Source organism: Pipistrellus hanaki, assembly GCF_964339955.1.
Source record: "Pipistrellus hanaki genome assembly, chromosome: 4".
Classification (NCBI taxonomy): Eukaryota; Metazoa; Chordata; class Mammalia; order Chiroptera; family Vespertilionidae; genus Pipistrellus; species Pipistrellus hanaki.
This window is the reverse complement of record NC_140506.1, coordinates 84199565-84343743: the sequence shown is the minus strand read 5'-3', so window position 1 is coordinate 84343743 and position 144179 is coordinate 84199565. Positions and strand designations below refer to the sequence as shown.

General features: G+C 40.7%; 1 protein-coding gene across 3 annotated transcripts; it reads left to right on the top strand.

The window, feature by feature from the left end:
- Window positions 1-54590: 54590 nt before the first annotated feature.
- On the top strand, window positions 54591-125893 carry ATF7IP2 (activating transcription factor 7 interacting protein 2). 3 transcript variants are annotated; one of them, XM_084881127.1, is made up of 12 exons: window positions 54591-54618; window positions 81234-81755; window positions 86905-87743; window positions 88855-88979; window positions 93138-93272; window positions 97892-97990; window positions 104039-104193; window positions 119245-119315; window positions 120736-120794; window positions 121155-121224; window positions 122521-122603; window positions 124380-125893. In XM_084881127.1, the coding sequence occupies exons 3-12, from the start codon at window positions 86915-86917 to the stop codon at window positions 124791-124793; spliced, it is 2040 nt and encodes a 679-aa protein (XP_084737253.1). In that variant the 5' UTR covers window positions 54591-54618; window positions 81234-81755; window positions 86905-86914; the 3' UTR covers window positions 124794-125893. The 3 variants fall into 3 exon arrangements, with proteins under 3 accessions (XP_084737253.1, XP_084737254.1, XP_084737252.1); XM_084881128.1 differs by lacking the exons at window positions 54591-54618; window positions 81234-81755 and adding an exon at window positions 54667-54979; XM_084881126.1 differs by lacking the exons at window positions 54591-54618; window positions 81234-81755 and adding an exon at window positions 82996-83093.
- Window positions 125894-144179: the final 18286 nt, after the last annotated feature.

Here is a 144179-nt window from a genome sequence, read left to right as displayed (position 1 = left end):
CAGTCAAGAGGAGGTAACATTATACAAGGACAGGACTGTAAAGTCAGTTCCACAAGATCCAGAGGTTCTCATCAGCTCCAGGTACCACGACAAAATACCACAGACTGGGTGGCTTAAAAACAACATACTTCCTCACATTTCTGGAAGCTGGAAAGTCCAAGATCAAGGTGCCAGAGAGGTGAGTGTCATGCTGAGACCCCTTCTTTTGGTGTGTAGGAGGCCACCATCTCACTGTGTGCTCATATGACCTCTTCTGTATACATGTGTGTACCCTCAATTACTTTGCTACTCCAAATTCAGTCAAATTGACTTTAACATGTGACTCAGGACACATACATTCGATCCATAAAAAACTCTTACCCAAAAGTTGCCAGTGTAACTCCTCATGCTTTCCTTTGTACATGAGGACAAACACTGGCCCAGATGTCCATGCATGGCCTCTAAGGGATACAGGAAAGACTCCCTCAATGATATGGCTTTTCCATTACTTCAGTAATTACCCAGTGAAAGGTTTGGGAATGGGCCAGGTCACACAGAATCGACTCAAGGCTCAGAGATATTTATTCAAGGCACCTGGGTGCAGATGGACTTAGATCAAAAAAGAAATCAGTGTTGAATGGGGAGGGAAACAGGCTTTTTATGCGCCTAGGAAGAGCTTGCAGATGGCTTTAGGCTGACACACGAACCGGATACTATGCCTGTAGCCTTGCCCTTTGTCCTTCTGTTGGCGCCAGACATCCTTCTTCCTGGGGGCTGTGCAGGAGCTATGGTCTTCAGGGATTTCTGTAAAATAACCACTCAAAGGGAGCTTGTTTGTGCAAGGCTTAGGCTTGCAGAATGTGCTTTCTTTTGTCAGCCCCTGCTGAGTTAGAGCCCCGTTTCTTGATTAACCCTTTCACCCAGCAGGCATTGACACTTCCCATAATCTCATTAACTCCAAGATTATTTATCATCAGCAAATTCAAACATGCTAAAAGCATAAATGGTAAATTTTATGTTATGTATATTTTATATACATATAAAAGCATACCATGCCATGAATAAGGACCAGGGCCAGCTACGTAATGCCAGGTCCAGGGCAAAATGAAAATGAGGGACTCTGTTCAAAACTTATTAAGAATTTCAAGATGGTGACTGCAGAGCAGGAAACCAAGAACAGGGGGCCCTTTGAAGCACAGGACCCTGTGTGACTAATAAGGCCCCTCCCTTATCTTTCAGTGGTGAACACCATCCGGAGCACCAGTGAGCATGTTTTCTTTTGAGGTCTTCTCTTCTCTGGCTTCCCCAGGGTAAGGAGGGTAGAGACAGAAAAGCTATAATCATTCATTCCCAGAAGCCTTCTTGGATGAGGAGACATTGGACTGAGAAGGAAGAAGAAAGTGACAGAAAAGAGATCAGAGCTATGGCTGGGCAGATTCTCAGGGCCTGGCAGATCAGTGGACAGATTTGGTTCTATTTCCATTGTAACAAGACCTCACCAACAGGCTTTAACCAAGGAAGGCATAAAATATGACTTTACTTTTCTGAATGTCACTCCAGCTATTGTTGTGAATAAACAAACAAAAAAAAGACATCCCTTGTTACTCTGAAAGTAACATAATCATGAGAGAAATGACCAGAAATGCCATTCAGATCTAACACAGCAGGTGACAAAAATGTTCTATGTTAATGGTCTGACTTTTGCATTATACTTTTACTTCCATGATTATCTATTTAATGTCTATCTATCCTAGTAAATGGTTAGCTCTATGAAGAAGGGATTATCTTGCTGGTAACTGTCTCTCTAGTGCTTAGCACTGTGTCTGGTACATACTACCATTCAGTAAGTATTTGTTGAATGAATTTATTCATATATATATATATATATATATATATATATATATATATATATCTTTTTACTTATTTCATAGAGGAAGGGAAAGGGAGAGAGAGAGAAATGTCAATGATGACAGAGAATCATTGATCGGCTGCCTCCTGCCAACCCCCTACTGGGGATCGAGCCCAAAACCTGGGCATGTGCATTTGACCAGAATTGAACCTGGGACTCTTCAGTCCACATGTGGACGTTCTATCCACTGAGCCAAACAAACTAGGGCTAAATTTGTTCTTTTAAAGGCAAATGTTTTTGTTGTTCTTTTGTTAATTGTGATAAAATATACATAACATAAAATTTACCATTTTAACCACTTTTTAGTGTACAGTTCAGTGGCATTAAATACATTCACACTGTTGTGCAGTCATAACTACTATTCATCTCTAAAACTTTTCATCATCCTAACTTGAAACTCTGTATCCATTAAACAATAAATCCTTGTATCCCCTCCTTCCCAGCCCCTGGCAATTATTGTTCTATTCTCTGTCTTTATGAATTTGACTGTAAGTGGAGTCATACAGTGTTTGTCCTTTGGTTTATTCCACTCAGCATAATGTCTTCAGAGTTCATCCTTATTGTAGCATGTGTCAGAATTTCCTTTTAAGGCTGGATAATATTCTATTGTATGGATAGACCACCTTCTGTTTATCCATTCATCCATCAATGGACAGTTGGATTGTTCCCACCATTTGGTGAATGTGAATAATGCTATGGACATAGATGTAGAAATATCTGTTTGAGTCATTGCCTTTTATTCTTTTGTGTATTTTTTAAATTAACCTTTATATTTTAAAAAATTAAAAACCTTGAAAAAATTGCAAAATATAATAAACTCTCATACACCAAATGGTTGTACATGAAGACAAGGAAGAAGTTTATGTTCTTGTGCAATATTTAAATAAGAATGGTAGCCTAGCCAAAACCGGTTTGGCTCAGTGGTAGAGCATTGATCTGCTGACTGAAAGGTCCCAGATTTGATTCCTGTCAAGGGCATGTACATTGGTTGTGGGCACATCCCCGGTAGGGGATGTGCAAGAGGCAGCTGGTCGATGTTTCTCTCTCATCAACATTTCTAGCTCTCTATCTCTCTCCCTTCCTCCTCTTTTCTGAATGTTGCTCCAATAGCTGGAGCGACATTCAGAAAAGTCAAGTCATATTATGTGCCTTCCTTGGTTAAAGCCTGTTGGTGAGGTCTTGTTACAATGGAAATAGAACCAAATCCGTCCACTGATCTGTAAAATATCAATAAAATAAAATAAAATAAAATAAAATAAAATAAAATAAAATAAAATAAAATAAAATAAAATAAAATAAAATAAAAGATAGCCTAATGGGGGCAGCATGACTTTGGGGAATTATAATTTCTCTAAGCCTTACTTCTTTGGACTATCAAATGGAAATAACTGTAGGATCTAATTTATAAGATCATTGAGAGAACTGAAATGTGTAGGTGCTGTTCTTATCACAGTACTGAATACATGTTAGCTATTGTTATTACTAATAATAGTTAAAGAAATGTTTTGTCAAAGAAGTTCAAAAGAAGTCAGAAGGCTTTGGCTAGAGATAAATGACAAATATTTATTCAAGTATCTTAGGGTTTGCAAACCAGAAACACAATGAGGCAATAACCACAATGTTCCAAACAAGAAAGAAAACCTTGAGAGTTTTATAGTAAAATATACGTTTTTGAGAAGAATCAGTCCTGCATTTTTAGCTTCTGGATTGGTCCACGACGGCAATCTTCCAGGTGCCAAGTAGTCTGGATAATGGATTATTCTTTCCTGAGTGGTTCAGATGGTTATCTATGGAGTTCATGTGCATCCAGTCATTGAGGCACAACCGAAAAGTTCAAAAGTTAAAGTTCCCAGGCTGAAGCAAGAATGGGATCAGAAAAATGGTAACATTCCAAGGTCACAAGTGGCACTTTGGGATTAAAACACAGGTTTCAATGGTGGAAGGAGGGTATGAAGACCTGAATGATTTACTTTGGTTCTTCCAACATATGCTTGACATTTTACCAAGAAGGAGCTTTATTCTTTCATAAACTTTAGTATCTTTAAAATATATCTTGGTATGGTACTTGGATAGTCAAGTAGAACAAAAATAACACATTTATAGGACAGAGATGCTAAATATGGCATATATTCCCTTTAGAACATGAGAATAATCAAAATCAGCAAGCATCAATTCCCTCCTTCTTAAGAGCAAGCATCCAGGAATCCTGAGTTTGTTTTTACCTAATCAGCAACTTCCAGGCATTCAGAAAGTCATCCAAGGCCACCAACAGTGTAAAGCATCTCTTAAAATCCACATTAATTAATCAGATTCATCAACAGTGGTTGACCAAATTAAGTAGGACAGACAAATTGAGTTTTCAAACAAGTACAAGAACAATTTGCCAGTATCTTCACAGATAGAGGTCAACTGGATTAACCACCATTTATTTGAGTGCATTTGCCTTTGTTACATGCCTACCTATCAACCATTTGTGCCATAAATATTTATCGAATGCCCACTATGTGCCAAACCCTGGATGCCTTATGAATATCTCAGTAAATCTTCTTAACAGACCTACAACATCAATGTTATTATTACCACTAGTAGCCCTGAGTTAGGTTTTGTGTGTGCCAGTATCTCTCTATGTGCCAGTAGCTCTCTCTGGAGCCTGGCCACTCTGTGGCTGCTGCCCAGAGGCTCTCCACAGCCCAGAGGCCCATCAGCGGCTGGGCATGGAGCACTTGTCTTATTGCTTTGGCGACAAAGCAAGCATTCTGCCAGGCCATTCACACTGCCCAGTCTCAGCAGCTATCCCCCTAGGACTAGGGGACTCTGGTAAAACTGAGACGACTAGATGCAGCCATCTTGTGGCTATGGGCCCACCATCTTTGTGATGCAGTGATGGTTAATTTGTATATTACCCTTTTATTCGTGTAGGGAGCAGTTATATGGTTAAGCCTTGGACTGACTTGCTGGCAAAGTCGTAAACAAGTCCCAGCTTAGAGGGTACAGTCCTCTAAGCATAATTAAGCTTGATCTTGTGACTGCTCCCTATATCTTTCCTGGGTAGCTAATGGGCTGTGGGAGGGGCAGCAAGTGCTGCCAAAACAAGTGAAACTTACAAGAACATTATAAATTACCTTGTTTAACCCTGACTATAAATAAAGCATCAGCTTTGCGGTCTGGATCTGTTCTGTGGCCTCAGCAAGGCACAAAAGATCCACATAGACCCAGCTTATTCTCTTGTTGGTCTCATTTCTTCATCTTTCACTGGCCCTCCCTCAGGCGAGCCAAACCCTTGGCTATGCAGGCATGGCCCATATTAGGATTTTATAGATGAGCAATCTAAGGCTCAGATGAATAACCATATTTTTTGAACCAAAAATTTGTAGACATTATTGTACTTATAAGAACAATGATGCAGGCAGGACATTAGTTATCCAGATAATCTCAGAAAAATCTAGAATATGTAAAATTCATTAAAGTCAAAAGGAGGTCACTTTCAAAAGACAAGAGAGTTAACCCTTGAATGAGTCCTTCAAACACTGCAGGGAGGTGGTATTCTCCATCCCATGCAAAGGGAGCATTTGGGACAGAGAGGTCATTCATTCACTCATTCATTCATCCAACAAATACTGAGCATTCCCATTGAGTCAGGCTTTGTCCAGGGTCTTAGAGATATGATACAGTGGTGAATTTGGAAAATTAAGTTCCACTCCACAGCATCCCACTCCTAGCTGGCCCTGTATTGCAAAGGGTACATTTTGCTAAGGGTATGAATGGTCCTTCTCACCCTACCCATACCTCAAGTGACTTATGAGTAATATATGTACTACTTCCAAATATTTGACAGACTGTCACCTCTCCACCACCCTGGAGGAATTTCAATAACTTCTTCAAAACCTAACTCAGAGCCCCAGTGCCTGACTTTCCTGGTTTGAAGAGTCAAGGAGAATATTGGGGGGGGAACAAGCTTTCAAATTTAAAGCACATCTATAGTGGTCTCTCCCAAAACTTCAATGCATGGAGGAACAAAATAAAAAAGGAAAGGGGAAATATTTTATTTTCAATGATTCAAGAGGCATAACCAAATGCAAGGTATGAGTCTTGTTTAAATCCTGATTCAAAAACCTATTACAAAGAAAAGATAGTAGTAGAATATCGGCATATGCACAGAAGGATCACAAGTTCAATTTCGGGTCAAGGGAATGTACATTGGTTGTAGGTTTGATCCCTATCTCCGGAGTGTGGCTTCTTACTCTGTATAATTAGACTATTCATTCCTATTTGATGGGTTGGTGTAGAGATTCATAATAAAATGACTTATTATAATGACAATACTTTTTGTGTTAATAAATTATTTTGATATTGGGAATCCACATTTATCCCAAATCACACTCTTCCTGTTCCATCCCTCTCTATTTCCAGGCTCCTTTTTTAGGCACCCACTATTATCAGGAGGCTGGGTTATCTATCACTCACAGCTTTGAACCATGAGAATATACCAAGTATTTTAAATAAAGGAACAAAATTAAATAACTAAGGACCCACAGCCTGAATGTATTTTTATCACTAAGGTGGCTTACACTTTAAGAGGCACCTTGAAAGAAGGCAATGCATAACCCAATGGAATCTATATATAAAAGGATAATATGCAAAGTATCCCCCCTGGGAGTTTGAACTGGAAACCAGAAGTTTGATTGCTTGCTGTGATGTGTGCTGACCACCAGGGGTTGGCGCAGAGTGAAGGAAGGCCCCGGCTGGCAGCTGGAAGGTCCCAATCAGCCCTGATCACCATCCAGGCCTACGGACCCTACCTGTGCATGAAATTCATGCACCAGGCCTATAGTAAATTAATAATGTAGAATTTAGGGTATTCTTCTAAGTTGATGAACTGAATATTTAGGACCCCTCCCTCTAATTCATATGTTGATATCCTATGGTATTAGGAGGTGGACCTTTGGGGGTGATTAGGTCATGGGAAAGGTGCTCTCATAAATGGGATTAATGCGCTCATAAAAGAGACTCTGGAGAGCTCTTTTCTTTCCATGTGAGGACAGTGAGAAGACACCATCTTTCAAATAGAAAGAGGGTCCTCAGGAGATGCCAAATCTGCCAGCACCTTGATTTTGGACTTTCCATTCTCCAAAACTGTGCGAAAAAGAAGTCACCCAATCTACCTTACTTTTGTTTAGCAGGCCAAACAGACTAAGACAAATAGTGGGCAAACTCATTAGTCAACAGAGCCAAATATCAACAGTACAACGGATTGAAATTTCTTTTGAGAGCCAAATCTCAACATACCTTTCTTAATCCTCAACACTACATCTTCTTTCACTCAACAATGTTCCCTAAAATTAACTTAATAAACTTTACTTAAAGTTTTAAGTCTTAGTTAAACTATAGGTACATTGAATAAAACTTGATATCATACTTAATAATGATATTATATATTGATAAAATTAAATTTCTTACAATTTACCTTACAATATCCATAAAATTAAATCATGACAATGACTGCTGAAACCAGTTTGGCTCAGTGGTAGAGGTCGGTCTGCGGACTGAGGGGTCCCAGGTTCGATTCCGGTCAGGGGCGTGTGCATTGATTGCAGGCACATCCCCGGGGGGGGGGGGGGGGGGGTGCAAGAGGCAGCTGGTCGATGTTTCTCTCTCATCAACATTTCTGGCTCTATCTCTCTCCCTTCCTCTCTGTAATAAATCAATAAAATATATTTAAATCATGACAATGACTGACAAACACTAATGTGAATAATGACCTTGCATTTCCTTGGAAAGTTTGTTTAAGTCAGGTTCATATGTTATTATTTTTAATTTTAGGCACAATTCCAGGTTCTCATCAATAGGACGACTTCTCAATTTACTCTTGATAAGGTTAATGCTTGAAAATGGTTGTTCACATAAATATGTAGACCCCAATAAGGAAAGAACAGCCAATGCTAGTTTTTTCAGTTGGTTACATGAGGCAGGAATACTACTCCAGGTGTTAAAAATCAACATATCTTCCTTCTCCAGGTCTTTTAAAGAAGACCGCTGGTGCTGTGAACTAAGTTCACATTTGTTTTTCTCCAATATTTCTACATCAGTGCAAAGACGTTCAAATTTTGAGCTCGGCAATTCTTTGTTTTTTAAATCCAGCAATTGCATTTCAGAGTTGCCACTTTCAATATAAAAGGGAGAAAAATTTAATTCTGTTACAGTAGCATTAAGAGGTTTTTAAACAAAGGCTAACGTCACTTTGCTGTTTCTGAATTCCTGAAACCTGTTGAAAAAAGTGTTTTGAAATAGCAAATGCCAATATCAGAATTATTTTCTTGGCGATGTTTCAACAGGCTTGGAAAGTGAATAAAAGTTTCTCTTTCAAATTCTTGAGTAAAAAGAGATAATTTGTTTTCTAATGAAATAACTTCTTCTAACATCAAAAAAATTGTTACCTTTCCCCTGTAATTTACAATTAAGCTGATTTAGATGAGACGTAATGTCTACCATGAAATAAAATTTTTGAATCCACTGATCGTTTGTTAGTTCTGGATAGTGAACACCCTTCTCAAGGAGAAATGCTTTAATTTCTGTTAATAAGGAAGCAAAATGTTTCAAAACGTTTCCATTGATAACCAACGTACCTTGTTATGCAGCAGATTTGCGTACTCTCCATTTCAACTAAAAATTCTAAATTGGCGATGATTAAGAGCTTTAGCTATAATGGAGTTGATAATGTTAACCACCAACTTTGCAAATTTCTTCTGGAAATGTCTGCGCACAAAGCGCTTCTTGATGAGTGATGCAATGGTAAGTATCTTGTAATTAATTTTTTCTTTCAAAATAGCAATAAACCCATTTCTTATGCTGGCCATACTTTTCACCCTGTCTGTTGAAATTGAGAAATCAAGTGGAATATGATGTTTTTCAATGCACTCAATTACAGCATTTGCTATATCCTCTTTATGTGTTTGACCTTTGAGCGGCAATAATCCTAAAAGTTCTTCTTTAGGACCTGAAGATGAAATAAATCGGACAAAAAGTGAAACTTGCGATGGATTATTTATGTCGCAACACTCATCAACGACTATGATAAAGCTGAAGCCAATTTAAGATCTTTGATTTGCTGGTTGGTTATATTCGACTGTTCTATCTTTCACTGTTTTAGCAGACAATAGTAACTCTTTAAATTTTTTTTTTAGAATACCTGTTTTGTTCTTAAAATCCCGAAATAGTTCTTCGGATGCCTTTATAAAACAACTTTTTATGTATTCACCGCCTGTATATGGTTTTTCTCTCTTAGCAATCTCTTGACTAACCACGAAACTTGCAATATTAACATTGTTGGAAGATTGCATCCAGTAATTAGATACAGAACTTCATTTTTCTTGACTCTTCTGAAGTTCCTCAACTGCTTTCTTCCTTGCATCACCAACAGGATATTTAGTACTAAATGACACGTGTTTAATTGTAAAGTGTCTCTCCAAATTTGATTTCTTGTTATGCGCCAATTTTTCCTGACAAATAAGACAGGTCAGAAGGCCATTTAAGTTTTGAATAAATGCGAAAGTCTTGGCCCATTCAACTTTAAACTCATGGTTTTTGTCTTCTGATTTTCTTTGCTTCTACTTTGTAGCCATGTCAAACAGGGCACCTAAAAAATAGTTTTATTTTATAATAATAAAGCCACCAACACAAAATAATTACAATTCTTAAATTGATGACAAAAATACCTGTAGGATTTGCAGTTGGTTGGAAAAATACAGGTAACTTTATGCTTCGAGTAGGTACTTTTGTCACCCATGCAATTTGCAGATGGGACTAGCACAATGAGACTGCTGACTGACTGGCTCACTCAACTCATGCAAGAATCACACATGCCTCCCTCGTGCTGAGTATCCTGCAGCCTGCCTGCACCGAATCTCCCGTTGCCCCAACAACTGACCAGCACCCCCACTTCTTCTAACGCCACTTCTTCAAAATAGACTTGCCCAGGCCAAAAACTGACTTCTGCTCATGGGCCACGAAGTTTCAATCACACTGTACATGTGCGCCCACACGTGGTATTTTGTGGAAGAGCCACACTCAACGGGCCAAAGAGCCGCATGTGGCTCTCGAGCCGCAGTTTGCGAACCACTGGACTAAGACATCTAATTTAGACTTATTGAGCATCTACCATGTGCCAGAAAAAGATGCTATGATACAAGAGTATACAAGTGTTCTCTTCCCTCCAAGAATTTGCAGACAACTTCAGGGAACAGAGAAGTAAGCAGGCTGTTGCTTAGCAGAATGGTGTGAAGAGGATGCTGTGAAAACATTCCCCAGGGGGAGGGAGACAGCCACCAGGAGAGGCTTCCTCTAGACCCAGCACATTATTTCTAGCCTTAGCAGAGCATCTAGCACACTGTGACTGCTCTGTAAATATTTACTTTGCAATGGAACGAGCTGGTACAAACCTTGGGCTTTAGGGCTATGTGCCACTTTTGGTGCTGCCCTGACAGCTTTCCCCAAAGGGCAATCTGTCAGGCAGACAGTGAGGGCTCTCTCAACCTGAGAGAGGCCAATCTGCTAGCTTTGCTGTGGTCTCCCCTTTGGTCATTAACATCCTATTTTCAGATGATAGGCTTTGGCTCCCGGCAATTACTTGTAGAGTTTTGCACAAGAAAAACAAACAGGGGAATGCTTTAGGGCCGGACTCAGGTGCTGAATGTCAAAATGTATTAATTTGCCCGCTTGAAGAGTGAAGATTTCGTGAGTTGGGTTGTGCTCCAGCCTGGCTGTGGCTTTCCAGAACAATTCCAAAGGAAGCTGCTAATTGTGTTTATCAATGTTAGTGAATTATGGTAAAAGCCACTTCCATGGGCCAGGAGGACCCAGTGCCAATCCAACTGGCAGTACCCTTACATCCAAGAACAAATCCCACACATTAATAAGGGCATGCTTGAGTCAACCAAGCAGAGAAGGGAAGAAATGGAGTTGTAGGCAGAGAGGGAAAAGACTCAGAGAGGTGCAAAGCAGGAAACACTCATGTAACTGGACAGTAGTTCCACGTATTTAAATAGTGTGTGTGTGTGTGTGTGTGTGTGTGTGTTCACTCTTCATGTCCCAGTCAAGGCAGAATTCTCCATTATTCACAGTGGGCATAATACCTATGGCCCATAATACTTTAAGTATATTTTAACTTTATTTTTAAATCTGAAGAAGCAAATGAATATAATAATAATTATTCCAGCTTGGATTTTATTCAGCTTCATACTTTATACCAACATAGATGTAATTATGATTTCTATTTTTTTTTCTGGAGGAGCAGGGTCTATGATAGCAAATGTACCTATAGTCCATAAACTCATAACATAGCCATGGCCCCAGTATCTAAAGCAAGACACAAGTTGACACTCAATAAATTGCCAAATAAATGAATGAACTGTCAGTGGTACTGTTTGACCAGAATGCATGTCATGTGTTGGAAAGACATGAGTCCAGACTATGGATAATCTTGACTGCTGGTTAAAGAGCTTGGACATCATCTTGAAGGAAACAGGAAGTCATGAAATGTGAATGACATTCAAATTGGAACGCTTCTTCTGGCTGTTCTGGTAGAAGGTAGAGGCTGGAGGCAGGGCAATCACTAAAGTGAAAGCAAGGAAGGTTCAGTAGGAGCAGTAAGTCTTTCTGGTTAGATATCACTTGCAGCCAGTGCAGCATCTACAACTTTGGCAGCACTTGGACAATTTGGGGTAGCAAGTTCCTATGGAATCAGATAACTTAATTAAATCATATTATTAAAAAAAAGCCCTCCCTTGCCCAGCCAGCATGGCTCAGTAGTTGAGCATCAACCTATGAACCAGGAGATCATAGTTCAATTTGATTCCCCATCAGGGCAATCCCCAGTGTGGGGCATCCGGGAGGCAGCCAATCAATGACTACCTCTCATCATTGATATTTCTCTCTCTCTCCCTCTCCCTTCCTTTCTGAAATCAATTATATATATATATATATATATATATATATATATATATATATATATATATATATATAAAAATTGATTTTGGGGGGGGGGAAATATATGTATAAATATATTTTTCCCCCCCAAAAAAGGCCCTCCCTCTTCATTCATCTCCCAATGCTGCTCATTACATCAAGGAGAAAGTCCGGTCTTTAAACCTTTTCTAATCCTGGCTAATACCCCTTTGTAACAGTAAGAACAGGACTAAGGTCTTCAGGAGCAATTGTATCTGGTCATTATCTGATAACACCATTTTTGTTTTCATTGTATTTATTTGCAAAGTTATCTTCCAGTTACAGCAAACAATCCTAGATTTTTCCATTTATCACACAATGATATCAAGTTTCTTGCTAAAATAATTATCTAAGTAAGTAAATAAGAGGACAAGTAAATTAAAATTAACATTAGAAAAGCAATTATGGAGATTATAGACAGATTTAGCTAAAATAAAAAATCAAGGTGGTACTCAAATGGCTGGAATTTGGGGAACACTGTTTTGTTCTGTGCAAAAGGTAATATTGTCCTGCATTGTCTCTCATTTTCCACTTCACCAATTATTCCAGAAATGCTTTCTCTGCACCTAGAATTGCAAGCCTTGGAGCAGAAAACAGGCACTTCCAGGGAGGCACTGACTCAAGATTCTGGGAAGAAGATTTGCCCCCCAGCTTCCGCCTCTCCTCCTCTACAGTAAGACAGTGGGCATAACAAACCAGGACAATGTCAAAAGATTTTAGCTCTCTTGCATGCTAACAGTTAGCATACCACAGTTTTATGGATGTTATTAAAAGACATGAGACACCTGAGTCTGAACAAAAGGATGGTTTATTACTCATAGCGGTAGCCAGAGTCAGGATTTTTGGTGCCAGTTCCCTAACCCTAATTTCCTATAAGCAACAGGAAGAGGGGCAAGTATGTACACATACCACAGGTTTCAATATAAGAGAAGACTCCTAAACCTAGGGAACCTGAATCTTTTATAATGGGCCATAAGCAAACCAGCCCTTTGCTCCAGAGAAAGACATAACATTCATTATGTTGGACAGTAGGCATGCCCTCTGACCTGACACCATCTCTATCAGCTTTTCATTAAACAAACATCGTTGAAAAGTCCAGAATAAAAGATAGGTATTACCTTGCTTTATAAAGATATGAGCAAGAGACCCATGGAGAATTGTCCCCTAATAGCCAGCAGCTCATACTTCATGGTTCAAACTGCCCTCCAAGGGTGGTCCTGTTTAACATATTGTAGAGTTTGTAGCCAGATACACATAGTTAACAGGCCTTTCAGGTGTGTTATCCCATTGTATTGTGGGGTCAAACCCTGGGTTCAAAATAAGACCACCAGAGGCTGATAATTTATTTTTTAAAAAGCAAACAAGGATTTATTGAACTGGCTAGGGTAGCCGCAAGAGCACCGCATGCAGGTGGACTCCAAACGATTGCGAGGCTTTAGGGGCAGGTAGTTATTATATTTTAAAGGTTCTGAGAAGGAAAACCCCCATTCTACAACAAACTGTCGTTTGGAATTTTCTGCTGTTCTTCCTAGATAAAATGTTGCTTTCTAGTTTGCTTTAGCCCGTTTGAATAATGATGAAGACAAACCTAGTTATCTGACCTTGCAGGCCAGAGACCAGACATGCCCACAATCTCAATACCATGCCAGGTGCACTTTTCTTAATTGGACAGAACAGCATTGTTTTTGAGGCCAGCATCGAGATAACCACTAAGTGTACATAGGGCTGGCTCTTTAATGAAAAAGAAAGTTCTGCCTGTAACCTTGCCCAAAACTTGAACTCATCCTCCCTGAGCCCATTTCACAATGAACAAAGCAAGTAAGTGAAGGTCGAAGTCAGAATAGTAGTGTTAAAATTCAAACAGTAGTTTTTACCCAAGTATAATATGATTGCTACCATATTTCAATTGTATTAGCTCCTTCAGGTAAGTAATATTTCCATATTATAGATGAAGAAGCTAAAGCTCAAATACAGTGAATACATTGTCTAAGATCACTCAGTAAGAAGTAGGAATGCCAGGACTTACACCCTGGTTGGTCTGACTTCATATTACTGGTAGCCCTCTCTATGCAAACATTCATTACCCAATCCAAATTGGAATACCTGTACTTGCTTTTCATACTCTCTCCTGCACTGCCTTTGCAAAGGCAAGATTGGTCCAGAGAAAAGCTGTGCTTCCTGTATTCCAGCTGGAGTCTACATAATCTCTTGATGGATTCTGGCTCCTAAAAGGTCAAGGTTCTAGGAGAGCCACAGCCACTGGCTTTTCTTTGGCTCAGGAACAAGGTAAAGACTCCAGTGGGAGCTGGGTACTATGGTCAGTATAGGGGGCAGGCAGAAGAGCTGGGGTGCATGGTTGCTTAGCACCTGAGTGAATAAATGAAACTGACTCAATGTGTCACAAACAAAAATGCTTAAATATGGGGGAAAATAATAAGATTAATGATGATAAAATTTCACTCAATCACTAAATGCTATGATTGTTTGCTACCTAATATTAATTTTCTTTCCCAGAAATATCAGCTTCATTTCACAGATGAAGAAATTACTGACCTGAAATAGACAGAGCCTAAGATGATAGAACATCTCCTACTTCAAGCTCTTTCCAACATGCTTTGGTACATGTCAGAGAAAGCCCTGAACACAAAATGCTGATGGACGGATATAACTGCCCACCATAATTGCTTTTAGCTAAAGTTTAATTTCAGACTATCCTTTGTGGTTACTTTAGGTATCTGAGTCTGCAAGACTGCCACGCAGGTCTTCCCTGAGCTTGTCAGGTTAGCATGTAGCCCCTTTTGTTCACAGCTCCTTTTTTATGAATGAGGCAAGTGAGACTCAGAGTGGTTAAGTGACATGCTTCTGAAACAGAGTAAAATAAGTGTCAGATCCAGTTCTCCAAACCAGGTAGCCTGAAGCAAACTTTATACTCCATTAAAGCATAATTCTCAAAATTTTTTCTTTTTAAATCTCGTTCAATGAGGCTGAGGGGTGTTTCCCTAAGGGAGAGTCGAGCCTGGAGCCAAGAATGTTCTTGGCTTCTTGAAGAAAATATTTCAAGATGAAAATCAGACAAGAGGTTAAAGTAGAAGCAAGTTTATTGAGCAGAGAGAATAACCAAGAATAGCCACACTCCACAGATAGTGTAGCAGACTCTCCTCACAAGAGAAGGGAGACCCAACAACTAGAGGTTGAACTTGTATCTGTTTGTAGTTTCTGTCAATATAATAAACAAAATAAGCTTTTTTATGAGTTTATTTGAGCCAAACTGATGGCAATTACCAGAAGGCAAATATTTTGATAAAATGAGAAAATGCTCCAGAAAAATGGCAGTTTTACCACTTATTTTATTGTGGTAAAGGAGAAGATGGAAGGGAGTTACATGAAATTCAATGGTGGCAGATTAGGGAGGCAAGAGAAATCAAAGCAGGAGGGGGTAATCTCTGGAATTGGATAAAAGTAAAATGAATAAACTATATACGAATCTCGTTCACGACCCACGTGGAAAGAGTTCCAATTCAGGGTTCAGGTTCTGGAGAAGGGCCGCACATTAAAATGAAGAAACTTGAGACTTGAAGAAATTCAACTTGGCTATATGGGGGACCAGGCGGTAGTCCAACTCTAGTGAGAGAACTACCCCTGCTCTGGCCCCAACATCCCTTTGATTGAGGCTTAGGGGAAAACATCTTAGGCAACATAAACAGAAATTTACATGTAGCCCTTAGGCAGGAACTAACAGAAACTTACACGGGACAAACAAGTGGAGGCTGCTTCAGCTAACAATGTCTCAACTAAAGGGTGAGTGGTTAGAGCAATTAAGGTTGTTGACCAGCCTTCCTGGCTTCCCGTCAACATATCTCTTTTAGTGAAACTGATTTGTTTTCCAGCAATAGACACATACTTCTTTTACATAGGTGGGTAAAGGATAGTTTTAAGTTAACAATTAACAGTGAAACCAACATTTTTGAGGGTAAAAAAGACAGGTTTTTAGGAAATTTTAGAAATTAAGGGGACCATGGAGGAAGCACAGGGCTGCAGAGCAGCAGAAGGTATATTTCCATAGAAAAGGGGAGCTGAAAAGCTGCAACGGGTACATTTCCATAGAATGAGGGAGCTGGGAACAGCAAAGGTCTATGATAGATCCTCCCTTCCCCCAACTGATGGACAGAATCTGACGTAAACTGTACCTGCAGTCTGGACATTCCTGAGCATCTAACCAGGCACCTTATATGGATTGTATAATACATTGAACCACCAATCAGCACCTGCCAAATACTCTAAGCCCCTGATTCCTAAGTGCCTAATCATGTGCCTTATATAAAACCATAAATCAGCGTGTGCCGAGTACCCTAAACCCCATCCCTTCCTTTTCCTCCCCTCAAAAGGCGCCTTCACCCCTGCACATGTGCTCACTTTCTTCGCAAAGCAGCCCAGCAGGGGTCCTTCTCCTCTAATAAAGCCTGTAGTCCTGGTCTTCAGCCCTCTGTCTCATCTTTCAGTCTATATTTACAAAATAAAGAGAATGAAGCCCTTCATCCAGAAGGAGAAGAAAGCCTACAGGGAATAGGAAAACAGGAAGGAAGGGAGGGAGGAAAACTTCACATGTTCCATGTGAGGTTCAACCTTTGAGCCCAGGAGTTACTATATTAACCAGTCCAAGAGAATAGTGACCAATCAGAGGGGATATCAAGGCACCAGGATATACAGCCATTATAAGTCATAGGGAAAAAGAACTCAGTGGGACCCTTTCTCCCTCCCTATAGGAGAGTCTGTTCTGTGGGACTCTTTCCCTTTCCCCATGTGGGAGTCTGTACTTGTTCTTCAATAAAGCTCCACCTTTGCTATACTACTTTCTGTCCATGGATAAGCCTATATTTATTTCGGACTAGTCTGAGCTTGGTTCCACTTACACTGACAACTGCGTGGTGGGAGAGAGAAAGAATTTAACATATCAATGGGTTTTATAGGGGTGGTGATGTCACTACTTTGGCTGACCCTGATTGGTTGGGTTAAGGCTAGGGTCCAGTTACACAAAATGGAGTCAGGAGTTGCCTCACAGTACAAAATGGAGTCGGGAGCTGGCCCCACCCCACCTTCTCAAAAACATTGCTAATTATAATAGGATATTTTCATAATTTCCAAGCAGTCACAAATTTAGTTCATCCTTTTAGAGTAAACCTCAAAGGGTGATTTTGAGTTGCCTTATACTGTACTTTTCTTCAATAATTTCCTTACAATGAAATTATATTACCCTTAAAATAATGCTTTTTTTTTTGGGGGGGGGGGGAAGACTGGAAAAACACACAAAACCACCATAAATCTTATTTCTTCTGTTCTAATCATCCCTGAAGTCTGGAGGCATTTAGTGTCACTTATGGAGGCGGGGCTGGGGATTTCAGTCTGATGAAATATAAACAGGCCATTTGCCACGTCCCTTTGTCAAAACATTTCCATGAGAAACTTTGTGGTTGCAAATGATTCCTCTAATCTTTTGATGTATCTATAAATCTCTTAGAGATAAGAAAGCCTCTTGACAGTTTTACATCCCAGAAATGTTTTTCAAATGTCTGGGATTCATCCCTTTTGAAAAGTAAACTTCTGAGAATATTCTAATGAATCCTCCTCTCACTGTGAGCATCTTCCTCTGAGCTAGCAAGGGAGAGAAGAGAAGTCTTGCCATCACTTTTCAGGCCCCTCAGACGTGGAAACCAGTGTTTTCACCATCTATTGAATAAAAGAATTCTTCAGTTCCTCAATACACTGTTGAGAAGGAAACTGATCTTGCAAGGAGTGTCAGGCCATAAAAACTGTGAACAATGTGCAGCCCTGGGGTGGGGGAGGGTCGTTAACCCTGGCTCCCGGATAGATCATCAGATATGGCTTGGGGACCCCAATACCTGGGGGCCTTCCTGTAAGCCCATGAAAGGGGGCAGAACCATATCTGCAAGACAAAGACAGCAGAAGGCTATGAAAAGTGAAGTCCTCTGTGTGTTTCTTCACGCTGATTTGGAAATTATTCCCGGAGTCCACTAGTGTTAATAAACAGGGTCCCTTCCTTTCTCTAAGAAGCGTGCTTGGTATTTCTTTGGTCTTCTGTAACACTGTCACACTCCCATTTACTCAGTGCCATCTGTGTGGACAAAAAGGAACCACATAATAACCTGACTAACTCAGGAAAGGCCTACATGGTGGCCTTGCAAACTCAGAGACCTCAAGTAACCACAAAGGATGGTCTGAAATTAAAACATCTTTAATTCAAAAGCAGTTTATAGAGGGCAGTCATGTCCTGGGCCAGTATCTTCCCTGACAAAGATCAGTTTTGATCTTAACTGAGCCTATAGTCTTTTTGCATCTACGATAACATACCTTTGGAATGTCAGGGTAACTTGCAACTTTCCTTTTTCTGGACCCCCTCAAGGTACAACCAATGCACCAGGTTGAAACCACAAATTCCTTCATTGTGTTAACTGTTGACTATTAAGGATCCTGTACCCACTTATGTGACAGAAGCATGTGTCTATCATTTTACCTTTTATCCATCCCAGATAAAAGGTAAAATGATATTTCCTTGCTTTGCTTTCTCCCACCTCCCTAATCTATCACCAATGGATTTCATGTACACTGAAATATAGTGGCAATCATACTTTGGTAAAAACTGCTGTTTGGATTTTAACCCTTTTGTCTGGCTCCTGCACCTGATTAAACACAGGATATTTACCTTAGCTTTCAGGTGGAGATCTGGAGGCAAAGGCAATTTTCCCTTGCCTAGGACCAGGACCACAGGAGATTGATTCCCACTGACTCAGTAACCTTCAGAGATAGAAACTGTAGATAACCTCTGAGCTCTGCTTCTGTGTTATCGGCTATTGCAAGCTAGGGCCACATTCCAATGTCCAGCAGGATATGACTGGGAACGACCCTACGGGCTGACCCCAATCTTTAGAATGTAGTCTTTAGGATTTAGAATTTAGAACAAAGGAAAATTCCTGTGGTTTGAGCCTTTAAAAGGACTGGCTACAGCTGAAATGATGTGGTCGTGTGGAGTCCACCTGCATGTGGTACTCTTGTGGCCGTCCTGGCCAGTTATTTCAATAAATCCTTGCCTGCTTTTTAATCAATCATCAGCCTCCAATGGTCTTATTTTGAACCCAGGGTTCGATCCCACAACATAAACTACAATGTTTCCTCCTTTGATGGTAATTTATAAAACTAGGTGACAACCCACCATTCTCTGAAGGGTTATGTCAGTACATTAAGATTCTGCTTCTTGGCAATGGACCACAGTTTGGCTCGAATAAATTCACAAAAATTCATTACAGGTTTGAATGTTTCTTACATTAACATCTGGTATGGGATTCTCCACTTTGTATCTAAAGGTTGGATCCTTCAGGTAAAGCCAGATTGTTGTAGTAAAATATTGAAATGTTTTAAAAAGTTTAAAAAGGTCCTAAAATGTCTGAGTTAGCTTTCTTGGAACTTAATGTGTGATATTAGGGACACATTCCCACTGCCCTGAAGCATGTGTACCCCACAGATAAGGATTTGAACTTCAGTTTCTGACTCAGAGTGACTTGCTAAGATAACCATAAGTAACCATAAGGTTACTCTCCCTAGATAACCACACGTAGCCCCTCGCCCTGTTTGAGATTAACATGTGTGCATTAACGTCATTCATTGATAGCAACTTAAACTGCTGCGGATGTGAAACAGGCTTTAAAAATGGGTTCTGACCAGCCAACAGTGCTCGCCTGACAAGACCCCCACAAATGCACGTCCTTTTGTCAGTCTGGCAAGCGACGCCATGCTCCTCTCTCTGCCAAATAGAAGGACGCCTAGTATCTCCCAATGGAGACGCGACCAAGTTCTCAGGTGAGGAACACCCACCCCTTGCTTGCCGGACCAGACCAGCCCAGCTGCTGGACCCCAGAAGACAGCAGCACCAGGATCCCATCAAGCCTGTACCCACAGCATCAGGAACTTTTGTGAGCAATGAAGTGCTGTGTGGTTTGCAATTGCATATGTTTCATGTAGTGTAATTCCTCCAGCAGTTAATTGAATTATTTTGCATAAACTTAAAACTGAAATTAAAGTTTCTGGTCTTCTATGCCTGCCCTTGGTTCTATTCGCATAGAGCAGCCTCTTCACTAGCAACTATTTGAATGTCCCAACACCTGCACCATTAAAGTTTATCTTAAGGGACACCTAAGATAAACACTCTAGATCCTTTCCCGGGATCTACTTGGGACAAGGGGAAATCCTGCTTCTGAGATTTTATAACTCTAAATTGGGAACGGGAGTCCTAAATTGTAGTCTCAGCTCACCCCTGATGAGCAGTAGGGAAAGACACTCAGGGATTGCTCCTCAAAAGCCTTTAGTTTCATCTTTTATAAAGGAGAACTGGAGAATCCTTTCCATTTAAATTACCATGAGATTAGATAAGAATTAGTTGAGCAGTGTGTCTGATATCTTTTTCTCCCACTTCAAGGAGACAATGGGTCAGATCCTTGACCAACAGTAATAACCTACAAACCTCTGCCAAGAATATGATTAATGTCTGTCCCAAAGCGCCTCAGACAACCAGTGCAAAGAGTATGCCTTAGAGTGTTTAACAGCACTAATGAAATAGAAATTTTAGGGGAAAATAGGCAGGTTTAGGAAATTTTAGAAATTAAAGTGCTCCATGGAAAGCACACAGAGCTACAGAGCTGGGAGAGGTTACATTTCCATAACACAAGGGAGGCAGGCCCAGTTACATTTCCATAAGACAAGGGAAACTGGGAGAATTCACATTTCCATAAGATAAGGGAACTGGGAGTAGCCAAAAAGTCTATATTTACAAAATAAAGGAGGAAGAAAGCCCAGAGGGAATAAGAGGACAATGAAGAGGGCTACACATGTCTCATGTGATGTTTGACATGTGAGCTCTGGAGTTACTATTAGTAACCAATTCAAAAGGGAATATTGACCACTCAGAAGGGATATCAGGACTCGGGTCTTATAGCCTTTATAAACCTTGAAAACAGGAAGTAGGCAGGACTCTTTCCCCCTGCCCACATGGGAGTCTGCTGAGAGATTCTTTCCCCCTCCCCATTTGTGAGTCTGTATTTGTTCTTCAATAAATCTTCACCTTTGCTATACCATCTTCAGTCTATGGATTCATTCTTAGACTCTGAGGAGCCATCCTGCCCAGGGAAACACCCCATGTTCCAGTCCAAAAACCACATGTCACTAATAAATCCTTCTACTCTGAATAATACACTGGCAAATGAAATCTTTATGCCAAATAAGATGACAATTTTCCTTTCTTGTCCAAAACTCTAGACAATAATTATTTGTCAGGCAACTCAGAAAGAAAGAGTGAAGGGTGGTGCCTGCAAAGCCAACAGTTGATGATAAGTGAGCTGGTTAATGCTGTTATAAATATTTATCATGTTTCTGGAAAATTCAAGCTATTAGAAATATAAATACAAAAAAGCCACAGTTTCTTATCTCAGTTGAATGGTCTTTGTAAATAGAGTATAAGCTGGAAAGAGGAATAAATTCCAATAAAAAAGCGTGAGATAAGATGCTTCTTAAGATTGCTGGCTTCAATAGTCATGAGAGAACAGGGCAGGGCAAGGCTAACTCCTGACTAGAACCCTGCCTCCTTGTGGGGCAGGGCGAAGGAGCTATCCTCCATTTTGTGTAACTGGACCCTAGCCCTCACCCAATCAATCAGGGTCAGCCAAAGCAGTGACATCACCACCAGTGTAAAACCCCTGGACTTGTCGAAGTTTGCGCTCTCGTCCACCATGCTGTCAGCGTGAGTGGGACAGAGCCCATGTTAACATGGAAGAGGCTCTCTTGTTAATTACATCGGACTTGGCTCCCTGCTGGTCTTTGGGGATCACGGAATCTCGGTACAACAGTCACATTCTACTGTGTTCTCTGAGTCAGTTAGCAAAGTTGTCCTCAGTTCTCAACTTATCCTAGCTTCCACATTCTACATTCTTGTTATCTCTAAGTGAGGGCCTCCACCTAACTACCATCAGACTTAAAAGATGAACAGTCTGTGTCCATCAAGGTTGGGCCTTGTGGCAGTTTTTACCTGAGCACCAAAGAACCTAAGCCACGTAGATTACAACTTCCAGGACCTGGTCATTTTTCAGCACTGAGGGGAGAAAGAGAAAAAGATGCTCTGTGACTCATTTTGCAGATGTAGGTTACCTGATTTTTTTCTTGGAATATGGCATAAAGCAAAAGTCCAAATTTTAATTATGATTTTAAAAAGAATTAAACATTTTACTAGCCAGCCAAGTCATTTGTTTACTTAGCATTTATTTTGATTTGTAACCCCAGAGTTCAGATTTCTTTATTGTAGACTCCATTACTTAATATATAGCAGTACTACTCATTTAAACCACCTGTCTCCAGTGTGATTCTGAATAGAAGATATATTTTTATGGAAGCATGTAAAGCAACCCCTGTAGAAAGAAACAAAACAAAACAAAACAAAACAAAACAAAACAAAACAAAACAAAACAATGAAAGGGAAAGAGAACAAAGCCTCCTGGTCAGGAGCATACAAATTCACATTTTAATTACATCTGAAACTGTACATGCAGCTTTCTTATTCTTCTTATAACCCATCAACAATGACTGACATCCAACAAATTTTCTACCTGTAATTGCATTTTGGTAGCAATCATACTTGGGTAAAATTTTGACTGAATTTTAACCCTGCTATTTTGGCTTGGGCATTCACTTATTTGCCTAAACATAGGGAAGTTACTTCAGCTTCCAGGTGGAGACCTGGAGGCAAAGGCAGTTTTCCTGTGCCTGGGACCAGAAATACAGGAGGTTGATTCCCACTGACTCAGTAGCTTTGGGGGTAGAAACTGTAGATAACCTTTAGATATTAACCACTGAGCTCTGCTTCAGTATTATTGGCTATCACAAGATAGGGCCACATTTCAAGGTCCCCTGTGGGCTTTTAGAATTTAGAATTTATAACAAAGGAAAATTCCTGTGATTTGGACCTTTAAAAAGACTGCCTACACCTGGAACGGTGTGGTCGTGAAGACTCCACCTGCGTGTGCGTCCTGGCCAGTTTTTCAATAAATCCTTGCCTGCTTTTTTTAATCAGTCATCAGCCTCCAGTGGTCTTATTTTGAACCCAGAGTTTGACCCCACAACACAAAAGACTTCATTTTTTCTATTTATCCCAAGTTGGTGTATGAGGTTAAAATGAAAAATTCCATGAGACATAACTAGGCCAAATTTTGAGACAGGGTATGGGAGACAACTCACGAAATTAGTAATTGTGAATGTTTGTGTTTATGTCTAATGATATTCAGCCTGGTTCTGTGATTTAAAAAATAATAAGAAAAATATTTTTTATTTAGCAAAATAAAAGATGCTATAATAGAGTATAGATTATTTAAAAAACAAACAAACAAACAAACAAACAAACAAAAAACAACGCATGTTTAATTAACTAACCAAGAATAAAAAATTTAGCCAGGTGCAAAGGGGGAAGAAGGGTAATTAGGAATAATGAATTGGCATGTGCAAAAGTCATGGCTAGAGAACAGTGAAATTATTCTGTAATTTTGTTTAATTTAAATATATTTTTATTGATTTCAAAAAGAAAGGGGGAGACATGCACACACACACACACAGAGAGAGAGAGCGAGAGCGAGAGCGAGAGCGAGAGAGAGAGAGAGAGAGAGAGAGAGAAAGAGAGAATGTCAATGATGAGAGGGAATCATTGATCTGCTGCCTCCTGGATATCCCCTACTGGGGACTGAGCTCAAAACCTGGGCTTGTGCCTTGACTGGAATCAAACCCAGAACCTTTCAGTCTGCAGGCTGATGCTTTATCCAGTAAGCCAAACCAGCTAGGGCTATTCTGTAATTTCTGATTTATGATACTATAGTGGTGAAGATATGTCATTATACATTTGTCCAAACCCATGTAATGTACATCACAAAGAGTGAACTCTAATGCAAACTGTGGGCCTTAGGTAATTACGTCAATGTAGAGGCATTCATTATAACAAATGTGCCACTCTGGTGGGGGATGTTGGTAATGGGGGAGGCTGTGCAATTCTGCAGGCAAGGAACATATAAGAAATGTCTGTACCTTCCACTCAAGTTGGTTTAAACCTAAAACTGCTTTATAAAATAAAGTTAATTAAAATATATATCTAGCTTGAATGAAAGACTGGATCGAATAAGGGCAGGGATGGCATGTACAAAATGAAAGTTAGAAGGGTATCTACAGCAGGAGGGGGCCAGGAAAGTGGCAATGAAGACAGAGAGAAGAGAACTGATTAAAGGAGCTATTTCAGAGATAAAATGAGCAGGACTGGTGATGGATTGTCTATGGAGATGAGGGAGAGAGAGGGAAGTATATTAAGCAATGATTTGCTGGAGCTGATTCAAACTGGATCACAAAAGCTGATAGGTAAATTTTCAGACATTTTGCATGCTGATAGTTAAACACAGTCACTACTGAAAATTATAAATAATTTTAAAACAAAGGTAATACTAAAAATTTATCACTTTCTAGTTACTTTACTACATTTTACTATTATCTATGCTCTTGAGATTATGTATGTCTATTGTATCTATGTGGCAGAAATGCTGTACATTGGGTTGAAACTGTCAATTACTTCCCTATTCTGTGGTCAATGATGTCACATTGGTATCTTGAAATTGACTATGATGAAATATTTAAGCCACAGAAATTGGCAAATAATACAAATCAAAGCTTTATTTCCCCTAGAAAGCAAATCATTAAGCATTTACTAACACACCACAGATCATATAGGTTTGCCACAGAATAAAACAGCACCTAGGGTTTCTGCAAGTTCTCAAGACAGAAGATAATTTTAGGGTTCTATTTACTAGAAATAAGTTATTATTAAGTATAATAATATTCAACTATTTATTAAGCTCTTGTTATGTGCAAATATTGTGTTCATTGTTCAACATGGAGTTTCTCTCTTTTTAAAAAAAATATATTTTATTGATTTTTCAGAGAGAGGAAAGGAGAGGGATAGAGAGCTAAAAACATTGATGAGACACATGCACACCCCCCACCAGGGATGTGCCTGCAACCAATGTATATGCCCTTGACAGGAATCGAACCCGGGACCCTTCAGTCCGCAGACTGATGCTCTAATCACTGAGCCAAACTGGTTTTGGCTGGAGTTCCTCTTTTAAATTTTTTCATTTGAGAGAGAGAGAGAGAGAGAGAGAGAGAGAGAGAGATAATTTGCTATTCCACTTGTCCATTCATTCATTGGTTAATTCCCATAAGTGCCCTGACCAAGAATCGAACCCATAACCTTGGCATATCAGAACAATGCTCTAACCAACTGTGCTACCCAGCCAGGCTTCAAATTTAATTTAACCCTCACAGCAATCCTAATGAGATTTGTATTCTCAATATCTCCCATTACACAGATGAAAAACAAACAAAAAAATAACACAAGGTTCAAATAGGTTCCGTGACTTTCAAGGACAAAGTGGGGAGTAAGCAGCAGGTTACAGGATTGTAGCCCACATCTGTCTGCCTAGAGATGTGTTTTTTCTCCTCTGAAGAGAATGAGAACCATCAAGACGAACTTGATCCTGAGACATCTTCAAAACTGATCTAGGCCTCCTTTAATCAGACACAAGATGAATTCCGGAGTCTTCTACTTGTCCTCCCATGTCTCGCCCCACTCTGTGTCTTTACTTTTTTACCTCACTCCTCCCCAAGATGTGTCACTTTGGCATGTGGATTATTTTGAGCTAAACCTAATCTGGACCCTGTGGGCTCAAGAGAAACTTTTACCTCTCCCTTAAAGAATTCAAATCGGTGTCTTGCCCATAATAAGAGTTAACACTAGAAATAACTTGTTATGATGTATCTAACTTCTGAACATCTGCTCTTATTATCCTCTAAATTACTCTCCTCCCTCTAAAGCCTTATCTCATTCCTTAGCTCATAGTAACCTCATTTTACCTCTCTGTCTCTAAACCTCTCATGTATGTGGAATTCCGATATGTACACCTGTAATTAAATTTTATTATTTTCTCTTGTTAATTTGACTCATCTCAATTTAATTTTTAGACCAGTGAAAAGAACATAGAAAGGTAGAGGACAAGTTTTTGCCCCCATCACCTCTCACTTTTATCTCTCTCTCTCTCTCTCTATCTCACAAAATAGCTTACAATTTCTTCACGGAGTAACTAAATAAATGCAAACTATTATTGTTTTACTCCATTAATAATGAATATTGGCACTATAAGTTATCAAAGCAAATTACACTGAGAAAAACTAAACATCACAGAGAGTCAAATTTACTTTTGGTTAAAAGAGTTAAATTTACTTTTGGTTGAGAGAATCAAATTTTCTGCACAAAATGTGCATATTTGCTAAATTTATCCCAGGAAAGTAGAAGTTGGCAGAAATAGTAAATCAATAGTGAATTCATATACTATAAAAACAATAGTAAAATAGTAAATTATAATCAGTATATGCAACTAGAGGCCTGGTACATGAAATTCATGCATGGGGGGGGGGGGGATGTCCTTCAGCCTAGCCTGCACTCTCTCACAATCTGGGACCCCTCAGATGTCTGACTGCTGGTTTAGGCCCGCAGGTCTCATTCAGCTGTCTAATCTAATTAGCATATTATGCTTTTATTATTATAGATAGGGGGAAAATAATATATTAAATAAAATTAGTTCCAAAATTTAAGTAGAAAACAATTGACTCCCATGCCACTAACTTAAGCAAAATAAAAAGTGAAATGATTCAAGGAGTATTAGAATAGTTTAATTGACCCATGTAGTTCATTGATTATGGAGTTACATTGGTTTAATAGCATTCACTTTAAATAATGCTTTCTTATTGACATTTCATGTGTGTTGATATCATTCTGATCCAAACTTATTCAAAATGTTTTTGCACCAAATTGGAGTATGAGAGAAGGTAGAAACATTTCCAGTCCCAGTCCCGGAGACCAACTCTTCCCTGATCATCCTTACTTTGTTTCTTTGTTGTTGTTTTTTAATATATTATTATTGATTTTTTTTATAAAGCGAAAGGGAGAGGGATAGAGAGTTAGAAACATCGATGAGAGAGAAATATCAATCAGCTGCCTCCTGCACTCTTCCTACTAGGAATGTGCCCGCAACCAAGGAACATGCCCTTGAAGGGAATTGAACCTGGGACTTTTCAGTCTGCAGGCCTGACATCTATTCATCAAATATTTTTGAATAGTTATTATATAGCAGGTACTGTATATAATGGCTGGGTCTTATATACAATAAATCTTCAACTTTCAAAATTCCAATGATTCAAAGTTGATTCCCATGACCCTGAGACGGTCTGCCCTGTATGGTGGGTGTCAGATAGGTACTAAACTTATTGAGGTGGTCACTTAGTAAGTTATACAAACAAAATCTAATTGCTATATTGTACACATGAAACTAATATAATCCTATATAATAAAAGCCTAATATGCTAATTGTCCCCTCAGGTAGTTGTTCGACTGGGAGACTAGGAGTTCGACTGCTCGCTATGATATGCGCTGACCACAGGGGGTGGCACAGAACATGGTGGGTGTTGGCAATGTGGTGCTGGCAGTAGGCTGCTCACCCTGATGGACCCTGAGGAGAGCGGGACTACAGTGGAATGGTGGAGCAGGTGAGCAGGCAGCACCAGGCCAAGGCAGGTGTGAACGGGGGCCCAATCACACTGCAAATTGCCCCACAGATGGTGACAAGTGGTGGCGGTGGGGACTAGGCCACCACCCAGCTCCCAGGTGCTGGGCGGGGGGCCAGGCCCTGATCAACAGTTCCACAGGCAGGATATTGAAACAGGTGAGGGGATGGCACCAGGCCAAGGTGGGGTGCCAGGCAGGGGCTGCAGGGCTGTGAGGCTGGGGGCACGAGGTGGGGCCCAATCTCTTCAGACCACCCTGAGAGACCCCCACCCATGCACAAATTTGTGCACCGGGCCTCTAGTATTATATCATATTATATGTTTCATTACTTTAAATTTCCACTGCTTGACATATAGTAAGAGTAAATACATAATTGCTGGTTGTATTCATCTTGCCCTTATGGTTGTTTTATTAGTAGTATTGATATAAGGGCTACCTCAGTGAGCTACCTAGCTCATTCAGTTACAGGAGCTATGTGATGAGCTCATTCAGTTACAGGAGCTATGTGATGTCATTTAGTAGATGATTTAATGAAGCTTTTTTTTAAATATCCTCTCCACCCACATCCAGAGAAGGCTACTGTCAATTTTGACCAAGAACTGTAAGGCAAACAAAAGCTTTATTTGGGGGTCTTTTAGGAATTGAAATTCTGGAGACACAAATTTGGGTAAAACCCCAATTGTATTCTGAGGGGAAAAGAAAGTACAGAGTTCATAAAGACATAAAAATGGGGTTACACAAGTTGCTTTGAAAGGGCTGTGATTGGTGCTGGCAAGTAGACGTACACTATACTATACAAGAGTAACTGTTCCTGTCTATTGCTGGGTGAAAGTTTTCTTTTTAGTAGAGAGGCCAGTGGTGCAGAGCCAGTTCCAGGAACTGAGTTAGGATACAGCCATTGAATTGTGTTTTTGCTAAGTGCACAAGTTCAGTTCCACCTGGAGGGGGGGTGTTAGTGCAGCTTCCTGGAGGCCTCCCAGCTCTATTTTAGATTGCTCTGTTAACAGTATCAACTCCATTTTCCAGTTTTGCTTTTACACTACCGTCTTGGCCAAGGCGCCTTAAATCTTTAGAATAGAAGTTGGAGTGCTCTTTCTATTGCATCCTCAAAGAAACCCAAAGGATCTTTGAGCATATTAGTCATCAAAACAAAGGAATTTCCAATCCTTGAAACAGATCCCAACTCTGGTTTCCTGACTAACTTATTTACATTGTCTTCCCAGGTCATCCATTCCTGGCTGGAGAGAATAGATTGAATCAAGTGGATCCCATCACACCCACTGGCAATGCAATGCCAAAGGAAGAGAGACAGGGGTCAGAGCACTACGTTTCTCCTCCAAAGAGACAGCCACCCAAGGTCACGGAGAGACTTTACAGGGACTTAAAAGTTACAAGAATAACTTGACACTGACAAACCTGACTTCAAGGTCAGCAGCAACAGTGATAAGTCATGATGTGATAAAAATGGCACTTTACAGTCTTCCTCCCTCAATCCCATAACCCTGGCCCAATCATGTGAAAAACATGAGACAAATCCCCATAGAGAAACTACAAAATACCTGGCCAGTACTTCTCAGAACTGTCATCAAAAACAAAGTCTGAGAAACTATCTCAGCTAAAAGGAGCCACAGGAGACATGACAACGAAATGTAATGTGATGTCCTAGATGGGATCCTGGAACAGAAATAGGATACTAGGTAACAGCTAAGGCTATCTGAACCACGTCTGGACTTTGCTTAATAGTGATGTATCTCTCTAACCCTTTTGGCTCAGTGGATAGTGTGTCAGCCTGCGTACTGAAAGGTCCCAGGTTCGATTCCGGTCAAGAGCATGTGCTTTGGTTGTGGGAACATGCCTTGGTTGCGGGCACAGCCCCAGTGGGGAGTGTGCAAGAGGCGACTGATCAGTGTTTCTCTCTCATTAAATGTTTCTAACTCTCTATCCCTCTCTCTTAAAAACTGCAATAAAAATTTTTTTAAAAAAATAGTGATATATCATCCGAGCCAGTTTTCTCAGTGGTGAGAGCATAGGCCCTCACACTGAAGGGTCGTGAGTTCATTTCTGGTAAGGGCACATACCTTGATTGCAGGCTCCATCCCGGGCCCCTGACAGGGTACGTGCAGGATGCAAGCAATTGATATGTCTCTTTCATCTTCTTTTCTCTCCCTGTCTCTCTCTCTTCCTTTCGCTCTCTCTAAAAATCAATGAGGAAAAGAATATTCTTGGGTGAGGATTAGCAGGGGGAAAAAATTATAATGATGTATCAATGTTGGTTTATTAATGTATCATACTAAAGTAACATAATAAGAGAAACTGAGTACACAGTATACGAAAACTGCCTATACTATCTTCAGTATTTTTCTTTAAATCTAAAACTATTCTTACTATAATATATTACATATATTTTAAAAAAATAAATTGACCATTTTAATCTCTGAAAAATGACAGTAAGGTAAAATATTTCTTAAAATATTTGCATTCAAGAACAAGTTTCAGAATAAAATAAAATATAGGAAAAGTTGCAGAGAAATTGATTTCCCTTGAGAGTAAGAAAATAAAATCCAGTATCTATTCAGTGACAAGGGATCAAAGGAAGAACATGCCTAGGGAGGGACAATTATTCCAATCAGTCTCCTGCTGCAGAAACCATAAATATAAAGATGAAACTATGCCATAAATTTTTCTTTGAGAAAAGGGAAGTGATCAACAGCTACGTCTAGTTTCACTGCTCTGCTGAGATGACACTCTTTCCAAAAAGGGGAAAAATGAGCTGCCAATGAGAAATCATGCAGATGACTAAGAAAGACATCTCGGGAACTTGTGAATCAACTTTGAATGGTAGTAGATATGTGGAGCGTTTATGTCATTTCCCCTCCACAAGGTGGCACTGTAGTCTAAAATATGGATGCAAGACAAGTTGACAAACAGGGTTCAGAATGACAGAGTTCAAAATATGGTCTATATCAAAGAGGGTTTCAAAAGAATTTTATTTATTTTTTATTTTATTTTACTTCATTTATTTTATTTTATTTTAAATATATTTTATTGATATTTTAAAGAGAGGAAGGGAGAGAGAGTTAGAAACATCGATGAGAGAGAAACATCCATCAGCTGTCTCCTGCACACTCCCTACTTGGTATGATGGGCCCACAACCAAGGTACATGTCCTTGATCAGAATTGAACCTGGGACCCTTGAGTCCACAGGGCGATGCTCTATCCACTGAGCCAAACTGGTTAGGGCTCAAAAGCATTTTAAATATATTTTTATTGATTTCAGAAAGGAAGTGTTGTAGTAATATATAGAAATGTTTAAAATTGCTTTTTAAATGTCTAAAAATATTTAAAATTTTTTAAAATGTTTGAGTTGGCTTTCCTGAAACCTAAAGTGTGATATTAAGGACACATTCCCCACTGCCCTGAGGCAGGTGTACCCTATAGAAAAGGATTTGAACTTCAGTTACTGACTCAGAGTGACTTGCTAAGATAACCATTTGTGTGAATGATGTACTCTCCCTAGATAACCACATGTAGCCCCTCGCCCTGTTTGAGATTAACATGTGTGCATTGACGTAATTCATTAATAGCCACTTGAACTGCTTCGGGTATGAAACGGGCTTTAAAAAATAGGTCCTGAGAGAAACCAAGATGCTGGCATAGGTAAGTACCTAAACTGCTGCCTCGCAAAAACAATTTCAAAACTACAACCAAAAGACAAAAGGAACATCACCCAGAACCACAGGAAAGCTAGCTGAGTGGAAATTCTACAGCTAGAAGGAAGGAGAAAAGCTCACAGAAAACCAAAGGAGCTGCAAAAGGCTGAGGTACAGAGACGAGCGGGCGGCTAAGTGCCTGGCTGGCTTTCTCTAGCAGGAAGGAGACAAAAGTTCCCGACTGAGCTGAACCCCAGTTCTGAATGCACTGAACTCCAGTTCCGGGCAAGACCCTGGGGACCCAGGCTTATATGGAGGGAATCTGGACTTTCAGGCGGAAACTCCGGGGAGCTGTGAAAGGCAGAGGTCTGGCGCAGTGTTTTTCAACCTTTTTTGGGCAAAGGCACACTTGTTTCATGAAAAAAATCACGAGGCACACCACCATTAGAAAATGTTAAAAAATTTAACTCTGTGCCTATATTGACTATATATGAAGTAATTCTCTTGAATAGGAATCAAATAAACACAAAGAAAGTATTTTATAATTACTTTATTATGAAATATTAAGTAAACAAAATAGTGAAAAATTATAAAATTCTTGTCTTGTCTGCACCTACGGCACACCAGGCAACATCTCGCGGCACACTAGTGTGCCCCGGAACAGCGGTTGAAAAACGCTGGTCTGGCGGCATGCGCCCGTGAGTGCACAAAGAGAGGACTGACTGCTGAGTGCATCTCTGGCTTTCTGTAGCGGGTGGGAAATGGAAGCTCCCCACTGCGCTGAACTCTAGTTCTGGGGGAGAATCTGGGAATCCAGATTCATTGGGGGAGAAACTGGAATGTTTGACAGCGGGCAAAACTTGAGAGCAACTTACTCTTATGCTTGCAGCAATTACCAAGGGACACTGAGACCCAGGGGCCTCATAGGGCAGGGTTGATGGGAAGCCAAGACTGTCTGCTCAGCCCTGAGACTCCGGCCCATCCAAGCTGAACACAGAGGCTTTTGCAATTTTGCAAGTCTTGTCGAATAAGGCTGTCTCCAGCCAATTGGCCTGGAAGTCAATTCTTCCCAGTGATACCAACAACAATCAAGACTTAACTACAACAAAGCTATACACACAATCCACAAAGGGGTGCACCAAGAGTATCCACCTTAGGTAACTGGGGAGGCCGAGCCACTGGGCCATATAGGACACCTAGCACACAAAGCTACCCTACCAACTCAGGGAAGCAGTGAAAATGCAGCGACAAAGAAAGAGGTCACAAACAAAAGAAATGGAGGAAAACAAATGATTGGATATAGAGTTCAAAACCACAGTTATAAGGTTTTTCAAGAATTTCCTAGAAAAGGCCGATAAATTTTGCAAGACCCTCAAGGATATGAAAAAGGACCAACTAGAAATTAAACATACACTGACTGAAATAAAAAATATTATACAGAGACCCAACAGCAAACTAGAGGAACACAAGAATCAAGTCAAAGATTTGAAATACAAAGAAGCAAAAAAAACTCAATCAGAAAAGCAAAAAGAAAAAAGCATCCAAAAGTTGAAGATAGTGTAAGGAGCCTCTGGGACAACTTCAAGCATACCAATATCAGAATTATGGGGGTGCCAGAAGAAGAGAGAGAGCAAGATACTAAAAATCTATTTGAAAAAATAATGACAGAACACTTCCCTCTACCTGGTGAAAGAAATAGACTTAAAGTCCAGGAAGCACACAGAACCCCAAACAAAAGAAATTCTAAGAGGACCACACCAAGACATATCATAATTAAAATGCCAAGGGCAAACGACAAAGAGAGAATATTAAAAGCAGCAAGAGAAAAACAGTTAATTACCTACAAGGGAACACCCATAAGATTGTCAGCTGATTTCTCAACAAAAACTATGCAGGCCAGAAGGGAGTGGCAAGAAATATTCAAAGTGATGAATAGCAAGAACCTACAACAAAGATTACTGTACCCAGCAAAGTTATCATTCAGAATTGAAGGTCAGATAAAACACTTCACAGATAAGAAAATGCTAAAGGAGTTCATCAACCCCAAACCAGTAATATATGAAGTACTGAAAGGTATTCTTTAAGAAGAGAAGGAAAAAGAAAAAGGTAAAGATAAAAATTATGAACAACAAATACATATCTAACAACAAGTGAATCTAAAAATCAAGTGAATTAAAAATCTGATGAACAGAATAAACTGGTGAATATAATAGAATCAGGGGCGTAGAAAAGAAATGGACTGACAATTCTCAGGGGAAAAGGGTGCGGGGGTGCAGGAATAAACTGGACAAAAATCACACACCTATGGATGAGGACAGTGCGGGGGAGGTAAGGGCAGAAGGTTGGTTGGGAACCGGGAGGAGGGGAGCTATGGGAGGAAAAAAGAGGAACAATTATAATAATCTGAACAATAAAGATTTATTTTTTATTTTTTAAAAAAACGTTCTGGCCAGTCAATGGTGATTGCCTGTCGAGACCACCAGAAAGGCATGTCCTTTTGCCAGTCTGGCAAGTGAAGTCACTCCATGCTCCTTCTCTGCCAAACAACAGAAGAATGGCTAATATCTTTTGATGGAGATGCAACCAAGTTCTTCGGTGTGGAACGCCGGCTCCTACATTCAGACTGGATCAACCCAGCTGCCGGACCCCAGAGGACAGCACCACCAGAACCCCATCAAGCCTGTACCCACAGCAATAGGAACTTTTGTGAGTAATAAAGTGCTGTGTGATTTGCATGTGCTTATGTTTTAGGTGGCGTAATTGCTCCAGCAGTTAGTTGAATCATTTTGCATATGCTTAAAATTGAAATTAAAGCTTCTGGTCTTTTAAGTCCTAGGCCTGCCGTTGGTACTGCTTGTGTGGAGTAGCCTGTTCTCTAGCAACTACTTGAATGTCCCAACACCTGCATGATTAAAGTTTATCAAAAGAGACACCTTAGATAAACACCCCAGATTCTTTCCCAGTATTTACTTGGGACAGGAAGAAAGAGGGAGAGAGAGAAAAATTTAAATGATGAGAGAATCATTGATTGCTGCCTCCTTCACGGCCCACATTGAGGATCAAGACCTATAACTTGGCATATGCCCTGACCAGGAATTGAACCTGAAATATAGTAGCAATCAACTCGGGTAGAAAAACAACAACTGCTGTTGAATTTTTAACCCTGCTGTTCTGGCTTCTGTAATTATTTGCTTGCTAAAATAATAGAGAAGTTATTTTGATCTCCTGAACTTATATAAATCACTCCATTCGAGTGTATACCCCATTGATTGTGGTGTTACTGGTCTTTCAAAAACACATTCCTCTGCACTTAGAGATCAGGACAGCACAATTGCTTTAATTGCTTTAGTGGCTCCAGAAAATACGTTTTCCATGGACTCAGTGGCTCCAAGAACCAAAACTACAATTAATCTTTGTAGATAACTTGCTCAGTTTAGCTTCTGTAACAAACTGCTTTCACAAACTGGTTCCTCATTCCAAACCTAGAGATGTAATCGATACCTTTGTGATTTTTGGTCTATATAAGCCTGATGTTACTGTCATTCAGGGCTGTGAGATTTAGAGTGCTATGATGGCCCCTCGTAGCTGCCGGCTTTTGAAATAAATGTGGCTCCTTAATTCAATTTCTTGAGGCATCCTTGTATGATTCTTGGGGTACACTACAACAAACCTTGACCTCCAGATTCATAGGTCTATGCTCAACCATTGGGCCATACTTGTTGGGCTCAAAAACATTTTAAATCTTTTAGTTCTTTTGATCAGTTTATCCTATTGTCCCAAGTAGATCCTAGGAAAGGATCTGGTGTGTTTATCTAAGGCGTCCCTTGAGATAAATTTTAACAGTGGGGGTGTTGGGACATTCAAACAGTTGCTAGCAAAGAGGCTACCCTATGCTAGCAGGAACAAGGGCGGGCAAAGGACGGAAAAGACCAGAAACTTTAATTTCAGTTTTAAGCATACGCAAAATAATTCAATTAACTGCCAAAGGAATTACACCAATGAAATATATGCAGTTGCAAATCACACAGTACTTTATTACTCACAAAAGTTCCTGATGCTGCGGGTACAGGTTTCAACAGGATCCCAGTGGTGCTGTCCTCTGGCGTCTGGCACTGGGCTGCTCCGGTCTGGATACAGGGGCCAGCATTCCTTACCTGAGAGCTCAGTCACATCTCAATCAGAAGGTACTAGCCATTCTTCTGTTGTCTGGCAGAGAGAGGAGCATGGCAAAAGACTGTGCCTTTGTGGTGGTCTCAAAAGGCAAGCACCGTTGTCTGGTCAGAACCCATTTTTAAAACCTGTTTTGTACCCGTAGCAGTTCATGTGGCTATCAATGAATTACGTCAATGCACACATGTTAATCTCAAACAGGGCGAGGGGCTACATGTGGTTATCTAGGGAGAGTATATCACTCACACATATGGTTTTCTTAGCAAGTCACTTCTAAGTCAGTAATTGAAGTTCAAATCCTTATCTGTGGGGTACACATGCTTCAGGGAAGTGGAGAATGTGTCCTTGATATCACACTTTAAGTTTCAAGAAAGTTAACTCAAACCTTTTAAAACTTTTTAAAAACATTTTTAGACATTTTTTAAACTTTTAAAAACATTTCTATATTTTACTACAACACCCACCCACTATAAACTTCCATGGCTTCAGGAAGTTTATCCAGGTAAAAAAAGAAAATTTCAGTGAATCATAAAAATGGTTATGTATCATCTTGTTTTTGATATGGCATTTTTCTTCCCAGAAATCTGAAGGTTTACTGTTAACTTGGTGTGCACTCTGTATGTTGAAGGAGGTGACATTCACTGTGTTTGGTAGATTTATTACACAGACATGAGTTTTCTCCAAAATATTCAGATGTATCCGAAACCGGTTTGGCTCAATGGATAGAGCGTCAGCTTGGGGACTGAAGGGTCCCAGGTTCGATTCCAGTCAAGGGCATGTACCTTGGTTGCAGGCATATCCCCAGTAGGGGGTGTGCAGGAGGTGGCTGATCACTGACTCTCATAGATGTTTTTAACTCTCTATCTCTCTCCCTTCCTCTCTATTCAAAATCAATAAAATATATATTTTTTTAAAAAATTCAGATGTAAAAATTCATCTTTCACCCTAGCTGGTTTGGCTTAGTGGATAGAGTGTTGGCCTGCGGACTGAAGGGTCCCGGGTTCAATTCCAGTCAAGGGCACATGCCTACCGGGAACATGCAGGAGGCAGCCAATCAATGATGCTTTCATACCTTTGATGCCTCTATCTCTTTCTCCCTCTCCCTTCTTCTCTGAAATCAATAAGAATAATAAAAAGCAAAACATTAAAAAACAAAAAGCAATGACTTAAAACAATAGGCATTTACAGGCTATATAGGTCAGCTGGGTTGTTCTGCTGGTCTCACATATACATTTGTGTTAGGTCTGAGTTAAGTAGGTGGCTCTGCTTATCTAAGCTAAGCTCTCACATGATGGGAGGTAGGTTGGTTCATTTCCCAAGGTGATCTCTCATTCTCCAGAAGTCTAACTTGGACTGTTCATATGACAGAGTAAGGGCCCTACGAGAAAGCAAAAGCCGAAAGGCCCTCTGGAGGCTTAGGTCCAAAACTGGCAGACCCTCAATTCTGCTGCAATCCATTGGCCCAAACAAGTCATTTCCCAACTAAAGGGCTAGGAAGATGGACGTTAGCCCTTGATGGGAGGAGCTGCAAAGTTACACTGTAAAATGGCATTCAGATGAAGAGATAAAGAATTATGGTTATTTTTGCAATCAAATCCACCACATGTTTTTAGTATAGAGTGAACTTGGAGGATGTTTGTAAGGCTAGGTCATATTTTTAAGTGTAGATGGCTCACAAGTGAGATGGAATAATCTACCATGCAAAAGGGAATTTCATTATCTTCATAATCATGCATTCCTACATTTTATGCAATTATATCATTTGGAACACTGTATTTTAGTGGGGGTTTTATTGCATTTACACACAACACAAATACATATCCTATATAATTAAAGGCTAATATGCAAACAGCAGAATGACCGGTCGCTATGAAGCACACTGACCACCAGGGGATAGACACCCAATGCAGGAGCTATCCCCTGGTGGTCAGTGTGCTCCCATAGGGGGAGCACCACTTAGCCAGAAGCAGGACTCATGGCTGGTGAGTGCAGCGGCCATGGTGGGAGCCTCTCTCGCCTCTGCAGCAGCGCTAAGAACCCCTTAGGGGATGTCTGTCTGCTGACTTAGGCTCACTCCCCAGACTGCAAGAGGGTACAGGCTGGGCTGAAGGACACCCACCACTACCACCACCACCACCACCACCACCACCACCACCAGTGCACAAATATCGAGTACTGGGCCACTAGTACAGTATATAAAAGTTGGCTATCAATGCTCCAAGGACCTCCAGTAAAACCTGTTGATCATGCAAACCTAAGCTTATTGGATTCACTGCTGTAAGGGTCTTGTGGTATTTCAAAATGGGAAAATCAGTGTCAGGGAGGAAAAACTTTTCCTCTACACTCTTATGTTTTTTATCTAGGGGTCTGTGGATGAAACTAGCAAAAGACAGATTAACAGGGAAAAAGTCTTAATTTATATTAATATTTACATGCATGGGGTTCACAAAAAAGATAAAAACTCAAAGAAACACTTAGAGTCAGGGGCTTATATATCCTTTTAACAAAGGAAAGAGGTTTGGGCTTCAATGGATTATAAATTATGGGGGAATGATTAGGACATATCTGGAGAGAATCAATGGGAAAAGAATAAGGTCCGTTTTTGCTAATTCATTTTGGTTTCAACTCACCATCTATAATGATAAGAATCATTTTTCTCTTAGGGGGCGGGGAGGGGGTTAAGGAATAGAACCTTTCTCAAAGAGAAATTTATGTTCTGCTTTCAAGATAGATAAGTAAAGTTTGAGAGAATGAACTCTCTGCATTTGTTGATTCTTAATTGACTTCAATACAAATTTATCCTTAAGCCAAAGTGGCTTGCTTTGGGGTGGCACATTCTGAACCTCTTTATTGCACAGAGTATTTGTAAAATTTTAGGGCTTGGGCTGGGTGGTTTCAATGTACATTTGCAAGGTAGGGAAACTTCTAGGATTGGACATAGTTTATGGCCTAATAGCTCTGGGCCCAGTCTTGAAGCAAATCTTGATGAGCAACCTCTTTTCTCAAGTTCACAGTCTTATCTTCCAAATGCAAGTGGTTCCTGGAATCAGTAGCTAAATGTTTTATGCCTGGTCTCTGTATTGTTTATAATATAATCGATTTCTGGTCCCAGTATGGTTTAATTCATGGACAGGAAATTAGTATCAGTTTCTATTCTCAAATATATATTAAACATATCTTATTTAGTCCATACTTTTCTCCAACTCTGGCTGTCTCTGGGTGAAATATTCTATTACCTTGCTTCTTAAAAGCAAGAGATGATTTTGAACTGTAAACAAAGTAGGTTTAAATCCAAGCAAAATAATCACCATAATACTGAAAAAGCGAGCTCAGTTCTAAGTAGGGAGTTAGTTGAAAGACCCGATTTCACTATTTTTGCAAGCAGGACACAGACTCCCACACAACCTCATTTAAAAAATCACTTTAACTTCAGGGCAGCTAGTTTTCTCAACCAAGATTCAGTACATTTTTACAGTAACACTGTAAAAAGCTCTGACAATGACAGATTCCAAAGAAAATGAGGCAAGACATAAAACTTAGAATACTACTCATTTGAACATATGGCTAGACACTTTATTTAAAGGAAAGGACAAAGAATTGGGAAGGGCTATAATTAGAGAGAGATTTAATGCACTGTTCACAAGAACAAGTAGTTTTCCTAGCCCCTGAATGTTTAGGATAATGGCCTATGACATTTTGGAAAACGGCTGTATTGTACCAAGTCAATAAACAGAAAAAGGCACACTCTGTGAGGAGAAAATTGTGTAAAGTAACATTTTTGTTGCCTATTGACAGGGTAGGTTATAGCCTGTGAGTGTTTTCTTTGTTGCTCTGATGGTCATCCCCTCTGTGGGATGGACAACTGCACCGTAATATGGTGAATTCAGCCAATGCTGTAACAAGCTAAGGTGGGTGGAAATCCTGATTATATCAACATGCTAATATAATCAGGAAGGCCTTCTATTCTACCCTACTCCATTTTTTTTTTTCCAGAGAGAAATGGAGAGAGAGATAGAAACACCAATGACGAGAGAGAATAATTGATTGGTGGCCTCCTGCATGCCCCACACTGAGGATTGAGCCTATAACCCAGGCATGTGCCTTGACCAGGAATTGAACTGTGACCTCCTGGTTCATAGGTCAATGCTCAACAACTGAGCCATGCCGTGCAGGCTCCATTCCATTCTTCATGCAGCAAAAGCACCATCTTCAACAAGCTAAGTCATGATCTATGTAAGTCATGCCCTTTTTATAAAGCCCATCAATGTTGTCTTTCTATATTAGCCTAACTCCATAACCTGGCCCATGACTGTCTTGTCAATTTACCTTGTGCCAGTTTCCCCAAAACCAGTTTCTCCTTAGTGGAAGGTTTTGTCTACTTCTGCATAGCTGTTCCTTCTGCTTGAAATGCTCTTCTCCAAGAAACTTACATGGCTGACTTCTACTCCTCCATCACATCTACAGAAAGGCCTTCCCTGCCATTCTGGACACCATAAATCTTCCTCAGCCCTTTCAGCTTTCAAATCTCAGCTACATCATAATTACCCTAAATTGTAAGTATAGATGGTCACTAATTTATTGTCCTTCTTTCCCAATAGAACATGAATCCCATGAGAATGGGAACCCTGTCAGTCTTGTTCACTGAAATATCCCCAGTGCCTGTCACTTCTAAATTCAATCGATATTTGTTGAATAAAGTGAATGATAAAAGTCTAGCCAGCAAAGAAATAGAGAAAGGGTGGAGGAAGAAGAGCAAAAAGATTGTATGATCATATCATCTGAGTACCCAGATCCAGCTGTGTCTGAATACAGTGCCTCTAGAGTTGCCCATGATGTGAGTCCAGGATTCTTTATTTATTGCGTAAGCTAGTCTGGCTTGTATTTCTGTCCTTTGGCATTGAAAAATCACTTTAACCGAACCTGTAAACCAGGAGGTCATGGTTTGATTCCTGGTCAGGGCACATGCCTGGGTTGCAGGCTCAATCCCCAATAGGGGGTGTGCAGGAGGCATCCCATCAATGATTCTCATCACTGATGTTTCTATCCATCTCTCCCTTTCCCTTCCTCTCTGAAATCAAAAAAAATATTTTATTTAAAAATCACTTTATGTTCTTGTTGTGGTAGTGGTAGAAGTGCATCTTCTTCAATTTTAATATCTTTCTCTAGACTTTGGTTTTGAAATAGCCATAATTGAATTCCTATGTGTAGGCAAGTTTCTTGTCTGGTTAGATGTTCTTTCTACAGAGATTCTCCGGAAATGGTTATTGACAATGGTTATATCATAGATTTTTGTCAATTTTGAAATACACCTGTAGACAAAAATAGGTGTGGGTGGAGGAGGTGTAATTTGGAGAGGGGAGAGAAATCTGTGACTCTGTCAGCCATGAAAACTCAAAACGAAATAGAGGATTGTTATAAAGTCCTTGGCTTTCCATGTGACCCCAGACTTCAATGACTTATTAGAAGGGGTCCCCAACTTACACCTCCCAGTCCCCACTTCTTTCAAGCCTCTTTCCTCAAAGCCGCATGAGAATTTAGTTATTCCAGTTAGGAGCCAGCTGCTCTGCATTAGGAAAATAGATAGCAAGTAGGTCTCAGAGGATAACAAACGTGGCCTTGAGTAGAAGGGAGTGGAGCAGATACAGGTCCTTGAAACAGAAATAATATCACGTGCCTTTGGGAAAGAGAGAGATCATAATAACACAAGTGAGCATTCAGAGCCTGGGTTAGGATAGAGAGTGCAGGACTCCCACCCTTTGGGCAGGAAGAGGAGGAAAAGGTGGGGTGAGTCTGTAGGGCCCAGGGAAGAGCAACTTAGAGAAAGAAGGGGATAGGAAGAGGAAGGTAAGGGATCCATAAGCTATGTCTAAGCTACTTATTGGACCTCAGTAACGGGGATGTGTCTTTACTTCCATCAGCTGGGAAACTGATGTAAAAGGCTTCAGAATTAATAATAAAGCTAAGACATATAGGGCTTACTATGTGCCAAGTACTGTTCTAAGTGCTTTTTGTACATTAACCAATTTCAACCTGTCAAAGAAAACCTAGAACTAGACAGTAAAAACAGATTTTACTCCCAGGAACTACTGCTACAGGGGAAAAGAGACTTTAGTGTAGAACCTGGGGCTCAATTCCAAATTTAACAGGGACAAGTAGGTGGGAATATATGGCCCAGGAGCAGGGTGGGGTCAGTGGATGGAAAATTACTGAGCAGAAACATCAGGGATCAGGGGGGATTCTGGCTAAGCCAACCTAACAGGATTCTTGCTAAAGGCCTGCTAAGGTGGGGGGTGGGAATTGGGGGTTGAGGAATTTGGTTAGATACTAATGGTAATCAAATATCGAGGGTGGGAGATTCCAGCTAAACTGACTTGACTGGATTCTTGCTAAAATTGAGCCATGTGAAGAACACAGAACTGCAAAGTCAACGTGGAGCTGGGAAGAGAATTCACAATAGTGCCCAGCAGTACCCAGGGAGGCCAAGGGAGACCTCAACCCAATATCTGGATCTGGGTTCTTGTCATGGAACAAGAAAAAATTATGGAGCCTGGCAGAAAGATTTAGCAACGCACAGCAAACTTATTAAAGTGATAGTATACACTCGAGAAGTGAGAGCGGGCTGACCTCGGAGAACAAGACGTCTAGATGGGGGCTGGGAGGAAGGTTTTCATTCAACATGGGCAAGGGGTTGAGGACAGGATGTTCCTCAGCTTCTGACACTGGTGGGGTGACTGCCAACAAGGCTGGTCCTTGTCCCTCCTCTCCAGATAGCAATTTTATTTTTGTCTGCTCAATTACAAGAAATTGTGGAGGAGAAGCGGGGAAACAGGTGGTCAGTGAAGGTCACTCTTCGATATTCCAGCCAAGACCGAAAAGGGGAGGGTAGAGTTTGAGGCCTGTGTTCCCTATTCTAACTTTCCTGCCTCATAAATCCCCCAAGAGAGTGAAATCCCTGCCTAAATATTTGACCACTGAGAAGGAAATCTGGGTCTTATTGGGAGATACTTGGTAGCCCCTCCCCCTCCACTCCCCCCAGGAAATTAAGGACTAAGGTAGTGTGGTCAGAGTCCTGCTTAATGGGGCTACATATAAGAATGTCATCAATGTATTAAATTATGGTTCCATGTGGTAGTTTTAATTCCCAGGTTGTTTTAATTTTCCAAGCATTTGTCCAAAGATATGAGAATTGTCTCAGAAAGATGGTCCAAGTAAATGGATATGTTACATTGGTGTCAGGATCCATCCATTTAAAAGCAAACAGAGGCTGACTACCTTGGGTGAAGTGGGATGTATCCTTGAGATCTAGCACAGTCTGGTCTCATGAGAAACCTGGGAAAGAATATAAAATTGTATACAATGGGGTGAATGGGAATCACAGCTTTGTTAATGGTTTATAAGCCCTGAGGCATATAATACTGTAGGAATCTCCTTCACATCCTGCGTGGAAAGGGTTCCAATTCAGGGTTCGAGTTCTGGAGAAGGGCCGCACACAAATGAAGAGACGTGAAGAAATTCAATTTGGCGATATGGGGGGCCAGGCAGTAGTCAACTCTAGTGAGAAAACTACTCCCTGCTCTGGCCCTGACATCCCTTTTATTGAGGCTTTAGGGGAAAACATTTTAAGCAAGATAAACAGAAATGTACATGTAGCCCTTAGGCAGGAAATAACAGAAACTTACATGGGACAAACAAGGTGGAGGCTGCTTCAGCTAACAATGTCTCAACTAAAGGGTGAGTGGTTAGAGCAATTAAGATTGTTGACCAGCCTTCCTGGCTTCCTGTCAACATCTCTCTTTTAGTGAAACTGATTTGTTTCTGGCATAATACTCTCCATTTGTTTTGTTTCTTTATAGGTAGTATATGAGTGTTATAAGGGGATTGAGAGAAAACTATAAGTCCATGTGGAAGGAACTTGTCAATGAGGGGTGTTTAATCCCCAATGAGCTTCAAACTCAGGGGGTACTGACATTTTGGGGCATATCCAGCCATGTTAGCTAAATCTGTACAGGGGGTAACTGGGTGGTCTCTGTAGGTAGTCCTAAACTGTTGGGTTAACAGAAAACTGTATATGGGCTGTGATGGAATCTAACTGAGGATGTGCTGAGTCTTGGTTAAAGAACTAGAGAAATATGGAGTGGCAATTTCTCTGAGAATCTTGGGACCAGAGGGGCCTGGTTCCTGGCCTTCCTATTTCTCTGGATTATCTATTAGGCATCATGGAGACACCAACAGGAGAGGATCATTTAGGATGCTTATATTCCCCTGGGAAGGGCTAGAAAAGGAGAATGGGCATAGCAGATCTTACATGAGCCTCTTTTGTCTGGTCATGGTATAGGGCCATGAAGTCTTGTATATAAGGAATTTTTGTCTATTTTTCCTGTTATTCACAGAAGAGATCTAGTTGATATTATAATTTAAGGTCCCATTTATAGGCCATGTTTCCTTGATCCCTAATTTGTATTGGGACCATGCCAAATGCAGAAGAAAATGAACTATTAAAGGTTTTATTTTCTTTTATTTATTTATTTATTTTATTTATTTACTAAAATATATTTTTATTGATTTCAGAGAGGAAAAAGAGAGAGAGAGAAAGAGACATCAATGATGAGAGAGAATCATTGATTGGCTGCCTCCTGCATGCCCCACACTGGGAATCGAGACTGCAACCCAGGCATGTGCCGTGACCAGGAATCGAACCATGACCTCCTGGTTCATAGGACACTCAACCACTGAGCCATGCTGGCTGGGCGAGTTGCTATTTTTAAACGATGTAATTTAAAGTTCTTTCAGTTGGCTATAATGTAGTCTAGTGATGAGTCTTCAGGAATATGTGTCTGAGTAGAGTACATGGGGTATTATCCAAGGCATCCGATAAACTTAACCATGCAGGTGTTTGGAGAGTAAGTAGTTGCTAGTGAAGGGACTACTCTAAGCAAACAGGACCAAGGGTAGGTATTATTATTTGACTTTGCATTAATACTAGAGGCCTGATGTACGAAAATCATGCAAGAGTAGGTCTTCCTTCCCTAGGCTGCTGGCAACAGCTTTCCTCTGGCCGCCAGGACCCGGGCTTCCCTCAGGCCACCGGCAGGCACCCTGGACCTAGGCTTCCCTTGCAGCCATTTTGTCTGGAATGACATTCAGAAGGATAGACGTCTGGTCTAATTAGTATATTGTTTTTATTAGTATAGATAACAGGAATTACGCCACACAAAAATATGCAGTTGCAAATTATACAGCACACTTTATTACTCACAAGGTTCCTGATGTTGTGGGCTCAGACTTATCAGGGTCCCCAGGAAGAGTGGTATTCTCTGTGGACAGTGGCAGATCTATCTTTGGGTGGCTGGCCATCTGGTTGGGTCAAGTCAGTGGGAGAAGGGCAACCAAAGTCTCATGATTGGGGGTTAGGCCATTCTTCTGCCGTCTGGTGTGGAGCAAAGCAGCGTGGAGTGTGGATCAAAAGGATGATCCATGTCTGAAGTCGGGCACCCGTTTTTTAAGCCTGTTCTGGCCCACAGCAGTCCAGGTGGCTATCAGTACCATACTTCACCACACAAGTGTTAATCAGCGTACAAGCTGGTTAACAGTAACATGTGTCATTCCTATGGATAGAGTACAGGAGGAAGATGGGATATGTTTTATCTATGTCACACACACAGGGAGGTGGCTACCTAAGTGGTCAAGTCTGACCCTTAATATACCACTCTAATAGCTCACCCTAATAACACAAACTTATAAACTAGAAAATTATTACTATTATAATATGTTAGAGTGGGCAGTTAGGAAGCTATGCGTTGGGTAAGGCAGTTGGGGCTTGGAAGGGATATGAGTGAGATGTGACAAACTAAATACAGACAATAGAGGCGACAGACCCCTATGTGAGGAGAGAATATTTAGGGTCCCTCTAGGATGTGGTCTAACGGGTTGCATAACACTTGGGCAAAGGAGCATTATAGCTTTAAAATAAATATCTTTTTTGGAGAAATAAGGGAGAAAGAGACTTACTCAGGGGCACTCCAACCTAAGAATTTAAATATCCTACACCTCATATAAGTGGGGCACTTGGTTTGGTTTCTTCTGAGTTACCCAATCAGGTTTTGAGTTTATTCCTTTTCCTGCAAATAAATTCTCTCCTGCTGTTGCTGCTTATTGTCTCTTGTTTAAATTCATTCCTAGAAGAAAAGAACTGAGAATGAGTACTGTCCCTGGACAGAGACCACCTTAACCACTGCTGACAGAAGGTTTTCCCATAGTGCCTAGAGAAAGAAAAGTGGGGCACTAGTGAGGGCTAGACATCCCAACCAGTCATTCTCTTAGAACCGTGGTTGGCAAACTGTGGATCTCAAGCCACATGCAGCTCTTTGGCCCCTTGAATGTGGCTCTTCCACAAAATACCACGGCTGGGTCTATTTTGAAGAAGTGGTATTAGAAGAAGTTTAAGTCTAAAAAATTCGGCTCTCAAAAGAAATTTCAATCATTGTGCTGTTGATATTTGGCTCTGTTGACTAATGAGTTTGCTGACCATTGCACTAGACAATATGGATTTTCAGCTTTATGGGATCATTGTCAAATATGTGGTCAACTGTTCACCAAAATGTCATTATATGATGCATGACAATATAGAAAGAAATATAGTATCTATGTATAGGGTTTGGTGCTATCCACCATTTTATGCACTGGGGGTCTTGGAATGTGTCATCTGAGGATAAGGGGACTACTGCAATTTGAAACCGGGTTTTATTTAAACAGATGACTACTCTTACGCCATGGGCACATTTCCTAATGTCTCAGCTCTGATGTCTGGAGTCTAAAGGATGAGAGAATAATTATACCAGGTAATATGAAATCTTCAGGTTTTAAGCTTATCTACTGAACACCCAAAAACTTAATGGCCTACGCAGAAAAGAAACCCACCACAGAAGAGAAGAAGCCCGTGGCATAAACTTAGATTGTTTATTCCACAACGGTCAAGTCACTTTACTTCGGACAGCTAATTTTGAATAAAAATATGATCAAAGGAAAAAAACAAACAAAAACAAAACAAACAAAAAAAAAACTTAATGGCCTAAAACAACAGTGGTTTATGATTTGTCATGATTCTATGAAAGGGTGGGTAATTCTTTTGGCTGGTCTCACCTGGGGTCACTCATGTGGCTGCATACAGCTAAATGGCAATGGTGCTACTGTTGGCCAAGGCACCTTCATTTGTCCTCCACCTCATGGCCTATTATCCCACTGCAGGCTCCTCTGATTCCTCACATGGTGACCTCAGGGCAGCATTCCAAGAGAGCAAAGGCAGAAGCTAGGAGACCTCTTGAGGCCTGGGCTCAAGAATCGCACAATATCCCTTTCACCACATTCTATTGATCAAGGCAAGTCATGGGCTAACCTAAATTTAGGGGAAGAGAAGCAGACTTGTTACAGCTTTTCAGCTCCTCTATTCTATGGAAATATACCTTTTGGTGCCCTGTGCTTCCTCCATGGTCCCCTTAATTTCCAAAATTTCTAAAATTTTCTAAACTTGTCTTATTTTGCTCCTAAAATTCCTGTTTCTTGGGGAATAAAACTGTTTTTGCTGACTGCCTGAAACTGATCTGTTACCAATCCAAATCTGTAGGTGGGATTAGTCCATCCTAAATTGTTTGGTTAATTTTGTTCAGGGAAGTCCAATGGACTGATGCCAATGAGAAGGAATGGTTACTAGGCAGCAAGCAATATAATTTAATTCTATACTAGTTTGTTAACTATGAAATTCTATGGACTACAACTCTGCCTTCTAAAACACATTGGAACAAAAAAAATTTAATTATTGGTAGAAAATTTTGTAAAAGTACTTCTGTTCATATCACATGTGAATGAGGGGGAAATGCTATTCTTGTATTTACCTTATGTTGCCTCTCAATCCCTCCTAGAATATTGTCTTAGTAACAAATTAATTTATAGAAAAATTAATTTTTGTGAAATACTTGTGTGAAATCGTAAAAAGTAATATTAAAGAGCACAGGGAATGACCGTTCTGGCCAAGCCCTAGCTGCACCATATAGATAAGACCATAGCTGAATGCTACCCTTAGGAATGACGTATGTAAACCTGATAGACACCTTCTGATGGACACTATGATTGATAACCAGCTTTTACTCTGATTAACATGTGTGTGATAAGTTATGTTACCGATAGCCACCTGGACTGCTGTGGGTCAAAACAGGCTTAAAAATGGGTCCCCAACTTCAGACATGGATCATCCTCTTGATCCACATTCCATGCTGCCTGCTCCATGCCAGATGACAGAACCTCTGATCATGAGACTTCAATCGCCCTCTTCCCACTGACTGGACCCAACCAGATGGCCAGCCACCCAAAGATGGATCAGCCGCTGCTCACAAAGGACGCCATCTTCCCTGGGGACCTTGTTAAGCCTGAGCCCACGCCACTAGGAACCTTGTGAGTAGTAAAGTATGCTGTATAATTTGCAACTGCATATTTTTGTGTGGTGTCATTCCTCTGGCAGTCTTAACTATATTGATGTAAGTATTGTAGAAGACCAAAGAAAAACCAAGCAACACCTTAAAGAAGAGGAGGGAAATGTTTAATACACTGGTGGACTCAGGGAACGACCTTCTAAATCTGAGTGAAGAAACATTTAGGGGGCTTCTTTTTATATCTCTCCGTGGTCTTTGTCCCGAAAATATGGATTATGCTTTGGGTCCTTTTTGCAGGCCTTGCAAGAAGGCCCCCAGGTGTTGGGGGTCTCCAGGCCATTTCTGATGATCTGGCCTGGTGCCAGGGTTAATAACTCTCCCTCTGGGACAGTGCACTGTCCACAGCCCCTTGGCCTCTGTAACCTGTTCTGCAAGACCAGTATCTGGGAAGGAGGCAGTGAGTTAATTATAGGTTATCAAGAATGTACACTGAGCTTGCTGGCCTGGATTCAGATCACTAGCCTTCAAATATCAGGGTTACATTGGCATTAGCCCTTTTTAGCCTTCTCATAAGGTCAGATGTTAATGCCTACCCTCAGTCCTGCTTGCTTAGAATAGTCTCTTTGCTAGCATCTACTTAATGTCCAGACACCTGTATGATTGAGTTTGTGTAAAGGGTTGCCTTGGATTACTCCCCATATACTCTACTTGAACAAATATGCAGGTAATAAAGAAAAAAATTTTTTTTTCTGTTAAGTCATCAAATGACCCGGCTGGTACTGTGCCCTTTTCTTTTATTAAATCTTTTTTGATGTCAAGTGAACAATGCTCTTTTCAGTATTTTTTTTACTTAATTTATTTTGAGGAAATATCTTAGAGCATTTCTCATTCTTAAGAAAGGTTAGGCTGGCCACAGCAGGTCTGAAGCATAGTAATGATCCCTCCTTTGGGAAAACTGCTCTTTGAAACTGCTGTTTTTAAATTCTCTGCCATTTCTTGCTAGTTCCTTGTTCCATAAGTCACCTCGGTTATTTTTAGACAGTCTCTTATTCTATAAAATAACTTTGTATTTTAGCTTAAATAATAGAAAAGATAAACTTAACTGTCTGATCTTGCAAGCTAGCCATCCTCCTAATAAAAGAGTAATATGCAAATTAACCACCATTCTGCTACATCCACAAGCCATGCCCACCAGCCACACCCATCAGCCAATCAGAGTGAGTATGCAGATAAACCCAACCAAGATGGCTATCAGGAGGGAGGCTTGGGTTTCCCCAGCAACAGAGGAAGACAAACTTTCCAAACACCCTAGGGGGCCCAGGCTTCCACTCAAGGCTACAAAGTTTCAATTATAGAAGGTAAATAAATTCCAGATACTAGGGCCTCCATTTGGGTCACCAGGGAGTGTGGCTAGCCTGTAAACCACCACAGGCCCTGAGCCCAGACCACCCCATGCCCCAAGGGAACCCCACCCTGATCTGGGACACCCTTCAGGGCAAACCAGCTGGCCCCCACCCATACATCAGGCCCTATCCTATCTAATAAAAGAGTAATATGCAGATTGACCATCACTCCAACACACAAAATGGCTGCCCCCATGTGATCAAAGATCCTGCCCCCATGTGGACACAAGATGGCCACCACAAGATGGCCAGTAGGGGAGGACAGGTGGGAGGCACCAAGCCTGCAAGGGAGGGCAATTGAGAGGAACCAGGCCTGCAAGGGAGGGCAGTTGGAGGCAATCAACCCTGCAGGGGAGGGCAGTTAAGGGTGACCAGGCCGGCAGAGGAGGAAAATTGGGGGCAAACATGCTGGCAGAGGAGTAGTTAGACATTAACCAGGCTGGCATGGGAGTGGTTAGGAGATGATCAGGCTGGCAGGCAGAAGCAGTTAGGGGCAATCAGGAAGGCAGGCAGGTGAGCCTTTGGGAGCCAGCAGTTCTGGATTGTGAGAGGGATGTCCCACTGCCCATTTAGACCCAATCCTACCAGAATAGAGCCTAAACGGGCAGTAGGACATCCCTTGAGGGGTCCCAGATTGGAGAGGGTGCAGGCTGGGCTAAGGCACACCGCCCTCTGTGCAGGAGGCAGCCGATCAATGATTCTCTCTCATTATTAATGTTTCCATCTATCTCTCTCTCCCTCTCCCTTCCTCTTTGAAATCAATGAAAATATTTGTTAAAAAATCAGTTGATAGTGGTAACTACCCTTGATATACCATCTAATTCTTGACTCATCAAGAGGTGAACCTATTCTCTGTTTGATAGCATTTGGAAAACTGAAGCATGGAGAAGCCTGTCACTTGGGGTACAATCATGAAAGTAGAAACTACTCCAGATATTTCAAGCATTAATGGTATTTAGTACAGAGAATTAGGTGCTTAAAAGTTTCTGGAAGGACTAAAGGAGCTACTGTCACATTAGTTTTCATTTATAACACTGCTCCTGTGCTCCAGAGAATAGGGAAGTTGCTGTTGCTGCTGTTACCACCACTACTCAGAGGCCAGAAAGGTTCAGAAAACCACTGTTGATTGTCACAGCTGCCTTATATCAGAGAGCAGGGAAGAGAACTAAAGCCCAAGTAAACAAAACACAGAACAAAAATTTACGTCTTTCTTTCACTTTCCAGAAAGTGAAAGAAAGTGCATCCCACTTAGAAAAATGTAAACAAACCCAGAGCACTGGCCAGTAGGGCCTCTGGGGAATGTAGTTCCCTGGATTCCAGCACTGCCTTAAGGAGATCTGAGAAGGGTAGGAGAACGAATGCTAGTATTAGTTATCTATTGTCGCCATAACTAATTAATAAGAAAGTGGCTTAAAACAACACCCATTTATTATCTCACAGTTCTATAAATCAGAAGCCCAGTGCACTCAGCTGGGATCTTTGCTTAGGATCTCATAAGGCTGGGGAAGAAACTGCTTCCAGGCTTGCTTGGGTCTTGGCTGAATTCGTTTCCTGAGTGTGATTTCCATGTGGGTACTTCTATTCACAAGCCAGCACTTATGGGTTGAATTCTTTTCATGCTTCAAGTGTCTATGACAGCGGTCAGCAAACTGCAGCTCGTGAGCCACATGCGGCTCTTTGGCCCCTTGAGTGTGGTTCTTCCACAAAATACCATGGTCTGGGTGAGTCTATTTTGAAGATGTGGCATTAGAAGTTTAAGTTTAAAAACTTTGGCTGTCAAAAGAAATTTCAATTGTTGTACTGTTGATATTTGGCTCTCTTGACTGATGTGTTTGCCAACCATTGGTCTTTGAAGTTTCTTTCTGCTACATCTCTATGACATTATTTTGATTTTAGTGGTTCATGTGATTACATTGGGCTCACCTGGAAAATCCAGACTAATTCCTCTGTCTTAAATCAGCTAATTAGTGACCTTAATTATATCTGCAAAGTCTCTTTTGCCATGTAATGTAACATAACTGTAAGAGTAATACCAGAGGTCCTAACTGGTTTGGCTCAGTGGATAGAGCGCTGGCCTGTGGACTGAAGGGACCCAGGTTCAATTGTGGTCAAGGGCATGTACCTTGGTTGTGGGCACATTCCCAGTAGGGAGTGTGCAGGAAGCAGCTGATTGATGTTTCTCTCTATCCCTATCCCTTTCTCTTGTGAAAAAAATCAATAAAATATATTTTTTTAAAAAGAGTAATATCAAAGGACAGAGATGATGTGAATCAAAATTCTAACTAACATAACCTCATTGGAAGAAAACAAGAAACATTTTGATACAAAAGTCTACGAGATTTGTAGCAAGATCATTCATGTTACTTAGTTTTGTAAATTTTAATAATAATAGTTATCAAGTGTCTATTACAATTCCAGAAATCTATAATACTAAATGTATAATATGCTAATTAGATAGGACATCCTTCCAGACAAAGCCGGTGCCGGCAGGTGTGGGGGGAGGGAGGGAAAGTAAGGCCTACTCTTGCATGAATTTTGTGAATCAGGCTTCTAGTATGTAAACAAGATGTTATCTCTGTTACCATATATTTTTTCCTTTAAAAAGATGTTTTTATTGTTTACAGAGAGAGGAAGGGAGAGATAGAAACATCAATGATGGGAGAGAATTTCTTTTTTTTTTCTTTTTTTTTTTAAAATATATTTTATTGATTTTTTTTACAGAGAGGAAGGGAGAGAGATCGAGAGCTAGAAACATCGATGAGAGAGAAACATCGACCAGCTGCCTCTTGTACACCCCCTACCGGGGATGTGCCCGCAACCAATGTGCATGTCCTTGACCGAAATCGAACCTGGGACCTTTCAGTCCACACACTGACGCTCTACCACTGAGCCAAACCGGCTTCGGCGAGAGAGAATTTCTAACAGCTGCCTCCTACATGCCTCCTACTTGGGACTAAGCCTGAAACCAAGACATGTGCCCAGGCTGGGAATCTAACTGAACCTCATGGTTCATGGGTTGATGCTCAACAACTGAGTCACATGTATTTCTTTAAAAAAAATCAAATACCAAATTGACTTTGCAGTGTTATGAAATTCATTGAAATAAATTGGGTAAGTGCTTAGATCAGTGCCAAGAACTCAATAAATTACATATTGTTGTCATTACTTACATATTTTTAAAGATATATTTTATTGATTTTTTTACAAAAAGGAAGAGAGAAGGATAGAGAGTTAGAAACATTGATGAGAGAGAATCATCGATCAGCTGCCTCTTGCACCACCTCTACTGGGGATGTACCCACAACCAAGGTACATACCCTTGACTGGAATCGAACCTGGGACCTTTTAGTCCGCAGGCCGACGCTGTATCCACTGAGCCAAACCGGTCTTGGCCATTACTTACATTTTAAAGAGAAGTCATTGTGGCTCTAAGAGGTAGCCTAATTTGCTGAAGACATGGCTAATTAAGTAAGCTACCATGGCTTCCAATAAAGATTGTCCAACTTCAAATGTGGAAATAAATTTAAAATATTGCATGCAATGAACTTGGTTAACATAATACTCAGTAAGTTTTAATTATTACTGTTATTAAAATGACACACAAGATATCCTATTACCCTAAATACACATGAGATTTCTAAAGGCTATTTACTATTGATTGAGTACAGTGCAAATTTCTTATCTGGCTCCAATTTTTCTTTTGACCCTTGAACAACTCTGGGGTTGCGGTGACTACCTCCTGTTCAGTTGAAAATTCGAGTATAACTATACCTCAGCAACATGGATTCTCAACCAGGGAGTTTACTCTTGAACAACTCAGGTTTGAAATGCTGGGTCAACTAAACTGTGGTCAATTTTTTAAAAAATCTGCATATAAGTGGACCCACATAGTTCAAACCCCTGTGCCTCAAAGGTCAAATGTAATTGCCTTCCACTCCCTCCCAGATCATCTCTCCCTTGACAACACTAAATAAAAAAATTATGTGAAGACTTGCATTGTTTTACAATTTTTCCAATTTCCTCAGTGTTTGATATAAGACACCCAGATTCTCACATTCTGGAAAGTTCTATTGCACACTCCTGAAACTATGAGAATGAAAAAGGCAAATATCTTCCTATTCTGAGAAAAATAGTATTGACCTTGCAGACCCCCTGGACCATATTTTGGCAACCCACTGGGTTGGAGTCTGTTTTTCTGTTACCGACCTAGACTTCTAGATTTCCTGGCCTTGACTCATTTTTCTTGTAGCTGGTGATTAGCAGTACAGGGCGGGCAGCAGTAAAGGGAGGGCTTTATCAAAGTAGAAGGTTAGAATTCCTGCACTTAGCACAGACAGTACTCAGTCACTACATATGGCCTGATCATCACCAAGAGGGTGAAGGCAAGGCAGCAGAGTGGGTCTCAGATATTCTGATGAGGCCTAGGGTGGCAAGTCCCTTGGGCAACGGTGGAAATTCAAGAAAACAAAACTGGGCCTGGACCAGTAGCCTGAGTCACAAAGTTTAAGGAGTTACAAAAACTCTGTAACCAAGGAATGTGATATTTAGACTGGCCAGCCTGGCTCAGTGGTTGAGCTTGGACCTATGAACCAGAAGGTTGCAGGAGGAACCACAGGCCCAATTTTTAATAATTTGTTACCCAGTTTCCTTGAGTTTTAATCATAGTTAGCTGAAGAACCTGGTGCTGGATTTCTCCAGGTAGTGAGGAGGCGTTGCTTGATACATGTGGTTAGGAACGAGGCACTAGAATATCAGGAATAACATTAAAACCCGAGCACGATGTTAATGTAACAACCTGAAGCACAACAGGAGAAACATGCCCAGGTTGCAGGCTGGATCCTGTGTGGCTTGTGCAGGAGATTGAGCCTGTCATGATTCTCTCTCATTATTGATGTTTCTATCTCTTCCTCTCCCTTCCTCTCTGAAATCAATAAAAATGTATTTTTTTTAAAAAGGATGTGTGACACTTAATTGCAATAAATTGACAAGCTGCAACCGGCTGGCAGCTTTTTTGTAAAAGTTCATCAGAGATTTTTCAGAAAACTTTTCTAACCGTCAATCGCCTCAGAGGGTTAGCTCCGCACTTGGCGGTTAGGCCCCAAGGGCTGATGGGGGAAAAAAAGTCTTAAACTACCAGAACTCTCTGAGCCCCTCAGGTAACTTCCACCCCGCGGCCCGCTCTCTCCCCGCCCACTCCACCTGATCGTCTCTGATTGGCTGGGCGGGCGCACGTTCGTGCTGCCATTGGCTGGAGTCCACAGGCACGGACCCCATAAAACTTACCTCTGCCCAGCCCCCTCCTCAGCAGCGCTAGGGCGCGCGGCGGTGGCGGTAGGAAGAGTTAGTGAGGCGGGAAAACGGCTCCGAGTGGCGCTGAGGTAGGTACGTTGGAACCGGACAAGAGGCTCGGGTGAGTGGCCGTTGGCCCGGCCGTCGGTTGGGCATTTTCGCGGGGGCCGCGCGCGCCTCTGAGGGGCCGGTCAGGACTCGGCGCGCTGCGCACACTGAGGGCGGTTGAGGCTCCGCCTACTGAGAGGCGCCCGGGGAGAAGCTCGCAGAGGCACTGGGGTCTGAGCTGCCGGAGAAGACGCCTGAGGGGCGGAAGGATGCGTCTGCACCCACTTTTCGAGCCGGCGGCGGGATAAGTGGGAGTGGAGTTCGGCTCCGGGTGTAGTAGCGTCCGTCCGGCGTGGGAGTCGGGGCCGCGGAGGGACATTGCCGCCTCAGGCTGTTGACCTCTCGGGTAAGTAAAGCTTGGGTCTGCACCGGACTACTTTTAGGCGCTAATGGATAAAATGTAGTCCCTCCCACCCCCAGTCCCAGGTTTTAATCATCTGTTACTCAGTTTCCTTGAGTTTTAATCAGAGTTAGCTGAAGAACCTGGTGCCAGGACAGTTACCTGGATTTCACCAGGTGGTGAGGAGGCGTTGCTTGATACATGTGGTTACGAACTAGGCACTATCAGGAATAACAGAAAAACCAGAGCGCTATGCAAGACGCCTTTGTTAAATGTAACAACCTGGAGCACAACCATGCAATGTGCACCTGTTGAGCTGCCCAGACTAGGGATGCTATAACTTTTTTTTTTTTAATAACGTTTTATTTCAGATCAGAAGGAAGAGAGAGAAACATTCATGGTGAGAGGGAATCATGGATGAGGGAGAATCGTGGATCTGCAATCGTGCCCACAACCCCAGCATGTACCCTTGACAGGAATTGAACCTGGGGCCCTTCAGTTCTCTGGTCTATGCTCTACCAACTGAGCTATTCCGGCTAGAGTGGGATGCTATAACTTAACATTGAAAGCTGGGTTCAAAGATAGTCTTTCTTCAACATAAACGTGCATATTGGTAAATTAGGGGCTTGGGGGATTAAAAAGACCATCCCCTCATCGTCCCGTCCCCACCTATTTTTGGGCAAGGTCAAGAAGTGTCCAGGACAAAGGAAGCCATTCTTTTGCTTTGAATCTCCAGAACCTTGCTATACGTGAAAACTGACTTCCACTTTCCCGCGTTACTATGTTGAGGATGAAGTTTCTAGCTTAAGGCAGCATAGGTTGCTTGACTTATGACAAGATAGGTTTTGTTTTGACTTACACACAGCATAAATTTATTTAGTGGCCCAAAGTCCTAAGATCAAGGCAATGCACCAATAGATTTGGTGTCTGGTGAGAGCCTACTCTATAACACTAATGTGTGGTCAAGATCTCGAAGAATTACATTATATACACTTAAATAGACTGATTTTCTAGATTGGGATTTACTACTCTTTTCATTATGATTTTGTCATACATTCACTGGTAGCCAGTTCACGACCTGCAAAGGAACTACTTGCAAAACAATGGGGAAGAACATTCAAGATAATTTATATCACAGGAAAGCTATTTAAAATGCAAAAAATTTAGCATCTGAATGAAGAACTGATTACACTGAATTAAACTTTTGTGATTCATGCCGCCTTAGTTTACCCTTCAATTCATTTTTTACAAATGTTGAATAACCCCAATCAAAATCTACTTAACTATCAGTCTTCTGCCTCAGCTGCAATGGATGAACTGTGTCTTCTTGGAAATGCTTTTGAGTCTTTTAAGAACTGGTTTACTTAGGTACACCAGTATTTGTTCTGCTTACCTTATTGACCCTTGTACTTTACCTCAGCCTTCAATTCCATTATACTTTTTGATATTTATCATCCCTGCATATCATGTAGTTTTCTTATAGTGGGTGTGCACTGATGAAATTTATTTAAATATATAGTTTGTAAAAATGAAAATAAAATATAATTTTAAATGCACAGGCCCTAGCTGGTTTGCCTCAGTGGCTAGAGATCTGCCTACATATTAAAAGGTCTCGGGTTCGATTCTGGTCAAGGGCACATGTACGAGTTGCCAGCTTGATCCCCAATAGGGGGGCATGCAAGAGACAGCCAATTAGTGATTATCCTCGATCTTTCTCTCCCTCTCTGAAATCAATAACAACTATTAAAAAAAAATACACAAGATTTATAGTTCTCATTAAATTGAGTGAGATTATATTAAATATAAAGTACAAATAGCCATATTCTTCTAATTCTCTCATTATCTTAAGTTATTTAAATGCTTTAACTTTCTCTGAGTATTAAACTTTAACCCATATCTCTAAAATACATTTCTGTAGTCTCACATAACTTCTATCCCGCTTTAACTTTACCAGTCTAAATAGGACAAAAAGATTGTAGTCAGGAAATAACTAAGAGAAATCACCACCATTCTCTGGGGAGGTCAGGTATAATTTGAATTTTTGAACTAAAATTTATAAGGATGAAGAGATCTTATATATAGATGAATCTTTCTAAACTTAATCATTATATAGAGATGGTAGAGGTGGTCTCTGTGCAAGTTTCTTCTATTGCTTGTAGGAAAGAATTCAAGCAAGAGACAACAAATAGCAAAAGCAGGCAAATTTTTATTTGCAGAAAAGGAATCCATTTAGATACATAAAATGAGTGGGCAGTTCAGCTGCTGAAAGAACCTACTGCCCTGCTTACTTGGGATTTCAGAAGATTTATACTCCTGGTTGGAATGCCCCTAGGCAAGAAGCTTCAAGGCTACCCTACTCAGATATTGTGCTGTGTTATCAGACCACATTGTGGAAGAGGTTTCAAGTTTGCCCTCTGTCATTCTTGTGTCTGCTGTGGTTTTCCTTGTTTGTGGGTGTTTTTTGTTAGTTCTGGCATGTCAGATCTCTCACATATTCCCTCCAGGCCTACCTACCTCCCATAGCTCTTGTCTATCTAGAAGCCTCTTTAACTGAGACACTGTATGTATCTACTAAATGTGGTACCATAGTACACTTTTGAGGCTCTACTGTGTATAATGCTGTTGACATGAAGAAGCTTGTGGGATGGCTATAGCAAAAGTTGCAGAGACCTTTTCTGATACTTTTTATTAAAGAACCCTTTGTGGCTTTCCAGAGGTTTATTTTTATGTCTAGTATTCATTTAAATATCATTTAATAAAGCTATATGAAAGGGATCTCACTTAGAATATAAAAATAAGATCACATATCTGTTTCTAAAGCTCATGACTAACATATACATATATGTTGTGATGGAAAATTCTCTTGTGGGAAAGCTTTCTTGAAGAGGTGATCTTTAAACCTGACCTTGAAGGATAGGAGAAAAGGAAAAATGTCAGTTCTGATGCATTAGGAAATTAAAAGATAGGTTTATAGGAAATTAGGGGATAAAATTTGATCCCTTTAGGAGAAAGAAAATATCCTAATAAAAGTAATATGCAAATTGACTCTCACCCTGCTATGCCCACCAGCCAATCAGAGCAAGTATGCAAATAAACCCAGCCAAGATGGCTACAGGCACAGAGCAGGAGGGAGGCTTGGGTTTCCCAGGCAACGAAGGAAGCCAAGCTTTCCACCTGTCCTGGCCAGTCTAAGCCTCCAGTCAAGGCTACAAAGTTTTAATTATAGAAGGTAAACAAATCCAAACAGAAATAGCAGCCAGCCACCAAGTGAGCAGGAGGCTTGGCTCCTCTCCAGGCTACAAAATTTCAATTGTAGAAGGTAAATAAATTCCAGACACCAGGACCTCTGCTTGGGTCGCCAGGATGTGTGGCTGGCCTGCAAACCACCACCTCTCTCAGGCCACCCCACACCCCAAGGGAACCCTGATCTGGGGTGCCCTTTAGGGCAAACCAGCTGGCCCCCACCTATGCACCAGGCTTCTGTCCTATCTAATAAAAGTAATATGCAGATTGACCATCACTCAAACACACCATCAGAAAATAGTCTAAGAAAGTTCTATGTATATAAAAGGCTAAGTTGACTTGCGCATGCGAGATACATATAAAGCTCTGACCAGTGCCAATCGTGTGTGTGTATGTATTTTGATCTGTCATTGTCGATCATGAATTTAGTTGTTTTTCTTGACATTTTGAAGCTGAAAGAAAGTGGTGGTGTCGCATGGAAATAATACTGGTGATTAAACATGATCATAATAGTGAGACAGGTAGATATAATTATCCCCATGTAACCGAAGTTCCCATCATATTCAGAAATGAAGATGGAGGACCTTCTTTTGAAAGGGACTTGCTTATTCATTGCAAACCAGATCCCAATAATCTGAATGCCACAAAAATTAAATCAGTATCCTTTTCCCTACATTAGATACAATTACATATCCTATTTTCTCACATGGTGAAAAAGGCTGGGAAACAGATATTGCATTAAGACTTGGACGACAGTGTAGTATTATATAATAAAAGGGTAATATGCAAATTGATTGAACAAGGAAGACTAAAATTTTAACCAGATACTGAACTAGGTTAGAAGCCTCCTCCCCCACTCCCCATTTTCCTTTTGAGAACAACTCCCAGTGAAGGGGACAATTTGCATTCTACGCTTTTATTACTTACAATAGGATTACACTGATAAAGATTTTTTTGATGTAAAGAAAATACCCTACTAGCAATTAGAAGATGCTGATGCTATTGGTCCATATTTAGATCACCCCAAAGATTAAATCATGCTTATATGAGCTTGTCTCCACCCTCACATCATCACGAGATGGCTGGCAGGGATGGGCAGTTGTATGTGACCAGGCCTGCAAGGGAGGGCAGTTGAGGGCAATTGGGCCGACAGGGGAGGGCAGTTGGGGTGATCGGTTTGGCAGGGAATCAGTTGGGTGTCAATCAGACTGGCAGGGGAGCAGTTAGGGGCAGTCAGGCAGGCAGGCAGGTGAGCAGTTAGGAGCCAGCAGTCCCAGACTGTGAGAGGGATGTCTGACTGGCAGTTTATGGCCTCGAACATCTCCCAAGGGGTCCCAGATTAGAGAGGGTGCAGACGGGACTGAGGGAAAAATCCCCCAGTGCACGAATTTCATGCGCTGTGCCTCTAGTCCTTTATAATATCCTATATAAGAAAAGGATAATATGGCAATAGATGCATTGGAGGAATGACGGGTCGCCGTGATGTGCACTGACCACCAGAGGGTAGATGCTCAACACAGGAGCTGCCTCCTGGTGTTCAGTGGGCTCCCACAGGGGGAGTGCTGCTCAGCCATAAGCTAGACTCATGGCTGGTGTGTAGATCAGCAGGTGTCGGGAGGCTCTCCTGCCTCTTCATCAGCACTAAGGACCTGTTGGGGGATGTCCGACTGCCAATGTAGGTCCCCTCCCCGAGAGGTCCCAGACTGTGAGAGGCCACAGGTTAGGCTAAGGGTTCCAGCAGTGTGCATGAATCTCATGCTCTTGGCCTCTAGTGTCTATAATAATTAAAGGGTAATATGCTAATTAGACTAGACAACATACCAGATATCCTTCTTGATGAACCCAGGCAGGGGGAAAGCCAGCCCAAGTCCCGGATGCCTGCAGGTGCCCTGAGGGAAGTCAGCCCATGTCCTGGGTGCCTACGGGTAGCCAGAGGAGGGAAGCACCCCAGGTCCTGGGTGCCTGTTGGTGGCTGGAGGAGGGAAGCCCGGGTCCTGTGTGCTGGAGGGAAGCCTGTGCCAGCAGCCAGGGGAAGGAAGGCCTACTCCACGAATTTTCATGCATTGGGCCTCCAGTCATATATAATTATTAAATACTGAAAGTTTTCCCCTTAAATCCATAACACGTCAAGGATGGTTTACTCTTGCAACTTACATTCTATATTGAATAGGACAGTTGTGCAATCATATGAATAGAAGATATCAAGGTTGAAAAGAAAGAAATAAGACTATTGACAGATGAAATGATTTCATATGTAGAAAGTCATAAGGAATTTACAAAACAAAACACCTCTTTAGAGATTAAAAAAACAAGGTCAGCATTGTTGCATGACACAAGAAATTAAAAACACACCCACAGAATATGATTAAAAGTATGTAAGTCATATAATTTAAGGGTCTTAAATCTAGAATATAAAACGACAACCTAATTTTAAATTGGTCCAGATCATTTAGAAAACAATTTGTTCTTTAAAAGATTCAATATAGGATTATTGTATGACTTCCATCCTTACATGTATACCCAACATAAATAACAATGTATATTCACTCAAAAATATGTATATCAATGTTTATTAGCAGGATTATTCATATTAACTATTCAGTTATATAGCAAAATGTTATTCCCAGTTATTTTTGAAAGTATAGTGTAAAAGTAAATTCTATGGAAAAAAGACGTGAAAAGCAATAATGATGAGGAGGTGGGAAATTTTTTTTAGATAAAGTATACTTCAATAATATTGTTTCACTCTTGACCTCAATGGTTAATGAAATGTTGGTTAAAGAATGATTTTAAAAAACTTTTATATACACTAGAATTGTAAAGCATTTTTAGACCTTAAAAAATAAAATGGACATTTTAATATTAAATTAATACTGAACTAACATAAAAAGTAGGAACAAAAAAACAACAAAGTTGTAAAAGTCAGAAGGGCTTAAAACTAAATATTAAAGCTTTAATTTGCCAATAATGTGATCATATAAGTTTTATAACACATTGTGGACCAATATTTTTATTGCTAGCTTTACTCAGTGTCCAGATAAGTTTTTATTAAATGAGGACAAAAAATGTTTTAAATAAATGATAAAGGTATGCTTTAAAATTAATACCCATTGCATGTTAAATATATTTATTACATGTTCTTACAAGCTACTATCTTTTTAAAGTATGATAATTTGTAAAACACTGTAATATGAAGTGAGAATTCTCATGATCTCATGTGTTAAAAGACAAATTCCTTAGATTATTTTCAAAAAGTTTTAAAGGCGATATAACAAATTGCTGGGATGGACAATAATATATTCAACAGGAGTTATATCGTAAAACAAAATATAGTGAAAGAGACACAGAGTATACTTTTAAAGGTTAATATTAATAGGATATTTTACATCTGAGTGAAAAATAATCCTTTTCTCTCCCTCAATTTTAAAATCAATTGTAGATGGATTGAAGACTTAAGTTGTAAAAGAAAAACCTTTAAAACTTGAGAAAATATAGATGACTTATTTTTCTAGCCTTGTCCTGTAAGATAGTACTTTGATTCATATGAAATGTGAGTTATTGGACAACACCAGATTTAAACTGGTTCAGGAGGGGAATTTTGGTGGTTCCAAGGATCCTCCAATTTAGATTAAGTTGTTGCCTGTTTTCTTCCTCCTAGTAATTAAATTTCACTCAATTTTTTTTCACAACATATAAATTATCCCTTTACCTTATAGGCAGGTCCTTAACTTCTCAGGACCTTTTACTGATAGTTTTTGACTTCACTAAATATATTAATACAGAGGTTTTCTGGGCAAAGGACATTTACTCAGCTTGCTTTTGTCACGTAGCAAGTTGCAAACCATTAAGACAAATTATCTCATGTTTATAAACTTAAGAATAATTCACTCTTAGTAAGCATTCCTATTACCAGCATACATAATTTTGTTGTGCTTCACTTTATTTTGAAAGTGTGGAAACCCTTCATCAAGGAGCTCCATCTAAACACAATTTTCCAACAGCATTTTTTCACTTTGTGTGTCTGTTACATTTCAGTAATCATTATATTTAAAAAATTTTAATTATATATATTATAGTGATTTGTGATCTTTGATGTTACTATTGTAATTGTTTTTGAGGCACCATGAACGGCACCCTTGTAAATGGCAAACTTAATTGATAATGGTGTTTTCTGTTTGCTCTACCGACCAGCTGTTTTGTCTCTTTCTTCAGTCCTCCCTATTTCCTCAGATATAAAAATATTGGAATTAGGCCAGTTAACACCACAGTGGTCTCAAAGTGTTCAAGTGAAAGGAAAAGTTACTTGACTCTCACTTTAAATAAAAAAAAAATAAGGCTTATCAAAAACCAGGTTGTGCCAGTTACCTAAGTTGTGAATGTAAACAAAAAATTCTTGAAGCAAAATAAAGCTGCTATTCCAATGAACACATGGATGATAAATCAGAACAGCATTATTGCTGATAAAGACCAAATTTTAGAAGTCTGGATAAAGGATCCAGAAAAAGTATACTTCAATAATATTGTTTCACTCTTGACCTCAATGGTTAATGAAATGATCAAACCAGCCACAACATTTCCTTAAGCTTAAGAATAATACAAAGCATTGCCCCAACTCTCTCCAATTTTGTGAAGGCTGAGAAAGGTGAAGAGGCAGTAGAAGAAAAGTTGGAAGCTATCAGGTTGGTTCATGAGGTATAAGTAAAGAAGCAATCTCCATAACAAAATGAAAGGTGAAGCAACAAGTACTGATGTTGAAGCTATAGCAAGTTATCTAGAAGACATAGCTATTGCAGTGGGCATTTTTTCTGTTTTCTTCGTCCCGCATGGAAAACAACAGATTCCTGAGTGGAGGAGCTGGGGATTAAGAAATTAGAGAAAGAAAGAAGAGACATGGAGGCAGAAACAGATTCATCAAGCTGGGTGCTAGGTGAGCGCCATCTCTCTAATGGAGAGACAGTCACTTACCACAGACAACACAGCACATTTATTGATTACCAAAGGGGAGTTTAAGGTCAAAGGGAGTTTTGGGTGTGCCCAGATCCTATTCATCAAGATCTGGGTAAATTCCTCATTTTTCTTCCTCATTCCAAGCACTTGGATAAAGATAAGAAATCGGTACTGATAACAGGATTCTGCCAGTGCTCTCGGGCTCAGCTGATAAGAATTAAAAGAATGTCCCTGTAGCTCTCTACAAGCTATGATTACTAATAAAGTAAACAACAAATTTTCAATGTAGATATGAGTCTTATATTGGAAGAAGATGCCACCTAGGACTTTTATAGCTAGGTAGAAGTCAGTGCCTGCTTTCAAGGCTTCAAAGGACAGGCTAATTCTCTTGTTAGGATCTAATGCATTTAGTAACTTGAAGTGAATGCTTATTTACCATTTTGAAAATCTTAGGGACCTTAAGAATAATGCTAAATCTACTCTGCTTGTGCTTTATAAATGGAACAACAATGCCTATATGATAACACATCCACTTATGACATGGTTTACTGGATATTTTAAGCCCACTGTTGAGACATGCTCAGAAGATTCTTTTCAAAATATTACTACTAATTGACAGTTGACAAGCCAAGAGGTCTAATGGACATGTACAATGAGATTGTTATTTTCATGCCTGCTAATATAGCATCCATTCTTTAGCTCATGGATTAAGAGTTATTTCGATTTTCAGGTCTTATTATTTAAGGAATACATTTCACCAGGATATAGCTAAGATAGGTAACGATTCCTCTAATGAATGGAGGCAAAAATAAATTGAAAACCTTTTGGGAAAGATTCATAATTTAAGATTCCAATAAGAACACTTATGGGTCCTGGGAAGAGATCAGAATATTAACATTAGATGTATGTGGGAGGATCCAAGATGGCTGCACAGGTAAACACCTAACCTCAGCCGCACACAACAATTTCAATAAAATACAACTAAAATATAAAACGGACATTGCCCAGAGCTACAGGAAAGTCGACTGACTGGAAATTCTACAACAAGAAGGAAAGAGAAAACCAGAAGGAAAATCAGAGGAGTTGTAAAAGCCTAAGGTACGGAGACACTCTGCACGCAGAGAGGATGGAGCCGGAGAGGAGGGGGAGGCTGAGTGCCTGGCTGGCGTTCCCTAGCAGGAAGGAGATAAAAGCTCCAGACTGTGCTGAACCCCAGACCCGACAGCACTGAACCCCGGTTCTAGGCCAGACCTTGGGGACCCAGGCTCAAACAGAGGAAGCCTGGGCTGTGAGGCGGAATCCCGGGGGAGTGGTGAAAGGCAGAGCCCTGGGAGGCACGCACATTGCATGCAGAGAAGGGATGGTTGGCTGTGCCGTGGGATTGCCCTGGCGGGAAGGAGACAAAAGCTCCAGACTGCTCTGAACCCACTTTTAACCCCTCTTCCAACTGAACTGAACCCCAGTTCCAGGCTCATTGGTGGAGAGACTGGACTGTTTGGTAGCAGGCGAAACTCAAGGGCACCTCACTCTGAGAGGTGCTTGCATCGAGTACCGAAGGACCCTGAGAAACACTGAGACTCAGGAGCCCCATAGGGCGTGGCTGACGGAAGCCAAGGCTGTAGGCTCCACCCTGAAACTCCGCCCCATCCAAGCAGAACACAGAGACTTTTAAGGCTATTAACTTAGGAAAGCTGCGAAAATGCCGAGACAAGGAAATAGATCACAAACGAAAGAAATGGAGGACAAAAAGCAACTGGATATAGAGTTCAAAACCACGCTTATAAGGTTTATCAAGAATTTCCTAGAAAAGATTGATAAGTCCTATGAGGATATGAAAAGGGATCAACTAGAAATAATAAGGAATCAACAAGAAATAATAAGGGATCAACAAGAAATAAAGAATACATTGTCTGAAATAAAACATTATACAGAGTCCTAAAAACAGAATGGAAGATCGCAAGAATCAAGTCAAAGATTTGGAACATAAAGAGCCAGAAGACACTCCTCCGCAGAAGCAAGAAGGCAAGAGAATCCAGAAAGTTGAAGATAATGTAAGAAACCTCTGGGACAACTTCAAGCAAACCAACATCAGAATTATGGGGGTTCCAGAAGATGAGAGAGAGCAAGATATCGAAAACATACTGAAAGAAATAGTGACAGAAAACTTCCCCCACCTGGTGAAAGAATTAGACTTACAAGTCCAGGAAGCGCACAGAACTTCAAACAAAAGGAATCCAAAGAAGACCACACCAAGACAAATCATAATTAAAATTCCAAGAGCAAAAGACAAAGAGAGAATATTAAAAGCAGCAAGAGCAAAGCAGGTAGTTACCTATAAAGAAGCACCTATACGATTGTCAGCTGATCTCTCAACAGAAACCATGCAGGCCAGAAGGGAATGGCAAGAAATATTCAAGGTGATGAGTAGTAAGAACTTTACAGCCAAAGATAATCTATCCAGCAAAGCTATCACTCAGAATCGAAGGCCAGATAAAGAGCTTCACCAATAAAAAAAAAAAGCTAAAGGAGTTCATCACCACCAGGCCAGAATTATATGAATTGCTGAAGGGGGCTCTTTCGGAAGAGAAAATAAATAAAGATAAAAATTATGAACAACAAATTCGTAACAAGAAGTGAATCTAAAAACCAAGGAAATTAAAAAAAAAAATCTGATGAACAATATTAACTGTTGAATATAATAGAATCAGAGGTATGGAAGAGGAGTGAACTGACAATTTTCAGGGAAAAGGGGAAAGGGGGATGTGGGAAGAGACTGAAGATAAACTGTGCACCCATGGATGAGGACAATGAGGGGTGGGGAAAGGGCAGAGGGTAGGGTGGGAACCTGGTGGAGGGGAGCAATGGAGGGGGGAAAAAAGAGGAACATTTGTAATCTGAACAATAAAGATTAAAAAAAAAAAAAAGAGAGAGAAACAGTTCATAGATGGAAGACGCTGACGACGCCACGCCATACCAGCATACAGCAGCTGCGTGTTGCTGAAGGACGCCCAGGACCAAACCAGAGATGGTCGGACCTGCATCACCACCATTTGTCCACCAACCATATCTGAAATATCATGACTGACATGTACACATAAGGAACTGTTTGACATTGAAATTGGGACTCAAAAGAACTGTTGTCCCAGATAGGAACTCACACAGACTGATTTACTTGCCTCTCAGCATAACCATTATGGCTTATGTTTCAGTTTGTTCTTACAAGGATATTTCTTGGATCACATGATCTCACACATCTAGATGAAATAATGAACAACATAAACTGATGAACAAAAACAGACCCAGAGAAAGAGAAGCAGCAATCAGGCTCTCAAACCTCAGAGGGAAGATAGGGGAGGGTTGGGGTAAAAGGGAGAGATCAACCAAAGGACTGTGTGCATGCATATGGGCCTAGCCAGTGGCCATGGACAACAGGGGTGGGGTGGGGACATAAGTGGGGAGGGGTTTGAGATGGGAATGGGAGGATGAGGACAATTATGTAATACCATAATCAATAAAATTTTAAAAAAAGAAAAGAAAAAGAAGAAGGAAAATATTACCATTAGTCCTGGCCAGTATGCCTATATTGGAACTTGGTCCTATGCACTGAAGGGTCATAGTTTTGATTCCTAGTAAGGCCAGTACCTCAGTTGAGGATTCAATCTCTGGTCGGAGCATTTAAGGGTGGCAAACAATGGATATTTTTTGCATTAATGTTTCTTGCTCCCCTTCTCCCTCTCTCCAAAATGAATAGAAAAATACCCTTGGGTGCTGATTAAATAGATATACCAGCTTTCTTCTGGTACCTGGGACCCAGGCCTCCTGTTTCTGGTTGCTGGCAGGCCACCGGGATCCTGGCTTCCCTCCCTTTGGCTGGCCACAGGCATCCAGGACCCCGGGAGGCTTCAGCCAGACCCCAACTTTGTTAGGAACACTGGTCGGAATGATGTCAGTGTATCTGATCTAATTAGCATACTCCCCTATTTCTATAGTACAGTATGTCCTTGAGTTATGTTGCAGATCTGTTCCTACTGTGAAACATGCGATTTTCAGAACCCACCTACAAAAACACCTACGTCACTCATATGAAGCACGTACACCACAGTAATGAAGTGAAACGGTAAAAAAGATGAAAAGAAAGATAACAATTTCTGACACTCTCCAATCCGGGACCCCTCAGATAATGTCCAACTGGCGGTTTAAGCCTGATCCCAGGCTGGAGGGAACCCCCTCCTGGGCAAGAATTTTCTGCAATGGGCCTCCAGTAAATAATAATAAACATAAAGCAAATATGTAAATACATCAAAATGACAGAACTTTTATTTTTATAAGTAAATGGGAGATTGTGATGTAACCATGAAATGACGTACCGGTACGTTGAGTCCGACCTAACCTGAGGATTGTCTGTATAGATGTTTATACTTGTGTGTGTGTAAACATTAACAAGAATTTAGAAGATTTGATTCCAACCCTTATGGAAGACTTTGAGGGGCTCGAAACTTTAGTTGAGAAAGTTAATATTAGATGTCAAATAGCAAGGGAACTAGGATTAGAAATGGAGCCTGAAGATATGACTGGATTGTTGCAATCTCATGATAAAACTGGGATGAGTTGTTTCTTAAGGATTATCAAAGAAAGTTACTTAAGATTGGATTTTCTTTTAGTGAGTGCGCTGTGAAGATTGTTGAAATGACAACTAAGGATTTAGAATAGTACATAAATTTAGTTGTTCAAGCTGCAGCAGGATTTCAGAGAGTTGACTACAGTTTTTTTATTTTGTTTTGTTTTTTAATATATTTTATTGATTTTTTACAGAGAGGAAGGGAGAGAGATAGAGAGCCAGAAACGTCAATGAGAAAGAAACATCGACCAGCTGCCTCCTGCACACCCCCTACTGGGGATGTGCCCACAACCAATGTACATGCCCTTGACCGGAATCGAACCTGGGACCTTTCAGCCCACAGACCGACGCTCTACTACTGAGCCAAACCGGTTTTGGCTGACTACAGTTTTGAAAGAATTTCTACTATGAATAAAATGCTATGAAACAGCATCACATGCTACAGAGAAATCATTTGGAAAAATAATTGAAGAATTGATTGAAGAGTCAGTCAATGCAGCAAACTTAATTGTTGTCTTATTTTAAGAAGTTGCCACAGTCACATGTCATCCTTTAGCAACACCACCCTGGTAAATAAGCAGCCATCAATATAGAGGCAAGAACCTCCAACAGCAAAAGGATTAGAGCATGGTTAGCATTTTCTCACAACAAAGCATTTTTTTTAATAAACATATGTACACTTTTTTTTTTTCTACCATAATACTACAACATACTGGACTTAAGTGTAGACTAAACATAACTTTTATGTGCACTGGAAAATCCAAAATTTCAGGTGACTATATTGTGATATTCATTTTATTGTGGTTATTTGAAAACAAACTAATATTTCTGTGGTAAGCCTGTGTATATTTTTTCTGATACCTTCTTTCCTATTATGTAATTTTATCATTGTACTGCTGTGATACAGCTCTGTGCCCACAGATATCCTGGGACAGAAGAAGGTTTGTCTACCATCAGAGGCTTCACTGTTTTACACATTGCCAAAGGTTTTGGAAAGATTTCTCAAATGAAATATATTAAGCGTTAGCCATAAAATAAATGAAAAAAAAGGAAAGAAAACCAGATAAATTTGTGTTAAAGTTGGGGGGAGCAAAGTTAAGCCACAAAACATACTTGCAATTCATATAATAAAGGATTGACTAAGTTTGTTAGATAAATTTATTAAGCCCCATAAAAAATTAAAAAGGCCACCCAATAGGAAAAAAAAAAAAAAAAAAAAGAACAAGACATAACCAGGAATCTTGCAGACAAGGACACATGTATGTATAGCCAATAAATATTAGACTCTTCTTCCTGTCTCCTTTTTACTTTCCAAAACAAGACCTCCTGTGTGGCTGTCTATGATGGAGTCAAAGTGTTTAATTACATGAAGGTGCGTAATTCCTCCACACCAAAGGACACAAAGAATCAAAAGGTTGTGGTCTTTGCTTGAGAAAGATAGAATAATTTTATTCTGGAGGAAGTCAAGGATATTTTGGTAGATGATGTGGGCCAGAATATAGGTGACCTGTATGCCATCTTTGTCAAGATGTTGCTTAACAGTTGCCACTACACCCTGGATGATGCAACTTATGAGACCAAGGAGAGGATGGAGGAGGACCTGTTCTTTATCTTTAGCCCTCAAGTCTTCATAACTTAAAAGCAAAATGCTCTATGCCACTTTGAAGGATGCCATCAAGAAGCTGACAGAGATCAAGCATGAGTCACAAGTGAACTGCTATAAGCAGAGTTCACTCTGCTAAAGTTGTGGGTTAGTTCTGTCATTTCCAGTGGGCCAGCCTTTGTGAGCTAACTGGAGCCCCTTCCTGGAGAATCTGGCAGCACCAGACTAGCTTGTGGAGGTTGCAGGCTATCCCCTGCTTGCCAGACCATAGGGGCTGTGAGGATTCCATACAGGGAAAGGCAATCCTTTCACCCAGTTGCCACCCTCTGGACCCTCCACTGCTAATGATTCTGGCCAAATTATTTTTGCTCTTCTGATTCCTCTTGGGTTTAAGCAGACCAATCTGTCCCCACCTCCAGGGTCCACAGTTGGGGGAAGGGAACTGTATATTTTTAATAACACACCAAATCCCCACCTGTTCTTGTTTTTCCCTGTGCTGCCAATTTTTAAATGCAATAGCACTTTCTGCTTATTGGTTTAGTTCTGTGAAGAGAGGACCCCTCCCCATAATGACTGATTCTCTTACCTCTTTCCTCCTCTCATAGAAGCAGTACCAGTAAAGGACTTCAATTAATAATAATAATAAAAAAAAACACATACACAAAATCACAACCTAGATTGATTTTGAGAATAACTTGCTAAGTGAAATAACATGAAAAATAACAAAAACAATATGATTTCATTTATATGTATTATACAAAACAAAATGCAAAAAATGAAGAAACAAAAAATTTACAGATCTCACAGAATGGTGATTATCAGAGGGGAAGAGGATAAAAGGAGACTACAAAAGTAGACTAGGCTTTAGGTGGTGACCATACAATAGATTGCACAGGTGTCAAGTTATTGGTTTTGCACCTGAAATGTATATTGTAGTACTAACCAATGTTACCCCATGGAAATTTAATTCACAAATACAGATATGTACCTTGAAACAAATGTATTTAAAGCAGTGATGTAAGAAAAACAAGAGTAATAGAAAACTGGAAATGATCCAATTATCTATCATTGGCAACCAGATAGTCAGGTTTTATTATATTGACCCAATTTTATTGCTGTCACAGCAAAATGGATAAATTCTGTTACTGTGCATTAAAAAACAAAACAAAACAAAAAACTAAAACCATGTAGTGGGTTGAGCATCATCTCATGCACCAAAAGGTGGTCAAATCAACTCCGGGAAGGGGAGAAAAGAAACACACTGAAGGATATAAACTGAAGGAATGGAGATTAAAATAGCGATGGAATAGTGGACATTGCATGGACACGCTCCCAGGACCAAACTCAAATTACAACTAAAATACAGAAAAACTCCCAGATTAATAAACTGAAGACTTGATGGAGAACACCCTGATAATTGAGGATGGAAAGTGGAGACCATGTAGAGTCTGATAGGAGGAGCGGAAATGCAAAAGAGCCTGCTGGGCTGCTATATAGAAAGCAACAAGTTCTGGAGAGAGATATAAGTTGTGTGGGGTTGCCCCTGAGAACTCCAGGGTCTAATCCCCAAGCTGTGCCTCTGTGCCCGCCTCTATCCTCCCCTTCCCCACAGAAGAGAGCTCCAGAACTGAGAGTGGTGCTAATATAGCATCTGCCTGTGAAAAGCAGCAGGGTTGCTCTCTGCCAGTGAGAGAAGGCTGGAAATGTAGGCACCTGCTTAAAGGACCGATACTCAAAAATCTCTGTGCCACTACTCATCTTTTGCTCCAATGGAAGGAGGCCAAAGTGGACTAGAGCTGTGTGAGCAGAAGCCAGAGTTAGGGCTCTGGATATAGAGCTTAGAAGGTAGACACCCCTTCCTGTGGTGAGTCTTTCCCTCATACTATGGAGGATCTTTCTCATGCCAATAATTGCTATGGATGTGATTTTGCCAGTGGGGAGGAAGGAACAGTTGACACACCCTCTTGGATAACAATTTGATCCAAAATGTGGAGTATCTGAAGCACATTAAGACACTGATATTTACAGTTAGCATCCAGGCAGAAGCAGTTGCCCCACCCTGGTTGGAAAACTTGCCAAACCTGTGGACGATGCCTGAATCCAATTAGTTTGTGGCAGAGATGGTCTCTAGAGACAATGAGTCTTTATTTGATCTAATTATTCTGATACAGCATTTGAAACTCTCCTTTCTGCACTAGATATTTAGAGACATAGTTGTTCTACCTCATACATATTCACAAGCACAAACAGGCAACCAAAATGAGGAGGCGAAGAAACATCCCCTAAATGATAGAATGAGATTATTCTCCAGAATAGTAGATAAATGAAATGGAGATAAATTTATTTCTTCCAGAGTTCAGAATAATAATGGTAAAGGTGCCCAACAGCATTAGAAATTATATAGTAATTATGAAAACAAATAAAAAATAATATAGCCCAAATAAAGATCACATTAGAAGGAATACACAACAGATTAGGGAAACCTCAGGATCAAATCAGGGAATTAAAAGACACAGTAGGGGGAAAAAAATCACTCAGAAACAAAAAGATAAATGAATTAACAGAAGAACAGCTTAAGAGAGTTCTGGGACAACATTAAATGTAACTATTTGAATGGCAAGTGTGCTAGAAGAGGCAGAAATGTTGAAAAGGATAGAGAACATATTTGAAGAAATAATGGCAGAAAAGTTCACTAATCTGATGAAAAAATTCGCATAAGTTCACAAGACACAAAGATCCCCAAGCAAGAAGAACCCAATGAGGTCGTTGCCCAGACACATCATAATTAAAATGCCAAAAATTAAAGAAAAAATCTGAATGGCAGTAAGAGCAAATCAAACTGGAACCTACAAAGAGTTCCCATAAGGCTGTCAAAAACTCTACAGGCCAATAGGGAATATCATGAAATACTCAATGAAATGAAAAGCAAAAAAACACATGGAGGCTAAGTAGCATGTTATTAAACAATGAATGAGTAACCAACAGATTAAGAAACAAAGGAAAACCTTCCTGGAAACAAAAATGAATACATAACACAAAATATCAGGAGACGGCTAAAACAGTCCTGAGTGTGAAGTTCATAGCATTACAGGCCTACTCAAAAAACAAACAAACAAACAAAAAAAAGAAAAGTTAGTAAGAAACTAATACTATAACTTAAAGAACTAGACAGAGAACAATAATTAAAAAAAAAAAAAACCAGAATAAGCACAAGAAAAGAGATAATAAAAATTAGAGTAGAAATAAACATGGAGACTAAAAAAATAATATAATGAATCAATGAAATTAAGAGGTGGTTCTTTGAAAGGATAAACAAGATTGCTGAGCCTTTTATCAGACTAATGAAGAAACGGTGTGCTCAAAATAATAAAATCCAAAAGAAAAGTGGAAAAATAACCAATAACACCACAGAAATACAAAGGATTGTAAGAAAATACCCTGTTTCCCCGAAAATCAGACAGTGTCTTATATTAATTTTTGCCCCCAAAGATGCGCTAGGTCTTATTTTCAGGGGATGTCTTATTTTTCCATGAAGAATACGGTACACATTTATTGTTAAATGAAAATAAAGGAAATTCATTACCTGTATACGGTAGTACAGTACTTGTCAACACACACCAGACAAACTGTGAATCCTACAGTATCAAGAATTTACTCATTCAGTGACAATCATGTCATCATCATCTGGAAAATCATAACAATCCAATTCCTGAATTTCCTGGTGAATTTCTTATGACTCCATTTCTTTCAGAATCAGTGGACCAAATCTCTCATGTTTAGCAATAGCACTGTCTTTAAATGAGTACTTCTTGTTAAGGTAGCCTGCTTGCAGTGCATTTGCAATACAACTGTCAGTGATTTCTCCCATGAATTCTTCACCCAAGTCACAACCTCTTGCAGTTTAGGTTTCACAAAGTTTCCACGCTGATTTCTCTCCATTCTATTTTCAATATAGTCATTAATTTCCATGCGCAAATTGTCTCTGAATGGCTTGTTTATTGCAATATCAAGAGTCTGGAGATAGGCCGTCATTCCTGCGGGAATCATTATCTGGTCTATTTTTCTTTTGGGAAGAAATGTCTTCATGTCTTTAGCGTGGTGAGTGCTGGCTGCATCCCAGACTAGCAGACCTCTTTGGCTCCCTTGCATAACAAACGGCAGCATTAAATCGACCCACTTCCTTATAACTGCTTGTGTGTCGTAGGCTTTTTCAGTTTCAAGAATAAAAACACTCAAAACACGTTCAATCTTTTCCTTCTTGCCCTTAGAAATGATTAAAGGTGGGATTTTAGTGCCATCCAGACGAATTGCCAAAACACAGGAAACATGTGCACTTTCATAAGCAATGGAGGGAATGTACTCTAAGGAGGCACCCCGCTGTTCAATTGTTGTTTGAGATGATTGGCCCATAAACACTGCAGTTTCATCCATAGCAATCATGTTGGAAAGATTGTATTTAGAGAAGTCAGCATCATCAATAAAGGACTTGAATGCAAGTGCTTGCTTAATAACTTGAGTATCTTCCAACCTAAACAATGTTGTACCGGTAGATCTTCTTAAAGACAGTTCACTTTGCTGAAGGAAATTATCCAGCCAGTGTTGTGATGCTTTGAAGTCTTTGGTGGCTATGTCAAACTGTGGTTGCCATTGCAAGGGCAAATTCTTGAATCTGAGCCCTATTCACAACCAAAGCCTTTGCTCTCCTGTCAACAACCCATTCACAGATCAGGTCTTCCAGCTCGGAAAATAATGGTTGCCAACCTGATCCACACTTGTGCTTTTTAGCATTTCCCTTGTCCACTTGTTCAATGAGGTTACCATACTTTGCTCACCATTTTTGGACCAATTGGATACTCAACATCTTTTTTTTGCAGAAAGCAGTAAGATTTTGGCCCCAAGAGTCTTCCACATTCCTTTCTTGTACTCCACGGAGTAACTTTTTATTTTTGTGCTCATTTCTTGGTGTAAAAAAAAGTAATTGGGGTATCAAAGTGGGGGGAGGGAGATCACTTAAAATGACACGGGGGGGATTAGAGGGGGGAATCAAAATGGCACAGGAGAATCAGTGGGGGGATTACCATTTTAGTAAACCCCTTTTGATCCTCCTGTGTCATTTTGATTGGCCCTCTGATCCTCCTGTGTCATTTTAAGTGATAACCCCCTCCACACCCCTGTGCCACTGAACACCTTCACCAGACATCCCGCCTTACCCCTTTATCAGACATTTACCCCCTGAGGCCTGCCTGGGGACTGTCACTGGGCTTGCTGGGGCCGGGATCTGGGCTGGAGCAGGGTCTGCCACTGACTGAGAACCTTCAGTCATCATGAGGGCGGCCACGAGCATAAGGTAGTGTCACCAGAGACAGACCAGCACTCACCACCTTCGCCGCATCCTGTCCGCTCTAATCCTCCTGTTCTTCTACACGCATCTTCGAAAGTCTCCTCCTCTCTCCCACCCCGCGCTCACCGCTCACTCCAACCTCCACTCCGCCTCCTCACAGGAGTGATGTCAGGACTCTGCGTAACGTCACTGGTTGCTAGACACCAGTTGGGGCGGCCCTAGCGACCAGTTTACCGTAAATTAATTTTCATCCTGAGACAGAGCCAGGGGGGTCCTTATTTTCAGGGGGATGCCTTATATTTCACTAAGAAGGCAACCTGTAAGTAGGTCTTATTTTGGGGGAAATATGGTACTATGAAAAACTATATGCCAACAAGCTAGATAATGGATAAAATGGACAAATTCTTCGAAAAATATAATCTCCCAAAATTGAATCTGGTCAATGAGGGGGAAAGAGGAACATATGTAATAACTTTAGCATTAGAGATTTAAAAATAAACTGAAAAACGATAACCAAAAAACCATGTATAGGTAGTCCTCGGGTTACGTCTGACTTGACTTACATCATTTTGTAGTTACCTACCATCTCTCATATTCAGTATTTATAAATAAATAAAAAACGTTCTATCATTTCAACATATATACATATGTCCTTTATGTCTTTTATTATTTTACCACAATTAAAGGTCAAGAATTATTATCTTTGCCAAAACCAGTTTGGCTCAGTGAATAGAGTGTCTGCCTGCGGACTGCAGGATCCCGGGTTCGATTCCAGTCAAGGGCATGTACCTTGGTTGTGGGCCCCTCCCCAGTAGGGGGTGTGCAAGAGGCAGCTGATCGATGATTCTCGCTCATCGATGTTTCTAACTCTCTATCCCTCTCTAAAAAATCAATAAAATATATTAAAAAATAAAAATTAAAATAAAAAAGAGTTTAGAAATGAAGAATTATTATCTTTAATTTTTTTTTTTCTGTTTCACTTTATTACTGCTGTGTTTGTGCTCCATGGGAGTGACATAGGTGCTTACGTAGGTGGGTACTGACTTACAGCAAAAATTGAGTTACATCGTGCCGTAGAATCAGATCTCCATTGTAATTCAAGGAGAAAACTGTATTAGAAAATTGTATTCTAATAAGTCAGGGTAAGCTCTGTATAGCTTAACATGTGTCATTTATCATTAAACTGTAATTTGTAAATACTAATAAAATTATAAACTTAAAATTGTAAAATACAGATTACTTCAGGATAGGGAGGGAGAGAGGAAAAAGAGCAGGGCATGGAGAAACAGAACATAAATGGACATTATTAGTACTGTAGAATTTGGTTGAATGATTGATGGTTCAAATATATTTGGTATTTTTAGTAAGATGTACTTTACTAGAGGCCTGGTACATGAAATTCAAATCCCTCATCCCAACCTGCACCCTCTCCAACCTGGGTCCCCTTGGGTGATGTACGACTGCTGATTTAGGTTTTATCCCCCAGGAGATATCCCTCACATTCCGAGACTGCTGACTCTGAACTGCCTGCCTGCCTGCCTGCCTGCCTGTCTGTCTGCCTGCCTGCATACCTAATTGCCCCTAATTGATCATACCATGCTGATCACTCCCTAACCACTCCCCTGCCACCCTGATCTATGCCCAACTGCTCCCCTGCCAGCCCAATAACCCATAACTGCCCTCCCCTGCCAGTACTGTTGACCCCAATTGCCCTCCCTTGCCTGGCTTGTTGCCCCAAAGTGCCATCTCCTGCCGGCCTGTTAGCCCCTAATGAACCTCCCCTGCTGGCCTGCTTGCTCCTAACTGCCCTTCCTTCCCTGCAGGCCTGCAGTTCTTATTCCCCACAACTGCCCTTCCTTCCCTACAGGCCTGCAGTTCTTATTCCCCACAACTGCCCTTCCTTCCCTGCAGGCCTGGTCTCCCCCAACTTCCCTCCCCTGTTGATCTGGTTGTACCCAATTGCACTCCTCTTTTTGCCTGATAGCCCACAACTGCTCTACCCTGGTGGCCATCTTGGGGTGGCCATCTTGTGACCTCCTGGGGGCAGCCATCTTGTACGAGTGTGTGATGGTTAATTTGCATATTAGTTTTTTATTATATAGGATGATTAATATATTTTGCATGTTTTTTATGTACATCAAATGTACCTCAATATTATAATGTTGGGGTAAATATACTTTTACCTTTCTAGTTTGAGGTTTTTTTTTCAATCCTAAGAAGGATTAGAGCATTGTGTTCAAGTCAGATATTTTAACTGTTGTCATTTAAGAGTGCTGTCTCATTTCATCTTATTTCTACTTATTATCATCTGACAGCACAGTGGCCTTCTGGCATTTTGTGATTTGATATATATTTGTTACAGGATACAATGAAGGTTCACAATCCCTGGTGATTAATGATAGGAATGTAGTCTACACTGCCTGATACCGTGAAGAAGTGAGGATTGAGTTTTATAAAACCAGAAAATACTGGGGTGGTAATCCAGTTATCTGATATTTAAAATTGTATGTAGATAATTTAGTTCTCATAGATTTGCAGTGAAAACAGAACTTTTGTTAGAAATATACTCAATAACAACATATTCTATTAAAAATTAACTTTTTTTTTTCATTTTTTCCAGATATTCTGTGTTCAAACTAAAATAATCTTTATATTTATAGGGTACAAAGTTGTAGCTGTACCAACAAAAAATATACCTTGAGGTGAAGCTAATTGTTTTATACATCTGAATGACCAGTTTTAACAATCATCCATGCCAGAGGGAAGACTTGGTGTATTCATTGTCTATTTCACAAATATTAAAAAAAATTGCATTTGTGAAGAAGCCATCTAATATGCAGTGATACAGGCAAACTAGAATTGTAAATTATATCACGCCCTTAACTAATATGTTCTTCATTTTGTTAGATAACTTGTCTATCATGTGTCTTTATAATTATTTTTGTTTTGTCTGTTATTTCTTTGAATTTCTTCTAACCTGGCAGTATTCCTTTGTTTTCTTAAAAATTTTTTCAATTACAGTTGACATAAAATACTATATTTCTTTTAGGTGTACAGGAGTTATTAGTTAAATAACTCATGAAGTGATTACCCTGGTAGGCCTAGTACTCATCTGACAGCACAGTGGGTTTTACAATATTAGTGACTAGATCTCCCATCCTTAAGACTGTTTTTTATGACAGGCAATTTGTACTTTTAATACTTTTCACTTTTTTCTCCTATCCTCCCATCCCCCCTCCTCTCACAACCATCAATTTGTTCTTTGTATCAATGAGTTAATTTCTGTTTTCTTGGTTCATATATTTTGTTTTATAGATTCCACATATATGTAAAATTATGCAGTATTTCTCTTTGCTTGTCTGACTTATTTTTTACATAGCATAACATCCTCTAGGTCCATCCACATTGTAAAAAATGGTAAGACTTCCTTCCTTTTAAAAAAATAAATCTTTATTGTTTAGATAATTACAGATATTCCTCTTTTTTCCCCTCATAATTCCCCTCCACCCGGTTCCCATCCCACCCCATGCCCTTACCCATGTCCCCCCCTCCTGTGTCCTCATCCATTGGTGTAAGATTTTTGTCCAATCTCTTTCCTGCACCCCACACCCCCTTACCCCCGAGAATTGTCAGTCCACTCCCTTTCTATGGCCCCAATTCTATTATATTCACCAGTTTATTTTGCTCATCAGATATTTTATTCACTTGACTTTAGATTCACTTGTTGATAGATATGTATTTGTTGTTCATAATTTTTATCTTTACTTTTTTTCTTTTTTTTCTTTTTAAAGAACACCTTTTAACATTTCATAGAATACTGGTTTGGTGGTGATCTACTCCTTTAGCTTTTTCTTGTCTGTGGGGGCCTGATGCGGTGGGGATCTCCCTTTTCCATGTCCTGCATGGAAAGAGAGATGAACGAATCAGTTCTAAGTGGAGGCGGCCAGGGGTTGAGAAATAATAGAAATAAAGAGAGAAAACACAGAGATAGATTCATTTCTTCCATGTTTTCAAGTTTGTTGGCATTTACTTGTTCAGAGCACTTTCTTAAAATCCTTTGTATTTCTGTAGTGACAGTTATCCCTTTTCCTTTCCTGATTTTATTTGAGTCCTCTCTTTTTCTTCATGATTCTGGTTAAAGGCTTATCAATTTAGGTTCTTTTCAAAGAACCAGCTTTTTTATTAATTTAATCTTTTGTAATTATTTTAGACTTTTCATCCTGATATTTATTATTTCCTTTTTACTCACTTTGGGCTTTGTTTTTCTAATTTCTCTAGGTGTAAGGTTAGATGGTTTATTCTATATTTTCTTGTGGTTTTTTTTTAGGTAAGCATGTATTGCTATGAATTTCCCTTTTGGAACCACTTTGGCTGTTTCTGATAGATTGGGAGTCATTGTGTTTTCATTATCATTTGCCTCAAGATATCTTCTGATTTCATTTTTGATCTTGTTATTAGCCATTTATTATTTAGTGTCTTGTTATTTAGCCTCCATGTCTCTGTGTGTTTTTCAGTTTTCTTCATGTAATTGGTTTCTAGTTTCATACCATCGTGGTCAGAGAAGATGCTTGATATGATGTTAACCTTCCTAAATGTATTGAGTGGTTTTGTGGCCTCAAATATAGTATATCCTAGAAAATGTTTTGTGTATACTTGAAAAGAATGTACTAGTATATTCACCCTGATCTAGTAACTTAGTTGGTTAGAGCATGGTCCTGATATGCCTAGATTGTGGGTTTGATCCCCAGTCATTTCACATATAAGAATCAACCGATCTATAATTATAAAAGGGTAATTGTGAAAGATGTGACAGCCACAACCTGAATGGCTTGGGTTCAGGACCTGGAGAAGGGCTGCGCACAAATAATGAGACTACACAAGAAACATGAATTTGGAAATCACAGGGTACCAGACAGAGAACCCAACTCTGGTGAAGGTTTTCACTGGTGCCCAGGCCCTGCTAGCTTTTCATTCAATTTTAGATACACATCTTGCTCTTAGGCAGGCAATTCCGGTAGCAGACAGATTGTCTTAAAGGTCAGTAAATATTAGTAAAGATTCATTTTTAAACTATTAGGTCAGGAAATTGCTTGAGTCTCCATTGTCTTGATTAAACAATTGGTGCATCACTTTGGCCCTTGCCAAATCTCAAGTTCCACCCTTCTGGGTTCCTTGTTTACACTAAGACAATGGATAGTTTCAAGCAGATAATAGCTAATTAGACTGGATGTCTTCCAGACATCCTTCCTGACAAAGTTGGGGACAGAGGGAAGCCAGCCGGGGTCCTGCATGCCTGTGCATGGCTGGAGGAAGGAAGACTGGGTCCCAGGTGCTGTATTGAAGCTGGTGCTGGCAGCTGGGGGAAGGGAGGCCTACTCTTGTACAAATGCATCAGGCCTCTAGTGAATTCATGCATAAGTGGAACAACAAATCTATGTTTCTCTGTCTCTCCTTTTCTTGCTCTCCCCCTTCCCTCACCTTTGTTTCTTTCCTTTCTCTGTCACCCAAATGAACAAATAAAATTTTTTAAAAAAATGAAAAGACCATATATTCTAGTGTTTGTGCAAGTCCTAAAAATATCAATTAAGTCCATCTGGTTTAATGCATCATTTAAGGCCGTTGTTTCCTTGTTGATTTTCTGTCTAATTGACCTCTTCATTGATGTCATTGAGGTGTTAAAGTCCCCCACTATGACTGTATTACTATCAATCCATCTCTTTATAACCACCAATATTTGCAGTATATATTTAGTTGCTACATTGAGTTTATAGATGTTTACAAGAGTTTTGTTATTTTGTTGGATTGACTCCTTTCTCATTATGAAATGCCCTTTGTTTCTTATTTTAAAGTCTATCTTATCCATGTATTGCTACCTCAGCTATTTTTGTTATTCCCTTTGCATGAAATAACTTTTTTCATCACTTTTCCTTCAGTCTATGTGTCTTTTAATATGAAGTGGGTCTCTTGTAGGTAGCTTATGTATAGGATTTGTTTGTGTGTTTTTTTTTATCCACTCTGCCACACTATGTTTTGCTCTTTTAATTGGAGCATTTAATTCATTTAGACTTAAAGGAATTATTTATTGGTCTGTAGTTATTGGAATTTTATTCATTGCTTTCTGATTGTTTTTGTAGTTTTCATTTCTTATTCTCTTGCTCACTTCCCTTGTCTGTTGATGATTAATAGTGTTGCATTTGGATTCCTCTCCATTTTTTATCTTGTTGTGTTTTGGTTTGTGGTACCATGTAGTTCACATATACCAAGTTGTTGACAGCTGTCTATTTTAAGCTGCTTATCACTTAAGTTTTAACATTCTAAAGTTACCCTTTCATTTGTATTTTTTTCTCATTTTTTTCTTTTGTGCATGTGTTTGTGGGTGTCCCTTAACTTATTGTTAATTATACATAATCTTTCTACTTTGCCTTGTATTAGCATATTTATTTGATCCACTGTATTTACTAAATGTTTTCTTTTGTCAGTAAGGTTTTTTTTTTTTTTTTTCTACTAGGTGCCCAGGGCATGAATTCGTGCACATTGAAGGAACTGTGGGCCCTGAGGCTGTGGTAGGCACAGGGGCGGGTCTTGGCCCATCCTCCGTGCTCTTGCCTGCCTCAGCCCGGTCCCCTGTCTGCTGACAGCCTCACTCAAGGCATCACTGCTCCCACATGCTGAAGGGACCAGCCCTGCTCGCACCCGCTGATGGCATAGAGTGATTGGAGCTGGCACCAGCAGTGGGTGCAAGCAGTGGCTGCTGCCCTAATCGCTTCTCAGGAGCAGAGGCCGTTTGAGAAGCTCTCAGGGGCGAATGGGGCCCACAGCAGATGTGAGCAGTGGGCTGGAATGCAGTGCATGGGAGTAAAGAATTTTCAGTAACCATGAGAGGCTCACCCTGATGACATCGACCAGCACCCTGCCTTGGTCTGGGGCCCCTGCTCACCTGCTCTACCATCCCACTGCAGCCAACGCTAACATTGTTCCCCTCTCTGTCGCCTGCTGCTGATGCCTGACATGTTCTGCATCACCCCTGGTGGTCAGTGCACATCATAGCAACTGGTTGTTCGGTTGTTGTGCTAATTGGTCTATTTACATATTAGCCTTTTATTATATAGGATATTTTCTCATTCATACTTTTGATCTTTTGTTGTTTATTTAATGAAATAAATACCACTTCTTGTAATACTGGTTTACTGGTGATGAACTCCTTTAGTTTTTGTTTGTTTGTTTATTTGTTTTTTATAGTAACTAGCTATTCTTTGATTTTAAATGATAGCTTTGCTGGATAGTTATATTGATTATAGAACTTTGTTTTTAATCACTGTTAATATTTTTTGCCATTCCTTCCTGGCTTCCATAGTTTCTTTTGAAAACAGCTGATTATCTTATGTGAGCTCTTTTGTTCATAACTGACTTCTTTTCTCTTTTATGATTATCTCTTCGCCTTTAACTTTTGACATTTTAATTATGATGTATGCTGGGACACCAGGTTCATCTTATTTGGGATTCTGCACTTCCTGAACTTGTATGTCTATTTCTTTCTGTATGTTAGAGAAGTTTTCAATAATTTTTTTCTTCAAATAGGTTTTCATATCCCTTGCTCGCTTTCTTTTCTCCAGGTACCCTTATGATGTGAATGTGGGTATGCTTGATGCTTTCCCAGAATGTCTTTTAAACTATCTTCATTTTTTTTTTTTTTTAATTTTAGCTATTCTGATTAGGTGTTTTCCTCTTCCATGTCTTCTTGATCCTCTGTTTTATCTAATCTGCTGTTGATTCTCTCTAACATATTCATTTCATTTAATGTATTTTTTTAAATATATATATTTTATTGATTTTTTACAGAGAGGAAGTGAGAGGGATAGAGAGTTAGAAACATCGATCAGCTGCCTCTTGCACACCCTCTACTGGGGATGTGCCCGCAACCAAGGTACATGCCCTTAACTGGAATCAAACCCGGGACCTTTCAGTCCACAGGCCGACGCTCTATCAACTGAGCCAAACCGGTTACAGCATGTATTCTTCATTTTCTGACTGATCTCTCTCCCTCTTCCACCCGCCTATGGTTTGTAAGTTTTCACTGAGTTTATCTGTTCTTCCCCTAAGTTCAGTGAGCATTCTTATAGCCAGTGTTTTGAACTCTGTATCAAGTAGATTGCCTGTCTCCATTTCATTTAGTTCTTCTTCTGGAATTTTGCCCTCTTCTTTCATTTGGAACATGTCTCCTCATTTTGTCTGATTCACTGTGATTTTTTTCTGTTCATTTAGGTAGATCTGCTAAATCTGCTAGTCTTGGCAGAATGGCCTTACATAGTAGGTGACCTGTGAGGCCCATTGGCAATCTCCCTATTCCCCTTAGCTGGGTGCTCAAGGGGTATGTATCCTTTGTACATGTTGTGTGTGCCTCCTGTTGTAGTTTAGTCATGATTATTTTTGGTATGTCAGTTGGTTTAATTGTCCATTGGGCTACCTGGCTTTGAGGGTTGTTTGTGACTATAGAGGATAAATAGCTGTGCATGAGCTGACCCCCCAGCTCCACTCCCAAAGGAAAGTCACATTAACCGAGTCCTGGTGCCAGCCATTCTGCCCTTTGGATATGTCATTTGTGGAGCCTATTGAATGGTGCTCTGGTGTGGTATCAAGCTGGCAACAAGTTGTGTTGTTTCTTGAGCCTCTTGGGCACACCTTGGGGCCATATGCTGGCATCTACAAAGTGATCTGCAGTTGGTTGCTGATTGTGCCGGGCTTGGAAGCTCTTGAGAAAAGCTATGCTGTGAAATGAGGCTTGCTGCTACTAGTGCCAATCTTGGAATGCTTTGGTGTGGACACCACAATGTGAGCTGAAGTCACCTGCCACTTGTGTTGGCTTTCTGGCTGATTAATTGAAGCTATATTACAAGTAAACACTGGTTGCAGCTTTATGCTAGGTGTACCGGTTAATAATGCGGATTTTTTTTCAGTAGATGACGTTACACATATGTTGATATTTATTTGATTTGATATCTATGCTATTTTGTATTGACAACAAGCTTCAAAACTTCATATGTCAAATTTTCTGAAGGTGTTAACATCATAGATATTTTTACACTTTGTTGAATTTCATGCCCAAAAAAAGGGCATTTACAGAAGTTTTAATTCATTACTTTATTTTGAAGAAAAGTGCTGCTGAATACTTCGGGAAGCTTATGGTGAACATGCTTCATTTCAAGATATTTGTGAATGTTGGTTTAAATGATTTCTATCTGAAAGACAGGTCAACCGAAAAAGTTTGAAGACCAACAATTACAAGCATTATTGGATGAAGATGCGAGTCAAATTCAACAACAACTTGCGAAAAGATTAAACGTTGCTCAGCAAACAATTTCCAATAGTTTACAAGCAATGGGAAAGATCTTAAAGGAAGGAAAACAGGTGACACATCAACTGAACGAAAGACAAATGGAAAACCGAAAAAGAATCAGTAAAATGTTGCTTCAATGGCATGAAAGAAAGTCTTTTTTGCATCTAATTGTGACTGGAGATGAAAAGTGGATTTATTTTGAGAATTCCAAACACATAAAATCATGGGTTGATCCAGGTCAACCATCAACATCGACTGCAAGGCCAAATCACTTCGGAAAGAAGATGATGTTCTGTGTTTGATAGGATCAGGAAGGTTTGGTGTATTATGAGCTTCTAAAATGAGGTGAAACTGTTAATACTGATTGCTACCAACAACAAGTAATTAATTTGAACCATACTCTGATTGTGAAATGACCATAATGTGCCAGAAGACACAGCAAAGTAATTTTGTTTCATGATGATGCACCATCACACACTTCAAAACCAATTAAAGACACATTAAAAAATCTTGCCTGGGAAGTATTAACCCACCTGCCACATTCACCAGATCTTGCTCCTTCAGATTACCACTTGTTCCGATTGATGGCACATGCACTTTCTGAGCATATGAAGAAATGGAAAATTGGGTCTCTGAATGGTTTGCCTCAAAACAAGAAAAGCTCTATTGGGACAGTATCCACAAATTACCTGATAGATGGGGAAAATGTGTAGCTAGCAATGGACATTACTTTGAATAAAGCACTATTGATGTTTCTCTTGAAATTATCGTGTTTTCTTTGATTACAAAAGTCCGCCATTATTAACCAGTACACCTAATAGGCTTCAAGCAATCTGATGGAAGTCACAATGTATGTTAAGACCAGTCACCACTTGTGGCATAATTAGTCCAACTGCTTTTGTTTGCAGTTTGTGGGCCTTTCAATAAAGTCGACAGCACAATGCTACTTGTGTGGAAGCCCCTGGAAATAGCTCAGGTTGGTTGGATAAGGTGGGTGGACTACATCTCAAGGAATCACCATTGTTAGCAAGTTTAATAGAGAGCTCAGCTTTAGTACCTGTCTGGGCCTGCCAGTTTTGTGAGATTAAGACTGAACAAGGAACATTGCTGCCTGCCAGCACTTCCATCCCCAAAGAGAGCTGCCCTGACCCCTGACCTTCAAGCCCTTACTCCCTTACTCTGAAACCAGTCAGTTAGCTCCTCTATGTATGTCCCTGGCTCTCTTTGAGCTGCTGCCCCTTGCCTGGTGCACAGAGTGAGTTTATGAGGGAGCGAGTTCTTGCAGTGGGGAAAAAGAGGGGCTTCACTTGAGGAATTTTTGGGACTCATTATGGGCACTCCTCTTCCCATCACTTTTCCCTGGACGGGTGAGCCAGGTGGGAGGCACACCGCACTCTTCTGGGGGGACTTTAAAGCTGACATAGTCCTCTGATTTTTAATACCTACACTGTGAGTTTGGAACCTGCCACATCCCTGCCCCTTTTACTAGTCTCACTGTGGCATCTTTATATTTTTAGTTCTAGGACTTCCGTTCAGCTATTCTTCAGGTGGTTCTCAATGATGGTTGTTGAATAAGTTAGTAGTTGTAATTTTGATGAGGTAATGGGAGAAGGCAAACACATCATTTAGTTCCCGCCATCTTAACTTTAAGTACTGCAGTATTCCTTTTTTTTTTTCCCTAGTTAATAATTTTATTGCTTGAATATGTTATGCAACTAGGGCAGAGTCTTTGAATGTCTCCTATGTCTAGTTTTGCAGGGGAGAATTTGTTTGGCCTCATAATATCAGGCCAACCAGTGAATATGGCTACTGATCAAAATTGGACAGAATTTACAAAAAGGATCAGAATCATTAAAAAAAAATTATGCTCCTTTCAAGATGCTTTTGAATAGCAATAGTTTTCTTAATTTAATAGTAGAGATGCTCAGGAACATCAAGAGCGAATCCTTTTGACTTAAGAATTCTCAAGATTGTATTGCCTGTCATTTATGTAACACTATCCTCTCAGGATCACACTGATTTGTGATGAGTCAGCCCCTTCTTGGCCAGTATGTAGATCTGCTGTTTCACATTGTCACAGGTCAACTTCAGCCAGGTGGGGATGATGCAGTGGCGAGGTAGAGCTGACTAGGACAGGCCCTTACTTGGGAGCATGCATGCAACCCATGATACCAACAGACAAGCAGCAAAATTAGAACAAAATAGACGATTATCCACCGTTCAGATTGGAGTTGATGTGGACGCTGAGATAAATACTAAAATATTTCTCTGCTGTGTGGTAGATTTTCCTTAAATTATGAGAAACAATCAGTAATTATAAAACCTACATTGGCTTTCTTATTATAACTGGCATCACATTGTATATCTTAGTGCTCATTTCATATTCATGCCTATTGGAAATTACTTCTCCAGTACCATTTGTTTAGAAAATTTATGAATGTTAGGAAAGCTTTTAAAAAGTGCCACTGTGTGTAGAAAATGGAATGTTCTGTATAAAACATTGTTTTTTGTGTTTATGCACAATTGCAACTTAATCTTAGATTATCTAACGTATGGCCTGCTTAGATTATTTAAACCAGAAGTTGATGGTTATAGTAGTAAAGTGATATAAAAAACGGCCAGGTAAATTATCAGGGTTAGTAACAAGTAGAGGCTTACTAGCACTATAAGTTTTGAATTTATATATTTTAGATTTATAGAAAGAAATTGTATATTTTAGTAAATGTGGATTTTCATAAAAATAATTAAATGAAGAGATAGTCTCAACATTGTTTTAATATTGTAAGTAGATGTTAGCTTTTGTCTGCTGGAGAAATGCATTTAAATATGGTATCTTAAATTCTAGGATATGAAAGATGGCAAGTCCAGATAGAAGTAAACGGAAGATATTAAAAGCCAAAAAAACAATGCCTACCAGTTGCCGGAAACAAATAGAGATCCTCCATAAGTCAAAGAATGTTGAAGCACTGAAGACAGCAGCAATTGGGAATAATGTGCCAAGTGATAATCAGAATTCAAGTGTTGTCATAAATAACAAATGTAGACATTCTGAAAATGATGTTTCCTCATTGGACTCGAATAAAAATTCAGAGTGCTCACAAAAAAGTAAAGCATTTTCTCAGAATTCAAAAAAAACACTAGAAATTGATTTGGAAACAAGATTGCAATACATTGAAGAACAAGCTGTACACCCTTTCCAAAAGCCAAGTAAACCAATAGAATCTCCCAGGAATTTGTCTACAGAAGAGGCAAAAGGTTCACAAAACACTTCTGAAAACTGTAACAAGGCAAATGTAATAAGATCCTTTTTTGAACAACACAAAGAAGATTGTAATCTGAAATTCATCAGTAACCAACACAGTGTATTGAGTACTAAAGTTCAAATGTCACATTCTGCAGTAACCAATACCTTGGATAAGAGAATTGACAAGATAGTTTCCCATTTAGAAACAAACTCCAATTCTGCATCGCATGATAATAGGCAAAATGACATTTTAAGTTCAGACACCCATTTTGTGCCTGTCGATGAAATACCTATGGCAGTAAATTCAGTCATTTATAGTAACAGTACTGCTGGCAATTTGAAAAGTGAAGAATCCTGTAGAACTTATTATTCTAGCATTTCAAATGGTGAAAATACAGAGTCAACATGGCTGTCATCACTTGACACAGATAGTAATAACAGTAAGTGTATATTTGTATATCTTTTGGGGAAATCAAAATAATTACTGTCTTTTGGTGGATTTTATAGTCTCAGATATAGAAACAATAGAGTATACATCCAGTGGGGCAAAAGTACAGTAGTTTGGAAAATAATACCATAATTAATAAGTAATCATATAGGAATAAGCTATTTTATGTACTTTCAACTATAAACCTATTTTAGCCCCACCCTGTATAGAAAAAAGGTAAACTATGACAATTATTTCAGAGTATCTTGTTTCTGAACCTTTCTTGGTGGGAAGGGGAAATGGTACCCTCTATATCCAAAGGGCAGTAAATTCTGTCAAGAAATCAGTCACTTTTCCTTGAGAGCACAAAAATACAAAAGGTGGTTTATAGCATTTGCTTCGTTTATTTCATCTACATAATTTCTTACTTTGAAGTTTTATTTATTAGATTAAGAGACTAGTTGAAAGAGAGAGTGGATTTTTAAATTGTTGGTGAACCCATTTTTTTTTTATAGAATTGACCTGTAAATCATGTACTAAGTATATGCACATATACATACATACTTGTATGTGTGTAAAGTGAGAGAGAAATGCATCAAATAATTAACCAGTGAAGTTCTAGGGTTGTAATATCATTAAAATAGCTAAAGTGTATTTCATTCGAAGTAGGATGTTTGTGTAGCTTAATGAAATATGATTTTATAGGATAAATTTTGTCTAGGCTTCACAAGATGAATGTTAAACTGCTTAAAAATAGGGTCACCTATTAAAAATATGTAGGACTGCCTAAGAAACTGTTTATAAAAACATTGTAACTACTTCAGCAACTAAATTGAAAATTAAATGCTATACTTTATTCCGTTTTTTCAGTATTAAATAGATATTAAATGTATATTAAGGAAGGTTTGAAGGGAAAATGCATCTGAGACCAGAACCCTACCTATGATATTCATTAAAAAAATAGATTGTTGCAATTTTTTATACAATTGTATTTTCTTAAAAAAAAGCTGTCAATGGTCACATTTTAGTTTTTCTATTTGCTGAGAGTGTCTGTAAATTAGAGAATTGCCCTGTTCCCTTCATAGAAGGAATATTTTTATCTCTGATCTTTCCATCTCCCGAAGGCCATAATCAAAGGAAGAGGATGTTTTCAGAAAACAAAGAAAATGTTAAGCGCCTGAAAACTTCAGAGCAAATTAATGAAAATTTTTGTGTAGCTCTGGAAAAGCAAACAGCTTTGCTGGAACAGGTAAAATATTGGGACTTAAATATTTGCTTCAGAAACTTCTACTTTTGATTAGTAAAATATGGTAAAAGTTGTCCTGGCTATTGTGGCTCAGTTGGGTGAGTGTCATCTCATACACCAAAAGTTCACTGGTTAGATTTCTGTTTTGAGCACATGCCCAGATTTCAGGTTTGATCCTGGGTAGGGATGCTTAAGAGAGGCAGCCAGTCAATGTTTCTTTCTTACACCGATGTTCCTCTCCCTTCCTCCTTCCCTCCCCCCCATCTCTCCCATCCTCTCTAAAATCCATAAAAAATATTTAAAAGAAAGGGGTGGGGGAGTAGTTGCCCTAGCAGGTTTTCCTCATTTGGTAAATATCATTAGCCCTCACACCAAAGGGTCACAGATTTGATTCCCAACCTAGATGAGCTGGTTGATATCTCTTCCTCCCTCTCTCCCTCCCTCCCCACTCTCTCTAAAACATCAATGGGAAAAATATCCTCAGGTGGGGATTTAAAAAAATGGTAAAAGTTCATTGATCTCCATAATGACTTAGTACAGATGACTTTCACTTGATGCAAAGCTGGTATATGAAAAATGAATTAGCAGATGGAGGTATTGGGGGAAGATAATTATTTACATTACCAAGATAATTCTAGTTTCTTGAGAATTATCCTATTCAGAGTAACCCTAGATAATGTGCTCTGGTACAAAGAGTATGGGCTTTTCAGTAATTAATTCATTCAAATCTCTTTGTGAGTCATATACCCCATGGCCTTGAGTTTTGCTAAAAAATCTATTTTGTACTGGTAATGAGGTTCTTTGGTCTGTATTTGTAGCTATTTGTAGACATTATCACGATTGATCACTATTTCATAGACTCTGACAACCTAAAGTTCATTGCATAGTCCTGTTACATTCAGGTTTTACTTGGCCTAATTTCCAAGTTTACATAGATATGCTGTATTATCTGACATTTTGCTTTATAGTATCATTTAACACATGTTTTGCTTTCATTTTTGCTCAATTTTATCTCATTGTATTACAGTTTCCATACATGTCTGATCAACTGAGATTAAGTGTAATGAGCTTCAGTTTTAGTAGGTCCTGTTTTGATTACCATATTTTGTTATTTTACTGTATTTACTACTAGAATGACACAACTAAAAGACATTAAGTACTAAATGAATGCCTGTCAGCTGTAATGGAACAAAATGTCCCAATTCAAACTATCCTGCTTACTGAAGCCAAAACAAAAACACTACTGGTTTTTAAAACAGGCCATTACAATTATCTAGTTTATTATTATATGAATATATATTCATATAATACTTAGAAGCCTTTGTGAAAGATGAATGCTGAACCAGCTTAACAGATGAGTCAACAGTTTTTCCCTTTCTGTCTCTTGTTTTCTTCCCGGGAGACCAAAAGAGACACTAATTAAAAATATGTAATTATTCTATTGTTTGCAGGAAAGGGGTATCAAAATTATGGTAACCATGGATGCAGTTTTAAAAAAATGTTGAAAAATATTACAACTGTGTCTTATTCCCAGTGACTAGTAACTGAATTCAGAAATAAGGTCTGATATGGACATATAAAGACAAAATTTAATCTTTGAACATTTTAATTCTACTGGCATGGAAAAATCAGTGTTTTCCTTCACTCTCATCTGCTTCACAAAATAGTTGGTTCAAGTTGACACAGAAAATAGTCCTTTCCAATGACATTTAGGGAATACAATCTATTTTATCTTCTAACCCACTCACCACCCGGAAATTTATTGCACATTCCCTAGAGACAACTTAGTTTTAGCTAATTCCTATCTTTTTACCTACCTCTAAATAGCTAGACTAGCTTACTCTCACTAAACACTAAACTTTCAAAAACACATCTATTTTTCATCTTTGAATCCCAGTGAACTAGGGCTTCTTGTCCTTAGGTTCTTCCCTATGAGAGAATTCTGGGGCTGCTGACTCTTCTTTTGAGGTTTCATAAGGATCTTGGCTTAATTGGTGCCAATTAAATTACTGAAGTATAGGAGTTTTTCTTCTAAAATCCAAGTTAGTAGCTCCATTCACCATCTTAGATAGTTGAGGCACATTGGAGATACATAATTGCCAGTCTTTGTTGTCTTTAGGCTACTTTGTCAGCAATCTGAAAACTGTATCTAGGACTTTCATCTCATTTATAATTTTAATTCAGTACCATTGGCAGAGACATTCATAAGGTATTTGTTGGAGGTTATTGTGTTTGCTATATGAGGAATACCACCATTAAATGACAACAAATGTCTAATCTAATCAAGAGGAATCTACCCATTGGTGGCTATTTAGTACAAAATAACTAAGTTATTAGAGTCTGCTTCCTTTTGAATCACCAGGAATACTTGTTTAAATTGTGGTTTGTTTGTTTGCTTGTTTCTTTTTTCTCTTTCTTTTTTTCTTTTTCTTTCTTTCTCTTTTTTTTTATTGTTGTTAATCCTCATTCAAGTATATTTTTCATTGATTTTTATTTAGAGAGAGGGAAAGAGAGAGAGAGAGAGATGTCGATGTGTGAGAAACACATCAATTGGTTGCCTCCTGCTTGAGCCCTGACCAGGGTTATGTGCCCTTGACCCAAATCGAACCCAGGACCCTTTGGTCCATAGGCCAATGCTCTATCTACTGAGCCAAACCAGCTAGAGCAGGGGTCCTCAAACTTTTTAAAGTGGGGGTCAGATCACGGTCCCTCAGAGAGCTGGAGGGCCGGACTATATGAACTACTAATTCCTACTGTAACACCTCAGCTGCGCTCACTGCCCAAAAAACCTGGCGGGCCGGATCAGACTCCTCTGCGGGCCGCATGTGGCCCACGGGCCGTAGTTTGAAGACCCCTGAGCTAGAGCTTAATTGTAGTTTCTTAAGCTAAATAATAGTTGAAGACTGTTCTTTTAGGCTACTCTTTTCTCAAACTAACAGTCCCCTTTCCAATAAATTCTATTTGGTGAACCCAGGGGAGGGCCTGGGAATTTTTTACTTTATTTTTAATCCTGAGGATATTTTTCACATTGATTTTTGGAGAGAAACATTGATCACTTACCTCCCATAAGTGTTCCAACTAGGGATCAAATCTTAGATCAACCAACATAGATATGTGCTTTGACTGGGAATCAAACCCACAACCTTTTTTTAGTGAACGGGCCAGTGCTCTAACCAATTAAGCCAGCCATCCAGCCAGGACAAGAATTTATGACTTTTAATAAGTATCCTATGTAATTTTTCCTCACCAAGAAGTTTGACAAACACTGTGTGGCCTTTGCTTGTTAGCAAAATGGTATTCCCATATTCAAATCACTTAGATATTTCTCCAAGGTTATGAACTTTACATATTGACCCCAGGCAAGTGAACTTGCAAGCATACAGTAATCCATAAAAACCACATGGGTGACAGGTAATGGCTGTCAGTAAAAATAAGCACTTTATTAGTTTAATCAAATATTTAAAAGTTGTGAAAATATTGACAATCATGTCTAATAATGTTGATAAACTATTGAAGAAATGTTAATGAAACATTATAGAAGAAATCAAGTAGAAAATAATGTTGAAGAGTAAGAACAATTGAAAATGAGAAGAAAAACCTTAGGAATAATCAAATAAAATTACTGAATTACATCCAGGTGATACCAGTATAAAAGAGTTGAGCATACAAACTTTCAAGTTCCAATTTTGAGCACCAAGAACAATATATTAGGGTAAAGATGTAAATATTACTATTAAATACTTTAAATGTATTATGGCAGGTTTTGTTATTAAGAGAGACTATCTAACTCTGTTACAAGAGTTCCTTATATGACCATACACATTGAGCAAATAACCACATATACCTGTTAATGGCAGGGTCAGGGATTGAACTTGCATAACTTGCTCCAGCTCCACTACAGACCAACCAACCATTTTCATTGGGCTCTGATTTTCAGATAAGTGGAGTTCCTTTTTATGAAATAGTAGGTTAAGTTGTGTGTTCTATTGAATTTGATACTCAACTTTTAAAAAACTTACTGGTATGCAAATGTAAATGTAAACATAGTAATATAAAGTATACTTTATTGGTTATAGAAAAGAGTAAAGCTATTTTTAAGAAGTAAAATAATTGTTTTTAAATTTGAAACGGGGTATTTTGGTTTTTATTTTAAAATTCTAGGTCAAGCATTTGATTCAACAGGAGATCTGTAGTATACATTGCAAACTATTTGATAGCAAGCTGAGAGAATTGACTGAACGTATTGGGAATTCACATTGCAGGAATAAACATGAAGCACTAGCTGATGAACTCTTCGTAAGTTTCTAATTTAACTTGATTTCATTTCAGTCCTCTTAAAAAGTAGAATTTGGTGATATTTTATATGTTAGAGAAGGAAAACAATACAGGCAGACCCAAATATGATCCCTGGCCACAAACCTGATGTACGAGATTTCCATAGGTTAAAGATTCATTATATGGTATATTATCAGTATTGGCCCTTGTCAATAGCAGCTATCTGAAATTTAGAAATAGCAGCTATTTTGATATTGACAGGTTTAATACATAGGCAATTTCTTTTAATTCAAAATACAGGTGTCCCCAAAAAATGTATACACACTATAAAGGCAGTGTTTATTAAAATACATTTCCTTTTCAAAATGTAATAGAATCTGTACTATTCGCTGTAAAAGTGTGTATACATTTTAGGGAGTACCCTATGTATTTTGTATTAGAGCTTGTAGAACCAGTTTCAAGGATTTGGGAGAGGGTTGTTTACTCTTTTAGGGTTACTTGCTGATTGGTGTTTCTGCCAACATTAATTTTATTATGGACTAATTGGAAGTTTGTTGTTTTTATTTTTCATTCTAGAATATACCAGCATCAAACATTTTTTTAAAAACATGTTTTTGTTTTGTTTTTTTTGTTTTTGAGGAAGAGAGGTATATAGAGTTAGAAACATCAATGAGAGAGAAACATCAGTTGCTTTTTACACACCTTCTACTGGGGATGTGCCCGCAACTAAGTACATACCCTTGACCAGAATTGAACCTGGGACCCTTCAGTCTGCAGGCTGACACTCTATCCACTGAGCCAAATCGGTTAGGACAAATATGTTTTTAATTGAGTTAACATTGACTTAAACATTATATAAGTTTCAGGTGTACAATAGTATGTAATCCAACATCTATACATTGTAGCATGCTTACCACCGAAAATCTACTTCCCATCCATCATTATACATTTGACCCCTTTTACTCATTTAACCCTCTCCAACCCGACTTTCCTTCTGGTAACCACCAATCTGTTTCTAAGAGTTTGTTTTTGGGAGGAGGATCCAAGATGGCTGCTCGGGTATACACCTAGCCGCAGCAGCTCACAACAATTTCAAAGGAATACAACTAAAATGTAGAGTGGACATTGCCCAGAGCTACAGGTAGTCGACTGACTGAAAACTCTACAATAGGAAGGAGGGAGAAAACCAGAAGGAAAATCAGAGGAGCTGAAAAAAAGCCTAAGGTACGGAGACATGCTGCGCGCTCGCACGCACGCGCGCGCGGAGAGGTCGCAGCCGGAGAGGAGGAGAGGGCTGGGTGCTGCCTGGAGTTCCCTAGCAGGAAGGAAATAGAACCCCCAGCCTGGGCTGAACCCCCGAACCGGCAGCGCTGAGCCCCAAGTTATGTGCCAGACCCTGGGGACCCAGGCTCCGGCAGGGGGAGACAATCCCGGGGGACGGCGAAATGCGGGGCCCCCGGAGTCGCGTGCACATGGCGCGCAGAGGACTGAATGTTGACTCTGATGCTGGATTACCCTAGCCGGAAGAAACAAAGCCTCCGGCGGCAGCTCTGAGCCTCAGTCCAGACCTCCCCGAACTCCAGGTCTGGGCCAGTCCCTGGGGACCCAGGCTCGGGCAGGGGGAGACGGGGCTGTGAGGTGGAGTCCTGGGAGCGCGGCGAAAGGCCGAGCCCCCGGAGTCGCGCACACTGTGCGCAGAGGACAGTCTGTTGACTCTGATCCTGGACTCCCCTAGTGGGAGGGAGAAAGAAAGCTCCAGACTGGAGGAACGCCACGAGGAGCAGGAGCCCCTGCCGGACACCGGCCAGCTGGGCGCCAGCAAGGAGCCGGGCGACGGGGCCCCCAGTGGGGGGGGTGCCCCTGAGCCTTCGACTGCTGAGCGCTGGCAACGGAGCCAAGGACTGGGGCTGCTTCCTGGGCGGCGCCGACCCCGGCAACAGGCTGGAGCAGCGCGGGAGCCCGCGGAGAACAAAGGGGTGCCACAGGCCAACCTGCTGAGCTCCCAGGACAAGGAGGAAGAAACCAAAGAAGTTCTCAATGTGAAGAAATCAAGTGAGAGCAAATGATAGTAAAATTACTTAAGAAAGAATACAAAGAAGATCTTGAAAAATCAAAGACTAAGTCAGAACTCAACGCACCAGCCAACATTGCAACATAAATGCGTTTTGTTGTTTTTTTTAAAAAAAAGAAAAAAAAAAGAAGAGAAAAAAGGGACAGAATGTTGGAACAGCGGCGACCAGGCCTAGAGTGGCCAGGCACAAGGCAGTGGCAGCTGGGCCCGGAGCAGCAGTGGCCAGGCCCCAGAACAGCAGCAGCCAGAACAAGAGCATCAACGGCCAGCACTGGAGCAGCCAGACCTGGGGCAGTGGCAGCCAGGCCTGAGGCAGAGGCGGCCAAGCCCAGGGTGGCCAGTCCAGGAACACCCAGACACGGAGTGGCTGGGCCCGGAGAAGCCCGGCCCAGAGCAGCCGGGTTGGGAGCAGCCAGGCCCAGAACAGCAGTAGACAACCACGAAGAATCCAGGCTGGGAGCGGCCAGGCTCGGAGCAGCCGGGTCAGGTGCGGCCAGGCCCGGAGCAGCGGCGGCCAGGCTGGGAGCGGCCAGGCCCGGAGCAGATGGGTCTGGTGTGGCCAGGCCTGGAGCAGCGGCTGCCAGGCTGGGAGCGGCCAGGCCCGGAGCAGCAGCTGCCAGGCTGGGAGCAGCCAGGTCCGGAGCAGCCGGGTCTGGTGTGGCCAGGCCCGGAGCAGCGGCTGCCAGGCTGGGAGCGGCCAGGCCCGGAGCAGCAGCTGCCAGGCTGGGAGCAGCCAGGCCCGGAGCAGCCGGGTCTGGTGCGGCCAGGCCCGGAGCAGCGGCTGCCAGGCTGGGAGCGGCCAGGCCCGGAGCAGCCGGGTCTGGTGCGGCCAGGCCCGGAGCAGCGGCTGCCAGGCTGGGAGCGGCCAGGCCCGGAGCAGCAGCTGCCAGGCTGGGAGCGGCCAGGCCCGGAGCAGCCGGGTCTGGTGCGGCCAGGCCAGGAGCAGCGGCTGCCAGGCTGGGAGCGGCCAGGCCCGGAGCAGCCGGGTCTGGTGCGGCCAGGCCAGGAGCAGTGGCTGCCAGGCTGGGAGCGGCCAGGCCCGGAGCAGCCGGGTCTGATGCGGCCAGGCCCGGAGCAGCGGCTGCCAGGCTGGGAGCGGCCAGGCCTGGAGCAGCCGGGTCTTGTGCGACCAGGCCCGGAGCAGTGGCTGCCAGGCTGGGAGTGGCCAGGCCTGGAGAAGCGGCTGCCAGGCTGGGAGCGGCCAGGCCCGGAGCAGCCGGGTCTGGTGCGGCCAGGCCCAGAGCAGCGGCGGCCAGGCTGGGAGCGGCCAGGCCCGGAGCAGCCGGGTCTGGTGCGGCCAGGCCTGGAGCAGCGGCTGCCAGGCTGGGAGCGGCCAGGCCCGGAGCAGCCGGGTCTGGTGCGGCCAGGCCAGGAGCAGCGGCTGCCAGGCTGGGAGCGGCCAGGCCCGGAGCAGCCGGGTCTGGTGCGGCCAGGCCAGGAGCAATGGCTGCCAGGCTGGGAGCAGCCAGGCCCGGAGCAGCGGCTGTCAGGCTGGGAGCGGCCAGGCCCGGAGCGGCCGGGACCGGAGCAACCGGTCCCAGAGCAGCCGGGTCGGGTGCGGCCAGGCCTGTAGCAGCAACAGCCAAGTCCAGAGCAACTAGGTCGGGAGCGGCAGTGACCAGACCCGGAGCAGCTGGTTGTGGAACGAACCAGAGCAACAGAGGCCAGGCCCGGAGCAGCCAGGCCCGAAACAGCTCGCTCCTCGCCTGTACCTGCCCACGGCTGCCTCTCAGACATGGCTGGAAACTTTTGCGGGAACTTGAGGGTCTGCTGAATCAAGTGATGAAGGCTTAGATCTGGATGTGTTGAGTTAGTATAGCGCTGGGGTGTTGATCTGTAAGTGCCTTGGGTGGGGCCTGGATGAGGCTGGTTGACCTATTTGGAAATGTCTTTTGTGTGAAGTGTATCAATGGGCATGTGGAGGTATTATTGATATGAGATAATGCTAAGTAACAGATTTACTATCTGAAAAGGGATTTACTATCGGGGAAAGGGAGGGAGGAAGAGACTGAACATAAACTGTGCACCTATGGATGAGGACAATGGGGGATGGGGAGGGGGCGGAGGGTGGGGTGGGAACCTGGTGGAGGGGGGAAGAAATGAGGAACCTTTGTAATAATATGAACAATAAAGATTGATTTGAAAAAAAAAATAAATAAATAAATAAATAAATAAATAAATAAAAAGAGTTTGTTTTTGTTTTATTTGTTTGTTTGAGTAAAATTAATATCATTTTACCCTTTTCTGTCAACTCACTTCACTTAGCATAACACCCTGAAAGTTCGTTCATGTTGTCACAGTAATCAATATTTCCTTTTTTTAAATGTCCTTTTTTTTTATAGGCTAAGTAGTATTCCATTGTATATATACCACATCTTTTATCCATTCATCAGTCAGAGGGTACATCAGATGTGATTTAAATATTTGGCTTATCTAAGAATTTCTCACTTATTTGGGTGGATAAAAAAGTCTCAGAAAAGACTTTGGCAAATTGTTTTCCATCCATCTCTATATGATATATTTTTAGTACTCTGATTTCATATTATTTGTTTTTCTCTTTTTCTTCTAGGCAAAAATAGCACAACTTCAAAGACGTCTTAAAAAAGTATTGTTATCTCAAAGGAATTGTTTGGAACCAAACATGTTATCCAGTAATACAGCCTGTAAGGTTGGTATAAACATAAAGGAGTTTTAATAACTATTTTGACCCACATTATAGTAGTTGTATCATAAGAAATGAGTATGTTTCCAAACTAAGACAAAAGGATTAAAAGACAATGTATTGATACTTAGAATGTTTCTGTGACTTTATCTCTTGTGAAGCCAAAAGTGAATGCCACTTGTATTACTTTCATAAAATGAGTAGAGAGTTGATATATGATTGCCTAGATTGTCCCCATTCCACCATTTTATCATGATGAAACATATACAGCAATGTTGAAATAATTTTACAGTGAACCCGGTGTATTCAGCATCTAAATTCTATCTTTACTATTTTAATATATTCATATTTATATTGTTTGTCAATCTATTATCCCTAAGCTATCTTTATATTTGGTACATTCACACGTACACACGTATTTTACAACATACACATACTGATTTGAAAGAGAGAGGGAGAATGAGAAACATTGATGTGAGAGAGACAAGACATTAGTTGTTTATATTTTTAAATAAAATTCAAATTTAATCTTCAATATACACTCACTGAATTTTTTAAAAATAAATAGTGTTTATTTACTTTGGTATCATATTTATGCTAACTGCATGAATGAATTAGGAAGTATTCCCTGCCTTGTTTAATGAAAGTGTGTAAGATTTTTACTGCTTCCTTCAGTGTTTGATAGTATCTACATCTGGGTAAGGAACTTTCTTTATAGGAAGATTTTTTTCTTTTTTTTAAGTTTTTGGAGAAGGTACTCTCCATTATAAATGCTTTTAATATATTTTATTGATTTTTTTTTTACAGAGAGGAAAGGAGAGAGAGAGCTAGAAACATCGATGAGAGAGAAACATTGACCAGCTGCCTCTTGCACACCCCCTACCAGGGATGTGCTCACAACCAACGTACATGCCCTTGACCGGAATAGAACCTGGGACCTTTCAGTCCACGGACCTACGCTCTACCACTGAGCCAAACCGGTTTCGGCGGAAGATTTTTTTCTTAAATTCAATTAATAGATATAGGGCAATTCAGATTTTTTTCTTTCATCTTTTTTTTTCTTAGTTCTGAAACTTCCTCCCTGCAATTATCCCCCCCACCCCCATCCTTAATCTACCAGCCCAGATTTCGGCCTCACCACCTTTCTTCCATTCCATTATTCAACCCTCCACCTCCAGACTCATACCCCTCCCCAAACTTCACGCCCCATCTGCGCCAGCCATTTCCCCTAATACCTTCACTCCTCCCTCTCCCCACCTCAACACCCTCCAACCTACTTTCCCATTCCTGGGATTGCCAGCACTGGGAGGTCCCCTGGGAGGAAGGACAGCTGCTGGGAGGAGTCGGGCTCAGCTAACCCCTCAGATCAGGGCTTTGGTCTATGGAGATCAAGGGACTCTGAGGGTCCCACCTTTTCTTTCATCTTGTATCAGTTTTCTAAATTGTTCTTTGCAAGGAATTTGTCCATTTTATCTAAGTTGTTGAATTTGTTATCATAAAATTATTGATAAAATTAAATTCCCTTATCTTTAATATTTGTAGAGCTGTAATGATTTACTCTATTTCTTTTCTGATAATGGTAAGCTATGTTTTTACCTTAATCAGCCTTGCTAGAATTAAAACCTTATCAATTCTCTATCACTTCTATCTTTTCTGCTTTTTATTATTTTTTCCCTCTATTACTTTGTGATATAATTTGCTCTTCTTTTCCCAATTCTTAAAAGAGCATTAATGTTTAACCTTCTTTTCTACTGGAAAATATTTAAAGCTATACATTTCCTTCTAAGCACTGCTTTTTCTTAGCATCTTAGTGCAGAGATTATATCATATTTGTTATATTGTATTTTTTTAAAAATATATTTTATTGATTTTTCACAGAGAGGAGGAAAGAGGGATAGAGAGTTAGAAACATCGATGAGAGAGAATCATCGATCAGCTGCCTCTTGCACGCCCCCCACTGGGGATGTGCCTGCAACCAAGGTACATGCCCTTGACCGGAATCGAACCCGGGACCTTTCGGTCCACAGACCAACACTCTATCCACTGAGCCAAGCCGGTTTCGGCTGTATTTTTGTTTTTAATCAGTTCAGAATAATTTCTAATTTTCCTTATGATATTGTTCTTTGACTCATTGGTTATTTAGAAGTGTGTATATGTTTAATTTCCATATATTTGGTACTTTTCTAGATCTACTATTTTTACTGATATCTAATTTCATTTAGGTTAGAGAACATACTTTATAAAATTTCAATCTTGGCAGTTTATTGACACTTACTTTTTAGCCCAAGATATAGTTTCCCTTGGTGAATGTTCCATGTATACTTGAAAATAATGTTGGGTGTAATCCTATATAATAAAAGCCTAATATGCAAATCGACCGAACAGCAGGACAACTGGTTGCTATGTTGTGTGCTGACCACCAGGGGACAAACGCTCAATGCAGGAGCTTCCCCTTGGTGGTCAGTGTGCTCCCACAGGGGGAAGGCTGCTTGGCCAGAAGCCAGGCTCACAGCTAATAAGCGCAGTGGTGGTGGTGGGAACCTCTTCCGCCTCCACAGCAGCTCTAAGGAGCAGTGAGCCAAGAGGTAAGGAGCAGAGAGCAGGCAGTTTGTAAGGAGCGAGGGGTCCTGAACTACGAGAGGGATGTGGACATCCCTCAAGGGCTCCTGGACTGGTAGAAGGTGCAGGCCGGGCTAAGGGACCCCTCCCCCCATCTCCCAGGGCACAAATGTCATGCACCAGGCCTATATTGTTCTATAAATGTCATTTCTGTGTTAATTGTGTCAAGGTGAATAATGGTTCTGAAAAGATGCTCTTGACCAAATTCTCAGAATCTGTGAATATCTTACTTTATATGGTAGGAGGATCTTAGAGGTGGCGAGATTATCCGGAGGCTCAGTATTCATAGCATCCTTATTTAAAGGAGTCAAGAAGGTCACAGCAGAAAAGAGATGTGACAGTGAAAACAGAGATTGGAATGATTGCACTGAAAATGGAGGAAGGGGCTGTGAGCCAAGAAGTGCTGATGGTTTCTAGAACTTGGGAATAAGGAAAGAGATTGTCCCCTAATGTTTCCAGAGGAATGCAACTCTACAAACAACTTGATCTTGGCTTAGTGAAAGGAATTTCAAATTTCTGTCCTCCAGAACTGTGATGGAAAAAGTTTGTGTTAAACTAATACAGAATGTGGTATCAGGGCATGTGGGATGCTGCTCTAACAAATAGCTGAAAATGTGGAAGTGGATTTAGAATGTGATATTGAGTAAAAAGCTAGAATAATATTGAGTAACATGATTTTTTTAACACACTCTCAGTAGAAATGTAGATATTAAAGATTGCAGGGGAGAGCTCATAAAGGAGAGGAGGAGCACCTTAGAAAAAACATATATGTAGTCATTGAGAATATTTAAGTCTTCATGAAAAGATGTGGAAGAAATATGGATATTTAAAAGCACAGTTGCTGAGGATTCTAAAGGAAACGAGGACAGAGGAATCTTTCTACATAGTGGCAGGAAGCTTAGCTGGATTGTGTGTCCTACAGTGATTGGAAAACAGAACTTGTAAGTGATCTACTTGGATTTTATTAGACTAACAAGATTTTTTCAACAAAGGGTGGAAGGTTTGTCTTCGTTTCTTGCTTTTTACAGTAAAATGTGAGAGGGAAGAAATACATTGAAGAAGGAACTGTTTAGCAAAAAGAAACCAGGTAGACTTGATTTGGAAAATTCCGAGCCTATTCAGGTTGCAAAAGACCCTAAACTTAGGAGGTTTTCTACCTGAAAGCATGGTCTGGAGAGAAAGCCAATGATGTATCAGGACAGGCCTTTGGTGTAGTGCCTTGGAAAAATCAAAAGCTCAGAATATTTGGTCACACAGAGAGAGAGCTCTTTGAAGAGATTAGGCATTTACTCTTTCAACAGGCAGTTACCTTATTTAGATTTAGCATGTAGGTCCTGGATTCTGTGTGAGCTATAGTTCAGTGACAATTTATTTTGCAAAATCCTTTTTTTTTTTTTAATATATTTTATTGATTTTACATAGAGAGGAATTGAGAGGGACAGAGAGTTAGAAACGTCGATGAGAGAGAAACATCGACCAGCTGCCTCTTGCACACCCCCCACTGGGGATGTGCCTGCAACCAAGGTACATGCCCTTGACCGGAATCGAACCCGGGACCCTTCAATCTGCAGGCCGACGCTCTATCCACTGAGCCAAACCAATCCCGGCATATTTTGCAAAATCCCTGCAATGCTATTCTGGTTGATTTTATTTTTTTGCCTCCATTGGATCTTCTGTTAAATACCTGTAGGTGCTGCCTGTACTCTCCAGTGATATGGGCGGGGGGGGGGTGCGGATTCAGGAAATGTTGACCTGTGGTCACTACCACTGTTGTAGATTGGTCCTGTAGCTGCTCCAGATGTGGAACAGGGGCACTACTGATGCTTCGGTAGTCTAGCCCCACTGACACTGCAGTGTATTTGGCCCACTACTTTTTGGTGTGGAGTCCTGGGAATTGGTTCCTGGCTGGCTTTTGCTAACATTGGTACTGCAGCCACTGAGGGACACAGATGACACTGTTGATGCAGTGGTTCTGGCTGATTCTGCAGGTATGGAGTGGGAGACTAGCCAACCCTGCTATATGTTTGTGGAGAAGGACAGGTCCCTGGCTTTTCTGGCACCCAGTGCAGGATATATATCTATACTAATAAAAGGGTAATATGCTAATTAGACAGGATATACCAGACATCATTTTGGATGTCCTTCCTGACAAAACTGGGGGTCTGGCCGAAGCCGGTTTGGCTCAGTGGTAGAGCGTCGGTCTGCAGACTGAAAGGTCCCAGGTTCGATTCCGGTCAAGGGCATGTACCTTGGTTGCGGGCACAACCCCGGTAGGGGGTGTGCAAGAGGCAGCTGGTCGATGTTTCTCTCTCATCGACGTTTCTAGCTCTCTATCTCTCTCCCTTTCTCTCTGTTAAAAATCAATAAAATATATTTAAAAAACAAAAAAAAAAAAAAAAAAACTGGGGGTCTGGGCGAAGCTGGCCCAGGTGCCTGCATATGGCCAGAGGGAGGTCGTGGGTCGTGGGTGCTGGAGGAAAGCTGGTGCCTACAGCCGGGGGAAGGAAGGCAGCCTACTCTTGCACGAATTTCCATGTACCAGGCCTCTACTAGATAAGAAAAAGAAAACTCTGGGAACTCATTGTGGTGTTACTCCTCAATCTTGAGGACCCAAGCAATCTGCCCTCTTCTTTCCACCTTTTAGGGGCATTTTATGATTATCTCTTAATATACTTTCAAGGCATTTAGTTATATGGGGAAGAGAAAAGTGAGTCTGTGCCACATTGTCCTGGAATTAAAAGGATACATACATATATATACATATATATATACATATATACATATATATCGTACATATTATTTTCTAATGTTTGAACCTATTTCTACATATAAAATCTGTACAAGTAATATAAACATTTCAGAGTTCTTTCTTTGTGTACCTATATTTTTGTTCATGTTATCCATCAGAAAAGCCCATAAGTTAGGCAATCAACCAATTTATCCTTTTGTATTGATTAATATACACAGATATTTTAAATACTGAAAATTCTCAACCAAACCATGGGCTAGATGTTACAGCTCCAAGTTTAAAACAAAACCCAGTGACTAGAAGAGCAAGTTGAAATTTAATCAGTGCTCCTGACTAAATAGTGAAGTATATTTGGCATGTTTTAAAAATTATTGTGGGTATACCAGGTTAAAAATGGCTGACCTAGATGTTTGTTTTTTTTCTTCCTTGCATTTAAGCTGGGAAGTTAATATGTACTATCATTATTTTTATTTATTTGAAGTATTTTTAAAAATTCATTTTTACAAAAACAGCAGTCATTATCATTAGCTATTGCAATATAACTTAATATATGTTTTGCCATCTGTATGCCAGGCTATTTTTGAGAACAGTTTCTAAGTTAAATTTTACCTGTCATCAATTTTGTGTGGAAGAAGACAATTCCTAATCCTCCTCTCATCTCTGACTTTATCTTGCCCGATTAACAGGTTGCAAATTCAGAAACTCTGAATTTGGATAAGAATCCAGTTAATAGTCTAGATGAAAAAAAGACACCTATGAATTCTGGACCTTCTAACCCTTCAGAAAAAGCAATTGAAAAGATTGATTTGTCACAGGATCATGATGAGGCTGTTTCTGAAAGGTAGGCATTTCCTCAAAAATGCATAAACTTATGTATCTCAATATATGTTTGTAAACATGTACCCTTTTGTCAGTTAAGCATAAAATAGCTTAAAGCTTCATATTTTATATAAACATTTTTTATTATGAAGGAATGGGATTGGTTCCTCATAGCTTTTATTGTTGTTTTAACAGTACTAAGTAAAACTTTGAATTGGTTAGGTGTCAGGTTTTACTGTGATGCTTCCTAGGTTTCGTATGGTGACTGGATGATCAACTGGAGCACTTCAGTAGTTTCCAATGCTATACTTGGAAAAGACAAGGCCTTATGAAACTGGTTTAAAAAGAATTAAACAGAGGAATAAGTAAGACTAAGGAAACAGTGCCCAAAATTATACATGATGAAAGTATTATCGTGATAACTTCAAATTAGATTGAATAAGTGAAATTACTTGTATAATTGAGTCACAGAGCAGCTGAGAACTATTAATTGTAGTTTAATGCCATTATTTTATAACTTCAATATCTGAAACATCTATATATATCTGTTTTTGTTGGTGTTCTGTGAGTTTCTGATCATTTGATTCTGTTGGCATACTTGATAATTTCTGAAAAATTGGTGAGGCTGTGAATGATATCATTTTTAAAAAAAAATATTTTATTGATTTTTCACAGAGAGAAAGGGAGAGGGATAGATAGAAACATCGATGAGAGAGAATCATTGACCAGCTGCCAATGTACATGCCCTTGACCGGAATTGAACCTGGGGCCTTTCAGTCCGCAGACTGACGCTCTATCCACTGAGCCAAACCGGTTTCCGCTGATATCATCTTTTTAAAGATGAGATTTTTCTGTCCTGCGGCAGATTAGAGCAAGGTCTGATCACTTAATCTACTCATGGAATTATAAATTGAGGCTCATTTTCTTTTTGGTAATACTCCTGCTTCTTGTTCATTCTGGTTCTAAAGACATAGCCTTTCATAGTTCCCAGCAAACTATAAGAATGTATAAGAGGCTAGAGAAAGAACTATTTAAAAGTAGGATGCCAAATATTTCTTGTCAGTGTCACAGGGGTCAGACATTTTCTCTCCACCTGGCTATAATGAAGAGACCTATAATATCATGGAAAATGAGGTAGAGTAGTGCTTTAGACGTGGATAGCTGTAGGTGGCACTAAATTATTCCTGGACTAAAGACTACAGTGGAACTACAACAACAACAACAAAACTAAACTTAAAGGACTCAAGGTACCAAATGAATCCTAAGTAATTCATCGGCAAAAAACAAAGTCCAACACTATTTAAAGCAGTAGTTCTCAACCTTTCTAATGCCGCGACACTTTAATACAGTCCCTCATGTTGTGGTGACCCCCAACCATAAAATTACTTTTGCTGCTACTTTATAACTAATTTTGCTACTGTTAATAAATCATAATGTAAATATCTGTGTTTTCCAATGATCTTTGGCTCTACAGCAGTGGTTCTCAACCTGTGGGTCATGCCTCCTCTGCCCCTGAGGGCTTCCATACTGTCAGGGGGCAGGCAGGGCTGAGGGACCCTTGCTCCAGTGCATGAATTTTCATGCACCGGGCCTCTAAGTTACATATAAAGGAACAACAACTGATCAGCTGTAACCATAACTTCACAAAGTAGAAGTCATCTTTAAAGTATTAAACTGGAATAACATCTCTAAAACATTAAAAAGAAAAACTGTTCATTCAAATTTCTACACTCAATAAAAATATATTTCAGACATATAGAGGAAAAAATGATTTATTGCACTATAAAAAAAAGTGAAAAAAAAATATCAGCATCAGACCTGCAATAAATGTTAAAGAAGCCCAGTTGGCATGGCTCAGTGGCTGAGCTTTGACCTATGAACCAGGAGGTCATAGTTTAGTTTCCAATTAGGGCATAAGCCTAGGTTGCAGGCTCAATCCCCATTTAGGGGGCATGCAAATCTCCTCCTCTCTTCCTCTCCAAAATCAATCCTATATAATAAAAGCATAATATGCTAATTGGACCAGACATCCTTCTGAGGGAAGCCGGGTTACCGGGTGCCAGAGGGAAGCCAGTGCCAGCAGTCGAAGGAAGGAAGGCCTACTCTTGCATGGATTTCATGCATTGGGCTTCTAGTAAAAATATACATGTTTTGTAAAGGTTAAAATTCTGCAGACAGAAGGGAAATATCAGATGGAAGTCTTAGCTCTATGCAAAAATAAAGTAATGAAAAGGGCATTTGTCATTTAAAATTTATATGGATAAATATAAAATTTTGTTTTTATATAGGGTATATATGTGTGTATATTATACTGTTCCTATATGTGTGGTGTTTATATATGTGTGTAATATACTATTTCTATATAGTATTTTTATGGACAGGCAACAAATAGTTGGAATTTTATATTTAAAATCAGTATCATTTACAATAATATCAAAGAACTAGAGGCCTGGTGCATGAATTTTTTCCCGTGTGGGGTCCCTTTGGGTGGCCTGCAGGGATCAGGCCAAAACCCACTGTCAAATGCCGCTTACAGCTCCTACCTACCGCCTACAGCTCCTACCTACGCTCCCACTCATCCCAGCCCTACTGTGCCTGCCATGGGCTTGCACCCAATCAGTCCCGATTTTAAGAGGCTTGTGCTGCCATAGCAGCACTCATCAGCCATGAGCCCTGTGTCTGGCACCCTCCCAAGAGTAATGGCCTGCGAGTTCAGAATGAAACCGGCTCTCCAAAGTCCCCTGAGTGGTCCTGGAATGTGTGAGGGTGCAGGCCAGGCTGAGGGACCCCCACTGGTGCATGATTGGGCCTGGGAGGGTTCCAGGGCGTGTCCAGCCCATCTCACTCAGTCTCAATCAGCTGGACCCCAGCAGCAAGCTTACCTACCTGTCAGAGCATCTTCCCCCTGGTGGTCAGTGCATGTTATAGGGACTGGTCAACCAGTTGACTGACTGCTCCCTGGTGGTCAGTGCACATCATAGTGAGCAGTTGAGAAGTATTAGCATATTATGCTTTGATTGGTTGTTTGATGGTTCTGCCGTTTGGTATATTTGCACATTACCCTTTTATTATATAGGATGATATACCTAGGAATAAAATTGCCAAAACATCTATAAGATCTCACTTCAAAACTACAAAAGGCTTCAGATTTCTGGTCCAGCATGTAAGGAGTCACCTACCATTTTATTTTAACAACAATTGAAAAGCTGAATAAAGTGAAAGTATCAACTCTTAGATTTATCAGAGAAGTAGGGTCACGGAGCAAACTACTACCCCCCATATTGGAGAGACAAACAGGCAGAAACAGAATCACAACCTACTAGGACAGAAAGGTTGTGTATATATGTATGTGTGTATATTATACTGTTCCTATATATGTGGTGTTTATATATATATATATATATATATATATATATATATATATATATATATATACACACACACACACACACACACACACACACACACACACACATATATACCCTATATAGGAACAGAAACCCATGAACACAAACCTTGAGATCTAGTGTGGAGGTACGAAATTTTAAAACTCTGGAGGTGGGAAGACTGTTATAGGTGGACCCCACAGTTTTGTGAATTAAACCTCCTCAAGGCCTCTAGGTCCATCTAGTGAATATTGGAGAAAAATCCTCTCATGTTTCCCACAGGTGGAAGGTGAAAGGAACTTTTTGGAATACCCCAGCCAGAGACCTCTCTTTTAAAAAAAAATATATTTTATTGATTTTTTACAAAGAGGAAGGGAGAGGGATAGAGAGTTAGAAACATCGAGAGAGAAACATCGATCAGCTGCCTCCTGCACACCCCCTACCGGGGATGTGCCCGCAACCAAGTTACATGCCCTTAACTGAAATCGAACCTGAGACCCTTCAGTCTGCATTCGGACACTGAGCCAAACCAGTTAGGGCCAGAGGTCTCTCTTAACATGGTCTGCTCACAGGAGAAACTGTTATCAGACCTTAACCTACCTAGGAGAAAGGAAATACCCTACTCCTGCTCCCTGTAGCCTTCCAATGAGGAAGTTTGTGCATGTGCCCTTTTAAGAGCATCTGCCTGGGTCTCCAGCAGGCTGTGTCACCCAGCCACAATCCCATCTGTTTTTTACAGCCCAAAGTTATGGGGACTGCTATTTCCAGCTCTAGAACCATGGATTGGGAGTCTGGTGTGAGGCTGTAACCCCTTCTCACAGAGGCCTCCACAGCCAAACTATCCCACCTGATTAAAAATATGCCTAATGTGGATGTTAGATCAACCTGTCTTATGCCTCCCTTCTACTAGTCTCAGTGTACTTTATTCTTCTCTAGTTGTAGGCCTTCCATTCAGATAGATTTCAGGGAGTTCTGAATGATGGTTGTTCTGCATTTTAGTTATAGTTTTGATGTGGTGGTGGAGGGGGGGGGGCGCTGTGGGCAGGTACTAGTGTTTACATGTCACTATCTTGGTTCTGTCCAAAAAATTCATTTTTTAAACTTATTTATTTTATTTAAAATCTTCATTGTTGAAAGTATTATATATGTCCCTTTTCCCCCCATTAACCTCTCTAGCCTCCCCCAAGGCCTTTACCACCCTATTGTCTGTGTCCAGGGCATATATATATGTATGTATGTATGTATAAATATAAATATAAATATAAATATACACACACACACACATATACATACATACAAGGTTTTTGGTTGATTACCTCCCACCCACCCACCTTCCCCTGCCTTCCCTTCAACATTCAGCATTCTGTTCTACGTTTCCATATCCCTGGATCCACTCCATTCATCAGTTTATTTTGTTAATTAGATTTCCATGTGTGAGTGAAATCATGTGATACTTATCTTTCTTTGACTGACTTATTTCACTTAGCATGAATACTGTTGTGGGGTCGAAACCTGGGTTCAAAATTAGACCACCAGAGGCTGATAATTGAATAAAAAAGCAGTCAAGGATTTATTGAAATAACTGGCCAGGATGGCCACAAGAGTACCACACGCAGGTGGACTCCACACGACCGCACCATTTCAGCTGTAGCTAGTCCTTTTAAAGGCTCAAACCACAGGAATTTTCCTTTGTTCTAAATCAGGGGTCCTCAAACTTTTTAAAGTGGGGGCCAGATCACGGTCCCTCAGAGAGCTGGAGGGCCGGACTATATGAACTACTAATTCCTACTGTAACACCTCGGCTGCGCTCACTGCCCAAAAAACCTGGCGGGCCGGATCAGACTCCTCTGCGGGCCGCAGTTTGAAGACCCCTGCTCTAAATTCTAAATCCTAAAGACTACATTCTAAAAATTGAGGTCAGCCCGTAGGGTCGTTCCCAGTCACATCCTGCTGGACATTGGAATGTGGCCCTATCTTGCAGTAGCCAATAACACAGAAGCAGAGCTCAGAGGTTATCTACAGTTTCTATCTCTGAAGGTTATCTACAGTTTCTATCTCTGAAGGTTATTGAGTCAGTGGTAATCAATCTCCTGTATTCCTGGTCCCAAGCAAGGGAAAATTGCCTTAGCTTCCAGGTTTCCTGGAAGTTGAGTCTGTGTTTAATCAGGTGCAGGAGCCAGACTTAGCAGGGTTAAAATTCAAACAGCAGTTTTTACCTGAGATGTTTATTCTTAATGTCTTATTTCAAATACTGTGCATGTCCCTCCATGCTATCTTCAAGGGTGAGATTCTTCTATTTTACTGCTGCATAGTACTGCCTGGTATAAATGTACTGCAGCTTTTTTATCCACTCATCTACTTATGGGCACTTGGGCTGTTTCCAGATCTTAGCTATTGTAAATTGTGCTGGTAAGAACATGGGGTGCATACATTCTTTCTGATTGGTGCTTTGGGTTACTTAGGATATATGTTCCTAGATGGGGGGGTCAAATGGCAGATACCTATTTAATTATTTGAGGGAACTCCATACTGTTTTACATATAGTTGAACCAGTCTGCATTCCCACCAGCAGTGTACTACAGTTCCCTTTTCACATCTTTGCCAGCACTTGTCATTTGTTGATGGTAGCCATTCTGACAGGTGTGAGGTGATACTTCATTGTTGTTTTAATTTGTATCTCCTGATGATCAGTCACTTTGAGCATGTTTTCATATGTTTCTTGGCCATATGTATGTCCATTTTGAAAAGTTTTTATTTAGGGAGATAAAAATGGTGGCAGAGTAAGTGGATGCTGCATGGACACATATAAAGTATTTCTCTCTTTACCGAATCCAGCACTTATAGAGAGCAGACAGGAGTCCTGAGTAAGGATGGTGGGGGATTGAGAAAATAAGAGACAGATGCAGAAACTGTTGGGAAAGCTGGGACCGGGTGGGACAGCTGTCCTCTGATGGAGAGACAATGACCCAGAGCTGGTGGAGCGTGTTTAGTATAATTCAAGGAAGTTTTACTAGAGTTTAAAACAAAGGAAATTATGTGAAATAATGGTTAAAGATCTAGTTGTAATTTTTCATTCTTTGTAATTGTCTCTCCTGGCTAAGCTGAGATAATTGTGTCCTTTCCTAGTGCCTGACTGAACTTAATGAAATCCATCCCCTGGCACCTGAGCTAAGGGTTAGGCTGACAACGTCCCTGCCTCTGTCACAGTACATCTCCAGGACGTGGCTCTGCCAACGCCATTGAATTCAGCTGGCAATAGTTAAGGAAATCCTCATGTGCCTTCCCATGTGCATTCTACAGACATGCTACCAGGAATTATAATTAAAATACAGAAAAACTACTAGAATAATCAATGTAAGACTCATTGGAGAGAACCCTGATACCTGAGGACTGAAAGTGGAGACCTCATAGAGACTGGTAGGAGAACCAGATGTGTGAAAGCGCTTGCCTGGTGCCTTCAGTCAGCAATTGAAGTTCTGGGGAGAGATCTCAGCTGTGGAGAGTTGCCACTGAAAACTCTGGTATCTAATCTCCAAGCTGTGTCCCTCAGCAGAGAGCACTAGAACTGAGGTTACCCACATAACATCTGGCTGTGAAAAGCAGCAGAGTTACTGTCTGCCAGGGATGGCTGAATTTTCAGGCAACCTCTTAAAGGGCTAACACAAAATTCCTTGTGAAGCCACTCACCTTGTGCTCTGGCAGAGGGAGGGCAGAGGGGACTAGAGCTATGTGAGCAGAAGACAGGATTCAGGACTCGGGGTTTAGAGCTGAGAAGGTAGACATCCCCAGTTTCCTGTGATCAGTCATTTCTTTACACAGCAGAAGACATCTTTACCATACAGACATTTGCCTTGCCTTGGGGGAAGACAGTTTACCCTTCCAATTGAATAAAACCTTGCCCGGAGTAGTTAAGAGACTAAAAATAACAATTAGCCTCCAGGCAGAAGCAACTGCCCCACCTGTTGAAAAAAACTCAGACCGCCAAAGAGAGGAGACAAAGAAAGAACCCCCAAATGAAAGAACCAGAGAATTCTCCAAAAGAACAAATAAATGGAGAAATAAGAAATTTATCTAAAACAATTCAGAGTAATGATGGGAAAGCTGTTCAACAGCATGAATAAAGACATAGTAGCTATGTAAAAAGAACAGTGGAACATGACATAACACAAATAAAGAACACATTGGAAGGAATCCACAACCAATTGGGGGAACCTGAGGATCGAATCAGTCAATTAGAAGACATAGTTTAAAAAAATCAGAGAAGCAAAAAGAAAGAAAATCAATTAAAAATATAGGAGGACAGCTTAAGGGAGCTATGGGACAATGTGAAACATTATATTAGATAGCAGGTTTGCCAGAAGAAGGAGAAAGGGGTAGAGTAAAGAATGCATTTGAAGATATAATGGCAGAAAACTTCTCTAACCTGGTGAAGGAAAGAGTCTCACAAGTTCAGGAGGTGCACAGAGTCCCCAGCAAGAAGAAATCTAACAGGCCTAATCTCAGAAGAGACCCACCTCAGAACAAAATATACAAACAGTATGGGAATGAAGGACTGGAAAAACTTTTTCTTGAAAATGGAAAAATAAAAGCTGGGGTAGCGATAGAACTCATATCTAATAAATAAACTTCAAAATGAAGGCTATCACAAGAGACACAAAGGTCCTTTCATAATATTAAATTGATCAATCCAACAACCCTAAAGACTCCGCTAAAAATCTACTAATATGATAAATGAATTTGGCCATGTAGCAGGATACAAAGTCAACACCCAAAAATAGATGGCTTTTTTATACATTAATAATGAATTCTCAGAAAGAAACTAAACAAGGAATCCCATTTACCATTTCAACAAAAAAAAATTGAGATACTTAGGAATAAACTTTTCCAAGGAGGCAAAAGATTTATAGTTGGAAAACTGTAGGACATTGGGAAAAAAAGAATAGAAAATGATATAAACGAGTAGAAGAATATACTGTGTTTATGGATTGGTAGAATCAACATCATTAACATGTCCATATTACCCAATCAATTTACATATTCAGTGTAATACCTATTAAAATACCAACAGTATATTTCAGAGAGCTAAAACAAATACTCCAAAAATTTATGTTCAATGAAAAATACTTGGAAAACTGCAGCAATTTTGAGAAAGAAATTGTTGGAGGAATCACAATACCAGATTTCAAATTCAAAACAGCCTGTTACTAGCACAAGAACAGGTATGTAGATCAATGGAACAGAACAGAGAACCTAGAAATTGACCCAAAGGGATTACACTTAATGAATATTTAACATAGGAGGCAAGAGCAAACAATGGAGTTAAGACAGTCTTGTCAATAAATGGTGTTGGGAAAATTGGACAGATAGATTAAAAAAAAAAATGAAAGTAGACCACTAACTTACACCATAAACAAGAATAAACTCAAAATGACAAAAACTTACTCAAATATACCATATGCAGCAAAATCTCAGACATCTCTTGTAGCAATATGTTTTTATATATTTTCTAAGGCAAAGGAAACTAAGGAGAAAATAAATGTGACTACATCAAAATCAAAAGCTTCTGCAAAAGAAACCAACAAAACAAAAAGGGATCTCACTGTATGAAAAAACATTTGGCAATGATACATCTGATAAAGGGTTAATATCTAAAATATTAACAGAACTAAAGGAAGACAAACAATCCAATTTTAAAATTTGCAAACGTCCTAAGTAGATACTTCTCCAAAGAGGAAATACAGATGGCCAAGAAACATGAAAAAATGCTCAAAAGTCACTGATGTTCAGAGAGAAGCAAATTAAATTGACATGAAGTATCACTTCACGCCTATCAGAAATGGCTACCATCAACAAATCAACAAATGACAAGTGTTGGCAAGGAGAAAAGGGAATCCTAGTACACTGCTGATGGGAATGCAGACCAGTGCAATTATTACGTAAAACAGTATGGAGTTCCCTCAAAAAATTAAATAAGTAACTGCCCTTTGACCCCACATCTAGGAATATATATCCTAAGTCTGGTCAGCAAACTGTGGCTCACAAGCCACATGCAGCTCTTTGGCCCCTTGAGAGTGGCTCTTCCACAAAATACCACGGCCTGGTCTAGTCTATTTTGAAGAAGTGGCATTAGAAGAAGTTTTAAGTTTAAAAAATTTGGCTCTCAAAAGAAATTTCAGTCATTGTGCTGTCGATATTTGGCTCGGTTGACTAATGAGTTTGCCGACCACTGTCCTAAGGAACCCAAAGCACCAATCAGAAAGAATGTATGCACCCCCATGTTCTTATCAGCACAATTTACAATAGCTAATATCTGGAAACAGCCCAAGTGCCCATCAGTAAATAAGTGGATAAAGAAGTTGTGCATTTATACTATGGAATACTATGCAGCAGTAAAAAAGAAGAATCTCTTACCCTTTAAGACAGCATGGAAGGACCTGGAGAATATCGTGGTAAGTGAAATAAGTCAATCAGAGAAAGACACGTATCACACAATTGCACTCATCTGTGGAATTTAACAAATTGATGAATGGAGTGGATTCAGAGACATGGAAGCATGGAACAGAGTGCAGAATCTGAGGGAAGGTGGGAGGTAATTAAAAGCCTTTTATGCACATATGCATTACCATGGATAATAGGATGCTGAAGGCCTTGAGGTGGCCAATGGGGTGGTGGGTGGGACATAACATACTTTCAAAAATAGAGAGGTATAAAAAAATAAAAAGTTTTTATTTAGGTTGGTTGTCCATTTTCTTTATTGGATTGTTTTTCTTATGTTCAGTTGTTCCTTATATATTTTGGATATTAACCCTTTATCAGATGTATCATTGCCAAATACGTTCTCCCTTACAGTAGGCTCCCTTTTTGGTTTCTTTTGGTGTGCAGAAGCTTTTAATTTTGATATAGTCCCATTTGTTTATTTTCTCCTTAGTTTCCTTTGCCTTAGGCGATGTAACTAAACATATTGCTACTAGAGATGTCTTAGATTTTGCTTCTTATAGTTTCTTCTAGGATTTTATGGTTTCACGACTTACATTTAAGTCATTTATGCTGTTTATTCTTGTGTATGGTATATATTGGTGATCTAGTTTCAATTTTTTAATGTATCTGTCAAATTTTCCCAACACCATTTTTTGAAGAGACTGTCTTGACTCTATTGTATGCTCTTGCCTCCTTTGTAAAATATTACAGGGAGGAAGGGAGAGAGAGAGTTAGAAACATCGATGAGAGAGTCATCGATCAGCTGTCTCCTGCATGCCCCCTACTGGGGATGTGCCCGCAACCAAGGTACATGCCCTTGTCCAGAATCGAACCCGGGACCTCTCAGTCTTCAGGCCAATGCTCTATCCTCTGAGCCAAACCGTCCTTTGTAAAATATTGAGTGTAATCCCTTGGGTCAATTTCTGGGTTCTCTGTTCTGTTCCATTGATCTATATGCCTGTTCTTGTGCCAGTACCAGGCTGTTTTGGATATAATGGCTTTGAGGTACACTTCCTTCTCTTCACACCTTGCTGAGAGTTTTTATCAATAATGTGTGCTGGATTTTGTTGAATGCCTTTTCTGCATCTATTGATATGATCATGTGATGTTTGTCTTTCAATTTGTTTATGTGAAGTATCACATTTATTGATTTGCAAATATTGTACTCTGGAATAAATTCCACTTGGTATTGTGTATGATCTTTTTAATATTTTCCTGGTTTCGATTTGTTATTATTATTATTATTATTATTATTATTTTAAAATTTTAATATCCATGTTCATCAGGCATATTGGCTTGTAATTCTCTTTTGTTGTAGTGTCTTTATCTCATTTTGGACTTAGGATGATGCTGGCTTCATAAAAAGAGCTTTGAAGTGTTCCTTCCTCTTGGATTTTCTCAATAGTTTGAGAAGTAGAGGTGTCAGTTTTTCGAATGTTTCATAAAGCTCCCCTGTGAAGTCATCTGGACCTGGGCTTTTGTTTGGTGGGAATTTTTAGATTCCTGCTTCTATTTCATCAGTTGTTACTGGCCTATTCGGTTTTTCTGATTCTTCCTAAATCTGTTTTGCGAGATTGTATTTTCTAAGAATTTGTCCATTCCCCCCAGGTTGTCCAGTTTGTTGGCATATAATTGTTCCTAGTATTTTCTTACAATCCTTTGTGTTTCTCTGATATCTGTGATTCCTTCTCAGCTTTAGTTTCTTATTTTGTTTGGGTCCTCTCTTTGTTTCTTGATGAGTTTGAGTAACAGTTAATCAATGTTAATCAATGTTTATTCTATCAAAGAACCAGCTCTTGGTTTCATTGATTTTTTTTTTTTTTTTTTGTACTTTTCATTTCTTTCCTTCTGTCCTTTTCTTATTGTCCTCTTTCTAGTTCTTTTAGTTGTAGGTTTAAATAGTTTATTAAGTAGACAACATAGATGGATACAAAAGCATGAGTTGGGTCATGCTTTTGTATCCACACAACTATTCTACCTTTTTTTTTTTTTATATATATATATATATATATATATATATATATATATATATATATATATATATATGTTTTATTGATTTTTTACAGAGAGGAAGAGAAAGGGATAGACTCTATATATAAAAAAGTAGGTATTCTTGTTTTTCTAAAGATTATTAGTAATTAAAACTAATTAAATTAATCAAGCGGGGGATGTACCCGCAACCAAGGTACATGCCTTTGACCGGAATCGAACCCGGGGCCTTTCAGTCTGCAGGCTGACGCTCTATCTACTGAGCCAAAACAGTTTCGGCTCTACATCTTTTGATTGTGGCATTTAATCTATTTACATTTAGGCTTATTAATAGACTGGAGACTGGGTGCACGACATCCCTGCACTGGGAGGTTGGGGGTCCCTCAACTACCTCTCGCAGTCTGGGACCCCTTGGCTTGGGGCCTAAGCTGGCAGTTGGACATCCCCTGAAGGTTCCTTAGAGCTGCTGCAGAGGCGCAAGAGGCTTCTACTTCCGCCGCTGTACTCGCCAGCTGTAAACCGGTCTTCTGGCTGCATGGCTCTCCTGCTGTGGGATCCCACTGACCATCAGTGGGCAGATCCTGCATTGTGCGTCTGCCCCCTTGTGGTCAGTGCACATCATTGTTCAATTTGCATATTAGGGTTTTATTATATAGGATTCTTATTCATTTCCACTTTAATTCTGAATGGCTAGGTTTCTCTCTATCTTTTTCTCAATACAGCAGTCCCTTTAACATTTCTTGGTTTGGTGTTAATATACTCCTTTAACCTTTTTTTGTCTGGGAAGCTTTTTATTTGACCATCTATTTTCAACAATAGCTTTGCTGGATATAGTAAACTTGGTTTCAGATCCTTGCTTTCCAGTACCTTGAGTACTTCATGCTATTCCCTCCTGGCAGGTATGTTTTTTCTGATAAGAAATCAGATGACAGCCTTATGGGAGCTCCTTTGCAGGTAAAAATTTGCTTTTCTCTTATTGCCTTTAAGATTCTCACTTTGTCTTTAATTTTTTTCATTTCAATTATAATGTTTCTGGGCATGGGCTTGTTTTGGTTCATCTTGCTTGGGACTCTGTGTACCTCCTGAACTTGTGTGACTTTTTCCTTCACCAGGTTAGGGAAGTTTTCTGCCGTTATTTCTTAAAACACATTCTCTCTCTCACTTTCTCCCTTTCTGCCTCTTCTGGCACACCTATTATTCAAATATTGCTACATTTCATGTTGTCCCATAGCTCCCTTGAGCTGTCCTCCTATTTTATAATTATCTTTTTGTTTTTCTGATTAGTTTTTTTTTTTTTTTTTCCCTACCTTTTCTTCTAATTCACTGATTCAATCCTCAGGTTCCACTAATTTGCTGTGTATTCCTTCTGATGTCTTCTCTGTTTGTACTGTCAGTCTTTATTTCTGTTTTCATAGTTACTATATCTTTACTTATGCTGTTGAGCATCTTTACCATCATTATTCAGAACTCTATAAGAGATAAATTTCTTCTTTCCATTTCCTTTTTCTGTTCTTCTAGAGAATTGTATTATTCTTTCATTTGGAGGTTTCTTTATTTCCTTATTTTGGCTGCCTTTTTTGGTTTGGAACACTATGTATTATGTAAATTTGATAGGCCTCTCAATATCTAGTGCAGGACAGTGTCAACTGCTGTTTCTGACTAATTAGGTCAGTCACAGACTGCCTCTACCTGTAGTCTTTTTTTTTTTTTTTTTTTTTTTACTATATTTTATTAATTTTTTTACAGAGAGGAAGGGAGAGAGAGAGCCAGAAACGTCGATGAGAGAGAAACATTGACCAGCTGCCTCTTGCACACCCCCCACCGGGGATGTGCCCGTAACCAACGTACATGCCCTTGACCAGAATCGAACCCGGGACCTTTCAGTCCGCAGACCGATGCTCTACCACTGAGCCAAACCGGTTTCGGCTGCCTGTAGTCTTGAATACTCCTCAGGCAATTGTCTACAGGTGTGGTGAGAGTCTTTCCAACAGTGTGTGGTAATTGCTTCCACCTAGGGTCTAATTGATATTCTCAGAGTTTTAAATGAGTCTCAAAAACTCCACACTGTGGGGCAAGGTGTTTTCTAATAGAGTGGGTCAACTGTCTTCCCCACAGGCAAAAACCACCTGTATAGCAATTATCTGTTTTGGAAAGATGTCCTCTGTAGCTTGAGGGAATGGCTGAGCACAGGAAACCAGGGATATCTGCCTTTTCTGCTCTAACCCCAGGGTTCCTAAACTTGGCTTCTGCTCACACAGCTCTAGTCCACTATGCCCTTCCTCCGGCGGAGCACAGGGTGAGTGTTCAGGGATTTTTGTGTTGGCCCTTTGAGTGTGCCTACATTTCCAGCCATCTCTCCCTGGCAGACAACAACCCTGCTGCTTTTCATAGCAGATATTATTCGGGTGCCCTTCTCAGTTCTAAGGCTCTCTGTTTGGGGATTAGATCCCAAAGTTCTCAGTAACAACTCCCCACAGTTGAAGTATCTCTCCAGAAATTCAGTTGCTCTCTTTGGAAACACAGCCATCCCTTTTGTGCCTCCAGCCCTCCTACCAGTCTGTGTGTTCTCCACTTTCAGTCTTTGTGTATCAGTATTCTTTCCAGTAAAGCTTCAATTGATTATTCAAGAATTTTTTTCTGTATTTTAGTTGTACTAGTAATTTCAGTTTAGTCCTGGGAGCATGTCCCAGCAGCATCCACTTACTCCACCTCCATTTTTATCTCCCCATTACTCAAGATTTTAACAAAAATTCTGATTTAAATGTTAAATCATAAAAGTGGTGTCAGGATCAAATGGGAGCAGAAGACAATCTTCTGATTCAGGATATTTCATAACCTTAATTAGGGTCTTATAACTTATAAGAGTCAAGGTATCTTAATGGGTTTCTTTCCCTTAAAGATAAGTATATGTGTTATGTTGACATTTTATGTTTTGCACCTTTACATGTATTGTATCTTATAAATAATGTATTTGGATTCATTGTAAATATGTCTCTACTGAATATTAATTGTCCATTTTTATTGGTCATATCATTAGTTGGTAATACATGGAATTTCTTGGGTATTTGATTTTATCACTCCCCCTCCCCCACACACACACATTTATTAGATTAAAATATGTCAGCTGAGAAATGTTAAGTTAGAAGAATTCTAACTATTGATTATATGTTTAAGCCTAACAATGCATGTTTAATTCTTTTTCTTTTTCTTTTATCATTTAGTAACGATGATGTTATGTTGATTTCTGTGGAAAATTCTAGTTTGACAACACCAATTACATCAAATATAACAGGTATCTTAAGTTGATTAAAATGCAATTTATTAATTTAGAAAAGCTTCAAATCAGTATTTGTTTAGAGAATTGATTATTTTAATTAAATTCTCTCAAAAATATTTTAATTTACTGATATATTTGATTTTTATTACCTAAGTAAATAAAGGATCTCTCAATATAATTGAAATTTATTTTTAATCTGTGTTTATCAATTTATGGTCTTTTGTTTCCTTACTGTTTGTTTACTGGCTTTGTAAGTTACACAGCTACTTAACCTTTCACACATACATTATTTTTACTTCTTTGCTCTGGCCTATGTTGGTGGGTGTTATTGTTTTTTTATGTTTATTTTATTCATTTTAGGGAGAGGGGGAGAGAGAGAAACATTTATTTGTTGTTTCACATATTTATGCATTTAGTGGTTGACTCTTGAATGTGACCTGAGCAGGGATGGAACCTACAACCTTGTTTTAGTGGGATGACACCAGTTTAACTATCCAGCCAGTGCAGTTTGGCAATACTTTAGTATATATTTTTTTAAATTTTTGGTGTTTTTATAATATTGTTTTGCTCTTTAGATTCTTACTATACTTACATACACTATTATATCTTAACCTTAAATTTCAAATAAATTTCCTCTCCAGATAGCTCCTGTGGTTGGCCCATCATTACTCATTCAAAATTCTCCATTTCCTTTTCATTTTTAATGATATATTAGAGTATTAGCATTTTAATTTCAGAAAGCTTTGCCTCCACATACTAGTATGTAGCTACTTAATTGCCCCTGTGGTTTGGACTGCTGCTATTGTGAATAAAATAGTTTAAGGGATCCCTGAGGCTTTCTTATTGGTTCTATGAAGAATGCTCAGCCATCTCAGTCTGATCTAAAGATACTGAACCAAAAATGTGTACATTTCCAAGTTTATTTCCTCAAAGGGTATTTACAGATAGATTTTCTAAGAGTTGCTAATATAGCCGAAGCCGGTTTGGTTCAGTGGATAGAGTGTCAGCCTGCAGACTGAAGGGTCCCGGGTTCGATTCCAGTCAAGGGCATGTGCCTTGCTTGCGGACACATCCCCAGTGGTGGGTGTGCAGGATTCGGCTGATTGATGATTCTCTCTCATCGATGTTTCTAGCTCTTTATCCCTCTCTCTTTCTCTCTGTAAAAAATCAATAAAATATATTTTTTAAAATAAAGTTGCTAATATAGTTGTAAAGTTTCAGAAAGATAAAATATTTTGAACTAAAATTATATTTTGTTTTAACTTGCTCATAAGTCTTTGGTATAGATAAAGGCAATTGAGTTACTTTTTATGATTGTATAATAAGCAGATAATTAACATTCTATTATTGTGTTTTAGCATTCATATAAAATCTATACATATTTAATAATTTAATAAACTTGCCTAGTGTTCATATTTTAATAATTTTCTTTCAGATACTAGAAAAATTACACCAGAAAATTATAATTCATCTAATGCTGATACTGAAGTTAGGGTAGGTAATAAGTATTGTCTTTGAATGTTGTTTATTTGAATATGTTAGTGCTAGGAGTTAGCATAACCAGGTTCTAGTCTAGCTTGCATTAAAAAGCAAACAGCTAATGATAAGTTAATTTGGTAAGTATGACTGTAAAACATACTTATTTGGATTCTGCCTAGTCATATTCTCAGAAACTATAAAGTATTTCATTAGTTTCTTTTCCACAAGGACAGTTATATTAAACCATAAATATTTATAAACTATTCAATCTCTTAACTTCTGTATGGTAATTTAAAATTGTGTTTTATTTTTTAAAAACATCTTTTCACTATTGGGGCAAAAATCTTTTTTTTTTCTTTTTCTTTTTTTTTTTAGGCTGTAGAGGAAAAGAATCTCGATTGTGTGATCGATCTGACTAAAGAAGGTCTATCAATCTGCAACACAGGTAACAGCTTTGTTTCGTTATAAAAAGAAGGGTAACAACTCAAAATGTGTTTGACCTGTTTATGAATTTTATTTTAGTATGTGTGTGTTTATAGCTCTATACAATTTATCACATGTATATATTCATGTACTGCTATCACAATCAAGCACACAACTGTTCTGTCACTACAAGATTTCATCATGCTTACCTTTTTATAGGCACACCTACTTCCTGCTCTCATTCTCTAAAACCAGACAGCTGTGAATCTGTTTCTACCTTTATAGTTAGGATAATTCACGGATGTCATGTAAATGTGATAATGCAATCCCCCCCGAAAGTGCATGATTTTTTTTGTGTGTCAGCTCCTGAGTGGTGATTACCCTACAGATTAATTAATTATAACTAGATTTGTGAAACCATAAAAAGTTTAAAAAGTTTGTATAGACTTCTGCAATTATAATCACAAAGTCATTACCTCTTCCAAAAAGTTTTTTAGCATAGTAAATAAAGTGAGCAATAAATTTGAATCACAATCCAGACTCTTAATTATACTTGTCCATAACAAAATATATATTTCAATTAGAGGAGTTTCATTCAGTATATTAAACACTGTATCATTGCACACACAATGGATCCAAAATGACTTTTTATTGCTTATTGTTCAGATTTCTGAAATGTTTAGAAGTTAGCATTCTACCCAGCCCTACAACTTTCCAAGATGAAACCCCTTTTCTTACCATCCTCATACTATCTCTTATTTTCAAAACTTTCTTGCACCTGTTAACCCCTCTTTCTTTTCTCATCCACATTTCCTTTTCTCTCTTATCAATGTCTCTCTTTTACTCTCCCTTCTGTCCCTCCTCCTTCCCTTTTTGCAGTCCACAATTCCCATCTAAGTAATTCCCTTTAGGCTAACACAGAACTCAGCAGTAGAAATTCCTTCAATCCCAGCCTGCATGATTTTTCCCAAGACTGTGTTTATCGCACATTTAAGCAGGATTGTAAATAGCTCTGTGTTTGCAAATATCCTGTTAACCTTACAAAGTAGGATCCACCTCTGGGACCCCACTGAGCAAGGAGCTCTCTCCCATGTGTAATTTTTCCTGGTTACCAGTTACATAATGACTTAACTACACATTAAAGGAAAATTCTCTATTTGCTAATTTTGGATCTTGAATTTTTATCAAAAGTTTTTCTTCACAGTTTATAATTTTAGTTCACATTTAATTATCACAGTGTAAACTATTCTTTGCTTAAAAGCTAAGTGATTGAATGTCACAGATGAATTTAACTTTTTAAATCTTGTGTTGTTCACAGAAAATTCAGTGTCCATGCTGGAGTCATATATGAAATCTGTTTCAATCTCAAAAGAGACAACCCCAGCGGCCCAAAATGAGCAGGTAACTGATATGAAATACTCTGAAAGGGATAGTCATTCCAAATTGAGTAGAAATGGAAGTGCCATTTTACTCATGAAGAAATATTTTGGTTATATTTAGCTTAGAAAGCACTTAATGTCCTTTTGTAAATGTGCAGTTGTACCCATTCAATGTGGCTTGGTGTTTGAGTGCTGACTTATGAACTAGATCATAATTCAGTTCTTAGGGCACCTCCTTGGGTTTGGGGCTCCATCATTGATGGAGGGGTGTGTGTAGGAGGAAGCCAAGCAGTGACTTTTCTCTCATCATTAATGCTTTTACCTCCTTCTCTGAGAGCAATCCTATGTAATAAAGGGGTAATATGCAAATTGACCATTGCCCTGAAAAGATGGCTTCCTATGACCAGGCCAGCAGGGGGGTTAGTGAAGGGTGACTAAACTATTGAACAAGCAGGCTGCGTGGGGGAGGTAGTTAGGGGTGACCAGGCAGGTAGGCAGGCAGATGAGTGATTAAGAGCCAGGGGTCCTGGATTGTGAGAGGGTGCAGGCTCAGCTGAGGGGATGCCCCCTCTCCATGCATGAATTTTGTGTACCGGGCCTCTAGTAAAAATATATTTAAAATAAGAATAAATGTTCTATTGTGAGTGTACTTACACAATTCAAATAATTTCATTGAATATTTTAGAAGCTACAAAAATTAAATACATTATTTTACTCAACAAATTTGAAAAGATTTTTAAGAGTTGCTGACAGTGGAGGGAATTGGGTGTTTTCATATACTCACACTTTTTCTATAAGTTATCACAGTGTTTGGTAACATAATTTGGAAATAAAATGGAATATTATCCAGAATGTCTGGAACCTAACCCTTTCTGGCTAATGTGATATTCCAGAGTGTAGAAGTCTAAAATGTCAAAGAAACTTAACCTTAAAAGAACTGGATCCAACCTTACATATTCTCAAAGCATCCTTTTGTTCTTATCCTATATGTTAAAAGCCTAGGTGGAGCCACATCCTCGTGCAACATCATCACAAGATGGCCAGCAGGGGAGGACAGTTGGGAGCCATCGGGCTGGCAGGCAGAAGTGGTTAGGAGCAATTAAGCAGGCAAGCAGGCAGTTAGGAGCCAGCAGTCCAGAATTGTGAGAGGGATGTCTGACTGCTTGTTTAGGCCTATCTTTGCAGGATTGGGCCTAAACCAGTAGTTGGACATCCCCCAAGGGGTCCCAGATTGGAGAGGGTGCAGGCCAGGCTAAGGGATACCACCACCACCCCCCTTCCTGTGCAAGCATTTCATGCACCAGGCCTCTAGTATATATATATAAAAGCTTAAGCAACCAGCCAACTGTTCGACCGGCTGACTGGTAACTATGGCACACAATGAGCACGAGGGGGTAGACACTCAATGCAAGAGCTGTGGTGACTTGGCAACTGTGGTTCTTGGGTGATACACCCAGAACCAGAGAGGAGGGAGCCTGACTCCAGGGTGTGTGACCTAAAAACTGCCCTTTCACAATCCAGGACCCCTAAGGGGATGGTGGAGAGCCAATTTTGGCCCAATACCTGCAGTCTAGGCTGAAGGATCCCACCAGTGCACAAATCTGCAGGGGAGGGCAGTTGGGGGCCATCAGGCCAGCAGGGGAATGCACCTGACCTCTAGTGATTTTTATAAATGGATTGAGGAATGGGAAATAATGTTGTAGAACTGCAGTTGACCACTTTACAATAATCAGAACCCACCAATTCAGCTCAGAATCCACCAATTCAGCTCCTTAAACTTTTCATAAATGTGTTTCAGATTCTTGAATCCTTTGAGCATCTTCCACCTCTACCAGCACCACCACAATCACAACTAGAAGTGGTAGACAAAGTTCGAGACACACTTCCTCCCCAGAAGACTGAGCTCAGAGTGAAACGGGTTACGAAACCCAGGGGCATTGCCCTGACTTGGAACATCGCCAAGATCAATCCTAAGTGTGCTCCTGTGGAAAGCTACCACCTCTTCCTGTGCCATGAGAACCCTGGGATTAAGTTAATTTGGAGGAAAGTTGGAGAAATGAAAGCTTTACCACTCCCAATGGCCTGTACTTTATCTCAGTTTTTAGATTCCAAAAGATACTATTTTGCACTCCAATCAAAAGACATTTTTGGGCGATATGGACCATTTTGTGATATAAAAGCTATCTCTGGATTTTCTGACGTTCTTCAGTAAAAGAAAAGACTTCAATAATTACATATTGTACTACATTTTGGTTTTTTCATATCTTAAGTTTTATTTACAATGTTCTTCTAACACTATTTGCTATCTTAAGGGCCAGTTAAGATTGTGAACCCTTTGTTTAGGGATAGTCCTGCTCCCTATGTCATAATGGCTTCTAGTTTCATGAATTTCTGATTCAATAAGTATTTCCCATGGATATGTTCCAAAACATACACTATCATGGATCCATGTCATTAAGCTGTGCTGAATACAGTACTTCTGTTGATGATGGAGCTGCTGCTGTCAGAAACCCTAGGATTCAAGTAGCCACTATTTCTTCTGTTAGCAACCAGCTTCTGGTGACCTGCTTGTGGTCAGTATAGGTACAGGGAAAGTCAGCTCTTACTGAGGACAGATCATTCCTGGGGTGCATGTCCACCAAGATTTTATGAAAATGTCTTTGCATTCTTTTGAAATTCTAAGGGCTAATAGTCTTTTTTTTTTCTTACATAAATCATTTGGGGAAATAAATTTTCCTTAAATATGTATACTTACATGTATATAATAAAATTAGTTAAGCATTGTGTGCTGTGTACACAAAACAGAGTATCTTTTAGAAAAGCATTATCCAACCCACTATTTCAGTTGAGGAAAATGGAATTGTCTACCTTAGATTTAAGGCTTTAATTTGCTGATTTCCTATTGCTACCCATATTTGCTTATACCTAGTTGCCATTATTACTTGAAGAAAGGACATAACAATAGGGACTTCAGCAGATATGTCCTGTGCAGACCTCTACCTGAGGGAGCACCTAGGTGAAGCTGTGACCAGCATATGTAGCCCAGTGAACTCAACAAGTGAACAGACTTGTAAGTACAAGTTAAGGTCAATTGGGACAAACTGTGGTATGCAAGGAAACAGAAAACTGTTAGTGTGAAGGTCAAAGAGATACATTCTTTCCTGGTACCTAGTAAACATTCAGGCCTCAGCAGGGCTGAGATTTTATAAACTGAACAGAAAATAGTTTTCCTTGGTATTCTGTGAATGCCTTTACATTTTCAGTCATAAATAAAGCTGTTATTTTAAAGTTTCCTGTGTTTTTCCCTTCTCAAACATTACAACTGACAGAGCCAGATTATGAACTGGATTGGATGGGACAAGCTGCTTCCTGTGAGGTTCCATTTCCGACTTAGAGCAATGGAGGGTATCCTGCAGCACAGGACAACCGGTTCACTTTGGGGAGGACTGTCTCTTGCTAAGGAAACCAAAAGACAACACAATAAAGAAGCTTTGGGTCTGCATCACCAGAGTGAAAGTACGTCTTCAGCTGGCAAATCTGCATGTTGATAGGCACAGTCTTAAGCAAAAAACTTTCACAATAGGATGAAGGAGGAAAGCTGACAGCAAGCATCTTAGACATAGCTCAAAAGACATTGTTTCTTACCTTTTGGAGTGATAAGATTCTCTATTAGTGACATCAGAAGAGAGCCAGCCTAAACCTTTCCTCCCTTGGAAAGTGAATAAGCCCTTTTTTGTTCAGTTACTCTTCTCTGAATTCTTTCACAACCTGCAACCTAAATGGAAATAACCAGCAGAGACCACCTAACGACAAATTAACAGGAGGAAAAAAATCAAGGTTTTAATGCATACACGTGGGGAACTCGCACAAGTATGAAAATCCTTAAGAGACATTACTGGACAAGGGATGGGGAGCAGAATGGGTATTAGATTTCAGAAGAGAGTGGATAACCTATAGGTAGTTGCTAGGTGATCAGAAACAATGGATGAGGTATCTATAATACCAGGTGCCTGCCTGAGCCCTCTCTTTTAGCATACTTGATTCAAACGAGGCTAAGGGGAACTTCCTAAGGTCCCTTTTCTGAAGCAGGTTTCTCCCTTTCTTGGGCAAGAAAGGGAGGAGGGATAAAGATTCTAAGTCTTGTTTCTTAATAAGCAGCTTAAAATCGATATCCTCAGAAGGCAGCTTCATTGTGGCAAAACTTTGGTTCCCTTCGCCACAATAAGGAAGACGCAAAGTCCCCCTCAGTACCATAAGGGGGGTTCCCTCAGGAAGCTGTGCCCAACAGAACAAAATCCGAGTGAGGCCTTATCTGGAAGTAGCTGATAACAACCCAAGTGACAAAAGCTCAGAGAGAGACTGCCCATGACCACAAGTCCAGAGGAGGGAGGGAAAGAATTCAACTTGCAAAATAAGTTTTAAAAAAGCCCTATAATTAGACAAATCCAGTAAGTTCCTATTTTTCAGTCTCAACAGATTGGGGGTGGGAGGGGGCTGTAGTGCAACTACTTGGTTTTGATGGGGGATCAGGATATGCTGCCCTAAAACATGCTGCTTTGGCATAAGGATTATGTTGAGCCAAGGCAACTTGATACAGAAGACCCAGGAAGAGCTCTCCTCTCAGCCTAAAGTAAATTTGTAAAGGAAAAGTGACACCAATTTCCATTTGTAAAGGTGTTCCCCTCTCCTACCAGGAAGACCTGAGATGTCAGAGATGAGTCTGCATAACAAACCCTACTCAATCTTTATTGATTACACATTCCTCCTCCCTTCCCCAGTGAATACCTCTGCAAGCCCCAAATCCCTTCCCTTTGTCTCCTCACTTCTCCATAATTTACCACCCTTTGTTTATGCCCCTAGGCCTTACCCCTCCCTTCTTTGGGGTTTCACTTATTTCTCTGAAGCCCCAGTGCTGGCAAAAATAATAAAATTTGTATTGCTTTTCTCCTGCTAATCTTCCGTGTAGGAAAGGGGAGGCCTGCATGGCAGTCTTGCAAATTCAGAAATCTCAAGTAACCAAAGTCTGAAATTAAACTTTAACTAAATGCAGTCATGGTGGGCAGTTACATTCTAGGCCAGTATCTTCATTGACAAGGTCAACCTTTACCTTTACTGAGCCTGTCTTTTTGCATCTATGATAACATACCCTCTGAAATGTCTGGGTAACTTGTAACTTCCTTTTTCTGGAGCCCCTGGTGCACTACCTAATGTGGTGGGCCCTGGAGAGATACCACAAATTCCTTCATTATCATGTTAATTGGTCCTGCTGCCACTTATGTGTCCATTATTTTGCTTTTTATCCAATCCCAGGGGTTTCCCACTGCTTTGCTTTATCCCACCTCCTTAATCTATTACCAATGAATTTCATTTAGCCCACCTTTGATTGCAATGTATAAATACAAATGTAACCGGCCATTCTCCTGAGCATTATCTCAATTCGTTGAGGTTCTGCTTCCCAGTATATGTCAATAGTTTGGCTCAAATAAACTCAAAAATTTTTTACACGTTTCAGTGTGTGTGTGTGTGTGTGTGTGTGTGTGTGTGTGTGTGTGTTTCGTTAACACTACCTTTTGTCAATTCACAGACTCCATTCGCAGAACAAAAACAGGAATTTTTAGGGATTTAGAAAATTTTCGAAATTAAGGGAACCATGGAAGAAGCACAGGGCTGCAGAGTAGCAGAAGGTATATTTCTATAGAATAGCAGAGCTGAAAAGCTGCAACAGGTACATTTCCATAGAACGAGGGAGCTGGGAACAGCAGGTCTATATTTACAAAATAAAGGGAAGGAAGCCCTTCATCCAGAGGGAGAAGAAAGTCCAAAGGGAATGAGAGGGCGGGGCTAACTCCTGATCCTCCATTTTGTAACTGGACCCTAGCCCTCACCCAACCAATCGGGATCAGCCAAAGCAGTGATATCACCACCCCTATAAAACCCCTTGATCTGTTGGAGCTCGCTCTCTTCCACCATGCAGCTTTTGGTGTAAGTGGGACAGAGCCCCTACTAGAATGGAATAAAAAGCTCTTTTGTTTTTTGCATCAGACTCAGCTCCCTGGTGGTCTTTGGGGATCATGAAATCTGGGCATAACAGGAATAGGAAAACAATAAGGAAGTGGGCAGGGAGATAGAGTAACCAGTCCAAGGAAATAATGACCAGAGGGGATAACAAGGCACAAAAATCTACAGCCTTTATAAACCTTATAAACAGTGAAAACGGGGACTCAGTGGGACTCTTTCCCCCTCCCCACTAGGAGTTTTTACTTGTTCTTCAATAAACCTCCACCTTTGCTATACCATCTTTTGTTCGTGGATTCATTCTTAGACTCCTGCGGATAAAGAATCTGGGGAACCATCCTGCCTAGGGGAACACCATGTGTTCCAGTCCAAAAATCCGTTTCTGAACGCAGGAGGAAGATGTTTTTCCTCCCCTTCCATGGAAACCGAGTGGTGAAACTGTGGAGGTGAATAGCCCTACCCAATGGGATCAAACATCCAAACTCACAGGCATTACAATGGAAGGTAGGAGATTTTAACAGATTAGGTATTTAGATGGTTAAAAGAACAAAAATTTGTTAAAATTCAAACTGTCACTGAGGCAGGTTAGTAAGAAACTAAGAAAATTCCCTGGCATATGGAATGAGGAAATAGCTGATCAAAAGACAGCACTGGCTGAGCAATTAACTGCCAGGTGATACAATTCAAGACTATTAGGTCTCTGAAGGAGGAACTCGAACGAGGCCAGAATGGCGAGGGATTCGGAATTTATTAACTCAGTGATGGAGGTCAGCTGCTTTTAAAGGACTTTTGGCGGACTTTTTTTTTTTTCTGGGCGGAGACTTCTTTATGCTTACTAGGAGGGGAGATAATGTAATGTGGTCACCACAAGTGAAATGTGGTCTCAGCAAAGGGAATTTCCATAGTGAAATGGCCTGAAAAGCCTGTTCTCCTGCGGGAGGGATATCGATTCAATGATTTGATCAGACCTAACAACTATCTTTCCTAACCAAGGTATCTAGGAATAGTTGGTTTAAATCGCCTTACGGAGACTTAAAATCCCTTGTCTTTTATTCATTTATTTTTATTGTACAGAGAAACATCCATTTATTGTTCCATTTATCTATGCATTCATTGCTTGCTCCTTGTAGGTGCCTTGACTAGGGACTGGACCTGAAACTGAAACTGGACAACCAGTGGGTCCGGCTGCCTGTCACTGCTTGAACCAATTAAGCAGAGACTGGGTTGAATCATATATGAACGTTTATTCCCATACTGCCAGGTATGGGAGAGCAGCAGGTCACCCACAAAAATCTGCTCTGCAGCCTCCCTCAAGCCAGCTGCTTATACAGGGTAGGACAAAGGTTACATGGTGAAATATGCAAACGGGTGTCTCAGGCATGGGGAAGTAGGCAATGCAGGCTGGGGCCAAACTCCATTGTTTGGGCAATAAGGTTGTCCATCTTTCCATGACAATAGGCAGTTCTTGAGTGAGAATGGACCACATTCTAAGGTTGACTGCCAGGTCCCTGGGCATACAACTTCCAGCCAGGTTAGAATGTCCTTTCTTGAATCACAACAAGGCAATAATTGTTAACAGAGCATGAGTAATATTTTTTTATAACTATAGCTATTCCCAATATTCTATTTTTGCCCCTAACAAAACCTTGGTGTATTGGGGTGACATTCTAACCAACTGAGCTACCTAGGGCAAACTTCCTCATATTTTCCTCCTTGGGAAGAAAGATTTGGGCTTTCTCCCTGTCTCCTGTTTTGGTTACCTTTCTGCCTGGACAGAGTGGCTCAGTTGTTTGAGCGACATCCTGTGCACTGAAAGGTTGCCAGTTTGACTCCCTGTTAGGGTATATTTCTGGGCTATTCTATCCATAGGAGGGCCACATGCAGAAGACAACCAATCCATGTTTCTCTCTCCCTTCCTCCCTTTCCTTGTTGCATACTCCAGTGGTTGCCAACCACCATCATTTTTACCCTTTACCTCTTTGCACACAATATGCCACAATTGCCTAATCATTACAGTTTCCAACTACACGGTAACATTTAGTCTAGTCCAGGGGTCTTCAAACTACGGCCCGCGGGCCACATGCGGCCCACAGAGGAGTCTGATCCGGCCCGCCAGGTTTTTTGGGCAGTGAGCGCAGCCGAGGTGTTACAGTAGGAATTAGTAGTTCATATAGTCCAGCCCTCCAGCTCTCTGAGGGACCGTGATCTGGCCCCCACTTTAAAAAGTTTGAGGACCCCTGTTCCAATGGTCGGCAAACTCATTAGTCAAGAGAGTGGCAAACCACAGCTCACAAGCCAGGGTTTGCTGACCACTGTCACACTATATGCTTTAGTGATTGGTCTTACTGCCCATCAGGTATACCAACATGGGTTCAGTTACACTACTGGTCAACAAGCTAGACCCATCCTTATAGACAATGAAATAATCTATATACCAGGATAGTTTTCTCAAATCTCTTTGAAAAGAATAATTTCCTACAATTTTAAAATTCAGGCTGGGGGGGTTGTTAGTGCCAGTGAAATAAGAGGGAGTCATCTTTGAAGCAGATCCCTGGTCTTAAACAGCCAGCTGCAGCCACGTGGAGCAGAGCGACAGCCCCGCTGAGCCCTACCCAAATTCCTGCCCCACAAAAATCGTGAGCAAAACGAAACTCTCTTAAGCCACTAAGCTTGTGCTCATTTATGAGGCAACAAAGGTTCCTGTGATACAGGATTTTCAGACTGGAACACGTGGTGTTCTCCTGGGCAGGATGGCTTCCCAGGCGTCGGAGGGAATATGCTATAGCAGAGGTGGAAGTTTATTGAAGAACAAACACAGACTCCACGTGGGAAGGGGGAAAGAATCCCACTAAGTCCCTCCTTCCACAGTTTATAAAGACTGCAAGTTTCTGTGTCCTAATATCCCCTCTGATTGGTCAATATTCCCTTTGATTCCCTGACTTTAATATCCTTAGTCATGTTATCTTTTCCTTCCTAAAGACAACATCTAGGCCTCAGTTATGTATCAGTTCCAGGCCCAAAAAAGCCAGACAGGTGATGCCATGGCTGCCCTGGCTCTGACCAGTCAGTGACCCTGAAAGAGCACACCTGGAAAGCTGATGGATATTCTATCGAGAACCTTCCCTGAGACCCCCTGCCATTTCCACCTGCAAGAGAGAGTTAAATAGGCTCAGGATGAAGGACCCAGTGCACACTCTCCCCCAGGGAAGCATGTCCGTGCCATTCCCTTTCCCTTCCTCTCTCTAAGGGACCCCACGAGACATGTAGCCAGGGAAGCAATGGGCAGCAGCAGCTCATCCTGGGTTAACCCCCAGAACCTGTGTCCAAAGCTTCCTTTTCTCTGACTCTTCAGTGAGCCAAAGCAGCCCAGCCTAGGCCCTCCTGTTGCTTCTTCTATGCCCTTCCTTGTTCCCCTGTCCTAAGTATATATCTGCTGTGGCCAATGAAGTCTGTCTTACTTTGCTACACTTTGTTTCTTGATTTAAATCTCTCCTTCAAGAAAAGAAGCAAAGTGTCATTGTCTTGTCAGTTACACGGGGGCAGGAAAAGAATAAATTACTCTCAGGGAACCTTCATTCTATCTAATAAAGAGGGAATATGCTAATTGACCATCACTCTCACAAAGATGGTGGTGCCCCACAGCCACAAGATGGCAGTGCCCAGTCCCCTCAGCCCCACCGGGGCGGCAGATGTGCAGGTCTGGCCACTCTGCATGCCTGCTTCCAGAGTCCCCCAGTCCCCTCAACTCCCCAGCCTCCCAGGGCTGGCCTGAGGGATGACCAAAGGACCGAACATGCAGGCTGTGTGAGGCGACTAGGCCAGCAGGGGTGCTAGTGAGGGACAATCAAATGACTGAACAAGCAGGCTGTGAGGGGTGACCTGATTGGCAGAGGGGCAATTATGGATGACCAAGCTGGCAGGGTGTGGTGTAGTTGGGGGCAACCAGGCTGGCAGGAGGGGAAGTTGAGGTCGATTAGGCTGTCAGAGGGACAGTGAAGGGATGACTAGGTTGGCAGAGGGGCAGTTGGGGATGACCAGGTTGGTGGTGGTGGTGGTGGGGGGGAGTTAGGAGTGACCAGACTGGCAGGGAAGGAGCAGTTAGGGTCGACAAGGCAGGCAGGCTGGTGAGTGATTAGGAGCCAGTGATTCAGGATTGTGAGAGGGATGATTGACTGCCAATCTAAACTGGCATTTGGACATCCCCTGAGGGGTCCCAAATTGGAGAGGGTGCAGGCTGGGCTGAGGGGACCCCCCCCTCCCATGCATAAATTTCATGCACCGTGCCTCTAGTTACATATATCAGGTCCAGACCCCAGGGTCCAGTTACTCTGCCCAAAAGCCACTAAGGAGGCAGAACATACACCCCAACCTTATTCTCCAGGATAAATAACATGACAGAAGAAAATGTAGACTGACCATAAAAGGAATCACTGGAATCATTTCTCTTCTTTGAGGAATATCTGATTAAAATAAAAATTTATCTGACTAGCCGAAACCTGTTTGGCTCAATGGGTAGAGCATTGGCTTGGGGACTGAAGGGACCCAGGTTCGATTCCGGTCAAGGGCATGTACCTTGGTTGCCGGCATATCCCCAGTAGGGAGTGTGCAAGAGGCAGCTGATCGATGACTCTCTCTCATCGATGTTTCTAGCTCTCTATCTCTCTCCCTTCCTCTCTGTACAAAATCAATAAAATATATTTTTTTAAAATTACCTGACCAAACCAAATTATTTTGGCTTACAATGAAGATTTTAATTGAATAGAGAAATGTATACAGCCCAAGCCAATAGCCAAATGCTGAGGGCTTTTGAATGTTTGTGTTTTAACCTCCAGTGTCACAAATTCATGCCTGGCAGATCTGAACGAACAATTTAGGACAATGGCCACCAGGTGGCAGTCATGCATCTTCTCCACATTTCTGAAATTTAAAACTTTTTGGTGTGGGAGCCAATCGATTGTCACACTAAATCACATGTTTGAAACATGGTGTCCATGTAGCCCCTCTTGGCTGATATGTAGGTACCCCCTGGCCCTTTCCTCACAGACCTCCACAGCTTCTCAGTGGATTTTTATTCTCTACTTGAGTCACCAATTGTAACCGGAATTGCCCTAACAGTTAGTTGGCTTTTCTAAACTCAAGAGTCAGAGACTCTTTCCTGGCTGTGTTTCCCACCCTGGAGTGTCAGTTCTTTCTGGAAATTAAAGCCCTTGAAGGTGGACTTATTTTATCATCAGGCAAATCATTCCCTCCTCATGCCATTCTTTCTTGCACCCTTACACCAAATTGAAAGCAAATGATGGATACTAAAGACCATTAATGTCAGCTGAGAATTCAATGCGAGTGGGAAGACTCAAAACTCCAGGAGACTATGGAAGCAACGCACCCTGTGTTGTCTGTGAGGAAAGGTACAGCTTTTCTGATGGACGAAGTTGAATGGCAAAATGAACAGCACAGAACTGGCTCACATTACCATGCCCAGATCAGCGCTTCCCCTCTCCCTGTGACAAGCACAGAATGAAACAGACATAAGGAAAGAAGTTTAACAACAAAAAAAGCCCTCCCCCAGGGACATTCTTTGAGGGGCTGGGCACCGAGGGGCGTGGGGCATATGTTGCCCTCAGGCGTCCCCAACATCCCCTGTCCCATTTGTCTCTAACCTCACCCTCCACATGTCCAACAGTGGAAAGGGGCTGAGAGGCCATCTAAAGGAGACTAGCTAAGATGCAGCTGCTCAAGAGAATAAAGGCCAACGGGGATCTCCATCCTCACTGCCTCGGAGAGAAGCACTGACCGGCCTGGCTTGGGTCACACATCTGAGACACCTTGATTGGCCTGTCCGCCAGCTTGCCCCCAGGGAGAGAGAGAGGACTCTCCAAAGCGAACCTGGGGTGTTACCAAGAAGGGGATTGCATATGAGACAAAGACCGCAATAAGCATCCACATCAAGGTGATGAGGTATTTTGAAAACCTGTGAGTCTTGAGCAGGAGATGAGATTTCCCTCTTTAAAACGTATCATTTTGGGTTGAACTGAAGTTGTGTCATCGCCTTTCCAGATCTCCTCTGAGGCCCACTCTGTGTCTGTCACGTCCGGTGAGACAAAGGCCAGCACCAGCAGAGAAGAGAGGGAGTTCAGCGGGCGGGTTATCCCACCCCCCAGATTGGGGCAGCCTGCGCTAGTTTACAAGGCTAAGCACCCTGTGAAATATGTGCAGCTGTGACTCACTGACAGCCTGCAGCCCAGATCCCCGGGAAGCTTGTGAAAATGCCAGATTCCCGGCCTTACCCTGGAGGGTCCCACTCCGTGAATCTGGGATGGGGTCCAGAAACCTGCATGCTCAGGACACTCCTCAGGGAATTCCACGGCAGCGACTCCCTGGAACACACTTGAAGAAATGACTTTTCTCCCACGAGCAAATTACAAAGGCGTTTTCACACACAACGAGACAGAACTCTAGACTAAATGGGAACCCAGCTGAGCTGCAGGCGAAATCTGCCAAGTAGATGCATTTTGCCCCATTTTGCCCACTGGCTCCCTCTGCCTCCTTTGCCAGAAAACAAGCCACGCCAGACTGAGACAAGAACTGGGGGCTAAGTCACCTCCCTTTACCAGGTGCTCTGGTTACTGTGTCAACTCACCGAGAAGCAGGGAGCTGGGTAGTCAGGCCACACCTTCGAACCAGCGGAGGCCACTCTGGGAGGGTCAATGTCTGCAGCTCTGGCTAACGGGGCAGCCCACCGCCTAAACTCCCGCAGCCTGCCTCTCCCATCCACCCCTGGGAAACCCTGGGCAGCTGCACCCTTTTCTGCTCTCCTGGGGCCTCTCCTCCCAGAAAGCCCAGGTTCAGGTGAGCTCAGCCACCACCACCTCCTCAAAGAGGCTCCACTGTTTGTGACCTCTGCCCTCTCTGGAGTCGTGAGCACTTGTCTGAACCATCCCCTTAATGCTGCCATTAAAAAAAATTAAGATGGTGGCCTGGCCAGTGTGGCTCAGGGTTTAGCACTGACCTTTGAACCAGGAAGTCACAGTTCGATTGCCGATTAGGGCACATGCCTGGGTTGCATGTTTGAATCCCAGTAAAGCATGGAGGGGGAGAGGGCAAGCAAGGGTCAGTTGAGCAATGATTCTCTCTCATCATTGATCTCTCTCTCTTTCTCTCTCTCTCTCTCTCTCTCTCTCTCTCTCTCTCTCTCTCTCTCTCTCTCTTCTCTGAAATCAATAGAAAAATATGTTAAAGCTATGATGGTAAAAAATAAAATCCATAACATGAAATCTCCCCTCCTAACACAGTGTACAATACAGTGTTGTTAGCTATGGCAGGATGTTGTACAGCAGCTTTCTAGAACTTTCTCGCATAACTGAAACTCTGAACCTTCTGAACAGCAGCTCTCCAAGATCCCTTCCCCAGCCCTGGGGCCCACCATCTACTTCCTGTTTCTATGCCTTGGATTACTCCAGGGAGCTCATGTAAGTGGAATCAAGAGGTGGAAACAATCTAAACGGCCATGGACAGAGGATGGAGGAAGAAAATAAGGGATGTACGTGCAGTAGAATATTATTCAAGCATAAAAAGGAAACCCAGTGATGTGTTACAGCCTGGATGAACCCGGAGGGCATTAGGCTAAGTGAAATAAGCCAGACAGTGATAACCCATCCCACGTAAACACCCTTTCTTCGCTGCTGGTTCTCATCTCGTTAAATACTGCCCAATTCTGACGTCCTTCGATTGCACCTGAGTCATCACGTGGAACAGAGAGAGCTTCTCCGCCCACGTGTGCACTAGGATCACCTGGAGAATTTTAACACCTTCCACGCAGGCTGCTCCCCAGACTTATTAAAAGGGCAACCTTGGTGGGATCCAGGCTTCAGAAGCTTCCCCAGTGGCTTAGGCATGTGGTGAGGACGAGAACCCAGGATTTGGAGTCAGAACATTCAATTTCAAGCCTTGAATCTGCCACATCCCTGGCAGGTGTCCTTGGCCAATGACTTGACAATAATTAGGGATGGATAATCCTTAATGAGCACTGACTCTATACCCCCTGCTCTCTCTGCTATGGCTGCTCTCATTCTCCAGGAAACAGAGACCCAGAGACATCAAGCAGTTTGCCCAAAATCACACAGCAGGGAGCTGCGGGGATCAGATTTGAATGTAGGCAGCGAGCTCAGCGAGGTCCATGTTTCAGATATCTGAGCTTTCGGGACAAAGGCTGCTGTGAGATGGCAAAGAGGAGAGGCAAGCTCCAGGGAAACACAAGCCCAGACAGCTAAGAGGACAGAGGTGCGGTAATGGCTTTGTCAATACCTGATCCCGCATCACCAACTCTGGGTCCCCTGGGCTGGACTCTCACCTCTGCATCGGTCCTCTACCCTCCATTCCTCTTTGGATGAGGCAGCAGCATATCATGGCAGTTTAACTCCCCCCCCTGGCAAAAACAAAACATAACATTTAAGGTATCCCTGCGCCAAGGTCACAGTGCACCTCCCTTTTCTTGCACGTGTCCAAGCCCCTGGTGCAATGACACTATGTCCTTCTGTGGTAGGCGGTTAGACAGACCTGAGCAGAGCAAGGACGATGGGCCAGGCACAGAAGGTCACCAGAGGGAAAGCCCTGGGTGCCTTGCAACAGGCAAAAGTGGGAAAACAAGGACCCCGCCCCCAGGGTGACCTTCCCTCCTCTAGCGCTGCTGGGCATGTGATTTAGACCCCCTGACCTTTCACATCGCTGGCTATGGGGTTCTGACCCTCCCCTGACCTTTCCTGCCCTGGCTTGTCGATAGTCTTGTAGCAGACCCCCTTGGGGGAGGAACAAGGGGCCAAAGAGGGGCATCATGAGACTCCCATGTGGGCCTGTGCAGACCACTCCTTAAGCATCGACCCCTGGGGATAACATCCAGGCCTCAGCTGTGTTTCCGCTCCAGGCCCTGAGAAGCAGCAAAACCAGGCAAATGCTGCCGTGGCTGACCTCAGGACCAGCTGCATGGACTAATGACCTATCAGTGGAGATCAGGAGCCTGGAAAGACATACCTGGAAAGCTCCTGCATATTCTATTAAGGTCCTCCCCTGGGACCCCAGCCTGAAAAGCCCTGAGGACAGGAGCCCCAGCACACTCTCCCTCCCAGGAGCACACGCAAGCCTTTCCCATCCTCCTCTTCTCCCCAGGCGCGTTACCTTGATCCTCCTCTCTTCTGAGCTCTAGGGCCCCTTCTTTTGCCTCTGTAACTTGTTTCCTGAGCCCATTTCTTCTCCGGCTCACTGTTTCCACCTCTGCTGTGACTTTCCAAATAAACCTTCTCTTATAGTTTGAGTCTTGAGTCTGGATTCTTTCCTAGCCAGAACCCAAGCACCAAGGTTTCTGAACCCAGGTCCAGTCTGACCCCACCCATCTAACACCAGGTGCTGCTTTGCTGCCAGCACCTCAACAGAAAGTAACTTCCTTTTGGTTGCTCTGGTCTCTTCGTTTTAGCTGGTAACAAACATTGAGCGCACGTGCAGTTTGTTTGGGGGCCGGGAACGCCCTGGGCTGTTCTCCTGGGTGTTCAGAGATATGTCAGGGGCCACAATGCTAGGCTGTCATTGGCTTTGCCCAGTGGTGTGAGATGTTTCACTAGCAATTTCCAACAGCACCCTCACCCTCAAGATGCCTTAGGGCGGCCAATCACCATATTTCCTGGTGTATAAAACCCTACAGCAGTGATTCCCCAATGAGGGTGATTTGCCTCCCCACCCCTGGGGGCATCTGGCAATGCCTGGGGACATTTTGGATGGTCACAATTTTGGGGTGTGTGTGCTACTGGCATCTAGTGGGTGACGGCCAGAAATGCTGCTAAAGATCTGACATGCACAGGACATCCCACGACAGAAAATTATCTGGCTCAGATGTCAAGTGGGCCAACACTGAGAAATAGTAAATTCTGCGTGGACATCCAGTCGCAAACTGTGAATCTGTCTCGATGTAGTAATATTATAGTAACTGAAAGCAAGATTACAAGAATCACATAGCTAAAGATTAATAAATTGAGCTCAATGGAAATAGGTCCCCGGCAATGTTCTGGTCATAATAGAGTTAAATGTAAAGTGATGAGGAATAACTCAACGTTAGCTTTCTGTCAGCTATGTTGGATTTGGCTAAATTGGATGTGAAACAATGTAATCTTTGCTCCAGTATTTTATTGTTCTGTTGTGTGGCCACACACTACCACTAGGAGGCGGTAGCGTTACTTGCTCATTCACTCTGGCCACTTGGCCTTCTGCTGTCCATAAAGCAAATGCATTGGAAGGAGGAAACTTTTTGGATACATATTTCTTGGAGGGGGAGTAGAGATCCATATGCACGTCTATATATAAAATACTTCTTGTTCCAGGTTTACTGCTAAAAGTAAAATAAAAATCTATCTGATTTATGTACATAAGTCTGATCCCTTAAAATGATGGTTTGCAAACTTTTGTGGTCAGCAAAATAACCTGAAAGGTTTATAAAATTTAGATTCTGGGTCATGACCTTAGAGATGTAACAAGTCTAAAATCTGCATTTTCACAAGTATTCCATCTGTACCCTAAAGGGTTTCACACACACACACACACACACACACCATTCTCTATTTTATGGCCCTACGTGGAAGTCTGCAGTAATACATTACATCCATGGGCTCAGTGCTTTGCTCCGCCCTCACCTCCCCACCCCCATCCCATTGATATTTGGTAAAAAGGAGACAGAATGGACTAGCTTCAGAGCCAAGCATCACCCCTGTTTTGCAGATTCAGACACGATTTTCAAGGAGTCGCAGAGTAGCTTGCTCAAGCCTCTGGGCTCCTAATTGGAGAGTTGGATTGGATCTGGGGCCTATCTGGCTGTGAGGCACATGCATTTTACTTCGTATACTCTGTTTCCAGGGAGAGTTTGGTAGGTCACAGACATACTGGGCTGTGGCCTTAGGTGGGAGCAAGAAAAGCAGTTTCAGAAAGAGGAGAAACGGGAAATCTGAGAAGGGAGGAACAAAGCACACATCTGAATTCCCTTACACCGGTGGTAACCTTAGAGTTTACACTTTTAAAAAAAATTTTTAAATACATTTTTTATTTTAAAATACATTTTAAATACATTTTTATAGAGAGATAGAGAGTTAGAAACATCAATGAGAGAGAAACATCGATCAGCTGCCTTCTCCACACTCCCTACTGGGGATGTGCCTGCAACCAAGGTACATACCCTTGACTGGAATCCAATCTGATCTGAACACTTCAGTCCACAGGTCGATGCTCTATCCACTGAGCCAAACCACTCAGGGCAAGTTTATACTTTATTTATTTATTTTAAAATATATTTTATTGATTTTTCACAGAGAGGAAGAGAGAGGGATAGAGAGTAAGAAACATCGATGAGAGAGAAACATCGATCAGTTGCCTCCTGCACACCCCCCACTGGGGATGTGCCCGCAACCAAGATACATGCCCCTGACCGGGATCGAACCTGGGACCCCTCAGTCCCCAGGCCGAAGCTCTAACCACTGAGCCAAACTGGTTCTGGCAAGTTTATACTTTTTAAAAATATATATTTTATTAATTTTTTTTTTTTTTTTTTTTTTTACAGAACGAGGAAGGGACAAGGATAGAGAGCTAGAAACATCGATGAGAGAGAAACATTGATCAGCTGCTTCCTGCACCTCCACCCCACCACACACACACACACACACACACACACACACACACTGGGGATATGCCCACAATCAAGGTACGTGCCCTTGACCGGAATTGAACCTGGGACCCTTCAGTCTTCAGGTTGACGCTCTATCCACTGAGCCAAACCAGTTAGGGCAAGTTTATACTTTTTAATATGACTTATGTCCTCTTCAAATGGACCCATATAAGGAAGAGAAGATTGGTAGGAGGACTCATGGCTCCCCAAAGATGTCCACAAACTAAACCCTGGAAGCTGTGAATATGTTACCTTACATGGCAGATGTGATTAAGGTTCCTGAGATGGGAGGATCATTCTGAATCATCAGGGTGGGCCCAGGGAATCACAGGTTCCTTCTAACAGGGAGGCAGGAGGTCAGAGAGGCAAGCAGATGCTGTGCTGCTGGTTTTGCGACAGAGGAAAGGGCCCTTTGCCAAGGAGTGTCGGTGGAATCTGGAAGTTGGAAAAGGCAAACACTCTCAAAGGGAAGGGATGGACTCTTCCCCTCGCTTCCAGACAGAAACAGCCCTGCCGACACCCAGTAAAACTGACTTGAGACTTCTGACCTGCAGAAATGTGAGATAATACATTCACATTCTTTTAAGCAACTAAGTTGGTATCCTCAGTGGTACCCAACTGACTTAGGTGGTACCCGAGGTCACATCACACATGAGGAAGTCACTGTCTTCTCTTTTCTCTTACTAACTTTCTGATTATGTCTGGCAGGTTCAGTCCTTGCTGCCATCTTCGAGGCAGGGTTCAGGATATGAAGGAGGGTCTGACTCACAAACGAAAATGCTACACAAGAAATATGAATTTAGGAGGCACGGGGGGCCAGGTGGAGACCTCTTCCAGAAGAGGCACATCTGAGACTGGATCCCATCTGCTTTTTATTTCGTTTTAGATACACATCCTCCCCTCTAGCAATGCATACAGACATATCAAAGGTAAAGTTTGGTAAATAGTAAAAGGATTATCAGGTTAGGGCAGTGGTCGGTAAACTCAGAGCCAAATATCAACAGTACAACGACTGAAATTTCTTTAGAGAGCCAAATTTTTTAAACTCAAACTTCTTTTAACACCACTTCTTCAAAATAGACTTGCCCAGGCTGTGGTATTTTGTGGAAGAGCCACATTCAAGGTGCCAAAGAGCTGCATGTGGCTCTGCTAACATCCAAGGTCCTTCTGCTTCCGTGGTCCTTGGTGCACTGACAGTATCTGCAAGTGGTGGCTTCTAGCAAGTCCTGATCATTTTAAACTTACACATCTGTTGTTGGGAGCCATCAGAGCTGATACAAGCAACTCCATCTTAGAAAATACAACTCCATCTTGGGAGTTAAGTTTCCAACTCCTCTTACAACTCACAGTCACCAGAGATTACGTGGTGCCCTGCGGTTTGGCCAGAAGCTAAAGATAACTTATGGCTTAACGACACATCCTGCTCCGAAAGATCCCTACAACGTCCCCTCCCTGATCCTCCCTCCCATAGTTTGCCCCGCCTTGGAATGCCCTAGCGGCAACCTCCCCCTACAGCCTGTATATATATATTGCAACTTCAACAATAAAATTCGAGGCTTGATCAGAACCCTGTCTTGCCTCCATTTCTTCGCGTCTCCTGTCCTCTATCATTCCCTTCTAGGTGCCTCCTCGCCCCCACGTTGATCTCCCACTGGTCGGGACAATCTGTTACTAACTTACTTTCTTAATTAGGAAAGAGTAGCCCTAAGGCTAAAACCCTCCTGCAGACAAGAGTTGGTAATAAGCAATAACATGCATAGTTATTTTTAATCATATCTAATTTTTTAATTGGGTCCCTATGACAATTGGTGCTGATTTTTTTTAATTGTTATTTTTATACACTGTACTTTAAATAATTTTTATTTTTCAGTCATAGTTGATGTAGAATACTATATATATTAGTTTCAGGTGTGCGACCCAGTGACTAGACATTATATAACTTACTAATAAATCTAGTACCAATCTGACAGGATACATAGTCAGTTATTACAATATTATTGACTATATTTTTTATGCTGAACTTTATATCCCTGGAACTGTTCTGTAACTACCATTTGTACTTCTTTTTTATTTTTATATTTTATTGATTTTTTTACAGAGAGGAAGGGAAAGGGATAGAGAGTTAGAAACATCGATGAGAAACATCAATCAGCCGCCTCCTGCTCATTCCCCACTGGGAATGTGCCCGCAACCAAGGCACATGCCCTTGATCAGAACTGAACCCAGGACCCCTCAGTCTGCAGGCCGATGCTCCATCCACTGAGCCAAATTGGTTTCGGCCCATTTGTACTTCTTAATCCCTTCCCCTTTTTCACCCAGCCCCCATATCACCTCCCATCTGGCAATAATCAAAATGTTCTCTGTATCAATGAGTTTGTTTCTGTTCTGCTTGTTCACTTATTTTATGGGTTGTTTTTTTTAGATCTATTTTGTCTGGTGTAAATATTGCTACTCCAGCTTTTCTTTGTTTATTTCAATCTTGATGAAATATCTCTTTCCATCCCTTTACTTTTAGTCTGTGTGTCTATCTGAAAGCATATGAAAGGATCTTGTTTTGTTATCCATTTAGCCTCACTATGTCTTTTTATTGGAGCATTTAATCCATTTGCATTTAAATTGATGGTTAATAGATACACATGTATCTAAAACTGAATAATAATTTTATTATTCATATATATATATATATTCTTCTTCTAAAGAAGACCCTTTAACATTTCATGTAATACTGGTAGTTTTTTCCTGTCTGGGAAGCTCTTTTTCTGTTCCTCAGGTTTAAATGATAGCTTTCAAGGACCTATATAATCTTAGATATAGGTCCTTGCTTTTCATAACTTTGAATATTTCTTGCCAATCTCTTCCAGCCTGCAAAGTTTCTGTTAGAAATCAGCTGACAGTCCTATGGGAGCTCCCTTGTAGATAACTAACTGCTTTTGTCTTGCTGCTTTTAAGATTCTCTTTGTCATTAACCTTTGGCATTTTAATTGTGTGTTTTGATGTGGGCCTCTTTGGATTCATCTTGTTTGGGACTCTGCACTTCCTGGACTTGTATGGTCTGTTTCCTTCATCAGTTAGGGAAGGTTTTTGTCATTATTTTTCTTTATTTTTTTTCTTTTTCTTTTTTTTTAATATATTTTATTGATTTTTCACAGAGTGGAAGAGAGAGGGATAGAGAGTTAGAAACATCGATGAGAGAGAAACATCGATCAGTTGCCTCCTGCATACCCCCTACTGGGGATGTGCCCGCAACCAAGGTACATGCCCTTGACCGGAATCGAACCCGGGACTTTTCAGGTCGACGCTCTATCCACTGAGCCAAACTGGTCCCGGCGTCATTATTTTTCACATAGGTTTTCAATTCCTTGTTCTCTCCTTTTTTTTTTTTTTTTTTGGTACTCCCATGATGCAATTGTTGGTGTGCTTGAAGTTGTCCCAGAAGGTCCTCACTTTTTTGGATTTTTTTTTTCTGTTCTGATTGGATGTTTTCTGTTTCTGATTTGATCCTCTGTTTCATTTACTCTACTGTAATGTATTTTTCTTTTCAGTCAATGTAGTCTTCATTTCTGACTGGTTCTTTTTATGTTTTCTAGTTCCGTTTTTTTTATATTTTCTACCTCTTTGTTTTAGTTTTTACTAAGTTCATCTACTCTTCCCCTAAGTTCATTGAGTATCCTTATAACCAGTGTTCTGAACTCTGCATCTGGCATATTGCTTGTTTCCATTTTGTTTAGTTCTTTTTCTGGAGTTTTGTTCTGTTCTTTCATTGGGGACATGTTTCGTTGTCTCCTCATTTTGGCAGCCTTCCTGTGTTTGTTTCTATGTATTGGGTAGAGCTTCTATGTCCGCTGAGCTTTGTAATGTGGTCTTACATAGCAGGTGTCCTGAAGAGTCCAG

Excerpts from the sequence above, each read along its gene's own strand:
- ATF7IP2 (XM_084881127.1), top strand. The coding sequence starts at position 86,915 with ATGGCAAGTCCAGATAGAAGTAAACGGAAGATATTAAAAGCCAAAAAA. Across the intron at positions 120,795-121,154 it reads ATGCTGATACTGAAGTTAGG|GCTGTAGAGGAAAAGAATCT; the intron begins GTAGGTAATAAG and ends TTTTTTTTTTAG. Across the intron at positions 121,225-122,520 it reads TCTATCAATCTGCAACACAG|AAAATTCAGTGTCCATGCTG; the intron begins GTAACAGCTTTG and ends TGTTGTTCACAG.